Source organism: Brassica napus, chromosome C6 (assembly GCF_020379485.1).
Source record: "Brassica napus cultivar Da-Ae chromosome C6, Da-Ae, whole genome shotgun sequence".
In the NCBI taxonomy this organism is placed as follows: Eukaryota; Viridiplantae; Streptophyta; class Magnoliopsida; order Brassicales; family Brassicaceae; genus Brassica; species Brassica napus.
Genome location: NC_063449.1, coordinates 9,567,640 through 9,676,925, shown reverse-complemented (window position 1 = coordinate 9,676,925; position 109,286 = coordinate 9,567,640). Strand labels below are relative to the sequence as shown.

General features: G+C 33.9%; 9 protein-coding genes and 1 pseudogene across 9 annotated transcripts; 6 read left to right on the top strand and 4 right to left on the bottom strand.

The window, feature by feature from the left end:
- Positions 1–3,728: 3,728 nt before the first annotated feature.
- On the bottom strand, positions 3,729–5,526 carry LOC125588747 (annotated as a pseudogene).
- A 12,665-nt stretch (positions 5,527–18,191) lies between these two features.
- On the bottom strand, positions 18,192–21,486 carry LOC106406127 (nuclear/nucleolar GTPase 2). The gene is made up of 11 exons (XM_013846726.3): positions 21,183–21,486; positions 20,978–21,111; positions 20,762–20,891; positions 20,089–20,252; positions 19,900–20,001; positions 19,703–19,807; positions 19,479–19,607; positions 19,247–19,387; positions 18,950–19,050; positions 18,814–18,871; positions 18,192–18,733 (listed from the first exon to the last, which is right to left on the bottom strand). The coding sequence occupies exons 1-11, from the start codon at positions 21,415–21,417 to the stop codon at positions 18,296–18,298; spliced, it is 1,737 nt and encodes a 578-aa protein (XP_013702180.2). The 5' UTR covers positions 21,418–21,486; the 3' UTR covers positions 18,192–18,295.
- A 17,995-nt stretch (positions 21,487–39,481) lies between these two features.
- Positions 39,482–40,794, top strand: LOC106406880 (stem-specific protein TSJT1). The gene is made up of 3 exons (XM_013847622.3): positions 39,482–39,751; positions 40,050–40,414; positions 40,498–40,794. The coding sequence occupies exons 1-3, from the start codon at positions 39,546–39,548 to the stop codon at positions 40,686–40,688; spliced, it is 762 nt and encodes a 253-aa protein (XP_013703076.1). The 5' UTR covers positions 39,482–39,545; the 3' UTR covers positions 40,689–40,794.
- Positions 40,795–41,018: 224 nt separating this feature from the next.
- Positions 41,019–42,605, top strand: BNAC06G05980D. Its single transcript, XM_013843940.3, has 4 exons — positions 41,019–41,233; positions 41,320–41,381; positions 41,471–41,568; positions 41,700–42,605. The coding sequence occupies exons 1-4, from the start codon at positions 41,075–41,077 to the stop codon at positions 41,732–41,734; spliced, it is 354 nt and encodes a 117-aa protein (XP_013699394.1). The 5' UTR covers positions 41,019–41,074; the 3' UTR covers positions 41,735–42,605.
- A 2,808-nt stretch (positions 42,606–45,413) lies between these two features.
- On the bottom strand, positions 45,414–49,326 carry LOC106404343 (bifunctional dethiobiotin synthetase/7,8-diamino-pelargonic acid aminotransferase, mitochondrial-like). The gene is made up of 11 exons (XM_048760482.1): positions 48,444–49,326; positions 48,264–48,375; positions 47,480–48,189; positions 47,272–47,366; positions 46,972–47,084; positions 46,744–46,883; positions 46,476–46,652; positions 46,268–46,399; positions 46,054–46,188; positions 45,849–45,961; positions 45,414–45,751 (listed from the first exon to the last, which is right to left on the bottom strand). Exons 3-11 carry the CDS (start codon positions 47,657–47,659, stop codon positions 45,577–45,579), a joined length of 1,260 nt encoding a protein of 419 aa, XP_048616439.1. The 5' UTR covers positions 47,660–48,189; positions 48,264–48,375; positions 48,444–49,326; the 3' UTR covers positions 45,414–45,576.
- Position 49,327: 1 nt separating this feature from the next.
- On the top strand, positions 49,328–52,138 carry LOC106406280 (lanC-like protein GCR2). Its single transcript, XM_013846903.3, has 6 exons — positions 49,328–49,587; positions 49,739–49,917; positions 49,990–50,101; positions 50,732–50,848; positions 50,916–51,230; positions 51,709–52,138. Exons 1-6 carry the CDS (start codon positions 49,420–49,422, stop codon positions 52,045–52,047), a joined length of 1,230 nt encoding a protein of 409 aa, XP_013702357.1. The 5' UTR covers positions 49,328–49,419; the 3' UTR covers positions 52,048–52,138.
- Positions 52,065–53,436, bottom strand: BNAC06G05950D. The gene is made up of 3 exons (XM_013846904.3): positions 53,123–53,436; positions 52,527–52,732; positions 52,065–52,448 (listed from the first exon to the last, which is right to left on the bottom strand). The coding sequence occupies exons 1-3, from the start codon at positions 53,210–53,212 to the stop codon at positions 52,217–52,219; spliced, it is 528 nt and encodes a 175-aa protein (XP_013702358.1). The 5' UTR covers positions 53,213–53,436; the 3' UTR covers positions 52,065–52,216.
- Positions 53,437–62,633: 9,197 nt separating this feature from the next.
- On the top strand, positions 62,634–64,580 carry LOC106405094 (TIR-only protein). The gene is made up of 2 exons (XM_013845698.3): positions 62,634–64,117; positions 64,217–64,580. The coding sequence occupies exons 1-2, from the start codon at positions 63,603–63,605 to the stop codon at positions 64,299–64,301; spliced, it is 600 nt and encodes a 199-aa protein (XP_013701152.1). The 5' UTR covers positions 62,634–63,602; the 3' UTR covers positions 64,302–64,580.
- A 13,183-nt stretch (positions 64,581–77,763) lies between these two features.
- Positions 77,764–79,202, top strand: LOC106406812 (NAC domain-containing protein 19). The gene is made up of 3 exons (XM_013847549.3): positions 77,764–78,024; positions 78,110–78,378; positions 78,503–79,202. Exons 1-3 carry the CDS (start codon positions 77,844–77,846, stop codon positions 79,001–79,003), a joined length of 951 nt encoding a protein of 316 aa, XP_013703003.1. The 5' UTR covers positions 77,764–77,843; the 3' UTR covers positions 79,004–79,202.
- A 21,594-nt stretch (positions 79,203–100,796) lies between these two features.
- LOC106402345 (NAC domain-containing protein 18) lies at positions 100,797–102,335 on the top strand. The gene is made up of 4 exons (XM_048760480.1): positions 100,797–101,072; positions 101,167–101,468; positions 101,562–102,007; positions 102,152–102,335. Exons 1-4 carry the CDS (start codon positions 100,826–100,828, stop codon positions 102,270–102,272), a joined length of 1,116 nt encoding a protein of 371 aa, XP_048616437.1. The 5' UTR covers positions 100,797–100,825; the 3' UTR covers positions 102,273–102,335.
- Positions 102,336–109,286: the final 6,951 nt, after the last annotated feature.

The window sequence follows — 109,286 nt, the reverse complement described above, 5'->3', positions numbered from 1 at the left end:
CGTCGCCGGCGACGCGGGTGTTCGTCTTCTGACGAATCGTTGGCGAGGCCGACGTTGTTGACGGGAGTGCGCTCAGGGCTTGCTCTTTCCTCGCTCGGGGCCGTGTTCTTTTGAGACTTCTGTGCCTTCTTCTCCTTGCTCTTACTCCAACTTTTGGTATTTTTCGGTGTCGTAGGAGAGGTGGGCATTTGGATTGTCCCATTAGTGATCCCGTCGAAAAACTGCCCGATGAGGACCTTGCATTCCTTCGTATCATGGGAATCCCTTTTGTGGTAGAGGCACCATTTTTTTTGGTTCCTTGGAGTTTGAACTCGCTTGTTCGGATGAGGTTGACTGCTTCGGAGCGGAGTCTCAATCCCAGTGGTTCCAGCCTTTCTCTCGCGTGATGGCTGCTGATTTTGGAGATTCCTCATCACCGACCGAGCTAACGTAGCCTCGCTTCTGAGTGGTATTTCCACCGGAGGAGTGCTGGCGGGGCTCGGGGCGGGTGTCGTTTGTTCGGGAGGGTTGCTGTTTTGCTGCTGCTTCTTTTGCGAACTTTGCTCTGGTGTCTTCTTCCATGCAGATAAAGTTGTGCGAGCGAGCGATGGCGTCGGAGACAGATTTTGTCGGGTATCGGTAAAGATCCTGACGGAATGTGGAGTCGACGTGCAAGGTGTTCATCAAAGATTCGACGGCTATATGGTCGGGAATATCAATCTTCGAGACAGTAGCTTTGAATTTCTCCATGAAGTCGCGGAGACTTTGGTCGCTGGCGTGAGTGAGGTTCCACAAATCTGACACGGTCGCTTCCTGGTTGGTGAACATGATATAGTTCTTAAGGAAAGCCGTCGAGAGGTCGTGGAAACAGTCGACAGAGTTTTCTCTGAGGCTGGTGAACCAAGTAAGGGCCGGTCCTTCTAGGGTTTCGACGAAGAGTTGGCAAAAGCCGGCGTCTTTGTCTTTGTCGGTCAGGTTTGCGCGTCGCATCGCTATGTTGAAAGACGTGACGTGAGTAGAAGGGTCAGAGAGACCTTTGATGGTTGGAAGACGGAGTTTCTCCATCTTCTGGAGCCGCACGCCGGTAACCTTTTGCGTGAAGGGTGTACGAAGAGATTCCGCGAGTACATGCTCGATTTGGGGCGCGGACGTCGTCACCTGGTGGATCTTCGAATTAATGTCGAGGACCGACTGTTTCAACGCGGCTAGTTCGCTTGCGGTGTGCACGTTGATCTCGTTACCGGCGCTTTGGTTATCGTTATCCCGCGTAGGTGCTACGTCGGTGTTTCGTTCTGTGGCGAACAGGTGTCGACGATACTGCACCGTTGAAGCTTCGGGGTTTGCAGCGAGAGGAGCAAGGATCTTTGCTATCGCCGTGATTTGGTCAACTGCCGCCTTCTACGCCTCTTCTTGTAGGGCGAGGCGTGCCAGGATAGTTTCCATAGACGCAGGATGGGGAAGTGGAGTTACTGGTGTAGGCGTAGGTGTCACCTCAGGAGCCGGCGTCACCTCGAGAGTTTCGCGCTCCTCGCCTGACGAAGAACTGTCGTTGTTAACGACCATAGTTCTGACGTTACTTTGCTAGTTGCCCCACGGTGGGCGCCAACTGTTTAATCGGAAAACGGTAATAAAGAAGATATGGGTTTTAACAAAGACGTCTTATTTATGGTCGGAGAAAACCTTCAGTCGGTTACAAGAGAAATGAAGAGAATGCGACAGAAAGGAAGCCGGTGGCTCGATGAGCTACCGAAAAAGTACAACTAACGGCGAGATGAAGCAAATGTGAAAACCCTAATCTAGCCGCCAAGTGTTAGTCAGTCATTTCGGATCCTTCTCTCGTTGTCTCCCATTTCCCTTATATAGACGTCCTGATGCTTTGTCCTTGACCTAATTTACGCCATCTTGGTGGGCCTCCTCTGCTGGGCCGAGAAGCCCGTAGGCGTCCGAGCAGTCGCTGAGCCGAATATACTTTAGTCGATGACGTTCGACTAAAAGTACTCAAGAGTCAAGCCGAGAGACCTGACTCTTGAGCCGACCGATCGAGCCGTCGCTCTACCTAATCCGGGCTAGGCCTTTCTATTCCTCGGGCCTTGTGGGATGGTCAAATCCATCCTCTACAAGATACAAACATAATCTACGCAGCTTTAGAAAATGGTCCAAAAATGCATTGGATTTATTGTTCTCTTGCTATGTCTCACTTCGACCTTAGTACGCACCCTGATCCTTAAGGAACAACTCCCTATGATGAAGCTGCACCATGAGGGTATGCTGGAGTTAGAACCTGACCACAATGCCAAGCCTTATGTACATGAGCTAGACGACCTTGGACATGAAGTTATCCCCAAGATAGATCCAGTAGTGGTTAAGCTTGATAATGGTCAATATTTTGGAAGTGGTCCAGTTACAACAATCTTAGGCGGTGGTGATTATCCTGACGATCAGAAATCAAATAAAGGGACCGTGAACATGATGAGACAAGATGATGCATCTACCTTGCCATAAAAGCAAGCCTTTTAACTCTTATCACAAGCTGTAAACTTTGGTGTCATAATAAGACATCGATGTAATAAAACTCGTTTTATAAATGATAAAAACTCCTTGGCAAAAAAAATGATAAAAACTGGTTAAGCAATAAAAGTTGCGAGAAATGAATTAAAAAGAGAGTTTAATATTCATTACTGTCAAGAATTCATCTGTTTTCCTCTTAATTTTTTTTGACAAACACGTCCGCCGCAAGGCTTTTTTTGTTACAAAGAATTTTTTTTTGGCAACAGTAAATCAGAAAAGAAAACGACTTATAGCGATCTACATAACCGGATCAGAGTGAAAAATCAACATTAACCATTAGTTGATAGATTTCGGGCACTGCGTAGCAAGTTGTCTGCCTTTGCATTCTTTTGTAGACGTGGAACAACCTACTACAAAATACAAAGAAAAATGTAGACAACATAAAACACAAAAATACAATAGAAATGTAGACAGCTACGCAAAAACACTAAGTATAAGTACAAATAGAAAAATAGACAGCTACACAAAAAAAAACAAAATGCAAATAGAAATGTAGACAAAAAAAAAATAGAAATGTAGACAGAACATAAAAACACAAAGTACAAATAGACATGTAGACAGCTTAAGTGATTTGCATTGTTATGCACAGTTTTTCTTAGAGAATACAAAGAACTATGGGCCGAGAGAAGGATATTTTTCACTGTTAGAATCGAACAAGGACGTTATTTTCAAGAACCACCAAGACTTCAGAAAATTTTATGCATATGGGTGTCTTATACTGAGCCATTGAACCACCCCGGGAGATGAAATAATCCATGAGAGCATCGAATGTTCCTTGTTGCACCACTCTTATCTCTAAAGGCCCAATTGATCCAGATCTTCTCATACCTCTATAAAGAGCACCAAAAGATTCCTCTATCACGGAGCAACATTCCACCAATACTTTTACATTTTCATCAAGCTCAAGGACGTCGTTAATGTCTTTAGCTTTGAGTTCCAAGTAAAAAACATAATGACTAGGAAAAGTCGAGATATCAGCACTGCATGTGAAGTCCACCAGCATCGAATTCGAAGACTCTTTATAAGAACAAAGGTCGCATGAGTCAACGCCTTCATAATTTCCTCTTCAGTTGTGATCTCCACCTCAACGCTTATAACCATATTCTTTTTTTTTGTTGGTAAAATGTTAAATATTATTACCATATTTTTAATTTTGACAGAAGTTACAGAAATTCATGAGGTAATAGAAATGCAGAAATTTAAACTAAACAGAAGAACCAACCAACAAATAATAATCAACAGGAAAGAGGTAGAGACTGAGACTAAGCACAAGACAGCCCCGAAGTAATGACGGACCAGAGGAACAGGCGTGAACGGAGCTGGAACCGGTTGCCGCGTGCTACCGGAGAGAAATGCGACCCAAACCTTGAAACACACGGCTCCTACAGCTTATGAAATCCAATAAGCCACAACCTGCACAAAGAATCACAATCTCGAACCCGCCCGCTCACCCAGGAAGTATCGCCCCGGCAGCACGAGGAAGGTCCTAAACCGGCGATGCCGTCGTTCGGAAAGGATAATTGAAGATTTCTGCCTCCAACCAACCAACCTGGGACTCGAGAAGAGCCGCTAGACTGATTCGAGAACACAACCTCCGGAGAAACACCACCAAGCGAACAAGAAAGACGAAGACCCTAGAGAAGCGCATACGTCATCCACAATCTCGAGTGCTCTTGCCAAGAACAAACTACTGACGGGTTCAAAGGCTAAACCACCAACCAAGTCGATAGAAGCTCGACACAAGCTGCCACAGAAGGTCACCTAACTCGGTTGACAACTCCTTGCTTCCCGACTCGTGCCCACCACTTAGAACAAGCAGCAGGATCTCCGAAAGACAGAGCCTTCTTGGCCCACCACACCACCACACCACGAGAGAACCGAGACTAGACCTCCAAACCCAGAAGGCACAGACCTATAGAGCAGCCTCTAAGCCACACCACCACCACAGATCCGCGGATAAGAAGCCTCACCGGAGCTCCACTCGCCGTCACCCTTAAGCCAAACCCTAGATCCAGAAAAACTGAAGCCACCTCCAGAGATCGAAGCAAGCGAGAGAAAGAGTCGACGCTGACCCACAACGCTTCCCTCCCCACCGCTCCGGTACCGCTCAAATCACCGGAGAGAGCCACAACACGAACCAGAGAATCCGACCTACTCTACCGACAGACCCAATCCCCAATCCTCGCCATAGAACCAGATCTGGCTACACCTGAGCTAGAATCTCCATGAGAGATGAGGAAGCTTCAACGGCGCACCAGCCCAGGACCAATAGCAAGGCCGAGAGAGACAAGGGGAGAGAGCGGTGGAGCTGAGAACAAGAACAAAGGGAAAGGAGCCCTCCGACGCCGGAGAAGAGATCTGGTTTCAAAGATGGAGACTTTTGGTTTCATGAGAAGACGGAGAGATAGGAGAGAGACAGTTCTAAAAGTCTGAATACGTTTTCTTCATCCTTATAACCACTTTCTTTCTGCGCACGAATCAAAATTGAGGTGTGTTATTGTAAAATCCAGTCACCTGTAGAATATCTCCAATTAGATATCTGTTTAGACCAAAATAAGTAGTGACCACAGGTTCATAGTAGCACCCTAACTAGACGTTGACAAGATCAACAATGCTGGTCATATCTCATCCATGATCAACAGGTAGAAACTCGAAGTAGGAGATGTTGGACACAAAGGTGTAGGACACGTCTTGTGGTTTGCATAGAGGATCCACATTCATCCCAAATATACTTTCAGAAGACCCATATACTTTGGAAACTAGAGGAAGTTTGTCGGAGTAAAACTCCAGTATTGGAACATATTGAGCCATTTGTCCTGTAAGAATAGATTCAATATATTTGGCTGTAGGCCAAAGTCATGGGATTATACCCTCCCATGACCTCTGGCTGCATTCTTGTTCAACCAGATCCGCCAACTCGGGATTAGGTCCTCCTATAATCGTTGAAACTGATCTTCTGCAATCAAGATCGAATAACATTTGGTCGCATGTTGTATGAACATTCAAACAAACATGGCATATATTGTTAAACTGGTGTAAATAGATTATATTTGTGGGTTATTATTGTGTTTTAAAATTAAGTAATTGATTTGTGTTTTATGTATTAGAAATTTGATATGCTTATCTAATTACGTACATATTAGTCATCACTTCATTTTTTTATTTTCTAATCTTTAACCAAAACAATATAATATCATTGGCCTTCAAAGTGGAAGCACCGTAGCCAAATGGTTAAGGTTTAAAGGTTTCTAACCCCAGACTATGTAGTTTCTTGCAGATTACAGGAAATCCATGTTTCAAGTCCCGGTGAGAGCGATTTATTAATGCAGTCTACAGAAGAAAGGTTTACAAGGAATCTTCAACATGGTGCAAGTAAATCTGATCAGGAATAGATCTTCATAGGACGGCTCAGATGATGCAGTTAGACGTAGATCTTTATAAGGCAGATAATATTGTCGGTTGTCGAATCGTCTATGTAATATTTCTCATAAATGTAATGTCATAATAAATCAGCGTTATAAAAAAAATCATTGGCCTTCAAAACGCTTATAAAACGAGGGCTTTGTAACCAACAAGAGAAGTCAAACCAAGAGAGACAGAGACAGCACCTATTCGATGGGTCAAATTAGGGTTTTGTATCGTTTGGTAGTAACGATAATGTGCTTTGTGTGTTTAGGTTTTTGTGCTCAGAGTCCGATACCTTGATCAAAACTTATCTGTCATCCTCACTACTCTCTGAAGACTTGCTCAGTTCCACTAAGCTCCAAGGTATTAACCCTATGTCTCTGGATAAGACTGGGATTGATTGGTGATGGAGTTCAAACATAGGTGCAGACCAGAATGAAAGTTTTTGCTCTCGCTGCAAAATAGCGACCATAAGAGCTTTTCTCAAACTAGCAGCTTTTGAAAGTTGTAAAGTGTAGGAATGTAAATTATACAATAAAGCAAACTGAATAATTGTAAAGCATTTACATAAATAAAACCGATAACAAAAACTACCAATACAAGAATTTGGAAAGAAAAGACAGGTTGCAGAGGGGTGACACTCTTTTCTTAATTCTGTAAATGCCCTGTATTGTGACGGTTTGTGAACATTTTCGGTAAGTTTTCATGTTTGAATTTTCTTCATCTGGTAATCATTTCGTTGCTTAAAGCTCTTATTTTTTTTTTCATTTAGTAAACAAATTTGAGTGTGTTGAAGCTGATGGTAGTTTCAGGTTTTTTAAGATTTCATACAAGACTTCCAAGAAGACTGCATATAAAGTCTTCTGAAGTATTCTAGGAAGTCTTCAGAAGTCTTCCTGAGTTAAAAAGACTTCCTGGAATACTTCGGAAGACTTCTCATGTATGAAGTCTTCCTGGAAGACTTCCAAGAAGTCTTCAAAAACCTGAAACCTAAAAATGGAGGACTATTAAAGTTTATGATGTGTATATTATATTGTTTAGGTTGCAGCTTTCCGAGATGAGTGTCATTCTCACTGCTTAGACAAGCTATGCTCATAGCTAGCCCAAAGAGGTACAAATGGATGATGTCAAGTGGATTTCAAGCTTATCTATGTGGAGGAATGATCTATAATTCCATGTGTAATAGTTTTGTGTATAGTTTGTTTTTGTATTTGTATGGATACTCTTTTAGTTATGTATTCTTTTGTAAATTTAAAGAGATGTTAATGAAAAGAATTTGGTAAATATGTTCATGTCAACAATATTATCTTGCCAAAATTACTTGACATTATTGAAGTTATAGATACAAATTCAATAGTAAAACACAAAAATTTATTCAAATTTACTAAAAATAAAAGAAAAGAATTCTCAAGAAAACTTAGTCAAATTACAAAAGATCAAACATTATAGAAGTTCAAACATATAACACTTTCACTAGGATTCTTCCGGGAAGTCTTTGGGAGACTTGAGAATTTTCGAAAGATTTATTGGAAAACTTCTCGAAAGACTTCTAGGAAGACTTCTCAGAAGAGTTTTCATAAGACTTAAATTTTAAGCAGGAAATTTAAGCGGAAAATTAAAATTTAAGCGAAAAACTTAAATTTTAAGTGAAAATTGAAATTTTTCACCACAAGAAAACACAACTATAGCGACGAAATTAAACGAGGAAAAATAATCCTCATAAATTTACGTTGACTTTACGAGAATCTTACGAGAAAATTTAAAAGCAACGTTACATCTTCGTAAAATAACAAGAAAACGATTTCGTCGTAAAAATGACGTAACATAACGTTGTTTTTACGAGGAAAGATGATTTCCTCGTAAGTTCGACGTAAAAATAGCGACTACTTTACGAGGAAATATTTTACGTTTACTTAACAAGAAAATTGCGAGTCCATCAACTTTGTAGTTGTAACACGTTTTTTGTTTTGGCTACCTAACTAAAATTCGTCGTAAATTCGTAGTAAAATTTCAACATTCGGAAATTTCCTATAAATATAGACGTTTGAACATCACTTTAAACACACCAACAAGAAAAAAAAATAAAAAAGTGAAAGAAAAAAAAATGTCGGCCTCCGGGAATATTTTTGAGTTGCGGAGATGGATGTATATGCACAGAGATGCTAATGGGAGAGTGACGAAAGAATACCTCGAAGGGCTGGAGACATTTATGCATCAAGCAGATTCCACACCGCTCGCCCAAGAAAGCGGTAAGATGTTCTGTCCTTGTCAGAAATGCAACAATTCAAAATTGGCAAATCGTGAAAATGTTTGGAAGCATTTAATAAATAGAGGTTTCACGCCAAATTACTATATCTGGTTTCAACATGGAGAAGGTTATAATTATGAGAATGAAGCTAGTAGTAGTAATAGCAATTTTCAGGAAGAACCGGTTGATTATCATTTGCATAATGGACATAGCTACCATCAGGAGGAGCATATGGTAGATTATGATAGGGTTCATGATATGGTAGCTGATGCATTCGTAGCTCATGATGAAGATGAAGAACCTAACATAGATGCAAAAAAGCTTTATGAAATGTTAGATGCTTCGAATCAGCCAATTTACAGTGGTTGTAGAGAAGGTCTCTCTAAATTGTCGTTGGCTGCTAGAATGATGAATATTAAAACTAATCACAATCTACCTGAAAGTTGCATGAATGAATGGGCAGACTTGTTTAAAGAGTATTTGCCGGAAGACAATGTGTCTGCTAATTCTTATTATGAGATTCAGAAACTGGTTTATAGTCATGGGTTGCCTTCAGAGATGATAGACGTTTGCATCGACAATTGCATGATCTACTAGGGAGATGATGAGAAGTTAGAAGAATGTCAATTCTGCAAGAAGCCACGATTCAAGCCGCAAGGACGAGGACGTAATAGGGTACCGTACCAAAGGATGTGGTACCTACCAATTACAGATAGATTGAAAAGATTGTATCAATCTGAGCAGATAGCCGGAAGGATGAGATGGCATGCCGAGCATACTCAGACGGATGGTGAGATGACTCATCCATCAGATACAAGAGCCTGGAAACATTTTAACAAAGTACATCCAGAATTCGCTTGCAATAGCCGGAATGTGTATCTTGGATTATGCACAGACGGATTTAGTCCATTCGGAATGTCAGGGAGACAATATTCATTGTGGCCAGCCTTTCTTACGCCATACAACCTGCCACCGGAGATGTGCATGCAACGGGAGTTGCTATTCTTGACCATATTAATACCTGGTCTGAAGCATCCCAAAAGGTCTCTGGATGTTTTCCTACAACCACTGATAAAAGATTTGAAGTATTTGTGGTCAACAGGGGTGAGGACGTATGACTGCTCAACGAAGACTAAGTTTACTATGCGAGCGATGCTTTTGTGGACCATAAGTGACTTTTCTGCCTATGGGATGTTGTCTGGATGGATTACACATGGGAGATTAGCTTATCCATATTGTAATGGAACGACAGATGCGTTTCAACTGAAGAATAGTAGGAAGACAAGTTGGTTTGATTGTCACCGTCGATTTCTTCCCATTGGCCATCCGTACCGAAGAAACAAGAAACTGTTTATGCACAAAAGGGTTGTGAGAGACACTCCTCCTCCATATCTAACTGGAGAACAAATTGAAGTGCAAATCGACTACTACGGAGATAACGAAACAGTTTGTTGTGGTGGTAATTGGCATGTCTCCGGTAATATGCCTGATTTTTACGGTGTTCGGCACAACTGGCACAAGAAGAGTATATTTTGGGAGTTGCCATATTGGAAGGATCTTCTTCTGCGTCATAACCTCTATGTGATGCATATAGAGAAGAATTTCTTCGAGAACATCATGAATACAATATTGAATGTCCCAGGGAAGACAAAAGACAACATCAAATCGAGGGTGAACTTCTCGGATATTTGCTCAAGAAGTGAGTTACATATAAAAAGCAATGGATAAGTTCCCGTTCCGATATTCAGATTGTCTTCAGAAAAAAAGTCGGTGTTGTTCAACTGGGTGGCATCAGAAGTGAAGTTCCCCGATGGGTATGTTTCAAATCTCTCTAGATGTGTTGAAAATGGTCAAAAGCTCTTCGGGATGAAGAATCATGATTGTCATGTCTTTATGCAACGACTACTTCCCTTTGCATTTGCAGAGCTACTTCCAACAAACGTACATAAAGCACTTGCAGGTAGTATATTATAACGCATTAAATTTATATTTAATGGTTTTGTTTGCAATAATATATGACTACTAATGTGTTTAAATTTTTTTGGAATATACAAGGCATTGGAGGATTTATCAGGGATCTGAGCACACGCACTCTTAAAGAAGAAGTTGTGGAACAACTTCACGAGAACATCTCCATCTTATTGTGCAACTTGGAGAAGATATTTCCTCCGATATTTTTTGACGTCATGGAGCATCTAGCTGTCCACATCCCATATGAGGCATTGCTTCGTGGACCTGTACATTACGGATGGATGTATCAGTATGAGCGTGCCATGAAATATTTGAAGGGAAAAGCAAAAAACCTCGCAAAAGTTGAAGGTTCTATAATTGTAGGGAGTTTGACGGAAGACACTTCACATCGTACTACTTTGCGTCAAAAGTACGTACCCGGAAAAGAGCTCAACGAAGATATGATGATGGTGGTGTCGCGCCAACATATGCAGTTGCTGGTGTTCCAGACATCTTTAGCCAGATTGGGCGAATCGGTGGGAAATCGAAAGAGGTTTGGTGGTCGAGTAAAGAAGACGCTCATAGTGCACACACCTATATTCTACTCAATTGCGAGGATCCATTGATGAGTTATTTTGAAAGGTAACGTATTTTATGAAAACTTCTAAACACATATAAGTATAAGAAATATAATTTCCAAAGATTAATTAATATAAAATGTGATTTTACAGCCTATTTATTTCTCAAGTCGAAGAAACATTCCCAGGAATATCCACAAGTGACGTAGACAGAAGGAAAGATCAACACTTTATTAAATGGTTTAAGAATCAGGTATTAACTCAAACTCTTATCATCACCATTTGCAGGTTGATCGATCAAACTCTTTCATAGATGATCTGTATTTCAACGTTCTCTTTATTTTCGCAGGTTGATTATAACGACGATGCAGATTACTCTACGTGGTTTCACGAAGTCATTCAAGCTCCATTTGCAAAGGTCACCACATCACAGATGTATTTCACACGAGGCTATACTTTTCACACATATGAGTATGGTAGACAGCGGGCGACCAGTAACAATGGAAAATGTGTGAAAGGCGAGACATATTTCTACGGGAACTTGCAGGAGATTATTGAAGTGGAATTCCCAGGGTTATTGAAGCTGAAATGCGTCATCTTCAAATGTGAATGGTTCGACCCCGTCGTCAACAGAGGTGTTCGGTTTAACAAATTCGGTGTAGTTGATGTCAATGGTGGATGAAGGTACAACAAATTCTTTTTTTGGCATACATGATCTGTATGATTAATTTCTACGTTGTCTTTATTTTTGCAGGTACAACAAATTTGAGCCCTTCATCTTAGCTTCACAAGCATACCAAGTTAGCTTCCATCCATACCCTCGGATGAGAGAATCGGGAATAAATTGGTTAGCCATGATCAAAGTTACAACTAGTGGACGAATCATCAATGGAGAAGAACCACCATTGCAAGAAGAACAGATAAATGAAGTCGAAGAACCTGAACAACAAATTGATGATATCTTTCTCATTGATCCGCACAATCATGAGTACGAATATCTTACCGACGATGCCACGGAAGAAGCTGTTGAAGACGAGTTTAATGAAAATGATGATGTTTCTAGTGAAGACGAGAATGTCGATGTATCCGATTGATGTATTTGTTTTTAATATGATTGATTTTCAGACTTAATGCATGTTATTTGATGGATTTAATCATGAAAATCTATTTATATAATTTGATTTTGTGTAAGGTAATGGGGGGTTTGAATTAGAAAGAAGAGATTGAGATTATAAGTTAAGGAATTGTGCTTCTAGAATTTGGGATTTGGAATGGATTTGAGGTTAAAGGGAGGATGGAGTTGGGGCTTTGAATATATATGAAGTAGAAGATAAAGAAGATGGGGTTTGGGGTTTCGGATTTTAGGGATTTAAACATAATCCTCGTGATTTCCTCGTAAATTAACGAGGGACTTATGACGATTTTTAAAAATAAATAATGTGGGGCTCGTTAATTCCACGTAAGCCGTATTCAAAGTAAAAAAAATCGTAATAAGAAAACGCGGGCCTCGCTCATTCCTCGTAAATTTAAAATCGGGTCTCGCTAATTCTTCGTAAATGAACGACCAATTAGGGACTACCGTTGTAATATTTTAAAAAAAAGAGAGAAGAAAGATACTGGAATCACAGGTGGGAAGAAACAAATTCTAGCCTTGTCTCCGCCCACATGTGTTCCAGTATCTTTCTTCTCCTTCTTTTTTTCAAATCTTTCTAATTTGAGAAGCAAACTGGTGAGTAATTATCTCTGATTTGAGAAGCAAATTGGTGAGTTTATCTTTGATTTAAGAAGCAAACTGGTGAGTATTTATAGGAAATTTCGAAAGGTTTTACGACCAATTAGCTTTGTCTCATTCCTCGTAAATAAAAAAGCGGGTCTCGCTAATTCCTCATAAATGAACGAGGATGTTACGAGGAAACCAAATGCAGGTCTCGCTAATTCCTCGTAAAAAAACACGGGCCTCGCGAGTTCCTCGTAACTTTACGATGAATTTACGATGATTCCTAATTTCTATATATACACGCGAGCTTCTCACTTCCATTTCGTCTCAACTTCCTCTCTCTTTCGTAGCAATGGTACGCTCTCTCTATTTTCTCTCTAATTTAATTAGTTTAGGGTAGATTAGGTGGTTAGTCTAGGTTATTTAGATAGGTTTACGGCTTTTATGTTAGTTAGTGTTGATTAGGTGGTTAATTATAGAATTTGTTAATTACTGTTGATGTTAAATTTAAAATTAAATTTTTTCAGACGGTTCGAAAGAACAGACTTACTCCCCAATACAGAGAGATGTTCGGTGAGCCTGGTAGCCGTTTAGACCCGTCTTCTTCAGCTCCCGGTTCTTCGGGTCCGGAGACTGTCCCCGAGACACAGTCTTCTCAGAGAGTCTCTCGGTCCCCTCCTTCTGGTGCACCATCGGCTCCTCGATTCGTTGCACCACCGCCTCCTCATGATCATGTGCCTCCTCTGATGGCTCCTCCGATGCCGGTCGGGATTCATCCCGATTTGATGGTGCCGCCGAGTGCTCCTTACTCATAGTACACTGTCGAAGACCTTCTCGCTCAGCCAGGCAGAGAAGGCTTACCAGTCTTAGACCCCGACCGACCAGACGAAACTTTGTGGTACGTTACATTTTATTTTTAAATTCTTTTAAAATTATTTTATAACAATAATAAATAATTACTTAAAAAAAATTTTTTCAGGTTTGGGGTTTACGGATGTGTTGCTCGGAACGTAACCGAGACGATCAAAGGTTACTTCCCCAAGCCACAACCAGACTGGAGAAAGACGCCGATCCACGTCAGAAAGACGTGGTTCAAAATTTTCGTTGTAAGTTACTATTAATTAATTATATATACTTTAATTTTTTTTATGATTTAGAATTTTAAAATTTTTAAAACTAATTCTTAATTTATTTTTTTCGTGTTGCAGCAAAAATACCATTGGTCCATGGGGTCAATGAGAGGGTGAAGAAAGCGTTTAACGCGAAGGCGTAAAACGCTTGTTAGACACAGTCTCCAACTGGAAGGGTGGCAAACCCCCTGAGCTCACCACGGATGTGTGTAATGGCCTCATCCGTTATTGGCGGGATCCTAACGCCATTAGAGTCGCCGAATCTTGCTCCGCCTCCCGTCAGGCGGTAGATGAGCACGGCCACGAGCCGATGCTTCACTCTACGGGTCAAAAACCCCACGCTGGTGTCCTTCTGGAAATGGTAATTAAATATTTAATTTAATTAATTATATATATTCTAACTTTCTTAAATGTTTTTTAGGTCAAAGAGACGGGAGAACTCCCGTCTCTTTTGCAACTTTACAAGGTGACCCACAAGAACAAGGCGGGCCAATTTCTAGATGCTAGGTCCAAGAAGATCTTCAACGACTTGGTTGGTCACGTTGAAGACCGCCAGACCCAGCTGACCCAGCAGTCCACCGACGGATTACCCGTCACCTTATCCACACTTGAAGTGGATAAGATTTAGGAGGAGGTTTGAAATCCTTAATTTTTTATTATTCATTTAATTTAACTTTAACATTTTACTACAAATATTTATTTTTTTTGTTTTTGAGGTTGTCCCTAAGAAAAAAGGACGTACGTTAGGGATTGGTTCCGTCAACGATGTTCCGAGAGCGACATCGTCTTATGGTCAGAGACGGGAAGATGAAGTCACTCAGCTGCGTAACGAGTTGGACTCGACGCGAACTGCGTTCACAGCTCGTGTGGGTGGAGTCGAGGGCTTTTGGACGTTATAGTGGCCACAAATCCGGAATGGGAGTCCTTGTTGAGGAACATGCGACGACAAAATCCCATTCCAGGCGAGTCATCATCCAACACACATGCCGACGCGGATGTAGAGAGGAGGAGTGACGAATTCTACCGGACGATGAACGACCCTTAGTTTTATTTTTTTTTACTTTTCGTTGGTTGTATTTTATTCAAAACTTATTTATGTATAAAATATTTTCGTTTTTATTTTTATTTTTAAATTAGTTTTTTTATTTAAAAACAAATAACTTTTATTATATTTTTTAATTCTGGAAATATCAAAATTGAAGTAAATTTGTAACTAAATTACGACTACTTTACGTCGAAAAGTTACGAGGAAGTAACGAGCGAAATATTTACGTCAACACTACGAGGAAAGTGTAACGAGTATTTTACGTGGAAAGATTTACGTTGAATTTACGAGGAAAGGGTTGCGAGGTATTTACGAGGAAACGGTTGCGAGGTATTTACGAGGAAATGGTTCCGAGGTATTTACGAGGAAATGTAACGTACTCCTTACATGGAAAGTTTACGTGGTTTTTACGACGAATATTGTTCTTTGTTTTTACGACGAAATTTTTCCTCGCTAATTTACGACGAATTGGCGAGGAAATATAAGTTACGACGAACGAATAACGACGAAACGTGTTTCCTCGCTAATTCCTCGTAAAGCCTTTTTTACGAAGAAGTTACTACGAATTTGGCCGTCGTTAATATTGTGTTTTCTTGTAGTGCTTAATCTTATTAAAGTTAAAAAAAGAAAATCTTATGATTTAAGAAAACACATTAAACCACATGACTTGATATTATTGAATTTACTTAACACTTTTGAAAATATAAGTTTTACAAAAACTAACGTATAAGACTTCCCCAGAAGTCTTCTCACATTTGCTAGAAACATTAATAAACATCAATGTTGGTAACCTCATAATTATCACCAATTAAGTTATGAATTTCATTTAGGAGCCTTAATATTGACTAATATACATGAATTAACAAGAAAATATTGAAAAATCATTCTAACTTGGAGAAAATGAAAGTTTATTAAACATTTACCTAGAATACTTTCACAGAAGAGTCTTCGTGAAAAAGAGTTCTAAGAAATCTTCCATATAGATCATTTTTTGCAATTGCAAACTTACAAAGAAAGACTTCTAGAAAAATCTACTCTTCAGCAGATTTCTTAAGAAGTATTCCTTTGTAAATATTGACATTTTTGTATTTGAAAAATTCTCAAAAAAACATATTAGTTTTGCAATTGACCAAAGTTTTGTAGATATTTGACATTTTTTTAAAAGACTTCCCTAAAAGTCTTTCTGGAAGGCTTTCAAAGAAGTCTTTTTTTACACTCACATGAAGTCTTCTCACTGTCGTAAGAAATCTGCGTAAGTTACTTTTGCAATTGACCATATTTGATTTTTTTCAGAGAACACTTCCACTGACAGTGAACAGGCTTCATGTAGGAGTTGAGAAGATTTTCCGAAAAATATTCTATAAAAAGTTAAATTTCTAAAACAATTCTCTCAATTACAAAATTAACATGTTTATGTGAAAAGAGTTATATGGAAGTCTATTCGGGTTTTTTTGTTAACAAAGAAAAGACGAAAACTTCCAAAAAAAAAAATTCTCTACAAAATACAGGAAAATCAATTGCAAAACTATTTATGCATTAATCAGAAGTTTTCTTCGCCAATAAATTTTCAGGAGGAGTCTTCTCCGCCGATGATAATGATGATGATGTGATGCCTCTTGGCTTGTCTCGAGTCCGTTTCTTTACAGTTGCTTCTTATGTTTGAGTGTTGTTTTTCGGTGATTATTACTCTTATATAAAAGAGAAAATTGGAAAAATTGGAGACTTACAGCTGAATTTGTCCTTGTAAGACTTTATCTAGATTTTTTGTTCCATTAAAATTTTAAATAATGTTAATACAATTATACCATTAAATTTAATTTTAATTAAAAGATACAATCTCATTTTAATTTGTTTTCTTAATACAATTTTGTTAAATGAAAAAAAAGTAGAATAAAAAAAAGTAAATATATCGAGTAAACTTAAAAATTGGAGTTACCTTCTATCGTCAGTTAGGACATAAAATAAAATATGATTTCACTATTTAAAAGAAATTAAACATATAAATAGCCATACTAATGTTTCTAAAATAGTTTTCATATTTTTATATTTTTAAAATTTAATTTACTATTTTTTCATTACAGAAGGGTAAAACATGTCTAAAATGACAAAAAGATCAAAAATTATACCGGGACAAAAAAAATTCAAGCCCAGTTAGTTTAAACGCAGGCGTTGGTGCTGTTGCGCTCATGTGTTCGATCCACCGTGGGAAGGATACTTTACGCCATGGGTCTTTGTCCCCATGGTATCAGTGCATGCCGGGTCCCGGGCCTCGGAGATTATGGGTCTTGTCCGCGGAACCTCCAGACAATAAAAAAAAAAGACAAAAAAAAAATTCAAAGAGTCCATTTTTTTTTCCAATTCTCTATATATAAAATAAGTACATAGTTTTAGTGAGAAAATTAAAAAAATCATCATTTTCCATAGGCTTGGGCATAATATCCGTAATCCGAAATCCGAACCGAAAAACCCGATCCGTAAAAAATATCCGAATGGGTCTTGTAAGGTGATACAAAACATATCTGAACCCGAAGTGTTATTAACCGAACCCGAACGGGTAACCCGAGAAAACCGAAAAAAATGAAAAATCCGAAAAAATATCCGAAAAAACTGATCAGAATGTCCAAAATAATATACAATATAATTATATGAAACATGAATATATACTTCAAATATTCAATTTCTTATTTATTTTGATATGTTATCTAACAATAAGTATTTAAAATTTAAATAACTACCTTAAATACTTAATTATATATAAATAAATATATATTTCTTATGTTTTACTTTTAAATTTTAGATTTTATTTCGGGTATATCCGAACCGATCCGATATAACCCAAATCCGAATGATATATGATTACTTTATGGGTTCTATGATGTGATACAAAACCGATCCGAACCCGATGTGTTATATCTGAACCCGACCCGTACTTGCAAATTTACTAGAATAGGACCTAAGAGGTGTTATAAAAGAGAACCGAAATCCGAAAAACCCGATCCGAACGCCAACGGGTACCCGAACGCCCAGGCCTACTTTTCCATTTTCAAGATAATGTTGAAAAAATAAACAGTTTCTTGTCCTGTCTTGAAACGATTTCTTGGTCATGTTTATTACTACGTACGAAACAGAATCTTGAAAATGGTTTCTTAGCAAAGCATTATGCGTTCGTTTAAATTGAAACGGTGAACGTGTGATGCCATTAGAATCTTACAACGAAGCTAAGCCTAATGTACGTGAGCTAGAACCTGACTTTAAGGTAGTCAAGCCTATTCAGAACGAGAAAGATCATGTGATTCTTGCCCGAGTTAGACCTTCAACTGTTCAACATGAAGTGGCACAAGCCTAGGCTATGGTTTTGGCCGTGTTGCATGTTGTAATGTACTCAACTCCCTGGTGAAGGCAGTGGCAGTGGCTTTCCATGGTGATAGCCACACGGTTCAACTCCGTTGCCATAGACGCAGGTCTTTTTTTGATCAAAAAAAAAAAAAAAAAAGACGCAAGTCTTTTTAACTCGCATCGCGTTTATCTCAAAACTAAAAACTTCGGGGTCTTCATAAGACATAATCCTAAATAAATAAATATCGTTTTGTAATTGATAATATTCTTGTTTTGAGTTGGGACAAGGCTACAAATAACACCAAAAAAAAAAAAAAAAAAATTGACGTGTTGCATAAATTACTCAGCAGAATCTGACTCGTTCTCCTCTTCATTTTCTGACACAACATCCTCATCCGAATCATTCTCACTTCCCTCTCCATCTTCTGAGACCTCATCCTCATCCTCTTCTCCATCAGTCTCATTTTCCTCGTCTATATCAGTAGACTCCTTTGCTTTATCATCGTCCTTGAGGTCTTTCTCGTCATAGAAATCCCTTTGGACAGGAACATCCTTCTGTTGTTGGGAAGACATGATGCCAGCAATGGCTTTCAACGCAGCAGCTGCTTGATTGTTATCAGCAATGGCTTCCTGATCTATACCTGGCACTGTGACTTCTGCTTCTCCTTCCTCAGCCTTGTCCTCAGCCTTAGGAGGTGGGACAAAGAAAGGTATGCGACCTCTTTGCCAGTCATGGAGTATCATCTTTGCTCCTGTCATCAAATCAGGCTCTCCACCCTGAACAATGTTACCAAGTATACTGTTATTCTCTCTAACTTACAGAACATCATTCCCATTACAATTCTGGAAACACACACCTTTAATAGTTTACCAGATGCTTTGCATAGCTGAAGAAGAAAGTCATGATCATCCTCCCTGTATATAACCAAACCAGACTTTTATTACTTTCTCACCAAAAGTAGGCACAAAGAAGATGACAACATTTCTCCTAACCAGTCCTTGATTTTATAGGCTCTCTGCAAGTGCTCCTTCTTAACACGCCTGAGAACTTCCCCAATGTGCTCAGATGCATCCTCCAAGTTTGTAACTCTCACCTATATATCAAAAGGATTGAATCAGTAAGATAACGCATTACTTGCAGTGAACTGAACCAAAAAGCATGGAACCGAAAGTAGCAATCCATCATGGGTTTGCATAAGACAACTTTCATATGAGACATGAAACTAGACATTTTGATCAAAGGTTAGCCAAAATATGTTAATACACGACTAATAGTAAAAAGAAACATACCACTCCCTTGAGGACGATGTCTGTCTCAGAATCATGGCTCTGGTACACAACTCCAGGACAATCAATCAAGAAAATCCTCTTGGTAAGCGTGATGTATTGCCAAACCTTGGTCTCCCCTGGAATTGGAGCAACCTTGCAAACCTGAAGGAGAAAAAAAATGAAAATGTGAGAACAAATAAATTAGCAACTACGCAGATTCTTAATACAGGAAAGTAACAAAGAAATTTAATACATTTTTGGTACGCAGTGTGTTGATAACTGATGATTTCCCAACGTTTGGATACCCAACAAAACCTACAGACACGGCTTGCTTGTCACTCTTTAGACGAGCAAACTGCCTCAAAACTGAGAGAAGTGACCCCTGAAATAAACCATCAAAAGATATATCAAGAGAATAACTATGTTAAATCAATAGATCAGAGGCTATCAGAGGCATGTACAATCGATAAAATATACCTTTCCAAATGACTTGTTAACGCTTGCGTGGAATGCTAGAGTTGGATATTCCTTTGATAGTATCCTCAACCATCCTTTTGTAGCCCAAGCCGGTACAAGATCACACTTAAAAGCACAAACACAAAAAGACAGATACACAGTAACTAACATTTTCCAATAGGATTAGTCAACTAAAGTTAAAGATGAAAACAACCAACCTTGTTCAATAATAGAATCATATGTTTATGCTTGTGATGCTCCTTCAGGGTTTTCTCTAAGTGATGACACCTAGTACCTTGTGGATCCCTAGCATCTAAAACCTGTCAAACACAAAACAAAAAGGTAAGCCAAAAAAAAAGAAATTAAGATAATCCATTGATTAGCTCATTCCTTGAATCAAAACATACCTGGACAACTACATCAGAGGAGTCAATGACTTTGTAAAGCTCACCCCAAATACGCTTACTCTGTCCCTTCTCAAACATAGTATGCCTCACAAGGTCTCTAAACCCGTCTTCTTCCTCTCCTCCTTCACCAGACGGACCTGCCCCATTCAGCTCCTCAAACGCATCTTCAAAATTACACCCAAAAAAAAAAGGTTTCATTGAATACATCATTCGTTACAACAAACATACAAAAAAAAAATCAAAAGGTATGCAGCCAAGCATGAAACGTTTAAAGCTATCTCCAACACAGATTCATCACACATAAGAAACAAACATCCACATAGATATGAAACAGAGAATGATCTTATCAACAACTAATGAACAAGAACATTCAAAAGTCAGTCAAACTATGCATTAATCAACCTTTCAATCATGTACTCTCTCCCAGAAAGAAGAGTATTCAGGCATATTAAAAATATAATTAATGTTTATTTATTGTTTACTTTAGAATATATTTTCCAATAACTATCAACCAATAGTATTTAAACCAATTCAAATATTTTCAATTAATGTTTCTTAAAAGTACACAACTTAACAATATTAACTACTACAATTACTTTAAAATTCTAGAAAATCTATCATTTTGGAACAAACAAATTAATCTCGAAAATCTTCTAACGGAAATGAATTGTACCTTGAGACTCAGCTGCCTTCTTCACCAAAGCTTCATAATCAGAAGCTACAAGCTTTGGCCTCTTCCTAGTTGTCTTCTTCCCAAAAGTGTTTTGAAACGGCTCCATATCAAGCAAATGAACTCTCGTTTGCTTTACAGAAAAAAAAAACACAACACAGAATCAAAAAAATCGAAACTTGATGATCAAATTGCAATAAAGTTAAAACCTTTTTTTACCTTCTTGTTATCAGTCAAAAGAGACATAGGCAACTTCCTCTCCTTCAAAATAACATTATAGTTACTCGACATCTTCGTCTTCATCTCTTCCCTAAAGTACTCAAGCTCCTTCTGATTCACAACACGCGTGTTCCCTATACATTAAAACAAAGAGATAAGCTTTTATATTGATTCAGTTAACGAGTACGAAGCATTACGAGCTTACCGAACCATCTTCGGTCGGGTTGGATTCGCGTGTCGGGCAGTTCCTTGGACTGATACTCATTGCTGAGGATTTTACCGCCGGGGGTTCTCTTGGCCCTGGTTTTGTACATCTTGAGACGGCGAACTGTGGCGGAGGTACGCCCCTCCGTGGTTTTCTTCTTCCCATCGGCGCGGTTGGCGTCGAGGGAATGTTTTGGTTTGCCGGAGACGTTAGCTTTCCTCTCAGGCTTCCCCATCTCTGAAGATTTTTGTTTTGTCTAGTCTAGTCTACCCTTTGATGGTAGAAGAAGAAGAGGATAAGAGAGTGGCGCTAGGGTTTTGTTTTATCACTTGATATGGGCTTAGAACTCTCAGTGGACTTCGCTGTCTAGGCCCATATTAGAGAAAGCCCATCTATGCGACTCTACTCTCCACTACACTCACTACCTTCGCATCCATAATTGGTGTTTACTGTTTTTAATCTGATATGTACACTGTACGTTTGGTTGGAGATCTTTTTCGTTTGTTTGTCTAATAAAGAGGCTTAACTCTTTCTCCTCTATTCGTCTAGGGGTTCATTGATAGTGATGATTACAAGGTTAGATGAGCTTTTCAAGAACTAGCTAATCTGGAAACAACGCGGAAAACCTAACAAGTTGAATCTCTCCTTGTGAGGATTGTAGAGAACGGTAGTCGATACATGATGAGGAAATTAGATTCTGTCTAGCAAAACACGCCAAAGATACAGGTCGGGACGAAACTAAATAGAAAATAACTGAATTATGTAAGTTTGTGTGAGTCGGTTTGTAATCAAATCTTTATCCTCGTTTCGGTTAACGAAAATCATGAACGCTTACATACAACAAAAAGGAGATAGCTTTTTTAATCATCGTGTTAATATACAATATAGGGTAATTATTAAGTATCAGAGCAAATTAGGTTTTATACAATTAAACTTGATGACTTCCATACAGTATAGGGTAATTATTAAGTATCAGAACAAATTAGGTTTTATACAAGGGCAAATCTCCAAAATAACATCTTTCTAAGTTTAAATCACAAAAATAGCACTCAAAAACTAAAATGACCAAAATAGCATTTTATCTTTTGAAAATTTTAATTTTTTTATTTTTCAAAATTTGAAATCTTATCCCCAAAACCTCATTTCTCAACCCTAAACCCTAAACTCTAAACCCTAAACCCTAAACCCTAAACCCTAAACTCTAAACCCTAAACCCTAAACTCTAAACCCTAAACCCCACCCTTTAACTCTAAACCCTAAGTTTGTGACTTTTGATAAAACATTAAGTGCTATTTTTGTGACTTTTGAACTTGAATGCTAGTTTGGGAACAAAAACTTGATTTATTGCTATTTTTGTCTTCTTCTCTTTATACAATTAAACTAGATGATTTTTCGCAATATCACGGGATATAATCATTTAAATATTACTTGTGATAAGTAAATTTTGTATATATTTGAAATTTATAATAATTTTGATAAATTAAATTTGTCGATAAAATCGAAAAAATAACTTTTATATTTAAATAATGTAATAATAACATTAAATTCTATTACATTATGTTAATCATGTTAAGACATGCATCTCATGATTATGAAAAAGTAAAAAAAAATTAAAAAAAAAACTATCATATAATTGTACGTGTACTAAACAAAACTTTAAGGAGCAGAGCTCCGACTAAAAAGAGCAGAATCGTTTGCGTATGTTATAGAAAGAGAAAATAAAGAGAAGAAAAATATCTACCGTGAAGAGAGCCTATTAAATTAATCATAATCATGACCTATGTTTTTCTTCTTTATTTAAATTTAAAGTAGACTCCAAAATTATTTCATGAAAAATACATAAGTGATAGGGCTAGTTCTGTCATTTTGTTGACAATTAGGCTGGGCTTACTTCATAATTATTATAGTTTTCCATATCTGCAAATTTTACACTTATTGTATATTTATGGTGCAGATCGTTCTAAAAACAATTAAATATCATATATTACATTATAAGAAGTCATAATATACATACATATAAGGGGTTCTTTCAAAAATAACTCAAAATTTCAAGTCAAACACAAAAATAACTTATACTTTTTTTGAAACTTTGTTCTAATTATTCACGAAAATGTCATTACTTTTTTTCGAAAATAATGTTTTTACCTTATTATCCTCATCTTCACCAAATATTTACAACTTTGTCATTGACATCAATACCTCAACCACCATAAACTACCAAATTGAGAGTGTTAATGTCCTAAAGTTTCAATTTTTTCTCATCATTTCTCATTTCTTTTCCATACAAACCACATCTCTTACACTTTCTCTCAAAATTCATCAAAAAAATTGAAGATTTTGATTACAAATTATGTAAGGCTCATAAGCTCACGATTCTTGGTGATTAACGAGTAGGTAGCTGTTGTGGTGAAGTTCTGGGTGATTGGAGAAACCACACAAGTCATCTCACGAGTTCAAGGTATGAAATCGCGAACCATATTTTATTTTTCAGATCTGTTCGACGAAGAAGACTTCTTTAGAAGTCTTCTGGTCAATGCATAGGTTAGTTTTGCAATTGACCTTTTGTGTGTTTTTAATAGAAGACTTCCCTAGAAGTTTTCTAACTTTCCTTTGTAAACAAAAAATTTGGAAATTCTAAGAGAAAACTTCCTTAGAAGTCTTCTCGGATAAACATGTTAGTTTTAAATTTGACCGAAGTTCGTCAGAAATTTGACTTTTTGTAGAAGTTTTCCTGGAGAAAACTTCTACAAAAGTCTTCTGAAAGTCTTCCCTAAGTCTTCTCAATGCCGGAAGATGTCTGTGTGGGTTACTTTTGCAATTGAAAATAATAGTAAAACATTTAATATCAAAGAGAAGACTTCTAAAATAAGTAGAGAAGCTTCTACAGAAAACACTTCTGGACATTTCATCAACATCCATTGCTTCACTGCAATCACTCAGATGTAAGATAACCTTAAATAAGTAGATTGTTTCACAAGTTATCTAATAAGAAGACATTTAATAAAGAAGTCTTCTATAAGAAGACTTCCTTAGAAGTCTTCTATAAGAAGACTTCCTTAGAAGTCTTCTCGAGTTTAATTCCGGGTTTTGGTCAAACTTTTGCCCGCGAGAGAAGACTTCTAGAGAAGTCATTAGACGGAAGACTTCTAAAGAAGTCATTCGACGGAAGACTTCTAAAGAAGTCTTCTCTCGAAAAGTCAAATATAGTCAATTGCAAAAGTAATCCAGCAGACTTCTTGCAACATTGAGAAGACTTCCGGAAGACTTAGAGAAGACTTCATTTGAAGTATTCTCCAGGTAGACTTTCCTAGAAGTCTTCTACAAAAAGTCAAAATTATGACCAACTTCGGTCAATTTCAAATGTAACATGTTTATCCGATAGAAGTCTTCTCTGGGAATTTCGAAAAAAAATCAATTTCAAAAATAAGCCAATATTTACAAAGGAAGACTTCCGAAGATGTCTTCTGTAGAGTAGACTTCTTAAGAAGTCGTCCTTCGTAAATTTGCAATTGCAAAAATTACCTAAACAGAAGACTTATTTTGAAGTCTACAAAGGGTAGAATTTTTTTGAAGTCTACACAGGGTAGACTTCTTCTGAAGTCTTCCATGGATGACTTCAAAAGAAATCTTCTACAAAAAATATTTATTAAACTTCAAATTTATCCAAAATTAAAATGAATTTTTAATATTTTCTTGCTAATTCATGTTTATTAGTCAATATTGGGACTACTGAGTCGAATTCATAACTTAATTGGTGATAATTATGAAGTTACAAACATTGATGTTTAATAATGTTTTTAGCTAAACGGAGAAGTCTTTTGTAAGTCTTCCTCATAAGTGTTAACTTTCAAAAGTGTTAAGTAACTTCAAAAATATCAAGTCATGTTGTTTAATGCGTCTTTTTAGATAATAAGATATAATTTTTAACTTACATGAAATTTAAAAAATTCAACTTTCACTTAAAATTCAAGTTTGATCTTTTGTGAATGTGACTAAGTTTTTTTTGTGAAGTCTTCTCTCTTAGTTTTAGTAAATTTGACTAAGTTTTTGCATTGTTGTGTTTTGTTATGAGTGGATAGAATGATTAAAAATATTCTTTTGATTAACATTTCTTTAACTTTACAAAATAATTCACAACTAAATGGTGAACATACAAATCATAAAATGGACCATAAACAAAACTATTCCACGTGGAACTAGATATCATTCCTCAACATAGATAAGCTTGGTCTCCACTTGAAATCATTTTTTGTACCACTTTGGGCAGAAGACTTTGGAAGACTTCCCGAAGACTTCGTGGAGGTCTTCTAGCATAAAATACATGAGAAGACTTCTCAAGAAGTCTGCCAAGAGTCTTCCGAGAGTTTCTAAGAGTCTTCCAAGAGTCTTCTGAGAAATCTTCTAAAGTCTAACTCATATCTGAAAAATCTGCATATTCAAAAGCATTCAAATGGCTTCAAACAGAGAAATCTTAAAAAATAATTTTTTTTATACTTAAATAATAAATAAAACAATCAAATTAGGTTGAATCTATAATTTTTTAGAATCTAATATATAAAACACACAATACATATCCAAAATTTGTATAACTTTGAGCAGATAACTTTGGAAGACTTCCTGAAGACTTCGTGGGACATCTTCTAGCATAAAATGCATTAGAAAACTTCCCAAGAAGTTCCGAGAGTCTTCTAAGAGTCTTCTGAGAAGTCCTCCAAAGTATGATTTAGATATGAAAATTTTACATATTCAAAAGCATTCAAATAGCTTCAAAACAGAGAAAACTTCGAAAACATTTTCTTATGCTTAATAATAAACAAAAAACTGTCACATTAGGTTGAATTTATAACTTTTTAGAATCCAATATATAAAACACAAAAAAATACATATCCAAAATTTGTACCACTTTGGGCAGAAGACTTCCTGAAGACTTCGTGGGAAGTCTTCTATCATAAAATGCATTAGAAGACTTGTCTAGAAGTCTTCCAAGAGTATTCTGAGAAGTTTTTCAACTTCAGTCTCAGATCTGAAAAACCTACAAATTCAAAAAGATTCAAATGGCTTCAAAACAGATAAAAACTTCAAAAATATAATTTTAATGCTTAAATAATAAACAAAACAGTCACAATATGTTGAATCTATAGCTTTTTAGAATATAATATATAAAACACATAGTAATACATATCCAAAATTTATAGATCTACCTTTGAATGAGTGAAAGATGAGAACCATGTAATGAAAAACCTGCAGAAGGAAGATAAATTTGTGAGAAGCCATAAGAAAAAAATGAGAAATTGATTTAAATTTGGTGCTTTGATGTTCAAAGAGATTAGAAAGAGGTTGGAGAGTTTTAGAGTGAGAAACATTACATTTTTGTTGCAGTCATTTGAGAGGAATAAAGAGAATGTGTAAATTTTCTTTATATATGGAGACAAAAATTCCAATTAGGTTAAATATTTTTGATATAGAAGACTTCTTCTAAGAGAATACTTCTCAAGAAGTCTTCTAGATCCTACATTCACTCATCTATGTTAAAAGTAATTCAAATTTAGTAAAACTAAATTTCCATCGTTTTAAATGTTTATTAATACATGATTTCTATTTTTCTCTTTCAAAATATTTTTTTATTAAATTTATTAATTATTTTTAAGATCTAATACATGAGAAAACTTTCCCTAGAAGACTTCGGGAAGACTTCTGGAAGACTTTGGGAAGACTTCTGGAAGACTTCGATTTAGGCAGGAAACCTAAATTTTTCTAAATTTAGGCGGGACCCCTAATTTCTACTAAAATTTAGGTGAGATATGTCAGAAGACTTCTTGGAAAGTCTTATGTGAGTTTTCCAGACTGTATAATCAAATAACTAAGCAAAAAACACTTTCTTTAACTTTTAAGATATTTAGAAAGTATTTAAATCAAATAATTAGATAGTCAATAATCACGCATATCAAAAAATGTAAAAGGAAACTACAGAGAAACTTTGACGGCGATTTAGGGTTCCATGTTTTCTCGAAGATGGGATCCGGGTATTATCAAAGAAACAGTGAGTGGAGGGGATCTTTTTCAGATCAGGGGTCGTCTGTACAAGGGAAGACGGATCGGAGTAGGCAAACGATGTATGTTGATGGATCGTAGAGTGGTTAATTCGGAGAAGATAAGGAAAATTGGGAATCTCGGGGAACAAGATTTGATTTCAATCATCTTTAAGATGAAATCGAATATATCTGAAGGTAATATCTCTTCTTCGTTTGAAAGTATGTTCTTTGAAGGAAAGGAGATATGGGGAATGATATGGGGATTCGATATGACTGGTATACGGAAAGCGGAGATTTTCTGGCTTACAGAAATGCGATTTTTGATTTTGGGGATTATTGAGATCGTGTGTTTCGGGCTTCATTGGTGCTTTGTGATTGTGATTCAGAGATCAATTATGGATTTGGTATCATTATGGAATATTTGTCAAATTTTGGATTGACTAAATGGACTGGCTATAAAAGGATGATGGGGTTTTTTCTAGTTTGCATCGCTTGTTTTTGCTTTAAACTTCTACACGAGTTTGATCGCATTTACTATATCATGACACAGAGTCATTTGCTTAACAAGGGGGAGATGAAGAATGGTGACAACACTCGGAAAAGGTTGAAGATCACAGTGCCTCACTTTGACAACTCGGAGTTGATCAAAACCTTCTCCAAGACGTTGATTGGTCGGTGCATGAATCCACCGGCGCAGGACATGAAGGCGTTGATCACAAATCTGCCGAAAATCTGGGGCTTGGAGAACCGGGTTACTGGTACGGATCTAGGACTTGGAATGTTTCAATTCATTTTTGAAACGGAGGAGGAGATAGAGGGGGTCTTGAGGCTTCAACCGTATCACTTTGACTATTGGATGCTCGCATTGACTCGATGGCAATCAAAGAAATCTCCCCAATTCCCTTCGGAGATCACCTTTTGGGTTCGAGTGTTAGGTGTTCCCGCGGAGTTCAGGACGGCTCCTACTTATGAAAGCATTGGTGATGCTATTGGAAGGACGGTGCTGGTGGATGTGGAACAGGCGAGGGTTCAAGTGGTGGTGGACGCTTTCAAGGAACTATGTTTCGAAACCACTATTGATTTCAAGGGGGGAGAGTTCTACGCGGGGGAGGAAGCTTTAGTAGCTTTACGGTATGAAAAGCTTTTTGGTTATTGCGAAGTATGCTCCAGTCTTTGCCATAAGACTGAGATGTGCTCTTTGGATCCTAAGATCATTAAGGCGAGTCCGGAGAAGAACAGGGAGCTGAGAGATGCAAATGGGGGATGGCAAGAGATGGGCAAACATGATGAAAGAGCACGAAGTTACAAGGGTGTGGTGATCAATGGAAATAGCAATCAACCAAACAAGGAGAGAGATAGTCGGGCTTATTCTGGGAAGGGAAAGGGCAAAGTGGCTGAGGACTATAACTACAAATGGGTGAAGACAGCGGAGAGGGGTCACAAGAGAAACGCCTCCTACCAGGGGAATTCTCGTGGACACAGCTGTGGTGATGCAGGAGGTTCACAAAGAAGATCATTTAGAAGGGAAGACACAGCTGTTGTGCCACAGGAGGTGTGTCGTCAAGCTCTTCCAAGTCACGTGGAAGGGCAAACCGGGCAGGAGAAGGTACGGGAGGAGATACATGAAGAGACACGAGAGGAAGGGGAGTTCCAGGATGTGGAGGAGGTTGCCTTGGCTCCTGTTTCAAAGGAATTTCAGGAGGCACTTGCGGAGACTCAGGCGGCTGGTTCGGAGGTGATTTCTAATCAGGAAGATGAAGATGAGGGCTTACAAAGAATTCAAAGTCTTGTGGTAAGCGATAGAGCTTCTGAAAGAAAAGAGGAGGATGTGATGGATATGGATGAGATCCAAGCAGCATTGCTAGAACATGGTTTGGATGAACAGGCGATTGATGCTCTTCTGGCAGTCTCGGAGGAGGAGATAGCAGAAATGATGGCGGGTTATGAAGAGGAAGATCAACCCCATGAGGCAGGGGAACATGCCAATGGTATGGATGAGTTGAACACAGTCGTCATGGAGCAGACACAGAAGCAAGGGTCTCGTAAGAGATTGTTTAAACCACCAATCAATGTTGCAGGGAGTACAAAGCTGAGGAATGCAGCAGCGCTTGTCTCTCCCCGTAAACGTGTTGGAGCTAGGACGGGGACTCGTAAAGGGGATGCAAACAAGAATGGGGAGAGCAAGGTTTCTTCAAGCCTGAACTCTGGAAATTTGAAGATTTAATTTATGGATCAAGTCTTATTATTTTTTAGCAATTACGTTTGGGGGGTTTAATTTTCAAGGTTTTTTTAATATTGTTTGGGTGTTGGGAAAGATCTCTATGTAAGATCATGCATTGGAATAAAATTTGCTATTTGGATTATTGGTGTTGGATCTGTTTTGAGCAGATACATAAGATTTTGGTATCTGGATGGTTGGACTTTCTCCTACAGTCGTGGGTCCTTAGTTTGGCTTCGGTCTTGGGAATGTTCTTTACGGGACTGTCCGTGATATTTTGGTGGCTCGTTCACTATAGAACCAAGGGATGGGTTTTATGGTCTGCGGTTTTGTTTGGTTTCTGGAGATGTGAATCTTGGAGCATTATATGGATAAAGAGATTCTTATATTGCAGATTTCGAGTTAGGCACATCACGGTTAATACATGGATTGTTTGCTGGGTTTTTGTCGTTTTGATGTTCTCGTTTGGGGTGAATTGGGATCATGAGGATGGTGTCATCATACTTTATCAGAGTCGGTTCTCATTGGTTTGTGACTGGTATTGGTTTTACATTGAGTGTGACTTATCTTATGAGATGAAGATAATAGTTCTGATGATTATATGGTCATTAGTGCTTGGTTTATATACGTTGTTCTAACAGAAAGTGTTGCTAGTTGGATATCTCAGGATTTCCAAGAGAAGATTGGATATTAGAAAATTGTTATTGGCTAGTGACTACCCTTATCTTTCATTTTTGTACGGGTTATATAGGAGCTTTTATTGGAGTTTAAAAGGAAAATTATTAGGGGTTAAGGAGGGTATTGGAGAACTCAGGGTTTCATTACACCCACTTTCGCTAGCTTAAAAGAGTTTTTTAAATGAGAATATTAAGTTGGAATTGCCGAGGAGTAGGAAGTAAGTGGACGATAAGTTATTTAACGGAGATATGACATAAACACAAACCGGATTTTTTATTTTTATCGGAGACAAAGCAAGATTTTGGGTTTGTCCAGAAATTTCAAGGTCATTTCGGATTTGATAATTTGGTCACAGTGGATCCGGTTGGAAGAAGTGGTGGATTAGCGCTTTATTATAATAATGAGTATCAGGTTAACGTGTTATATTCAAGTAACCGAATGATAGATGTGGAAGCAGTGGCTCTTGGGAAAATGGTTTATATGACGTTTGTGTATGGAGAACCAGTGCAAGACTTGCGTGAACAAGTGTGGTAACGATTAACCAGATATGGAATTTCGCGTTCAGAACCTTGGTTTATTATTGGTTATTTAAATGAGATTACAAGAAATCATGAAAAGGAAGGGGGATGGTTACGGAGTGCGAGTTCATTTGTTCCTTTTAATAATATGATAAGGAATTGTGGTTTACTTGAGTTTCCGGCTAAAGGAAATAAGTTTTCATGGCAAGGAAGGAGGGGTAAGGGCAAAGGGGCAGTTATGGTTAGATGTCGTTTAGATCGGGCGTTAGCAAATGAAGAATGGCATACGCTTTTTCCCTGTTCTTATACAGAATATCTAGGGATGGTGGCATCGGATCATCGTCCTGTGGTGGCTTATCTAGAAGATAAAGTCCCCAAGAGGAAAGGCCAGTTTCGATTCGATAAAAGATGGGTTGGTAAGGAAGGTCTTATAGAATCAATCACACTGGGATGGTCTGATAATAATGGAGACACAAGATCGGGTATAGTGGAACAAATTAGTAACTGTCGCCGTGAGATAGCCAAATGGAGGAAAAATAATCCACCTTATGGGAAAGAAAAAATATCGGAATTACAGAAAGCGTTGGAAGAGGTACAAACAGATGATACTAGAACTCAAGAGGATATTATTGAGGTGTCCAGGAAGCTACAAGAGGCATATAAGGATGAGGAAGAGTATTGGCATCAAAAAAGTAGAAATATGTGGTATTCATCTGGAGATCTCAATACAAAATTCTATCACGCTTTAACTAAGCAACGAAGGGTCCGGAATAGGATATTTGGGTTACATGACGGGGAAGGAAATTGGGTTACAGAGGACATTGGAATAGAGAGAGTGGCGGTTGAATATTTTGAGGATTTATTTACTACTACCTCTCCATCGGAGTTTGATGCGTTTCTCTCGGAGGTAACACCGGGTATAACTCCACAGATGAATCAACGATTATTGAGGATAGCGACAGAGGAGGAAGTCAGAGAGGCTCTGTTTATGATGCATCCTGAGAAGGCACCAGGATCGGATGACATGACAGCTCTGTTTTTTCAACATTCATGGCATATTATTAAAGGGGATTTGGTGGAGATGGTGAATGATTTTTTGGTGTCTGGAGAAATGGATTCAAGGTTAAATATTACTAATATTTGCATGATTCCAAAGACGGAGAGACCTACAAGGATGACAGAGTTGCAACCTATCAGCTTATGTAATGTAGGGTATAAGATTATTTCGAAAGTTTTGTGTCAACGGCTGAAGGTATTGCTGCCTTCCCTAGTTTCAAAAACGCAATCGGCATTTGTAGCAGGGCGACTGATCTCTGATAATATCCTTATAGCACAGGAAATGTTTCATGGATTACGGACTAATGAGGCATGTAAAGGCAAGTATATGGCAGTCAAAACGGATATGAGTAAGGCTTATGATCGGGTTGAATAGGCGTTTATTAAGGCATTATTACAAAAGATGGGGTTTCATGAGCATTGGATTAAACTAATGGTGGAATGCATATCATCAGTTCAATATCGGGTTCTTTTGAGTGCCAACCAAAATGACTTATTATACCACAGAGGGGCTTACGACAAGAAGATCATTTATCTCCCTATTTATTCATTCTGTGTACTGAGGCTCTGATATCAAATATTAAGAAGGCGGAGAGGGAGAAACAATTAACAGGAATAAAGGTGGCCAGGGCATGCCCATCAATATCACATCTGCTTTTTGCGGATGATAGTCTCTTCTTCTGCAAAGCTCAAAAGGAGGAGTGTCATACTATTCTAAGGATATTAAAGGAATATGAGAAAGCTTCGGGTCAACTTATAAACTTTGATAAGTCTTCAATTCAATTTGGACACAAAATTGAAGAATCTGTCAGACATGAGCTAAGGGATGTTTTGGGCATTCAAAATTTGGGAGGAATGGGAACATACTTAGGATTACCGGAGAGTCTTGGAGGTTCTAAGATACAAGTTTTTGTCTTTGTTCAGGAACGGTTAAATAATAGGGTCAATGGTTGGACTTTTAAGTTCTTTACAAATGGAGGAAAGGAGGTGATCATCAAATCCGTGATTACGGCTTTGCCAAATCATGTAATGTCGTGCTATCGTTTACCCAAGGCTACTGTAAAAAAATTGACGAGTGCGGTAGCTCAGTTTTGGTGGAGCCCAAGCGGTAGCACAAGAGGAATGCATTGGAAATCATGGGACAAAGTATGTGTAAGTAAGGAAGATGGAGGTTTAGGGTTTAAAGATATCACTGACTTTAACACTGCAATGCTTGGCAAACAATTATGGCGGCTGATAGAAAAGCCAGATACTCTATTTTCTAGAGTTTTTAAAGGTCGGTATTACAGGAATGCTTCACCCCTGGAACCGATTCGTTCATACTCTCCGTCTTATGGTTGACGGAGTATTGTTTCTGCTAGATCTCTTGTAAGCAAATGACTAATCAAAAGGGTGGGAACATGATCCTCCATATCTGTATGGAATAATCTTTGGCTCCCAACCACTCGCCCGAGACCAGCAAATAAAAATCAACACAATTTTTACTCATACCTTACAGTGAATTCGCTTATTGATCCTCATTTGCGAAGATGGAATTTGCAGGCGATTCGGGCTTTGGTGGACCCACAGGATATGAAATTAATAGAGAGTATACCCTTGAGTAGGACCCGGATGGCAGACAAAGATGGATTGTATTTCACAAATAATGGAAAATACACGGTTAAATCTGGATATCAGGTAGAAAGGATATATCCAGATAGGGCAAAACCACCAGTAGTGTTTGGACCTACGGTGGATATTTTGAAGGCACATTGCTGGAAAATATGGTGTCCACCAAAGATTAAACATTTCTTATGGTAATTGGTGACATGGTGTATAGCAGTCAAGAAAAATTTGCATAAGCGAGGGATACCCGGAGACATTGTTTGTGCAAGATGTGGTGCGGAGGAGGAATCAATCAACCATGTGTTTTTTGAATGCCCTCCTGCACTTCAGACATGGGCTCTTTCAAAGATTCCAACAAATCCAAATATGTTTCCGACAAGTTCCCTCTTTGTGAACATGGATCATCTTTTTTGGAGAGTGCTTCCACAGATGGAGGATCATCAGTTTGCATGGATACTATGGTATATTTGGAAGGGAATAAATAATAAAGTCTTTAGTAATATGGATGTAGATCCGCTAGATACCCTTAAACTGGCTGACACGGAATCAAAGCTTTGGGCTGAGTCGCAAATTCTGACTGTTGAAAAGAGAGTTCAACAGGTTGGTGCAATGGTTCTTCCGTCAATCACAGGAAGATGGTGTTTTACTGATGGTTCCTGGAAAGACAATGATATTTTCTCAGGACAAGGATGGTATAGTACTCTAGAAGGATTTGCGGGTTTGATGGGCGCAAGGAATGTCCGGGCGTCCCTTTCTCCACTTCATGCAGAAATGGAAGCTTTGTTATGGGCAATGGAATGTATGAAAAACTTACGACAATTTCAGGTTACGTTTGCAACGGATTGTTCTCAATTGGTGAAGATGGTTTCAACACCAGAGGATTGGCCAGCATTTGCAAGTTATTTGGAGGATATAAACAACTTGAAGGAGAGTTTTTCATGTGCAGAGATTATCTATGTCCCAAGAACGCAGAACAAGCAGGCGGATAGCTTAGCTCGTAGCGCTAGGAAAGAAACGTCTTTTGTAGTTCACATGGATCAAGATCTCCCAGTTTGGTTCACAGAGTCTATATGAATCTGTAAAGTAGATGACAAAAAAAAAAAAAAAAAAAGATAGTCAATAATCACATATAGGTCAAATTTAAAAAAAAAATGAGATTTCAAAATCTAATCCTAAAAATACTAACAATACTACAACATATGTTACCGTACCCTAAACCAAAGACTATCATGATTCAATGTACATTCAGTCATTTATGTTAAAAATAATTCAATTTCAGTAAAACTAAATTTTCATCTTTTAGAAATGTTTATTAATAAATGATTTTGACTTTTTCCCTTTGAAAATATTTTTTATAAAATTTATTAATTATTGTTAAGATCTAATCCATGAGAAGACTTCCTTTGGAAGACTCTTGGATGACATATGGAAGATTTTTGATTTAGGCGAGAAATCTAAAATTTTCCAAAATTTAGGCGGAAACCCTAAATTCTAATAAAATTTAGGTGGGATGTGTCGGAAGACTTCTTTTTAAGTCTTATGTAAGTCTTTTAGACCCTAAAATCAATTAACTATGCAAAAAACATTTTCTTAAACTTTAAAGAAACTTAGAAAGTGTTTAAATCAAGTTATTGGATAGTTACTAAACATATATGAGTCAATTTGAGAAAAAAAAAATGAAGGTAAGATTTCATAATCTAAACATAAAGATACATACAATACTATAACATATGTTTCCAAACCCTAAACCAATGACTTATGAGCCAATATACATTCACTCATCTATGTTGAAAATAATTCAATTTCAGATGAACTAAATTTACATCATTGAGAAATGTTTATTATTACTTGATTTTAACTTTTTACCCATCAAAATATTTTTTATAAAATTATTTTTAAGATCTACTGAAGGAGAAGACTTCTTTGTAAGTCTTCTCTAACGAAAGGTTATAATGGTAACACTGAATACAAGTTTTTTGTTTGTTCATAAGGGGGCCGTTGTAATTTCACTAAGCTTTTGGGTTACTTTTGCATTTGATTGAATTTGAGGTACACTTTTATATTCAAAATCAAGTTTTGAGTCACTTTTGGCAAATCCCCCTACATATAAATACATATGATATGATAGAAATAATTATAAAAACGATTTTAAACATATTTTTATTAATAGTGGATACAATAAATCATAGATTACAGAAAACTAATTGTTGATAAAAAAAAGTTGATCAAAAAAACTAATTAACCTAAACCTAATAATATTTTTTATACTCACTATATATATATATATATATATATATATATATATATTCTAAAAATGTGTCCAATGAATGAAAAACAGTCAAATATACATTTCTAAAAACATTCAGTCATTTTTCAATGACAAGTGTTAATATTATAGTTGAGTTATTAATTTCAGAAATGATTAAAGTTTTTGTATATTTCAAAACAGAAAAATATATGGTAAGTCTTTTAAAATAATATTAATAAATGAAAGTATTTATAATATTATAAAACTGGAAAAATTGGAACAGTATATTAATATTAGACTAGAGTTAATATACTCTAGTAATATAATTCTTATAGCTTTGATCAAAATAAAATTATATAGTAAATCATTTAAAATAATATTAATCAATGAATAAAATTATTATAGTATAAATTGAAAAACGGAAACAATATATTAATATGAGACTTTAGTTAAGACTCTATTGATATAGTTTTGATTATAATAAAATTGACATGCTTATTTTTTTAATAGGAAAAAAGAAAGAATACATAAATAAAACATAAGTGAAGAAGAAAAAAACTTGTTTGTTATATTCTTGGTTATTTCATACTTTTATGTACTTAATTTTTTTTTTGTTTGTCGAAATACATGTGGTTTACGTATTACTATGACTGTTAAATTAATTAGGTTTATCGGTTTTTATAACATGAAGCCAATTGATAAGGTAAAGATGGAAAATATAAAGTAAAGTGAACTTTTAAAAAAAATATTAATAATGATATGCATTTTTGCGGTAAAACAAACTTCTATAATGTATCATAACAAATTTCTAAGAAATTTTATACAAATAGAATCATGGTATTTTGGGGTAGTAAAATTACTGAATCTCACATTAATATTAAGTATATATGTCTAAAATAATGACATCATGTTATTTAAATTTTAGATATTATTTTCTGATATAATTAGTTAATAATATTCGATTAAAGTAGGTATATATTAAAGTAACTTTTTATAAATGAAAATAATACTTTTAAAAAAAATATTTTTAAATGAATGAGTATTTGATAAAAGAGTGCGATGATTGGCGAGAATTTAATGATGCATTTGTTTGGTTAACCAGTTGTGAGTGTTATGTTAAACACTAAATAAAAAATGTATGAGAAAGTGTGATTTTGTGATTTGACAAAATTATGAAAATTGTGTAATTAATTTGCTTCTAAATAAAATAAAGGGGGAGTTACATGTTTACCACTTTTTATTTTTACCATCGATAAAGGGACATTTTCAAAAATACTTTATTCATTAATTGGCCAAAGACTCTTATGTCTTTGTTCTTTATATATATAATAAATAAAAATTTAAATAAATAAAAATTTTAAAAAAATAAAAAATAATTTTTAATTTTTTTTTCGAATTATACTATTTCGAAATTTAAACCCTAAACCCTAAAACTCAACTCTAAACCATCAATACTAAACCATTTTTTTAAAAAAAAAATACGAACCCTAAACCCTAAACCATCAATCCTAAACCCTAATTTTTTTTGACATACGAACCCTAAACCCTGAAACATCAACTCTAACCCCTAAACCCCGAAACATAAACTCTAAACCCTAAACCCTAAACATTCAACTCCAAACCCTAAAACATCGACTCTAAACCATAAACCCTAAACCATTAAAACTAAACCCTAAACTATCAACATTAAACTCTAAACCCTAAACCCTAAACCATAAAAAGTAAACTCTAAACCCTAAAACCTAAAAAATTAACCATAAACCCTAAAACATCAACTCTAAACCCTAAATCCTAAACCTTCAACTCTAAACCCTAAACTCTAAACCCTAAATCCTAAACCCTAAAACCCTAGAGTTGGTGTTTTAGGGTTTAGATTTGAAGGTTTAGGGTTTAGGGTTTACGTTTAGGGTTTAGAGTTGATGTTTTAGGGTTTAGATTTGAAGGTTTAGGGTTTTAGGGTTTAGGGTTCGAATTTCAGAAAAATATAGGGTTTACGTTTAGGGTTTAGAGTTGATGTTTTAGGGTTTAGATTTGAAGGTTTAGAGTTAGGGTTTAGAGTTGGTGTTTCGGGGTTTAGGGTTTAGAGTTGATGTTTCATGGTTTAGGGTTTAGAGTTGATGATTTAGGGTTTAAAGTTGATGTTTTAAGTTTAGATTTAGGGTTTAGGGTTTATGTTTAGGGTTTAGAGTTGATGTTTTAGGGTTTAGATTTGAAGATTTACGGTTTAGGGTTTAGGGTTTAGAGTTGATGTTTCGGGGTTTAGAGTTTAGAGTTGATGTTTCATGGTTTAAAGTTTAGAGTTGATGATTTAGGGTTTAGAGTTAATGTTTTAATTTTAGATTAGTTAAGCTTATGTTTTTTTTTGTCAAAGTTAATCAAAAAGTTATAAATGTCTTTTACCCTTCATTAAAGATGGTGGTATTAGTGTTTAGTGTACACATGAAAAGTGGTACTTTGAAAATGATATTTTTGGCAATTTCCCTAAAATAAAACGGTAGACAAAACAATGTGAAAATAGAAAGTGTTATAAAATAAACTTTAATTAATCTTTAGTTTTTTATTAATCACAAATTATGTCATAAAAAGACATTTGGAAATTTATATTAAATTTTATAGAATTAGCACTATATCCGAATAATTTTTAAAGATTATACAATACCAAGACTTTTAATTTTCAAACTATTTAAATTGAAAAGGTTATTTCTAATAATTATTAGTATTATTCAAAATAATAAAATTGTAAACATATTATATAACTTTTCATTAAAGATGTCAAAATAGGTAAACCAATTCAAACCAAACCATATTCAAATGGTTTTAAGCTTATATGGGTTATGGTTTTAACCAATCCATTTGACAAATGGGTTGGGTCAATCCATAACTCATTTAAGTTAATGAGTTAACGGTTTTAATGGTTAACCCATAAACAATAATTTTATAGCTTACATGGTTATTAGGTAAAAATATTATTTTGGGGCTGAAAACAAAAAGAATACTTAGACTTTCGATAAATACAATTATACGGTTTTGGTGTTAGAAACAATTTTATTATTTTAGCAGGAAAGATAATTTTGTGATTTTAGTGAAAAAGCTATATTTATCATTTTGGTGGAAAAACAAGATTTTCTGTTTTAAAGGAAATACAATTTTACGGTTTAGGCGAGAAAACACAGTAGTACGGTTTTGGCTGAAAATACAATATTGCATTTTTGGCGGGAAACCCCGATTTTGTGGTTTTGGCGGGAAAACAAGTTTTTGCGGTTGTGACGGAAAACACAATTTTTACCGAAAAACACGATTGTACGGTTTTGGCACGAAAACTCAATTTTGCGGTTTTGAGGGGAAACTCGATTTTGCAGTTTTGGTGGAAAAACTCAATTTTACGTTTTTTATGGGAAAATTCAATTTTGTCGTTTTGCCGGGATAAAAATATGTAACGGAAAATGTATAAAGGAATGAACTGATTAGAGGTTTTCAAATAGATAACGTTGCAACGAAAGTTTTTTTGGTCAATTTTTTCAATCAATAAAAGAAAGTTTAATCCATAGTATATATTATTGATGTGGGTTTGCAGTGAACATAAAAGCTTTTCATTTAAATATTGATTTATATACTATTTTATTTATTTGATAAAAAATGTTGAATCATGTTGAATTCGATAACCTACAAAAGCTGAGAAGATTATTCTTGATGTGGGTACCATTGGATTCGTGTTGGTCATTAACAAAAACTCGAGTGGCAAGAAACAAGAAAAGGGAATAATTAGTAAGCAGTAAAAAGATAAAGAAATGGATAAGAAGACATTGTTTGACCAAAAAAAAATGGATAAGAAGACATCAAGATCTATAAGACAAGTCTTATCTAAACAAATCATGAGTCATCTCCACGTCAACTTTCTTAATTTTCGTGAAAAGTCAAAATTTTACAAACCAAACCAACCTATATAAGTCCATTTCAATCACAATTATCTCATATACTAAAAAAACAGAAGATTCAAGACGACAAAAAATGTTGGCTATTTTTCAAAAGACGTTTGCTCATCCACCGGAAGAGCTAAACAGCCCGGCTTCAAACCTTTCCGGCAAAACCCCAAAACTTCCAGGAGAAACTCTCTCTGACTTCCTTTCAAACCATCCAGACTCTGCTTTCTCCATGAGCTTCGGCGACTCCGCTGTCCTCGCTTTCGCCCGCCCAGAAAACTCTCACCGTCCAAGGTATAATAATAAACACATTCCTCTAAGTATAAACTGTGTTTCTTGCCCTCCAAGGTATATTAATAGCACACGTTACTCTAGAACCGGTTCTAGCTAAGACAAGAGAAACATTAGTTACGATCCCCAAATTTTTAGAGATAATTTACATAAATTTAAGTTTTCAAAAAAAATTAAATATTTTTAAATAATCAATAATAAATTGTCTATAATCTTCAAAATCTCAAGACCCGTCATGCCAGTTTCCCTAAACTGTTTCTTGTCGGAAAATCATTTTCTAAACATGTCTGGTCTCTTTCAGGATGTTTAGTGGCATCGATGGAATCTACTGTGTGTTTCTTGGAGCATTGAACAACCTATGCGACTTGAACAAACAGTACGGTTTATCTGGAAAATCCTCAAACGAAGCCATGTTTGTGATCGAAGCTTACCGAACACTACGTGACCGTGGTCCTTACCCAGCTGACCAAGTTCTCAGAGGTCTCGACGGAAGTTTCGCTTTTGTTGTCTATGATGCTCAGACCTCCTCTGTTTTCGCAGCTCTAGGATCTGATGGAGCTGAGAGTTTGTATTGGGGAATAGCTGCAGACGGATCTGTTGTTATGTCTGATGATCTCAAGGTTATTAAGCAAGGTTGTGCTAAGTCATTCGCTCCTTTTCCGACAGGTAAGCAAACAGAACTTATGAGATAGGAAGTTATGTAATGATCTGAAGATGGAAGTGTAATGATTTTTTTTTTGTGTGTGTAGGTTGTATGTTTCATAGTGAGAGTGGTTTGATGAGTTATGAGCATCCGAAGAATAAGATGAAGGCGATGCAGAGGATTGATAGTGAAGGAGTTATATGTGGAGCTAACTTTAAAGTCGATGCTTGCTCCAAGATCAATAGCATTCCGAGGAGAGGAAGTGAAGCTAATTGGTCTTTGGCATCCTCTAGTTAATGAAAGGACGAAGAAGAAGAGTTGCTTTTGTTCTTGCATGTGATTTCTGTTTTCTGTATAATAACAAACATTACTAAGAAAATGGCTTTTCTTTTTACTGATTCAATCTGGTGGACTCTGATCATTGCCATAACTTTTAATTAAAAACCTATTGATTATAAATGAATTGATCAATCTTCACTATATATTATTTAATATTTTTATCAATTTGATACAATCATATATAATATGAGGCATTTTTGCCTCTCCTAAAGCTGTCAACGTGTGCATTTCATAAAAACTGTGGGCCCATTTAATTTCCGGTTAAGTTTCGTCAAGTATGTTTGTATTTTGGTATGGTTTAGTTTGTCCGAATCTGATTGTAGTTCTCATAAAACCCAGTCACGATGGTGCCTCCTCCGTTTCCTTCACTTGAAATCTATATATATCAGCTGGTTGAAAGCATGATTGATCCTCAGAAGTCAGTTTATCATTTTATAAAGCGTAGAAAGATTCCCGAAGATGGCTTCCTCCGATGCTGTTGTCGCGCAATCGCTCTCGACTTGGTAGATCTGCTCAGTTCTTTGATTTTGTAAAAAGCCAATGATCTAAATCTCTGATTTTTTTCCGTTTTTCATTTTCGATTCTTAAGGCTTCTGTAATGGCCAGCGACCGGAAAACGGAGAAAGATGTTTCTGCCGATTCTCTTTCTTGGTTGGTTAAAGATAATAGAGTATTGCTAAATCTCTTTTTTTCCTTTTTCTTGGTTGGTTAAAGAACGTGACTTTTCTTAATTGAGTTAGTGTGCTTTGCTCGAATGGGATAGAAGGGGAAAATCAAAAAGCCGAGCCCGAGAATAAAGGAAGTCGGGACGCAATAGAAATTAAGTCTGCTACTCAGTGTCAGTTCAATAAATAAACTTCATCTACTCTCATGATTGATTTATTTTGTGGTTCAACTTGCTTGGATGTTGGATGCTTTATTCTTCATTCAGATGAAGGCTAAGAAAGCTGTTATTGCTATGATTTCCAGATCTAAAGGTCATGAATCTGCCAACTCATATCTGACAGAGGAAGAAAGAGTCATGAAAGAGCAGAGTGAATTCATGGGAATCTACTCCTCCACGATTTGAGATCATCATCGAGATATGCGTTTGCACATTGAGGAAATGTCTTACTGGTGAGCCATTCATTACTCTTTACCATGTTGTTATCATAGTTATGTATTTAGCACCTGCAAGTTGTCTGTCTTCAGAATTAGTTTGTGAATCTCGCAATGTAGTTTTCTGTGATCACGTTTATGTTTTTTTGTTGAAACTGATTTGATAACACATTGGTCTGAACATGAGCTTCTTGCGTTGAGTGAGCGGATTGGAACTGTAAACACTGGTTTGACAGAGGAAGATGTCAAGAGCCATCTTAAAAGAAGAACATGTTCTGTAATCAACTTTGCAGAAGAATCACCCTCGTCTCCGCAAACTAAAGATAAAACTGAACCTTGCACCATATGTCAGGAAACAAAATATAGCCAAAGATGAAGCTTTTAAAGGCTGCACATGCTTGGGTTTTAAGAGATGTCTTAACTTTTTTTTTTTTTTGCAGGAAAACTTCAAGAATGAAAAAAAGATTGCTACTTTGGATTGTGGGCATGAGTATCATGCTGAATGCTTGGAGAAATGGCTGATTGTGAAAAACCTTTGCCCTATCTGTAAATCAGAAGCATTGGCCATGGAGAAGAGAAACGTAGAATAGGAAGAAGAATGACTTCTTTTAATCTAATGGGTTTATTTATATATATTTATTTAAAAAAAAGGAAACTTACATGAATAGAAGAAAACTGAGTTTTATTTTCAGCTCCAAAAGGATTCTGTAAATTTGTACATTTTTTGTTTGTTTGTGAACATAACAATGTGTGAATGGTCAAAGACTCTCTTGCACTCGCTGTAGAAAAAAACTAGACAGATATCCCGCATCTCTCCGCTACAACAATGTGTCAATCACAATGTACCATTGTTGTATAGTATGAATTTTTTACTTTTATTTTTTTTTATGAAACTTTGATGTGAATGGTGTAAAACATACGCCAGGTAAGAAGAGAATGAAAGCAAATGTAGGGATGATGTACCTCAAGAAGCTGTCATGGCCGTCCTCAAACTCGAGAAGGAGGTTTTATAACACTTTTAACTCGAAAAGGAGGTTTTATAACACTTTTAAATCGCTATATAAAAATATTTATTGCATTATATTTCATGTGATCCCTTTGTAGTATACTATTTTCATACCTAATACAATCTTGCTTGCTTTCAACTAACCATGTTTTCTGTATATATTCCTGAAAATGATCCTATATAAGTGGGCAATGGCTTGACAAGAACATTTCTTCAAATGTATTAATATTTTATTTTAATCATTATTAACAGAAACCATCGATTTATTTTTGCGGGAAAACAACGACTCAATAGCAACCATGTCCTCTATTTCAAAACAACCAACTTTATAACTTTTGAGATAAAACATACTATTAACTATTAAGAAGAGATCACACATCAAAAAAAAAGAAATAAAGTTTCGAAAAAGAATATACTATTAAGAAAAAATCAATATCTAGACCGATAATTTTTTTTTTTTTTTAATTTGTTCTTGTCAAAACTAGCAGCGATTATAAATTTCGAGACCCATCTTGTCAAGAACTTTTACGGGATAGCTGGAGGATGCGGACTCCCATACTGCGACTAAACTCATTGGCAATTCCACCAGTAAACATGCAGTATTGAAATATACGTCCCCTTATTCACTATATTCATTTGCAGTTCCAGTTAAACAGAATATCAAACATTATACAAATACATCAATATGAATTTAGACATCTATTCTCTTCTTCTTATACATCTGATAATTACGACTATACTAAGCAAAACACTTGACTTCATCTCCTAAAAACTACAACAACACATATATCTTAACATCCCCGCGCTTGCGCGGGGCTCTGCTTCTAGTGTCTTTAATGGGTTTCTTCCATATGATTGTTTTTTTTGAATATCGAACACCCAACTTTGAATTAAATTGATAATAGTTTGGGTTGGATTAATTATGTGGATCATCCTCTAATACCAAATTAGGTTAGATAGACTTTTAACATTAAAACTAATTAGAGATAAATTGATTCATTTTTTTATATATTATTTAATATTCTTTTTAATGTGCAAGTTGTCCATAATACTTTCCACAGTCAACAAACTCATCTGGTTTATTCCGGTTAAAATTCATATAAATTTGATAAAATTCGTTTATTTTGTTGGTTTGAATTAAAATTGTAAATATAATTGTTTAGTTTGGTATAAATCGATGTATGACTTAGTTTAAGAATTTTTGATGAAAAATTAAACTAACCAAATATGGAATGGAACAAAAATGAACTGAATTGATTATCATATATTTTTATACTTACTAGATCGTTTTTTTTTTCATATTTTTTTCACATGTAAATTATCATCTTAATTTTAGATTAATTGTGTTTATTTAATCAATTGCAACTTACTATTTTTACTTTCATTGTAAATATTTTGTATAAATGGGAAAATTTAGTTTTAAAATTTTATTTATCGTTTTAAAATTTTATTTATATTAATCTCAAATAAGTTTCTATTACATAAAATGAAAAAGAGTAACCTGACTATCACAGTAAAATTAGGAAGATAGTTTGAATTACTTTTCTTTTATTATGTTTGACAAACTTTACTTTTGTATAAGATTTGAAACATTTTAGGGATTAAAATTTCATATAAGTAAACACATCAGAACAAACAAATTTGTTCAATAATGCACCTGCATTTATTATTATTGTTTTACGTAAATTTTATAAAATTGATGATTGATAATTGTTTTAAAACTGAAACCGTTTAAAATTTGTCTATGCATTATTAAATAGTAAAAATATTAAATTATAAAATAATATTAATATTGATTGGAAGTGACGTAATAATACTATTATTAGTGACCAATAATTTAAATCTAGAAAAATTATTGATCCGTACTTTGATATTTCTTAGAAAAATTATTTATTCACCGACCAATAAAAATCCGCGAGCTCATATTCAGTAGTTGAGAAAAAAGAAACAAAATAATAAAAAATTGTCAAATTATATTATGTTAAAAAAAATAAAAATAGTGCAAATTTTTTATAACATAAAACAATAAATCCTAAATCCTAAACATTAAACTCTAAAAACAAAACTTTAAATTTTTGGGTAAATCCTAAACCCTTGGGTAAACCCTAAATCATTGGGTAAACCCTAAGCCATTGGGTAAACTCTAAACTCTTTGGTAAACCCTAAACTATAGGGTAAATCCTAAACCCTAGGGTTTAGGGCTAAGATTTAGAGTTTTGCTCACGGCGTTTATGATTTAGTATTTAGGATTTATTGTTTAGTTTTTACGATTTAGAGTTTAGGATTTACCCAAAGATTTAGGGTTTAATGGTTAGACTTTAGGACTTAGTGTAATTTTACTAACATCGTTAATAATGTTTTTAAAAAACTCATTTTTTGCAGCTAGTACTATTTTTTTAATTTATTTTTACTTTTCTTTTAGTTTTAAAAACAGAATAAACTTAGCAAATTTTTGTTATTTTGCTTTTTCTAAAATATATATATATATATATATATATATATATATATATATATATATGATATGACAGATAATTAGCTGGTGAACCCACGTCCTCTAGGGTAAACAAAAAAAAAAACTCTTCTTAGAATGTATATATGTTGTTTTTGTAAATTTGTTCTAATATAATTTTGATAACATTATAGTAAATAAGTCTTATATGGCTTTGGACTTCTGTATATTGGAACACAATTATGGATAAACTGTTTTCTAATTAAATACAATATTAAAAACAATGTGGAGTACTATACCCTATTAAATTCTCCAAACCTTATGTAGAGCTTAGACAGCAATTCCCGGCAAATTTCAGGAGACGTGCAAGGGCCACACATGAGGTACACGACGTTTCCTAGAGGCCGCATGAAGATTCCATCTTCCCTGAGCAACTGTAAAAGAGACTTTACGTACAACGAAGCATACCTAAAACACATGCAGAGCAAAACACAAACCATATGAGATACCAAAAGTCTGGTTCTTCAAGACAATGCTTTTTAAAAGAGATTCAGTAGATCTTTACGTGGAGTTGGAAGCATCTACTTTAAGTTCTAGAGCGAAAAGGGTTCCTATTACAACCACCCTTTGAACCGCACTGTGACATGAAATTTGCTGCACCAGTTCTTCATCCCACAGCTGCACAAAAACATGTGTACGGTTGAAACCCATTTAGAGATGTTTGATTACTGATCATCTAACACAAAGATGTTTATATTTTGTCTTAGTACCTCTCTTAAGATTCCTCCTTGTGGGATGATGTTATGGTTAGTCTCTGGATCTTTGAACCATTCGATGGCTTTGGCGGCTGTTGCGCATCCCATAGCATGAGCTGAGTATGAGTGACCATGAAGCAGTGCTTGAAGCTACAACCAATAAAGAGGATTAGATATCTTCAAACGGAAGAAAAGAAAAGCATGAAGATGGTTCTTCTACTTTTCTTACCTTTGGATCTCCAGAAAATGAATCAAACAAAGCATCTGTAGCAAGAGTTACAGCCAAAGGAATCATTCCACCAGTCATCAGTTTGGCGTAGCAAGCTATGTCCGGTTTGCAACCGAGAAGTTCGGCAGGAGTCTTTGGTAATATCATTGTAACTTTATTAGCAGAATGAAAATATATAACACAAGATGACATAAAATATATATACTACCTCTACTCCAAGACGCCAGAAACCTGTGAACACTTCATCGAAAATTACTGGAATTTTTCTGTTCCTGCACTCGTTGACCAGAACTCGTTGGAAGAGAGGATCAACCATGTGCATTCCCCCAGCACCATGGATCACTGCAGATACAATCAGCCACCTTAATAAAATAGTAGTTTGAATCTAGCAATTTAGATAGCACGATGCTAAGCCTTACTGAATATCTGAAGTCATACTTATGGATATACTATCATAGTCATACTTATGGATATACTATTATCAGTGCTCCAACATGGGCGGATTGTGTATTTCCAGAATACTCTTGTAGCTGTTTTGATACATAGGCCAAATAGGTTGTTGCAAGAGTTGATGTGTCTCTACTCTTGTCAAAAATCTCATCACGAGTGCTGAAGGCTGTAAGAGTTTGGGAGTACTAAATCACACAGCTAAAATATATGTAAAGGAGGATAACAGAGAGAGGAGAGGAAATTATGATATTTACTTCCATATTCTTCTGGGACTATTTCAGCAAAAAATTCAAGGAGAGAGAGATTCCAAGCTCCATTGAAGAGGATATCAGTAGGAGGATCCAGAAACAGACCTTTTCCAGTATACCTACAAATACAAAGATAGATGCAAACCTAATCAAAGAGAAGCAAGACAATGAGAATATTCACAGGTGATGTAATCATGATATCGTTCATCCTTAAGGAATGATATTTCTATCTAAGCAATAAAATTCAATAGAGAATTTTCAAGTCGGAATCATGAAAAGCGATAAAGAAAAAAACTCCGTCCATACCAGGGCTGCTGGAGGAAGCCTGTGTAAGGTAATGGTGCTTGTGCTTCCATTGCTCCTAAAGTATCCCCATGGTAAGACCCCCTAAGAGCTAGGACCTAAAAATACAACGCACATCTCAGTAAGTACACACTGTTTAAGTCTAACGTACGCTAACAGATACAATATTAAAGCGTCTAAGTATCATTGAGCACTAGCAAAATGGTTGTACCTTAACCACAATATGTTTTTTCTCATCTCTACCCTCAGAAAATTCCAATAGGGTCTCATGATCAACACAAAACTTACGAAACGCCATCTTCAGGGCAATTTCGATAGCTGTGGATCCATTATCTGAGAAGTACACTAGAGAAGCCCAGCCTGCATGTATAAAACTAATTAGCCCTCCCATCAATGCTTGAAAAAAATAATAGAAACAATGTGAGAGAAGAAACCTTTTCCCACTCCATCTATCAAGAGCTCAGCACATTTCAAGGCAGGTTCATATACATTCTCAGGGAACATAACATGCCCGAACCTAGCAGCAGTGTAAGCCATTTCTCTAGCTAGCTCAGCCTGCAACCTCCTAAAGAAAATTTCAAAATAAACTTCAGAAGATTCACCACAAGAAAAGATAAGCATTAAGATACAAAACAATAGGCACAGATGACCTGGAAAGCAGGATCTGGCCCCTGTGTCCACCAGCTAGCACAAGCATCAAACTGCTGGGTAATAGAATCGTTACCAGAACCCTGAAAATGACGAAAGTGGCAAAGTTCTAGATGAGCTAAAAAAATGTGGGACATGTTAAAAATTGATCTTTGCATACAAACCTTGTAAACTGAAAATTTTTCACCACAGCGGGAGTAAATAACCGTCACAGTTTCTTCAGGCACAAGTTTATGCTGAGTAATTCCCACATTCAATCTGGTCTGGACCAATCTGATAAAAAATATTACACATCAAAACTGAGTTCCTCGATACTAAACACAAACGAAACAACACAAAATCACAACCTGGTAACGTTCTTTCAGCATCTGGAGATTGTATTGCTTATCACCTCTTAGCTCCTGGACAACATTAGGGTTCAAAAGGAACGTCACGAGCGGTGCAGCCCTTCCTCCATATCTATCACCAGAAACATTCATCATCAACCAACCAACCAACAAAGACGAAAGAGGCAAACTTTCACAGACATTATTATATCTTGGGGAGCGTCTTCTGTGTGGTGGAGACTTTTGTTGGTCTTGTTCAGAAGCTCGATCTTGAACTTGAGGATCTGCTCATCAGGGTAAAGCTGATGCTTTTGAAGGAACTCGAGTATATGAAAGACCAGGTGTCTGTACCTGGCCATTTTGGCTTGATTGACCATCTTTCTTTGAATTTGCATCCCCACCTTTTGCTGATCCCTTTGTGTCACCCTATTGATAATTAAAAAGAAGATGAGCGACAATTCAATAAAAGTTGATACTTCTCTGAAAACTATCAAAGATCTGCATCACCCAAAACATTTTCTCAGTAAAGAACCTTAACTACAGATAATTAGAACACGAAACAGGATCAAAAGACCTTAACTTTTCAATCAACCCACCAAACTGCAAAGGAGACTCGTCGAGGGAAAAACACATTTAGTTTCTTCACCATTCCTCATCTCAACACCCACCGACTCGAAGGTATCGTCGGAGGAGGTTCGGAATCAGGCTCGGGATGGCCTTGTTGATTCATCATCGAGAGAGAGAGACATGGAGGAAGAGATAGAGACGGAAAGATGTTTGAGCAAAAAAAAAGAGATGAAGAGAAGAGACGGCTCTTTTCGATGTGAAGTTTAATTTGGGCCAAGGGATGAGCCGAAACATAGCAGACGTGGCAGAAAAAATGATTGTTATTGGATGATTTAATTAGATGACGTGGATAGCTTTAAAGGGGAGTATATTCTCCTTTTAGTATAGTTTAGATTTAGATATAATTAAACCAATTTACGAACCTGAACCGAAATCAAAAATTGCTTCGGTTAATCTTCGCAGGCCTAGCTAAACCTATCGGACAACAAATATAGGCAAGACCTTTCTGGGCCAAATATAAGGCTCACTAACTATGGTTTTATCTGCTTTTTGAAATTATAATTCTTCGAGATTGACAGCAACCACTTTAGACAAAGAGAGAGAGAGAGATATGGGAGAAAGATTCTTCCCAAATGAGATACCTGAGTTTCTACCGGAAGACGCCGGCGAAGAGGAAACCGTCTCCACTCATAAAGATTCGCTGACGAAACTGCTCTCACTCCCGTACAGATCATTCTCCAAGAAGCTCCAGAGATATGCTTTAAGCCTCAAAGATACAGTAAACTATATCTTACAGCGTTTTTAGGTTTTATGGGAGCTGATTAGTATACCTATAAACTGAGTAATTTAGGACAGCAAGATTTGAGTTTATCTGGTTTGATCATGTCCGAATCTAGAATGTGAAGTTTGCTTTTGTTTGGCCTTTTCAGATAGTATTTGAGACATGGGAACGATCTGGAAAACGTGTTCGAGACTTTAACCTCTACACTGGTGTCCTCGGGACAGCTTATCTCTTGTTCAAATCCTGTCAGGTCACAAGAAATAAAAACGATCTTAAGCTATGCTTAGAGATTGTTGAGGCGTGTTACACAGCTTCAAAAGATTCCGAGTAAAGACCTTTTCTATTTAATTGCCCATTTCATGTAGTTAAAATACATGATGAGTGTGGTTTTTTTATCAGCCGTGTGACTTTCATATGTGGCCGTGCGGGTGTATGTGCTCTTGGTGCCGTTGCTGCAAAGCTTACTGGTGATAGCCAGTTACAGGATCGTTACTTAGCCCGTTTCCATGAGGTAAATTTTCCACTTTATGTTGTGCTATGTGCAAATAGGCTTTATCCATATTCTAATCGGAACAACCTGAAATAACCGAAATTTTCATTTGAATTTGGAAAACCCGAGAACTAAACCCCACCTTTTTGGTATTAGCCGGTTCTCAATATTTTTACTAGAACCAAATAGAAACCAAAAATAGCCGAACCAAAACTGAATCGAATTTTATTGTCATAACAGATTAGGCTTCTAAAGCAACAACAGGCTTATGCGACTAACACCAAAAAATTGATCCTATATTTTAATCCGAACAATCTGAATTAACCGATATTTTATCTGAAAATCTGAATTACCTGATCCAAAATTCGGAAACCCGAACCAGACTGGAATCAAATTGAACCTGAATTAAACCCAAAGTTTTAGTATCGGTTGGTTCTAAATATTTTTACCAGAACCAAATAGAAACTGGAAATAACCGACTAAACTGAATCGAATTTTATTTATTCATAAATACATGAACGGTTCCTATGTCTATATACCCAAAAAGACGTATACCCGGAAAAAACGAAAACCAAAAATTGAACTGAAAATCGAATGTTCTGCATACTTGATACATTGACTCTAGCCATGCAACTTGAATCTTCATAACAGATTAGGCTTCCCAGTGATTTGCCATACGAGCTGTTGTATGGTAGAGCAGGATACTTGTGGGCATGCTTGTTCTTGAATAAGCATATCGAGAAAGACAGTGTATCATCTGCAAGAATGGTAACAAAGCTTAAAACTTTCTTTTTGTTCTAAGTTAGTGGATGAAGCATCTCATTGTTTCTTTTAGAGATCTGTGGTTGAGGAGATCTTCAGGGCAGGAAGGCAACTGGGTGGAAGAGTAAAGTGTCCATTGATGTTCGAGTGGCATGGGAAGAAGTATTGGGGAACTGCTCACGGTTTAGCTGGGATCATGCATGTCCTCATGCATGTAGAACTTGAACCAGATGAAATGGAAGATGTTAAAGGTACACTAAGTTACATGATTCAACACCGTTTCCCAAGTGGAAACTACTTATCTAGCGAAGGAAGTGAATCAGATCGTCTAGTTCACTGGTGTCATGGTGCTCCTGGTGTTGCTCTCACACTTGTAAAGGCAGCTCAGGTAGATAAACTTATCGATATACAGTAGAAATTACAAATAACAAATTTCTTCGTACATTTTGAGAAAATAATAAGATAATAATATTTAAAAAACTCTTAAACAAACATATGGCTCGTTAAAATTATAACTTAATAATTACTATACATGGATTTTATATAAATATACACAAAGCATTTTGTTTTTTTTTCAAAATGAATTTCATCTCTTATTTTATTTTCATTTTGTCAAACTACATATAAGAGTTATTTTTTTATTTTATGATACATATTCAACATTTGTAAAATAATCTAATAATTAAAATCTATAAAGTTTAACTAATATATAATATCGTGATTCGTGAATCAAATATTTTTTTTTTTTCTAAATAAAAAGTATTTTAAAAATAAAACCTAAAACGGATTTTTTTCTAGAAATTAATAAATTATCATAGTTTAATGTACCCTCTACCTACATTGCAAAACTCTGGATGTTTTATCAGGTTTTTAGGAAAGATGAGTTTGTAGAGGCGGCAATGGAAGCAGGAGAAGTGGTGTGGAACCGTGGATTGCTTAAAAGAGTAGGAATCTGTCACGGCATCAGTGGAAACACCTATGTATTTCTTTCTCTGTACCGGTTAACAGGAAAGCCAGAGTACTTGTACAGAGCTAAGGCTTTCGCATCTTTCCTACTAGATAAGTCAGAGAAGCTTATCTCAGAAGGTAAAATGCAAGGTGGAGATAGACGGTTCTCTCTCTTTGAAGGTATAGGAGGAATGGCCTACATGTTTTTAGACATGAATGAGCCAACTCAAGCTCTGTTTCCAGGTTATGAGCTCTAAAAATAAAGTTCACTCTGTAACAACAAACTTAGATACTTAATGTAGAATAGATGTCTAATGTTATATAAGTATTTATACATCAAACACAAAACCAAAAGCTTAATAAAGGAAAACACCATCAAATCTTGAAAATCCTATTGAATCAGTGAATGGGGTGTGAAAATCTCGTTTAGTAAGGAGGGTTCTTGTAATCATCACGAGCACGAGAGTAGCAGACGTAGTAGAACTGAGAGACGATGGCAGTGAAGAGCGCGAACGAAGCACCAGCTGCAAACACTCCTTTACGGATCACTTCACAGCTGGGAGGGTTGTCGATGTTCCACATCTTCCTGTACTTGGTGTGGTACGCGTTTCTGATGGATGCAGCCAGCAAACATATCTCAGCAATCAAGAAGAACACCCTGACAAAGATAGAAATGATGTCAGATTCATGAAACCTATGATGTAAACAATGTAATGATTGAGATAGGTAACAGTACCAGCAGATAAGGAAGAGCATGATGGCACAAGCTCTTGAACCACCAGGGTTAAGAGCCTTCCCGCAGCAGAAGCATCTGCTAGCCACCATGATAATGACTTGGCTAGTCAAGAGAAGCACAAAAGCGCCAGCTCCATAGCTTGTAGCTATGTCTGAGCCATACTCACAGTATTCATACACCTTCTCCTTGTCTGGTACAACTTTACCCTGCAAACCAAATACAATAACCCAATAAAGACTAAATCTTGAGCCATTTCTCTACATCAAACCGTTAAAACAAGAAACATTACAGTGAGATCTAGCGCTAGACAGAACAATGCAGTAAAGTACATATACCCACAAAAGATCTTAACTTTCAATAACCCATGAGAGACCGTTATGAATCAAACACATAAACTAGATTTTTTGAACCAGATCTGAAAAAGAGTTCACTACACAAGGGATCTCACCGACAGAGATTTTTCAGACAAAACTACTAATTAAAGTCTCAGACACTGTTCCGATAAATTAATTAAAATAAATAATTCCAACAATTTCATAACCAAGATTTGACTACAGGAGAAGAAAGTTTTTAAGAGAGAGTTTAATGATGCTTACGACGCTTCTTCTCTGCTCGGCGGCAATTGCTAATCCGACAGCGATGAGATCTAGAATGAACACAATGATTATCACGAGCTTTGAAGCCATGGCAGCAGATTGTCTTGTGATTTTCTCTTTCTCTCGAAGCTTTTTCGTTCTCTTATATAAAGTAAAATATATTAGACGAAAATGTTGTGACCGTATAAAGAAAATGAAATGACTGTTATCTCACCAAATTATTATTTTTTACTTATTTATAGAATGAATAACTCTAAAATAAGACAATGCTGATTCGTTTTTTTATGACACGAGAAAATTATTAGATATACTATCACATAAGAAAAATAGTATAGTTGTCAAAAAAAAAAATTAAAAAGAAAAATAAGTTGTACATTATTTTAGAAAAACTTTCTAGTGCTCTTCTACGGTGACTAGTGTTAATAAAAATAATAATTAGGACCACTGCACGTGGTGCAGGCGGGGTTTCTTTTGCTTAATCTACGGGTTAATTAAAGGGATCATGCCTTGTTTAATACTACCTCCATTCCCGAAATTAAGATGTTTTAGGTTTTTTTCTAGTTCCACAAAAATAGATATTCTATATTGTTAAGATACTTTTTTATACTTTTGAGGAACATTAATTGAGAATATTTGAATTGATTAAATTTCATTGGTGGAAACTTATTAGAAAGTTTATAATAAAATAAAAAATAAATTAAATTATAAACATTTATTAAATTTTTAATAAGCGTGCATACTGAAGAAAATCTTTTAGTAAGAGAGGGAAATAGTTAAAGCTGTTATATTTATTACCTGTTGGAATGACTGTGGGAAAATCAACGTAAATAAAGAAGTTAGTGAAAGATTAAAGGATTAAAGGTTAGAAGAATTGAATGCGTTCGATAACAGTCACGGTCTTAATGAAATTGAATGCTTTAGGTCTAACGGTTGATCTCGTGGTCTGGTCATGTACATAAATATGGATGGTTTAAATTGGAATCCGGTTAGGCTGCGGTTTATTTATAACCTATCACGCCGGACTGTACTGGCCAGTGGCTAAAGTCAAAGTTGTATCAGTGTATCGCTAGATATCACATGGTCGGAGCTAATAAAAAGTACTCGATTTTTCGCCCGCACATCCGCGTGGATAGATTTTCATTTTATAAATATATAAAAAATACCATCGCAAAACTTTAAAAGATATGATTTACATTTTAGTGTTATATATTGTATAAATCTATAATGTTATTGGTTATGTTTCTTATTTGATATTATTAATGTACAATGATTTGTTTTATGCATTTTATTTTATTACTAATTGTTATTATATATTAATATATTTTCGAATTTGGTAAAATAAATTCATAGTATGAAATAAAAAAATTGATAGTCTCCTTCATTTTTTCTAATTTTGACAGACTGAATACAATACATTTTAAAATTTTATTTAGTTATACTAAAGAGCTGATATTTTCTTAGCATAATTTATATTTCTATGTTATTTATTTTAGTATATTGTGGAATTTTATAAGCAAATACATTATAATAATACTATATTATTAATTATGAAATCAATCGCTGCATTAATTTAAAAATATTTTAAAATTTTATTAAGATTTTGTTAGGTTTTTTCCAACAAATTTTGTTAAAAGTAAAAATAAAATTTAAATTTACAGTTAAAATTTATTTATTAATATCTTTATAATTTATAAGATTTTTTAGAAATGTCATATATTAAATAGATTAACTTTAATAATCAAATAGATGTATTGATGAAATATACCTATTATGAATTTTTATGGTATTTCTTTTAATAAAGAAGATATAGAATATAATTATAAAATTTGAAAAATAGCATACACTTTTATTTTATTTTGTTTTATAATAAAATTTTATTTAAATTAATGTATAATAGTATATATTATTAATTATGAAATTAATCAACGGTATTAATTTAAATAAAATATTTTAAATTTTTAGAAAGAGTTTGTTAGATTTTTTCTCAACAGTTTGTTATAATTAAAAATAAAATTTAAATTTACAGTTAAAATTGATTTATTATTAATATCTTTATATATTGAATAGATTAATATAAATAATAAATAAATATAATTAATTAAATGGACCTAATAAGGTTAGTATGACTTTTTTATGGTAGATAAAAATGGTATTTCTATTTTAACATAAAAGATAAGCGATTTAATTAGTGGATGCTAATAATATTAAACTATAGAGTAAACGCAATGGTTGGTTAACATTGGGGCTGTGGTCGGCCCATACTAAAGTTAGTTACATATCCGAACAATATTCAGTATACGACATGGGTTTAATGAGTTGGCCCAAAACTTTCTTGTATTCATTTGTTTTGCCGCCAGTTTTCTGTTTTCAGTTCAAAGGACAAGTCTTGATCCATTCTATGACCGTCTTGTAGATAAGAAATTCTGTGAAAGTTGCACATTTTTGTTTTTATTAAACCATTGCACCTATTCAACTGACCATGCGTTTGGTGATTAGAAAAAATACAATCAAAATAAGAAAATGTTTTCTTGTCTCCATCGTGACTTGATTCTCTGCGTATTTGTGGAAAATATGTAACCTTTGTCGCTAAATTATTTTAACTAAAATAACGGAAATGAAAAATATATATCAAAATAAATAAATTAATGAAATTCTATTTTAATTTATTATCTTTTAGTTTTTTTTCAAAAGAAATAAATAATAATTTCACTAATAAAATATAACCCCTAGTGTCATGTAACTATAAATTTTCGAGCTAAAACCATTCAATCTGTAGGTGAAGAAATACATATAAGAAATGACATTAAAGGTTTTACAATGTTGTAAGACTGCTGTTAATGAATATATGCACTAAAGGGATCAATCATTTTTTCTTTTAATTCGGCTACCAATCTTTATTTCTATGATGAATTATGAGAAGAAATAGAAAAAAATACCTGATTTATAAGCAGAACCATTAAAAACTTAAGTCTGGTACATTTTTGGCTATTGAAATATATTACTGGTACTAATAACATCATTTATTAATTAATATTTTTTATGTAATTTATATAGTTTATTTTGTTTTGAATATATTATTTGTGTGTAAATATAAATGTTCCAAAAATTTATAGATGGTGGTTAGGCGAATTTAAAAAAAATATTGTTTAAGAGTGTGTTTACTGGTAATGATTTTTTTTTGAACATCTAGACGAGTTAAAAAAATTTATTTAAAAAGTCTTTTCGTTTAGATCGGATTTACCGTCTATGTGAACGCCTATGCATACATAAACTATTTTTTAGAACACTCACAAACATAGATATGATCTAAGGGCGACTCATTCTTATTCATTCTTTTATTTAGTGATATAGTTCTTTTAAAAAAAATGCTATTGGATGCGTTTACATCAATACGTAGCAGACGAAAAAAAATTATGTCAATGATTGGTTGGATTGTAATTGCAAAAATTTAGCTGTAAAATTTGTGTTATAAGTGAATTAACTGTAGTTGTAAATTAATTTACGGAGATTTTTATTGTAGTTATTTCAGTTCTATTTGTATGCTATTGACGGTAGATATTTTAAAATAAAACAGGATTAATTCAACTATAAGATATTTTAAAATAATACTTTATATTATAAATAAAACATTTAGGTTATTTAAAAAGTAATAATTTATAAAAATTTTCAATTTTTTGAAAGGGCTTAAAAAATTTCAAAAGTTAAATATAATAATATATAAAGTTTAAATTATAGTGAAATTACTAGCTAAAAATAATAAATTTACCTAAAATTTTTAGTTTATTTAGTACTATAGATCATTTTTATTTTACAGTTTTTACAACCTAGGAAATAGAGATATAAGAGTTTTGCCTAATACAAATAAAAAAGGTTGTAAGATTATTTTTTTTGCTTTATCTTTAAAAAAGCTATAAAATAGAAACTTTTTGATGTATGATTTAACTTTTAAAAGTAAACATACATCAAATGGTTAAGTTTGATGATTTAAAAATTAACAAAGCTAAAGGTTCAAGTTAAAATCCAACCAATCATTCACTATGTCTCTCTAAGCTAGGTTGCCATTTTTTTTTTAACAATGTTTATTTAGATGTTTACATTTTTAACTATTTAATATATTTATTTTTAACTAATTTATACATGTATTTTTAAGTACATGGTTGAATTAATAAATAATGTTAATATACACTACTTAAGGAAGCACAACAAAAATAATTTTAGTATTTGATGTGATGAATAGTACATTACCAACTTTAGTGTAATATTATTCATAAAACATCAAATTAGTGAAATCGTATTATTTTTGAAGTTTTTATTTGAAAATTAGATTACACCAGATTTTGTGTTTTGAAAGCTAATTGGAGCTGACCTAAGTATTCCATGACCTAATTTACTCTCCGGGAGGATTTATCTAATCTATTAAAACTGAAGTACAAGTTAAAATTAACCCTAACTTCTTCTTAATATTTACCAAATTATGCCACTCAACTTAACTATAAAAATTCTCTGCGAAGCCTTCATTTATTAATGGATCTCCTAAGCCTATTAACAATATAACGATAAAAATTGTTATGGGGCATATGATTATTGAACGTGATTGTAAAATCAATCCTTATTAAATTTCTTTATATTTTGATGTAGGAAACACGATCTCTTTGACCATATGCACATACTGTTATATTCTTTTAGTATATTACATCATTTATATTTTAATATTGTATATTTCAATAATACACGATCTCTTAGTCCATATGCACATATTTATATATTTAGGAATTTGGTTGTAAGTACCTTAGTGCATATAGACAACCGGTTCTGTTTTCGTGTTTATATATTTGATTCATACGTTTTTTTCTGGTTTAAGTAATCCAGTGATTTTGTATTTGGTATCAGTATCACCTTTTCTTATCTACACGAAAATTTAGAAATATAAAAAATATCAATTTTATTAAAAATGAAATATGAAATAGAACTAACTTTCTTTTGAACAATTTTATTACACATTTTTCTTTATTTTTCCATTCTTCATAATTTCATCATTAATTACTTACAATAATAATATATCCACAGCTTTTTATTCTTTTTTTACCCATCATAACAATTATTAGTTTTATGACAAGTAAAACAAATAATTAGTTTATTTTTAGCCATACCCATAATAACCATGTGAAAGTAAACAAAAAAAAATTGATCAACCCGGTTTTTTTCTTTTACGTAATTAAATCTGATTGCAATGGACTATTTCACTTTAATAATATACCAAAAACTCTAAATTATACTAAATCTAAATTGTACACATGATGAAATTTACTAACTATTTCTTACGGATTATGTTATCCCACAAATTTGGTGTAATTATCTACGTACATTTAGAATATTTATAAAATATATGTTCAACTATAACACTAACCATGAATGTGAAGATCAATTTGGTGTAAATATCTACGTACATTTGTATATTTATGCAGAACAGTAAACCCTACTTCCAATTTATATATTTAAACTAAAATATATATATATATATATATATCATTATGCTTTAATAATCAAACTTCAAAAACATATTAAAATCATATTAGATGTTTTTGTTTTGAATGTATAGTCTATTTTATCATACACATAAAAAATATTTAAATATTTTTACATTAATATTTTTAAAATTTTAAAATCAAGTTAATATATTAATAATTATTTAATTCAAATGTGAATATTTAATTTTTAATAAAATTTAATATTAATATGTGTTGTTTCACATATATATTCATTATCTAATAATCAAAAAAAAATTAATAAGATAAATATATAATAAAACTATGGTTTATAACAATAAATTGAAAAACAAGAATTTAATTATTCATTTTTTAGTTTAAAAGTCATATAAACCTTTTAATATATGGTAAATATTACAAATATTAATCACTAAACACTTAAATTAAATCAACACCCGCACGAGAGTGCGGGTCAAGTTCTAATATAACATTTAATAGGAACATTATCATTAACTTTAAATTATTTAAGCTAGTTTATAAAAATCAAAATCTTATGATAATTATTTTTACAAATTACTATATTTTTGTTGATAATATATATTCTACTAATAAAGAATCCTATTTTATCTATTCATAGAAAGTTGTCATTTAAGTTGTACGTACATGGTCAAGCAAAAAAGAGTGTTTGGAACATTATATATTTGTAACATAATTTTTATGACACTTTCAAACGATATAATTTCAATATTTCTAAACACTAAAATTAGAATGATATTATCAAAAAAAATTAAATTAAACCTATAGTATATTTCCACCAATGTACTTTTATTAAAGATACTCCATTTTATTACTACTGCATGATAACTTGACCTAAGTAATACACTATAAATATGACTTTCTATAATATTATTATTTTTTATCATCAATATACAAACTCAATTGAAACTCCCTAAATCATCATGGTAATTTTGCATTCATGTGAATGACGAAAGACAATTGTTCGCGAACACTATATGACAAACTGTCTGTCTTTGAATTCTCCGCTCAAGGACATGTATGATCAGTAAGAAAAACTGTCATTCAGCTTCTAGATATCTTTCAAATAAATTGAAAAATATATAATACTAAATATTAACTAACATAGATAATTAACCAAACATCAGCTTAGTTAATAGATCAATGAACCACAATGATTTTACTTTAATTAATTTTCAAAAAAAAGAAGAAAGAAGCATAATCCACATCGTACCCTAGTGACCCATTACGATTGATGTACCCGGCTCTAGTCTTACATGATATTTTGATTGCACCTCAATATATGATCGTTTTAACTATACTAGGATAAGACCCGCGCCTTGCGCGGAATTAAGTTATTATTTTTATTATATTTTGGAGAATAAAACAATAGTTTGGCTTTATTTGGATTAGAGGTGTTCAATCCAGATATCGGGTTGGTTTCGATTCGGTTCGGTTTTTTTCGGTATTTTGGTTAGTAAAATATAACTACTATTCTAAATCCATATTTACTTTGACTTTAGTCTTTCACATACTTTTGAAATATTTCAACTGGACAACTAAATTGATCAGCCAATTTTGTTGCTTTAAATCATTAGTATATATATATATATATATATATTATTTAGTTTGAATATTTATTAAATAAAAATTTATATGCGTTATATTTTATGATCATTTGTAACTTATTATAACAAAAAAAATAATCTATTGATCACAAAATTTCACAGTGAGAATCTTCAAATTTCTAATAATATATAGACGTTTTGAAAAATTCAAAATATAACATATAAGAAAAAATATAAATGTTTTTATTATATATTTAATGTGATTTTTAATATCTTTTAATAATATAAAATTAAAAAAAGAACTAAGATACCAAAATTGTTATCAAATATTTATTATTCATAATAATTAATTTTCATATATACGTTAATCATATTAGGTAATTTCGTAGCTTCTAATTAAGGAAAGTGCAAAAACAATATTTGGTAGATTATTTATCAATTCGAATATTCGATAGTTAGTTTAATAAAAAATATAATGTAAGTTAAGATGGACCAACCTATTTTTTTTAAGAATAGTATATTTTATATAGTCATTTATTAAATGAGAATTTATAATCATACACTTCTATGATCATTCATATCGTTTTATAACTGAATATTTAAATCATCGATAACAAAATTTTCAATGTGAAATCTTTAATAAGTTTATAATTTATAAATGTTTTTGAAAATTCATTGAAAGTTTTAATATTAAAATATTTATGTAATCTTATGGTATATAGTTTAATCTATATATATGTATATATATATATGTTTTATTATTAAATGATATTTTTTACTCATATAGCTTTAAAATCATGTGTATCTTCTTATAATATTAAATAAAAGTTCATATTAATACAATTTTATGATCATTTGTAACTTATTATGACAAAAAAAATAATCTATTGATCACAAAATTTTAAGAGTGGTGATCTTCAAATTTCTAATAATTTATAGACGTTTTGAAAAATTCAAAATATAACATATAAAAAAATATAAATGTTTTTTATTATATATTTAATGTGATATTTAATATCTTTTAATAATATAAAATTTTTAAAAAGAACTAAGATACAAAAATTGTTATCAAATATTTATTATTCATAATAATTAATTTTCACATATATATTAATCATATTAGGTAATTTCGTAGCTTTTATTTAAGGAAAGTGCAAAACATTTTTTGGTACGTTATTTATCAATTCGATAGTTAGTTTAATAAAAAGTGTAATATAAGTTAAGATGGACCAACCTATTTTTCTAAAAAATAGTATATTTTATATAGTTATTTATTAAATAAGAATTTATAATCATACGGTCCTATGATCATTCATATCATTTTATAACAAAATATTTAAATCATCGATAACAAAATTTTCAATCTGAAATCTTTAATAAGTTTATAATTTATAAATGTTCTTGAAAATTCATTGAAACTTTTAATATTAAAATATTTATGTAATCCTATGGTATATAGAGTTTAATCTATATATATATATATATATATTTATTTTATTATTAAATGATATTTTTTACTCATATGGTTTTAAAATCATGTGTATCTTCTTATAATAAAAATGTTAAACCATTGATCATTAATTTTTAACATAATAATTTTAATAGTTTTAGTCATTTATTGTCGTTTTTAAAAATTCAAAATATAACATATACGAAAAAATCTAAATTTTACTTTTATAGCTAATTTGATTGTTTAATTTATTTTAATAATATAAAATTAAACAAAAAATGATGGAGGAGATATAAATTGTTATCAAATCTTTATTATTAAAATCATTAATTGTCATATATATATTAGTCATTTATGGTAATTCCGTAGGTTTGATTTAAGGAAAGAAAATAACATATCATATCATTATATCATATAGTTTGACCAACTTATGTATCTAACAACATATAAAAATCGAATGTGGACCTACTTATTTTTTAATTGAATGTAATTGACTACCTAATTGAGTGCCACCTATGCATTAGGGTCTATTTTAATTAATACAAAATTGAGGTTACATCTTTTCAAATGTTCTTCGATTAATATATAGGGGATTAATTATCGTAGTAACTGCAACAACTAATTTTCATAAGTGAGTTTAAGATCATAGGCTATTATTCTTTTTAAACTACCAATATCTTATTTTTGAAAAGACTTATTGGCTCTTTTCTCAACTGTTTGCGTGAAATTCAAGTCGAATTCTCGTACTCAAATGAATATCTTGAAGTGGTAATTAAGCTCCACTTGCCCTAAAAGATCCAAACTCAATTTCACGCTCTCTAAACGTAGCCATATGTGTGATACTTTTGATATATAGAGACAACAAAAACAGGAGAAATAAAGTATGTCTTTTACTCTTTTAACTCATAGAAGAGGAGAAGAAATGTCAAGCACATCGTTAGCTTGTTTGACGGGAAAGGGTCAAACTCGATTCAACGACTACAATAGTCTCACATTCTATTTCTTGTTCTTCATTCTTCTTATAACTTACATTCAAACAAGTCCAATATTTTACTTATAATTTGTATATTGAATTATTAGTTATCAAGTTAGTATACACAAATTAAAACATTAAACTGTTGAACCCAAGTTACTACCATTGTCCATTGATGTAGACTTTAGATTGTCCAGTACTCTATAAAATATAAAACATATACATGACGCTTAATATTTTGAAATAAATACTCTTTCGTCATTGTTTTTTTTAATCTAGCTAATAGGCCTTCTCTATTAAAAATTGAATGTCTCGATACAATGGACACATGAGACAATGGTCACACACAAAAATATGATTGTGTCTTACATTTTTTTGACTGTACCAATTTTATAATTGTCAAACAATCTAAGTAATATATACATAATCTAATAATTTAAATGATTAACTGAAAGTTAATTTTTACAGAAGCTTTTTGTCAAAAACGAAGAAGTTTTTTTTTTACAAAAAAGAACGAAGCTAGAAGTTTATCGACCCTCTCTAACTATTTCAAATTTATATGGAAAAATCTTAATGATAGTATTGCCTATTATAAAATAATTTACGCTTTATGATGATGATATATTCGCTAGTGGTGATTATATATTTAATGATATATTTCCTGTCAAAAATAATATGTAGTAGCTAGAAAGAAACTATATGCCATGCTATAATACATTATATAAATAATAAAATGGGTTAGTCAGAAGAACTATTTATCTTGACGCGGACAACGTCTAGTAAACATTCCTCTTATGCTGTTCAAAATCCACCACTTCTCTTCTTGCCTTCTTCTCCGATTCAAGCCCATTATATCACGACAATTATACTTCAAACACTATATATACACGAATACACATACATACATACATAGTAACACATACAAACACAAGCCTCTATTCATCATCCATCAATCCTATCTAATCTCATCACCAAAAACAAAAAAATCATGATCTCTAGGGTTTTTGACTTCGTGAAGCAATCCAAATCCATTCAACTGAACAACAAACTATTCCTCGATCTTCTTTCTTCTTCATCATCAACAAAACCCAAAGCTTTGCATGATGTGTTCATCAACCACAGAGGAACCGACACAAAGAGAAACATCGCGACTTTGCTTTACGACAATCTCAATGCCCGTAACATACGTCCATTCTTGGATAGCAAGAACATGAAACCTGGCGACAAGCTTTTTGATCATATCAACCGGGCGATTCTCACTTCTAAAGTCGCCGTTACCGTTTTCTCTCCCAACTATTGCGATTCTTATTTCTGTTTGCACGAGCTTGCTCTTATTATGGAGTCCAAGAAAAGGGTGATACCGATATTTTTCGACATCAAACCTTCACAACTCGATGTTATGATCGAAAGGGTGACATGTTCTGATGATGAAATCCAACGGTTTAGATGGGCTCTTCAAGAAGCTAAAGATATCGTCGGGCTTACGTTCGATTCCTGTAAAGGGTAAGTTTGAGTTTCCATTATATATAAAAACAAATGTTTTACATAAAATTTCTGATCTAACTTAAAATTTCTTCTTGTTTCTTTTTTTGCTCATTTTAGGAATTTATCAGAGGTTGTTACAGTTGCGTCGGATGTTATCGTTGAGAGGTTGGTGGAGTTAGATTCTGAAGATGAAGATGTTTAGGCGTTGGAAGAACTTTAATTAACTCCAAATCAGAAGCTTCTCTCACATATATATTTTATATGATTAATTAATTAATTTAATTCATTTCATTCATGCATATATATAGTTAACAGAAGAGATAGTTGACAAAAAAAAAAGTTAACAGAAGAGATAACAACTTTTTGTAATGAGGATTTCTAATCTGCATTATTCTTTGTATTATTTTTGTGTGTGTGGCAAGTTATTTCTTTGTAAGCTCAAGAAATAAATAAATAACATTCTCTCTTTCTAATACCGAAACTCTTTGTTTGTTTTCAACATCATTATACTTTTTTAAAATATTACAGAAACCCCTTTTTAATCCAGTGGTTTGAGAAAGATTCATTAAAGCTAGTACAGCAGGAAGGAAGTCTAGGTTTCTCTTCCAAGAAAAGACAAATTATGCAAATTATCCATAGTAGGTCGACTAGAATCATGTTCTTGGTTCACCCATACAGTCTCGGTCGAAGTTCGTACCCTCTCCCTCTCTATGTGGAGGAGAAAACTCAGTGATGAGAGTCATGAGACTGTAAAAGAAGCTTGTTGCTGTGGAGGTTAGCAAACCTAGTTTTGCGTCGATGTTAGTTAATTGGAATATTTTTAGTGGGCCGAAGATGGTTTTGGGCTGAATCAAATTCCCACTGTTTTTAATCTTATAAACCGGATCAACCCTTTCTGTGTCTAAAGGACTCAAGAAAGTTGAAACAAAGCGGATCAGCCCTTTCTGCGTCTAATAAAGTAGACTCGAATCTTATCGATCCAAATCAAACTGAATAGTTCCAAAATAGATATTTTATTAAGTGCATACCTTTAAATATAGCTAAATTAAAGAAGCTGATAAAAATTAGCCTAAGAAAGTGATTGCTAATTTTATTAAATTAACTCACCTTTTTCTTTATTTTAGCTTCCAGGAATTTCTTCAATTATTATATGAAGTAATAATCTCTAACTTTGTTTGTTTAGTAAAAATAATATGATAGCCAACCAATATTTTCTCTCTCCAAACGCTCTGTCTTCCCTCTAATTTTCCGACGAGAATAGTGTCTCCGGCCGACGGTATAGGCTTCCACGGCCTCCGTCGGTCCGGCATTTGGTGTATTTCCTCTCCTTTTCTCTGTGTATTTTATCGTTTACTTTTTGACTCTGGGATAAAGAGAATCTTAAAGCTCTGTCGTCGTCAGCTTATGTCTTTGGGGGGTGGAGGTATCCGATGCTCTGCGTTGTCGGCTTCGCCAAAAGTTCTACCGTCTTTCTCCTTTAAAAACAAAAGTAGGTGGTTTTGTGGATCTCGGTTTTATTACCGATTAGTGGTTTGTTCTGAGTTTCTGTGGAATTAGTGGGGTAAAGACTCTTCTAGCTGTGTTTGTTTTCCTAGGGCTTCGGGTGAGATCTCGACTGTCGATTGATGCTCTCCGAGGTTTGAAACACAGGCGATGAAGGTGTATGTCTTGAAGATGGTGGGTTCGTTTGATCATGTTTCCGGCAGGTTTCCGGTGGGTGTTGTTTAGTTCCGATGAAGAATTAATCGGTGAAGATGGTGGAAGTCTCGGCGTAAGCTCTGGCGGTGGAGGCATGGTGGAGGAGTTATGCGTTCGACAGGTCACTACAAGAAAACACACAGAATTCCGACGGAGGTTCCGACGGACACCAAGGTCGTCGGAAATTTGTGACGGAATACTGACAAATATCCGACCAAATCCAAAAAAATTAAGTCGTCGGAATTCCGTCGGCCATTTCCGACGGAATTCCGACGAAACATGGGTCATCGGAATTTTCCGACGACTTTTCGACGACATTCCGATAAAAAATGTAACCGTTGTAGTCGTCGGAAGTTCGTCGGTACATTCCGACGAATTTCCGACGACATTCCGATTAACAGCAAAGTCGTCGGAATTCCGTCGGTATTTTCCGACGGAATTCCGACGAACCATGTGACCGTTGCCGACAAATATATATGACCGTTGTATAGCCGTTTGAGATTGGAAAATTCCGACGGAATACCGACGGACTGCTTTACATCCGTCGGAATTTCGTCGGAAAGTCGTCGGAGGTCCGTAAGCAATTTCCTATAAATACAACCCCTCCTCATTCAACTCATTCACACTTCATTCTCTCTTCATTCTCTTTAGTCATAACAATTCCGTGAAAATCATGTCTTCAGAAGTTTATTATCGTTCGTGGATGGATAAACCTCATTTGGATCCGAACACCAATTTGCTTACGGAAGAATACGTTCAAGGGATTGGAGAATTCATGAGGCTTGTTCAACAGCAACCGGATGCAAAAAGTGGTATGTTAAGATGTCCCTGCTCTTCTTGCAATAATAATAAGGTTATAAAAGAATTTGATGTTTGGACTCATTTGTATATGAAAGGATTTTCACGTAATTATAAAGTTTGGTACCTTCATGGGGAAACTGGTTATGAATATGGTAGTACTAGCGAACCTCAGCCTGTTAGTGAACCTCAGCCTGGTATTAGGTTAGAAGAATCTAGAACGGATATAGATTATGGTGTAGGTACTGAGCAGATGGTACATGATCATTATAGAGGGGAAGAACCAAACCCCGAGTCTAGGAGATTTTTTGACATGTTGGATGCAGGAAAACAACCTTTGTATCAAAATTGTAGAGATGGTCATTCAGTCTTATCATCTGCAACTAGATTAATGGGTATTAAGACAGACTATAATTTGGCTGAAGAATGTATAGATGCGATTACTGATTTTGTCAAAAGTATTCTACCTGAGGATAACCTTGCACCGGGTTCATACTACGAGGTTCAGAAACTTGTTGCAGGTCTTCAACTACCGTATGAAGTGATAGATGTATGTATTGACAACTGCATGATCTACTGGAGAGCGGATGAGACACGGAATGTATGCAAATTTTGTGGGAAACCTCGTTATCAGGAGACGAGGGGAAGAGTTCCGATCCCATTCAAAAGAATGTGGTATTTGCCTTTGACGGAAAGATTGAAGAGGTTGTATCAGTGTGAGCGCACAGCAAAAGCAATGAGATGGCATGCAGAGCATTCCACAAATGGTGAGATTAGACATCCTTCAGATGCAAAGGCTTGGAAACATTTCCAGTCAACATATCCAGAATTTGCGGAAGAGAGAAGAAATGTTTATCTTGGATTATCTACTGATGGTTTCAGCCCATTTGGAAAGCATGGAAGACAGTATTCTCTATGGCCAGTTATTGTGACACCGTACAACTTACGGCCGAGCTTGTGCATGCGACGAGAGTTTTTGTTTCTCTCAATTCTCGTCCCCGGGCCAGATCATCCTAAAAGATCACTAGATGTGTTTCTTCAACCACTAATATATGAGTTGCAACAACTATGGGCGCATGGTTTTGAGACATACGATGTTTCGCGCAAAGAAAACTTTCAGATGCGGGCAGTACTTATGTGGACAATAAGTGACTTTCCAGCATATGGTATGTTATCTGGATGGACAACACATGGGAAGCTATCATGTCCATATTGTCAAGATGACACAGATGCTTTCCAACTAAAGAACGGAAGGAAAACGTGTTGGTTTGACTGTCACAGACGATTTTTACCACCTGATCATCCATACCGCAGGAGTAAGACTTCGTTTACGAAGAACAAGCAGGTGTTTGATGGTCCACCTGAGGAAGTTAGTGGGAAAGATTTGTTGAAGCAGTTTAGGTATTTTGATGCAGAAAGGACGCCAGATGTAGGTGGACATGAAAACATTCGAGTCAATGCGGTTGGAGAGCTACATAACTGGCACAAAAAGAGTATTTTCTGGGATCTGCCATATTGGGAGAGTCATCTATTGCGGCATAATTTAGATGTCATGCATATTGAGAAGAACTTCTTCGATAATCTGATGAACACAGTCCTTAACATCCAAGGTAAAACGAAGGATAATTTGAAGTCAAGATTGGATTTAGTCGATATTTGTGATCGTTCTGAACTTCACGTTGATGAGAACGGTACGGCCCCTTTTCCCATTTATCGGCTAGATGGTGCTAGAAAAGAAGAGTTCTTTGATTGGATTACAGATAAAGTGAAATTTCCTGACGGATATGCATCAAATTTGGGAAACTGCGTTGATAGAAGCGAAGGAAAGTTTACTGGCTTGAAGAGTCATGATTGTCATGTAATTATGCAGCGCCTCCTTCCGTTTGCTTTTTCAGCATTATTGCCACGTAATGTTCATGAAGCAATTGCAGGTATATTATATTTTTACAATTTAATTTATTTTTATATTTAACAATTATGCTTATAAAAACTTAATACTTACGAAAATTATGTCTTTTATCTATGTAGGGATTAGTGTTTTCTTCCGCGACTTATGCAGCAGAGTAGTGACTGAAGAGGGTATTAATAATTTGAAGACAAACGCACCAGTCAGCATGTGCAACCTTGAGAAGATATTTCCTCCATCATTCTTTGATGTAATGGAACATCTTGCTATTCATCTCGCAAGAGAATTGGAACTTGGTGGTCCTGTGCAGTACAGATGGATGTATATTTTTGAGCGTTATATGCATCATCTGAAGAAGATGGTCAAAAATCAAAGCAGGGTGGAAGGATCTATAGTGGCACAGGTGATCAATGAAGAAACTGCAATCTTTGCTGAAAATTATTTTCCACCAGAAGTGCATACAAAACACCGAAGACCTGCTCGGCATGATGATAGAGGGGAGAGAGCAACATATCATGTTACTGTCCCAAGCATGTTCAAGGAAATAGGACGACTTAGTGGAAAATTCACGAAGCGGAGACTTACGGACACTGAGCACGCTCATTTGCAAACATATTTGCTCACCAACTGTGAAGATGTTCTACAATATGAGAGGTAAAAATATTTATTCATTTATTGTTAGATTAATATTCAATAATTTTATTTCATATTGATAATATTTTTGTATATAGTGTATATATGGCGGAGTTGCGTATGACTCACAGGCATGCAACAGAAGATGAGCTTCGACAACTTAGAGATAAAGGATTTGCTGCGTGGCTTCGTAGTTATGTGAGTCATATATCATATTACCCTATGCAAATGATTAGTTTAAATTTAATATATATAAACTAATTAATTTTGCAATCATATATGTTTTTAATTTATAGGTGAATGATGGTTTGGCCAGAGGTCTTGTGTTCGATGATTGGATACGCGAATTTGTGCAGGGACCAAACTATGTGGTCAAATCATATCCTAAATTTTGTACGCGAGGATATGCATTCACAAGGAAAGGTCATTCTAAGACAACATATGATGCTGGTGTTTCATCTTCTTCTGGTGACGATGTCTACTACGGCAACATAAAAGAAATATTGGAAATCCAATTTCCTGGAATGGTTGGATTGCGTTGTGTAGTATTCTATTGTGATTGGTATGACACCACCCCAGATAGAGGAGTGAAGATTGATGCGTTTGGTGTTACATCAGTTCATTCGCGGCGGAAACTTCAATATTATGATCCCTTCATTCTTGGTTCGCAAGCTGATCAGGTATGTCAATCTATTCATAATTTTTTACCAATATAATTAATTAATGTTATATATTTTACTAATACTTGTATAATTGATATGTATAGGTGTGCTACATCAGTTACCCTCGGGTGACGTACAGAGACGATCCATGGGTTACTGTAACGCAAATCAACCCAAGAGGACGAGTGGATGGAACTTCTGATGATGATGAACCATTGCAACCAGAGTCTACCAGCAACGCCCAGGCAGTTGAAGATTTGGAAAATGTTCAACTCGTTGAGAATTTGACTGTGTTTGGACATGATGTTGTCGTACATTCAGAGCCGGAAGCCGAGGTTGGGGAGTTTGATGAAGATTCAGAAGAATCTGATTAGTTTTTTTTTTTTTTTTTTTTTTAATGGTCCGTCGGAAATCCCTCGCAATATACCGACGACATAGCGACGACAACGGGTTTCATTGAAAATTGGAAAGTTCGTCGGTATTTCGTCGGAAAATACCGACGACATGTTTTTCTATTAAGTTTCAATCATAAAAATCTATAAATTTAGATGCCAAAACTACGAAAATAACACATAATAAGTGTTTAGTATAGTATTAGATCGCAACCGTTCAAATATAACAACTCATTAAAATATTTATGTATGCATATCATTGTTTTCATAACATCTCATCTTAACATTATATACTTATACAATCATATTTATATAAGCTTACACTACAAAAAATGTTGTTGTGTAAAATCGTGTTATAAAACATTTTTATTGTTAAATCTTTATGCAAATACTATATATATTATCAAAGATTTGGATTTTGCATTTAGAAACTTGAAATCAACACCCTAAACACTAAGTCGTCGGAATTCCGTCGGAATATTCCGACGGAATGTGTCTGTCGGGAAATACTGACGGACACATTCCGTCGGAATTTCAATTAGCCCGGGAGAACCAAACCGCTTGAAAATTTTCGCGAATCGGCATTTGGTATATTTTAATTATACCGACAGAATACCGACGAACCCGTGTCCGTCGGAATCCTCGGATATAAAAAAAACCCTTCTTCTTCCTTCTTCCTCCTCTCCGCGGCCTCTCTCTCACAACCCGGCGATTTCTCCCCCTCTCCGGCGATTCCGGCCTTTCTCCACCTCTCTTCACCGGCGAATCCTCTCCTCACCCTCATACCTCTTCCCTAAACCCCAAATCATGTAAGAATCATCCCAAACCTTCTTTTTTATCAATTGTTTAGGGTTTTGGAAGTTGATCTCGGATTTTAGGTTGTTTGATTGAAAATTTTAGGATTGAATGGATAGTTTAGGATATATAAGTTAGGATTGTTGTTTGGATTGTTGTTTTAGTTTTTTTTGGAACATTTTTTTATTTTTAAAAACGTTTTTTGATTTTTAAAAACGTTTTGTGATTTTTTAAAACGTTTTGTGATTTTTAAAAACGTTTTTTAATTTTTAAAAACGTTTTGTGATTTTTTAAAACGTTTTTTTTTATTTTTAAAAACGTTTTTCAAGTTTCCAGTAATGAAATATATATAATAAAACGTTTTTAAAATTTTTTTTAAAATATTTAACAACATTTTTCTATATTCATAAATTTTTTATAATTTTGTATACATATATATATATATATATATATATATATATATATATGTAAATCATGTATAATAAAAATTTTAAAATTTTTTATAATTTTTTATAAGTTTCCACTAATAAACTATGTATAATAAAACATTTTTTAAAAAAAAATATAAATATTTAACAACATTTTTCTTCATTTATAAATTTTTAACAACATTTTTCTATATTTATAAAATTTTTATAATTTTGTATAATATATATATATATATAAAAGGTTTAATAGTTTTTTTTAAAACGTTTATAAAACCTTTTGTAAATATATTAATGAAAACATTAAAAATAGAAATCATTTGAAAATATGTTTGATGGGTTAATTTTTTTTTTTTAGGGCCGAGGATGAAGCCCGCACCGCAGCCCGTCTTCGACGTAGTTCGGTGAGCAGTTCCCGTGCATCGGGATCGTCTCATGGCTAGGTTCCCGCATATATTCCCGCTCCAGCTCCCTCAGCCCCTCACGCTGCCCCTCACGCTGCTGCTCAACAGGATCCGGGGGTCATGCCGGTTCATCTATTGGTTCAACAACCAGGTCGAGAGCATCTCCCGTTTCTCCAAACCAACCCATGACGAGGCTATAGCACTTGGTTAGTATTTTTTTTATTTGTACCGTTATATTTTTTCCTTTAATTAACTTGCTAACTTGTATTTTTTTTAAAGGTTCACCAAGTCGAAAAATGGCATTAGCCGGAGCATCAACCAGATGATGTACTCCATGCTCCGTTTTGGATATCCAAAGTGGAGTGTGATCCCTTCCGACGAACGAGAGTTGTGGTTTTGTCAGTTCGCGGTATAGTAACTCTTCATTTTTTTAAAGTTTGAACATTTTTTTAAATATATTTACTTATTAAATTGTGTTTGTTTTGTAGCAAGAGTTCAACTGGCACTCCGATCTTACGGAAACAGTCCGTAAGAAATTCAACGAAAAGGCCATGGACTCTTACACAAAGCAGATAAACTCGTGGAAGACAGTTTGGCAGAAGAACAAGAAGCCACGGTTCATCAACGGGTCGGTGTGGGAGCAGTTGATAGCTCATTGGGAGAAGGAAGAAACTGCAGAGACGTCTTCTAGGAACTCCAGGAACCGGAAGAGCGATCGTGGCGGGAAAGGTATGTATGTGCACAACCTCGGCGCTTGCTCTATGTCTACTAAGGAGGATGAACTTGTAAGTTTTTTATTATTATTTATCTTTATATTTTTTAAATAAATATTTTATATATTTCTTGGCTAATAATGGCGGTTTTTTTAGATCGAAGCAAATGACGGTAATCCCATTGATCGTCTACAACTCATTAAGGTGGCTCACACTAACAAGACGACGGGTCAAATTCAGGACCCCATGATCAAAGGTGTAGTTGATTTGGTGGAAGCTGAAATAGTTTCCCAATCTCAGCCTCTCTCTGATGACGGCGACTCCACGGGAGCTTCAACCAACCTGTCTCTATTGCAAATAAATGAGATGGTTGAAAAGGTAATTTTTTTTATTATTATATTTTTTTAATAATGTCGATTACTTACTTGTCCCTATTTACTTACTTCAAATATTTTTGTAGGTGGTTCCTAAAAGGAAAGGAGGCCGTTTAGTTGGGTTGGCCCGTCGTGCTTCTTCGTATCCGGCATCTTCTTCACAAGCTCCGTATGCCGATCTCATGATTCTCGAGTAGCTACATGACAAAGATGAACGGATTGGGGCATTGGAGGAGCAGAACACCACTATCCTTTCCGAGAATGCCACTATCCGTTCGGAGAATGCCACTATTCTTGCTGAGTTGGCATCCCAGAAGAAGTTCAACACCGAGATTATGCAGAAGCTAGATCGTTTGATGTCTTCGAGTTCATCTTAGTTTATTTCGGCTTTTTAAAACTTTCGGAATGTTTTTTTTATTTCGGTTTGTATGAATTTTAAACTTTATGAATGTTTTTTTCCTATTTCGGTTTTTATGAATTTAAATTTTATAATATTATTAGTTTTAAATTTCTGATTTTTTAAATTTATTAATATCAAAAAATATATAAAAATGCAAAATTAATTTGAAAAAAAAATGGGTATATACCGACGGACAGTGGTCGTCGGAATATACCGACGGACATATATCCGTCGGAATTTACCGACGACCGAGGTTCGTCGGAATGCACCGAGGAACACTCTACGTCGGAAGTGTCCGAGGAACGTTCTCCGTCGGTACGTAGTTTTTCCGATGAACTCTGGTCTCGTGTATCCGCATCGTAATATCGTCGGAAGTTCGTCAGAATGACGTTTCTCGGTATTCGTCAGAAAGTCGTCGGAAGTTCTGACGAAATTCCGACGAATTTTTTTTTTCCGACGAAACGATACCGACGGACGGGTTCGTCAGAAATTCGTCGGAATCGGTCTATTCCGACGAATTTCCGACGATTTCGGCCATCAGAATCCCGTTGTTTTCTTGTAGTGCGTGTCCCTTCATTCTCTCCTTAGTGCACCTGGTGTTTATGTGTCCATGGGTGGTGGTTTATGTTTTTTTGGACCTTTTGTTTAGGCCACGTCTGTGTTAGTTTATTTATCTTTCTTAGTTGTTCGGACCTGTTCTTGCCTTTGTAACTCTTCTTTGTTTAATATTAATACTATCAGATGAAAAAAAAAAATCTCTAACTTGGTTTATTTTTTTAAAAAAAACTAAAAATCTTTAGCATATGAATATATGATGTGTTACCTGTGTATGATAAACTCATAAAAGTCGTCATCGAATCAAGTGGGCCCTTTATATTATATCATAACCTAAGATCACAAGTTCGCAGTCCGATGCAACGAGTTTTTTTTTGTCAATGTACAATGATTTTTCTAAACCGAGTCTTTTCGAATAAAACAAAATTTATGATTAGGAAAATTATATATCGACTCTTATAAAAATAAAAAATTAAGATTACATACATATTCATTTCAAATATACTTTATAAAGTAAGTATATTTAACAACTTTTATATATTATTCTAATTTTCATGTTATTTTATGTATTATCTGCAAACTCAAAATCATAACTGAGATATTGTTCCATTACTCAAACATTTCCATTATTCAATCATGGTTTGAAAAATGAAATCGAAATATAATAATCAACAAAATAAATTTATCTATTGAAATATCTAACAATTTTAACTAAAAATCAACAATTTCATTTTGGCAATACAAAATTTTGAAAGACTAAAATCTTTTTTTGAAGTTTTACCATTTTCTTCAACTATTTTGAGAATTTTGGCAAACTTGTCGATCCTTAATCATGCGATCAAATCTTCTTAAATGAAAGTGTTAAAAATATTAAATTCTTGTGATGAATTAGAAGCTTTGGGTGGACATTGCCGGATACACTGTTAAGTTTTGATAGTGAATTCGAATGATGCTTAGAAAATTAAGAAAAATAAATTTTTTTGGTCTAGGATTTTTCTGGTTAAGAATGACATTTTAACGAGTCGAATAAGGGCCATGCTGCATCAAATTTGAACAATTTTGTTAATTCCACACTTTGATACTGTATAATAACACATGCATCTGTTGTACAATCTTGAATAGAGTTTGGGCTCCAAGCCTCCAACGCATCATCAACGGTGTTGACTGTTGCTGTGGTCGGCAATAAATCTCTCGTGATGATGGTGATAACTTCTTATGAACAAAGAAGTCAATTCTCATGAAGATTATATTATGAAAATTATGTAACACCTTTAGTCTTTTAAAAAAAAAACTTAATACAGCTAAATTTTCTGTAACACAAAAGAAAAAGATTCTAAAGTCAATGAAAATTTGAATAAGAAGATCGATGACTTAAATTTTGAGATTGAACAAATTTAAATTTGGAAGCATTTTGGTTTAGATTCAAAAGCATATAGACTTAGCTTAAAAGAAATAAAACCGATTCTTAAAATATTATACCTATCATGTCATATCATTTAAAGATTAATATTAATTTGAAATTGCATAATTGTATACTAACTCTCAAAAAAATATTATTACGATTACATATGTTTTATATTAAGTATATTTCCTAAACTAGATATATAAAAAATACTAAAAGATATTATAATTTTCTATATCATTTTATGTAAGGACATATCGAACATGAATCCATTGAAATGAATACTTTCTGGAATTTTTCTTCTCCTTCCCAAAATTTAATATATTTTCCACAATTTTTTGATAAACCCTATCGAATGATCCGGTCGGTCCCGGGAACAACACACTTAGTGTTACATAGTGGACTAGTCCAAAAGCGTACCACATTGTCTGAACCGAGTTTAGAATACTTTCTGACTAATGCAAAATGGTTGACCGATCAGCTGTTACGGCCTACTTTGTAAACCAATTGGACTTAAGCCTCAGTGATCCACGTTAAAAAAACAATAAAAAACAAGAGCGATTAATAAAATCATAATTATTCTTTGAGTAGTTCGTTATCATTTGATAAATGATGAATGATAAATCACTAATCGAAAATGAGAGATATAGATGATAAAACAAAATAAATAAAAGTACGTATAAAGCATCAAATGGTTGTTAGCACGAAATGTATTTGAGTGGAATAAATTATTTAAGTTCCACTAGAGGGGTTCCATAACGACAGTCTTCATTTATAATTTTAACCTGGTTTATGTATGCTTAAATTTTGCTCGCAGATTTGTGATCTCCAGGATGTATATATAGGTTCAGATTATAATTTTAGAAAATAAACTAGCGATGCATATATATTTATGAATAATAATTTACTTAAATCAAAATGACGATCGAAAACAATAAATAGATAGAAATATATTATGGAAAACTACACAGTTGACCCGTACGAAACATAGCTCCTAATTATAGTTTCCTCAACTATTTTGGATAAACATCGACACTACAAATCTACAAAAGGAGATGTTAGATTATATTGACAAAAAGGGTTATGCTTATATGGTTCGGTTCTTGAATTTTTTTTGGATCCAACATAAGTTTTAAAACTGATTTTAACCAAATGCGGAATTGTGTTGCTATATAGAAAAACGCTTAGTCAGTTATATACTGCTTGTTTCAAAACAGCATATTCTGAGAATACTAGAGATTTATATACCATGCGCTATCCAATTCAAAAGAATACATTAAGAACAATAAATTAAACTGCGACTATTATAGTTCCTATCTGAATATACGGATAACCTGTGAAACTAAGTTAAATAATTAAAGTCCAAAACAAAAAGTTAAGTAACTACAGTAAATAAATTGTACTGTAGTGTTAGTGAAACAAAACAGTCAATAATAATAATAAATAGACGAAAAAAAAACAGTCATAACTTTTTTTTTTACAATTAACAAAAAATCTTTAGTCAACATCAAACTCGTGTTTTGTTTATCGTCAATCGTTATAACGTCTTTTTGACAAATGACAAATATGGCGCCTAACTTATACCATAGACACGTGGCCACGTGTCGTCACGTTGTAGCTTTGTCTGTATGGAAAATGCTTTCCATGTTGATGATACCTAAGATACATTGAACAGTTTCATTGTCCTCTCAACTTCGCTTTTTTAAAAACAAAAATTAAGTTCTCTTATCCACCCATTCAGTTACATGTGTCCTACCTTTATTCTGAACACTACAACATTTGGCATATATACATTTCAATAGAACGCGTCAACAAAAAAAACGTGTAATGAAAACTATCTTTTACCAGTTCGCAGATTTCATGGTTTATGTTCAATATACTCGCTAAATATATAGTTTTGTGTTCTAAAACTTGGTCGTTTATGTAGACAGTTTAATTCTGGTCAAATCAATGAAAAAAACCAACAGCTTTGATGACCTAAACGTCCACTTACTCGGTCAAAACAGTAGATTAATATATTACAACTATATACTCTATTTAAAAAAATGGAAAATTATACTAAAACTATACACTTTACACCATATTTTAAAATAACATTAAATAAATATGTAAAGTAGTAATACAAAAGAAACCTCAATTAAACATTAGATTCTAAATCATTTCTCATAATATATTAGTTTTTGAACTAAAAACTAGCATCGTTTTAATTATTACTTTTTCATAGTAAAATACTTCTCAAACTAGTGAACACTAATAAATAAATAATATTACTGACAAAAGAACCTAACATACAAATAGTACGAGGAAGAGCCAAATATGCTCTCATGTAGGTTCAATGAACCAAAGGGATTTGCGTAAATTACGACGATATAACTGACACACGTGTCAGGATTCAAAAGTGTTTAGAGATAAGCACAAAAGTGGGTCCCCAGTTTCAGTACACACGTTAATTCGCAGCGGTGGATTCCATATATATAAATAAGTAGCTTATGACCCAAACCTTATCGTTCATATTTGAATAATAATACTATTAAAACACATACTTTGCTGCAATAGTTTCCTCGTAGAGAAGTTGAGGAAGAAAAAGATGGGTATCCAAGAAACCGACCCGTTAGCCCAATTGAGTTTACCACCGGGTTTCCGGTTTTACCCGACCGACGAAGAGCTTATGGTTCAATATCTCTGCAGAAAAGCAGCCGGTTATGATTTTTCTCTCCAGCTTATTGCTGAAATCGATCTTTACAAGTTCGATCCTTGGGTCTTACCAAGTAAGTAAACCAAACCGGTACAATTTTAAAGTTCTTGAAAAAAACAACATATTCATAATTTTTCTTGGTTTGGTTGTGATTTTAGATAAGGCCCTATTCGGAGAAAAAGAGTGGTATTTTTTTAGTCCGAGAGATAGAAAGTACCCAAACGGGTCAAGACCGAACCGGGTAGCCGGGTCAGGTTATTGGAAAGCTACGGGTACGGATAAAATCATCTCGACGGAAGGAAAGAGAGTTGGTATTAAGAAGGCTTTGGTGTTTTACATCGGTAAAGCACCTAAAGGCACTAAAACCAATTGGATCATGCATGAGTATCGTCTCCTTGAACCCTCTCGTGCAAACGGAAGCTCTAAGGTAACAAAACAACATGTGAATTATCAATTTTCATGTTGTGACAAATCACAATTTATAATTAAATTGTATTTTATAAATAATCTTTATGATTTATCCCTAATTAATATTTTTTTTTCTTTTGCAGTTAGATGATTGGGTTCTATGTAGAATATACAAGAAGCAATCAAGCGCACAAAAACAAGCCTACGAACATGTAGTTACGAGTACTAGAGAACTTAGCAACAATGGTACTTCATCAACGACGTCATCTTCTTCTCACTTTGAAGACGTTCTTGATTCACTACATCATGAGACCGACAACAGAAATTTCCAGTATGCTAATTCGTCAAACCGGTTCTCCTCGCTTAGACCGGACCTTACCGTAGGAGAGAAAACCGGGTTCAACGGTTTAGCGGACACAAATAGCTTCGATTGGGGTAGTTTTGTTGGCAATGTTGAGCATAACTCAGGTCCAGAACTCGGACTGAGTCATGTTGTTCCTAGTCTTGAGTTTAATTCTGGCTACCTGAAGATGGAGGAAGAGTTTAACAACCCGGACGACTTTGGTTTTGCTCAAAATAGTTATGGTATCGACTCGGTCGGGTTTGGGTATTCAGGGCAAGTTGGTGGGTTTGGTTATATATGATGGAATGCTGACGCAATAAAAATAGGACATTTGAGTTTTTATTATTGTTGTAATGAGGCAAATGTTATGTATTTGGATTCCAATTCTTTTGGGTTTAGAGGCAAGCTCATAGATCTCTAGCTAGATGTACATTTGTTTTCTATAACCTTTATATTTGTAGATCTTTTGTATTCGTATATATATTTAGTGAATTTTCATATTGTTCGGTGCTACTTAGAATGGTTGTTTGACGTTTTAAACGCGATATTCCGAGGATTTCATTTTCCGTCGGAATGTCCGTCAGAATACCGCTGTTTTCTTATAGTGTTGATCTTAGGCATTCTTAGACTAAATAAGATCTTTGTGATTATCCTAGTTTTTTGGATATTCTAAGAATCAACGGATCTCTAGTCCTATCCCTAGAAGCTTCCGCTACATCAGGTGGTATCAGAGCTGGTGTTTTGGTTTCTTAATCAAAACTCGATTCTGGAATCATGGAGAATTTGTTCGTAGAAAGTGAACAAATTGTTTACATTGAGATTATTGGTGATCCAGTTTATGATATCTACAACGAAGATAACGTAAGCTTCATCAACAATCAATTATCGAGAGATGCGTTCGTGGATCAAAGTCAAATCATGATGGTGATAGAAGACGTCCACGAGGTCAGCCACTTCAATCTTATTAAAGAAGAGATGTCCGTGAGAAGCATGGAGATAGTGGAGGTTTTGTCTCCTTATCATAAAGAACACATGAAGAAAAAAATTCAGTTCTTTGTGATGTGTTTTGTTCCGATAGATTTGAAGATTAAATTGATGGTGCAAAAGAATTATATTATTTTGTTTGATGGTTATTATCGATGGAAGGCCAAGGAAAAAGATAAACATGTGTGTTATGGACAGCGTTTTGGGTTTGAAGACCACGGTTAAGATTCGAGGACGAATCTTTTCAACCCGGAGAAAATGATGCAGAGAAGATATTTAGAATAAATATCTTATTTATTTAGTGTTTTATTTAGAGTTTATTTATTATTAAGATAATTATCTCTAAAGTTTTAGGGTTCTTATGTTTTCTTATATATAGTATTTGCGGCTATGGTTTTACGTAGTTTATGAGTTGGTTGATTTTTAATAAAAGTTGAGAGTTTTCTCTATTGTTCCTTGTTTTCGGTAGATCATATGTGATCTCAACGAATTTAAGAATACATTGATCTTAGGCATTCTTATACTAAATAAGATCCTTTTGATTATCCTACTTTTCCGGGTATTCTAAGAATCAATGGATCTCTAGTCCTATCCCTAGAAGCTTCCGCTACATCAGCCGGTGACTTCAGAACAGCTAAACAATAAACCAAGAGCTGAGAACACACATGAAAGTAAGAAGACTATATCTCACTGATGAACCTGAAGCCTGAAGATGTGAAAAGAGGTTTAAAAATGCCTCTCCATCCGACACCGGATTACCACTACACTCCATGCGCCACTACCACTAATACCAACAAATGCCACCGTCAGCAACTGAGAACGGCCCCAAGCGAGCCCCATGAGCTTCCAAGGCATAGACCGAGAACCCAGAAACACCGTCGCTCGAGCTACAAACCGGAAATAAGCAGACACATGACTGCATACAAGATTTGGAGCCCAAAACGTCCAATCGACTCCGCGCGCCACCGACCCTCCTAATGGCTAAAGGGGCCAAAAGAAAAACCCTAAAAACGATTTTGCCACTGGAACCCACACTTCTCACCGCCTCCGGACTCCATGACCGAGAAGAACAACGCCGGAACAAAAATTTCTGCGCACATGAAAGAGATAGACGAAACCGCCAACACACAACCGTAAGAAAACAGAGAGGGAGACGAGACTGCGACAAATCAAAGAGCGAATGAAGAATGAAGGAGAAGAGAGGCGCCTCTGGTGCCAGCATGTGCCGTGACGTGCGGCCGAACGCCGGAGCTGCAATTAAATCTGGCCGGACGCGAGAGACGCAGGGGAGAGAAAGATACGAATCGTTCGACTAGCGAAAATATAGGTTGCTTCAAGCTGTTACAACTTACTACTATTTTAGATTCCATCATAGTTTGCAATGTGGGATTTGTAACATACTTTGAGATAAAACTCTTCTAGCCCATGAACTGGAAGCGTATTTAAGATCGGAAAGTCCATACCAACAACGCCATCATCCCAACAAATTTGGTTCTGATATTATGTTAACTTTGAACACAAAACCTAAATAACAAATAAACTGATTACCAGAATGAGTCACCTCTGGTGGTAAAGAGGTTGCGGCGGTAACTTCCGCCACCTGGGTTCGATATGTGCTGGGAGAGACTATTTACATTGCTTGGGTTCCCGGCAAAGAGGTGAAACCACCTTCTTTTTTACCAAAAAAAAACAACAAATAAACTGATTCACATTTAACAAAAATAAAATAAAAATAAATTGATGCATGTTTTTGTTTATTTACTCAATCTCAGCACATTATCCTATGTGGGAATCCGAATAAAATGTTTCATGAATACTGAAGGATATGCATAGCCAAATTCTAACAAATTTATATATACAAACAATAGATAACAAAATCATAGATATGCATGGGTTATTTATTGCGTATAATGTCATACATATTTTCTTTATAAATAGAAAACTAGATTTTGATCCGCGATTAGAAAGCGCCACTACAAGAAAACATAATCTTAACGAGGGTGATTTTCCTCGTGAGTTCGTCGTAAAAGAGGCTTTACGACGAATTAGCGAGGAACCACGTTTGCTCATTACTCATATGTCGTAACACATATTTCCTCGCTAATTCGTCGTAACGTAGCGAGGAATATATTTCATCGTAAAGACGAAGTAGATCATTTCGTCGTAAAGACCACGTCAATATTTCACGTAAGGAGGTCGCTATATTTCCTCGTAAATACCTCGAAACAAGTTCCTCGTAAACTACACGTAAATACCTTAAAAGTGTTTCCTCGTAAAATACTCGTTTATCTTTCCTCGTTATTTCCTCGTAAATGTTTTCTCGTAAAATACTCGTTTATTATTTCTCGTCATTTCCTCGTAAGGTTTCTACGTAAATAGGTCGTACATTAGCTACGAATTTACTTCGTTTTTATTATTTTACAAAATTTAAAAATATAATTAAAAAATAATTAAAATTATTTAATTTATTAATAAAATTAAAAATTAAAATAAAAATAAATCAATATGAAAATATTTTATATATAAATAAGTTTTGAATTTATAATACAACAACCGGAAAAAAAAAACTAAGGGTCGTTCATCGCCTGGTAGAATTCATCACTCCTCCTCGTAACATCCGCCTCGTTATGTGCGTCGGATGACTCGCCTTGAATGGGATGTTGTTGTCTAGGGCTGGGTTGCGGGTCAAACCCGCCCCGCTGACCCGCCAACCCGCGGGTTACAAAGTTTTTTTTTGTCAAAAAATCCGACCTGCACAACCCGCGAACAAATAAATTTGTACCCGCACCCGCCCCGCTTAATTTTTCGGATAACCCGCGGGACTCGCGGGTTATATTTTTATTTTAAAAAATATTTATTTAATTTAATTTTTTGTAAAATATAATATAAATAATATATTTATAATTAAAATTTTATATATTTATAATTAAAATTTTAAATATTTTAAAATATTTTGATTATTATTTTTGAAAATTACCATATTTTCTTTACAAATATACATTTTTACAAAAAAAAAAAAATTTAAAAAAAAAATGTAAAAAAAAAAAATTTGCGGGTTGGCGGGTACCCGCGCTTCAAAATCCAACTACCCGCACCCGCCCCGCATAAAATGCTTATAACCCGCACCCGCACCCGCGAATCAATTTTTCTAAATTGTTCGACCCGCACCCGCCCCGCGGCGGGTCAAACGGGCCGGGCCCCGCGGGTAAAAACTCATATTCCCAGGCCTATTGTTGTCGCATGTTCCTCAACATGGACTCCCTTTCCGGATTTGTGGCCGCTACCATCTGAATATGCTCGGCATGCCATCTCATCTTTCCAGCAGTCTGCTCTGATTGATACAATCTTTTCAATCTGTCTGTAATTGGTAGGTACCACATCCTTTGGTAGGTACCACATCCTTTGGTACGGTACCCTATTACGTCCCCGTCCTTGCGGCTTGAATCGTGGCTTCTTGCAGAATCGACATTCTTCTAGCTTCTCATCATCTCCGCAATAGATCATGCAGTTGTCGATGCAAACATCTATCATCTCCGAAGGCAACCCAAGACTATAAACCAGTTTCTGAATCTCATAATAAGAATCAGCAGACACATTGTCTTCCGGCAAATACTCTTTAAACAAGTCCGTCCATTCGTTCATGCAACTTTCAGGTAGATTGTGATCAGTTTTAATATTCATCATTCTAGCAGCTAACGACAATTTAGAGACACCTTCTCTACAACCACTGTAAAGTGGTTGATTCGCCGCGTTTAACATTTCGTAAAACTTTTTTGCATCTATATTAGGTTCTTCATCTTCATCATGAGCTACGAATGCATCAGCTACCATATCATGAACTCTATCATAATCTACCATCTCCTCCTGATGGTAACTATGCTCATTATGCAAATGATGATCAACCGGTTCTTTTTCCTGAAAATTGCTATTACTACTACTAGCTTCATTCTGATCATAATTAAAACCTTCTCCATGTTGAAACTAGATATAGTAATTTGGCGTGAAACCTCTATTTATTAAATGCTTCCAAACATTTTCACGGTTTGCCAGTTCCGAATTGTTGCATTTCCGACAAGGACAGAACATCTTACCACTTTCTTGGGCGAGCGGTGTTGAATCTGCTTGATGCATAAATGTCTCCAGACCCGCAAGGTATTCTTTCGTCACTCTCCCGTTAGCATCTCTATGCATATACATCCACTTCCGCAACTCGTAAATAGTCCCGGATTGTTGTTGGTGTGTTTAAAATGATGTTCAAACATCCATATTTATAGGAAATTTCGAATCTGGTAGTTGTAATTTTCCTATGAATTTACGACGAAAATTAATTAGGTGGCAAAAAAAAAACGTGTAACACCTACAAAGTTGTGGATTCAAAATTTTCCCGCTAAATATACGTAAACTATTTCCTCGTAAATAACACGCAAAGTTTACGTCGTATTTACGAGGAAATAGTTTTTCCTCGTAAAATACTCGTTAAATTACATCCACTTTACGACGAAACATTTTTGTCGTTACGTTACGAGGAAACAACGATGACTTTAGTTTTCCACGTAAGTTCCTCGTAAAATCGACGTAAATTTAAGAGGATTATTTTTCCTCGTTAAATTTCCTCGCTAAGCATGTATTTTCTTGTAGTGCGCGGGTTTTACTAGTTATATATGAAGTTAGATATGGGATGGTAGTTTGAGTATATTGTGTATTATTATGTTATAAAGTCGTATTATATCGAATACATAAATTTGTTTAAAATTATATAACTTATGAATAAGTTTATTCGAGATTTTTTATATACACTCTTATGCAACTCTTTTTTAAGGATGAAATTTTTTCCCAAATTTGATAAACGAACCAAACCAATACGAAATATAGGTTGAGGTTCGGGATTGGGAAAAAGTACCCATTAGATTTTTTTGGACCTACGGGTCTCTGTTAGACTCTGGGTACCCAAAGTACCCAGAATTGTTTGTTCATATTATGTATATTTGAGTAATTCATATATGTTCTCAGTATAAAAATATTATTGTAAATTTTGGATTCGCGTTTTCTGTTATATTTTCAAGTTTTTGGTAAAATTTCAAATTTTAAAAAATATATTTTAAATATTGGATATTTTTGGTTCTCGGGTAAGATTTTGGTCTTTTAGATATTTAGTTAATTCTGGTATTTGTTTGATTTTGGGTATTTCTATGTTTTGATTTTTTGGCTTTTCGGATTCTTTAGATCTTTTTGTCTTAAATACTCGAACCGAGCTAGATACTTGAATTATTGACTCAAACTAACTTGGAACTAAAAGGAACCGATGTGAACAACAACAAAAAAATTCAAATACCCAGTTGGATATAAATGACCAAAACCCAAAGAACTTGGACCTGAAAGAAACCGATTTATACTTTATCCGAATACCCGAATGCCCAAATCTAACTTTTCATTATATTTTTGTGCATTTTATAAAAGTTACATTTGTTCATTTGGTGAAACTTAAGATTTATTTGAGAGGTTTTTGGCTAATTTAATAGTATAGATTTGTAGGCGTTTTGTTGAAGATTAAAAAAAAGATTTGTTGGGTTTTTGATAATTTTAAACTTATCTTAAATACTAAATTGTTATTTATCAATAAAATAAAATTAACATAATATATAATTTTTAAACTTATCTTAATTATGAAGTTAATGAGACATATTTAGAGAAGAGTATAATAAAGTGTACGTTATATTATATTTTTGTGAACCAAATGTATGTGGTCGTATATATATGGTATAATCTTTTCGTTTACAAAAAGATACGTGTCCAATAATTAAAAGCTTTGACTAAATAATTGTTAGAGAAATTTAAGGTAGCGTATTGTTTGTCCAAATCAAAGTAATACCAAAATATTATTAGTTAATGAAAGTGTCCAAACAACCTTTTTACGTATATTTATTAAAATTTCTTCCCTTTTAATAGTATTGATTATGTTATGCGATTTTTTTTTTGTTAAAGGGTTAAATCATGTTACTTGATAAAAGCTATTTCACATGATATGTTTAGATCATACGAGGTATATAAGATTTATTTAAAATTTTATCACCGTATTTTATTTTAGTTTTTGCCAAGTTTTTTTTCTTTTTAAAATTTAGTTACTTAGAAATTAAACCTAACTAACATTTGTACATTGTATTCTTTACATATTAATCAAGAGTTCTTATTAATCAATTGGTGGGTAAGCTTCAAAATATACGCAATGTCCTAAAATTATAACAATGACATTTGTGGTTGGTTATATACACGAAAAATACATGTAACCAAGACAATGTTTTAAATTTATTTGTTTGGTTTGTGGTATTTGCACATGTGTGATATATTACCCGGTGGTTGAAGAAACTCACTAATTATATCGGATAAAGCAGAAGACTAAGGAACGGTCCTTAATCACTTTCCTAAACCAGCTAAAGTAAGAGATGATTTAGCAAAAGCAAAATTCCCACCGACTAGAAGAAACCATTTGATTCTTTAGTACGGAATTTATTAAAATGATTTAATTAACTCTGGCCATATATACCCTGTACCTAGCTGTATTGAAAACATACGCGTGACGCATGCTGAGCGTGTTAATTTTACGGTCTGAATTTTGGTCCTCTATAGTCGTAGGAACATACAACAGTGCTGTTCGTTTGGCAGCGCAACTTCCTGCAGCTGCGGCTATTTTTTCTAAATTATGTTCGTTTGTTTAAACTATATTTTATTTATTATCAATTAAATATAACAGTTTTATGGATATAAATATATTTAAACTACATTTTATTTCTTTAAAATATAATTTTACAAATTTATAAAATTAAAATATAAACAAAATGAAAATAACCGCAACGTCTATCAACGAACAATATTAAATCTATTTTCTGTGTCAACGTCAACGTCCAACGTCTTTGAAACGAATAACAAGTTACAGCTGCGTATGCGGCTGCGGCAGCATCTGCAAAACGAACAACAACCAAACGAATTAGGACCAATTAATTTTAGATATTTATAGTTAACAAAATGATATCATATAATGTTCAGCTTTTATGTCCAAGATGACTACGGTCACATTATGGATCACAGCTTTAAAATATTATCTTCGAATATATTAGTTGATCTAAACACAATTGATTAAGATATTATATGGATAAAAAAGCTTTGCTAGGGTTTACTGAATTTTTTTTTGCTAGGGTTTACTGAAATATTGAGCAAAACGAAACGAGTTATTAAGTTTCGGTCTTTTCAACGAGTATAATTTGTTTGGATAAATACGAATTCGTGTGGTGGAATGTGTCATGTGTGTGATTCTTAGGTCAGATTCGTGGACAAACAACTTCATAGCCAATTTCTAGCCATCCGAGCCTTTGGTGACACTTAATGCGACGATAGCTTCATGGTTTGGTTTGCAACAAGAAGCTAATTAATATGATTATGTACATATATTTATTCTTGAGTAACTTTATTCTTTAATTCCTTTCATCTCGTGAAAGTTTCAAACAAAGGATGCGCACTTTAAAAAGCAGTTTTTTTTTAACGCTGAGTAACACATTACATCATCATATAATATCTAACTCTATTACATTTGATGATCTACTACCTGCAACATATGCGATATTGGTGAACAACTTCACGATAAGGATTCGATGACGAAGCTCTCTCCGAAACACTTGGATCGACGGACGGTTCACATGCTCTCTCCCGCAGCAGACGACCACAACAAATAGATCTGTCTATAGTACTCTAGAACCTTCACTAGGTGTATAGTCTGGAAGAAATTGTATAGTCTGGAAATTGAATCCTAGATCTGGGTGTAAAAACTTTTTAACATTAACCATTAAACTACGATGCTTTCACATTAATTCAAAACAATATTAGACAAAGTTTTGTTGTGCAAAAATATATTCTTAGACTAATTATAGATACTTTTTTGAGGGGTATGTAGTGTCGAACAATATTGAAATAATTTATATTCTCATCTAATACATCCCCCATACACTACAAGAAAACAGCGGTATTCTGACGGACATTCCGACGGAAAATGAAATCCTCGGAATTTCTCGAGGAATTTTCGAGGAAATTCCGAGGAAACCCAAAATTTGGGTTTCCTCGGAATTTCCTCGGAATATACCGACGGAATTCCGAGGAAACATAAATCCGTCGGAATATTCCGAGGAAATTCCGACGAACTAGTGATCGATCGATGCGTTTTTGGACATATACCCATCGATCGGTCACATTGTTACGCTTTGGTCCATCTTAGTGATCGATAGATGCGTTTTTGGACATAAATCCATCGATCAATCCGTTTATAAAAAAACATTTGAGATTTTGAAACCCCAAACACTAGTTCCTCGGAATTTCCTCGGAATATTCCGAGGAAATTCCGAGGAACAGTTGATATCCTCGATCGATCGATAGGATAATCTCATCGATCGATCACATTGTTACGCTTTGGTCCATCTTAGTGATCGATCGATGTGTTTGTGGACATATATCCATCCATCGATCCGTTTATAAAAAACATTCGAGATTTTGAAACCCCAAACACTAGTTCCTCGGAATTTCCTCGGAATATTCCGAGGAAATTCCGAGGAACACTTGATATCCTCGATCGATCGATGGGATAATCTCATCGATCGATCACATTGTTACGCTTTGGTCCCTCTTAGTGATCGATCGATGCGTTTTTGGACATATATCCATCGATCGATCCGTTTAAAAAAAAAATTAACGTTTTGAAACCCCAAACACTAGTTCCTCGGAATTTCCTCGGAATATTTCGACGGAATTCCGAGGAAGAAAAGGGTTTCCTCGGAATTCCCTCGGAATATTCCGAGGAAATTCCGAGGAAATAGGGTTTTTAAACCGAAAACAACGTTTTTGCGGTTTGAATAACACCTATATAACCCTTATTAAGTGTCTTCCGTTCATTATGAAGTCAAAAATTTGTTCCTTACCCTATAATAAACACTTTTCCGATTGTATGAACGAAATCCCCACAACATAAGAGAAACACTTATACACTTTAATGAACGGTAAAGGGAATACTTACAATTCGTTTTGAAATTTGTTATTTCATGGTTTATGCTCATCTATACAAAAAATCCTCAATGGTATGCATTACAATTGTATAAGAAATGAAATACGGCAAAAAAAATTGATGTTTTGAAACCCCAAACACTAGTTCCTCGGTATTTCCTCGGAATATTCCGAGGAAATTCCGAGGAACAATATAAATTAATAGAAATACATGCACAGGATATTCTTTTTCCTCGAATTAATGAAAATATTCCGAGGAAATTTCGACGGATATTTAAGTGGCCGTCGGAATTTCCTCGGAATATTTTCATTTAACCGGGCAAACAAGCCGCCAAATATTTCGGGAAAATTGAAATTGAAAATACTGAGGGAATTCCGACGGAAAATATCCGTCGGACCCAAGGTTTTATAAACTCGACCGCATCTTCTTCCCCATTTCTCTCTTCTTCCTCTCCGGCGATCTCTCTCTCCTTCCGGCGTTCTCCACCTTTTCTCGCGACGATCTCCCCGGCGAATCCTTTCCATCCCCTTACAAATCATGTAAGGACCCTATCCCACTCTCTTAGGTCCTATTTGTTAGGTTTTTAAGTAGATTTGATGATTTTAGAAGGTTTTTGATAGATTTTTGTTAGGGTGATTGGGTGGGATTGTGATTTGTTGTGTAATAGGTTTAGAATTGTGATTTGGTTGTGTTGAATTGATTTAGAACTTTTTTTATAAATTGTTCATTATTTTTGTATTTACAAAACGTTTTTTCTATATAAATTCGATTTTACAAAACGTTTTTTGTATATAAATTCGATTTTTGGATTTATGAAAGATGATTTCATATTTATAAAAATATTTATATTTATTAAAACTAATTTTGTATTTATAAAACATTTTTTTGATTTATAAACACTATTTTTTTATTTTTTTATTTATAAAAACTATTTTTAAATATACAAACCGTTCTTTGTATATAAATTCTATTTTTGGATTTATAAAAGATGATTTCATATTTTAAAATTAATTTTGTATTTATAAAATATTTTTTTTATTTATAAACACTATTTTATTATTTTTTGTATTTATAAAAACTATTTTGTATTTATAAAAAGATGATTTCATATCTATTAAAATATTTATATTTATAAAACTAATTTTGTATTTATAAAACATTTTTTGATTTATAAACACTATTTTATTATTTTTTGTATTTATAAAAACTATTTTATATTTATAAAAAGATGATTTCATATTTATTAAAACTAATTTTGTATTTATAAAACATTTTTTTTATTTATAAAAACTATTTTATTATTTTTTGTATTTTAAATATGTTTTCTATTTCAATTTTAATTTTATATTTTCGAATTTCAATTTAAAAAAATAAATTTATAATTTTTTTTTTTAATTTTGGAAATATTCCGAGGAAGTTTATCCCTCAGAATATTCCGACGACATCTTCCTCGGAATATTCCGAGGAATTTACGACGAACTTGTGGTCCTCGAAAATTCCGAGGAAATAGGGTTTCCTCGGAATTCCGTCGGAAATTTCCGAGGAATTTCCGAGGAAAGATGAATTTCCGAGGAGTTATTTCCGAGGAATTTTTTCGTCGGTATGTCGTCGGAATAGCGTTATTCCGACGACATACCGACAATTTTTTCCCTCAGTATGCCGTTGTTTTCTTGTAGTGATAGTCATACCAGGACTAAGAGCATGATTATCGGTGGTGGGAGGAGGGTTCTTACGCGTAGGTCCCACCACTTTTTTGTAAAAACTGTGCTTCAATGTCGCCAAATAAAAAACGTTTTACAGGGGTTTGTTGTACTGTTTTCGGATCCCACAGACACGTAACGGCCCGCGATTGGTTCATTTTTAATTTTTTTTTTAATCAGCAAAACAAAAAAAAAAATTTAAGAACCCCAAAAACGTTTTTACCGATAATCATGCTTTAAGAGTGTAACTATAAGATAATTTATGTGATATATAGCTAGTGACTTTCTAATTATAGAATAAAGGAAAATCATCACATGTCCCAAGCAACAAAGATACAAAAAGTTAAAATTGACCACAATTTCCGATTAGAGCACTGATCATTTGGTTTCTTTGTATTGGTATTAAGGGGAAACTGACCAGGATGACCACGTTCATATTATAAAGTTTGAAGTTTTTTTTTTGGATAAGTAATAAAATTTGAAGTTAGGTTACCATAATACCATTATATATGACGGGGTGAAACTAAGGTGTTATATGTATAGGTAACTATGTTGAGAAAAAAAAATTGAAGTACAGGAGAAACACTTTTATGAATAATATATATCTTTAGTTTAACTGAAAAAGACAACCACCTATTTGGACAGACATATCAATCAAACCCACATATTTGTATTATTAATTCAATGAAGTAGTTAAACAGCACCGAATCCTACTGTCGGGTATATATATCCATCTGATTAAAACAATTTGCTAGGACCATATTAATTACGACTCTAATTAACAGAAAGACCACCGGACATATGGTATACTATTGACTAGGATAAGATCCGCGCCTTGCGCGGGATTAAGTTATTATTTTTATTATATTTTGGAGAATGAAACAATAGTTTGGCTTCATTTGGATTACGGGTGTTCAACCCGGATATCGGGTTAGTTTCGGTTCGGTTCGGTTTTTTCGGTATTTGGTTAGTAAAATATAACTACTATTCTAAATCAATATTTACTTTGACTTTAGTCTTTCACATACTTTTGAAAGATTTCAACTGGACGACTAAATTGATCAGCCAATCTTGTTGCTTTAAATCATTAGTGTTTATATATATATATTATTTAGTTTGAATATTTATTAAATAAAAATTCATATGCGTTATATTTTATGATCATTTGTAACTTATTATAACAAAAAAATAATCTATTGATCACAAAATTTTCAGAGTGGGAATATTCAAATTTCTAATAATATATAGACATTTTGAAAAATTCAAATATAACATATAAGAAAAAATATAAATGTTTTTATTATATATTTAATGTGATTTTTTAATATCTTTCAATAATATAAAATTAAAAAAAAGAACTAAGACACAAAAATTGTTATCAAATATTTATTATTCATAATAATTAATTTTCATATATACGTTAATCATATTAGGTAATTTCGTAGCTTCTAATTAAGGAAAGTGCAAAAAAAATTTTGGTAGATTATTTATCAATTAGATAGTTAGTTTAATAAAAAATATAATGTAAGTCAAGATGGACCAACCTATTTTTCTAAGAATAGTATATTTTATATAGTCATTTATTAAATGAGAATTTATAATCATACAGTTCTATGATCATTCATATCATTTTATAACTGAATATTTAAATAATCGATAACAAAAATTTCAATGTGAAATCTTTAATAAGTTTATAATTTATAAATGTTTTTGAAAATTCATTGAAAGTTTTAATATTAAAATATTTATGTAATCTTATGGTATATAGTATAATCTATATATATATATATAATATATATGTTTTATTATTAAATGATATTTTTTACTCATATGGTTTTAAAATAATGTGTATCTTCTTATAATATTAAATAAAAGTTCATATTAATACAATTTTATGATCATTTGTAACTTATTATGACAAAAAAAATAATCTATTGATCACAAAATTTTCAGAGTGGGGATATTCAAATTTCTAATAATTTATAGACGTTTTGAAAAATTCATAATATAACATATAAGAAAAATTATAAATGTTTTTATTATATATTTAATGTGATTTTTAAATATATTTTAATAATATAAAATTAAAAAAAGAACTAAGATACAAAAATTGTTATCAAATATTTATTATTCATTATAATTAATTTTCACATATACGTTAATCATATTAGGTAATTTCGTAGCTTTTATTTAAGGAAAGTGCAAAATATTTTTTGGTACGTTATTTATCAATTCGATAGTTAGTTTAATAAAAAGTGTAATATAAGTTAAGATGAACCAACCTATTTTTCTAGGAATAGTATATTTTGTATAGTTATTTATTAAATAAGAATTTATAATCATACAGTTCTATGATCGTTCATATCGTTTTATAACAAAATATTTAAATCATCGATAACAAAATTTTCAATCTAAAATCTTTAATAAATTTATAATTTATAAATGTTCTTGAAAATTCATTGAAAGTTTTAATATTAAAATATTTATGTAATCTTATGGTATATAGTGTTTAATATATATATATATATATATTTATTTATTTTATTATTAAATGATATTTTTTACTCATATGGTTTTAAAATCATGTGCATCTTCTTATAATAAAAATTTTAAACCAATTGATCATTAATTTTTAACATAATAATTTTAATAGTTTTAGTCATTTATTGTCGTTTTTAAAAATTCAAAATATAACATATACGAAAAAATCTAAATTTTATTTTTATAGCTAATTTGATTGTTTAATTTATTTTAATAATATAAAATTAAACAAAAAATGATGGAGGAGATATACATTGTTATCAAATCTTTATTATTAAACTCATTAATTGTCATATATATATTAGTCATTTATGGTAATTCCGTAGGTTTTATTTAAGGAAAGAAAATATCATATCATATCATTATATCATATAGTTTGACCAACTTATGTATCTAACAACATATAAAAATCGAATGTGGACCTACTTATTTTTCAATTGAATGTAATTGACTACCTAATTGAGTGCCACCTATGCATTGGGGCCTCTTTTAATTAATACAAAATTGAGGTTACATCTTTTCAAATGTTCCTCAATTAATATATAAGGGATTAAAAGAGTAAATGTTGGTGTTGTTGTGTGCATAATCCGAAATTGCAAAAGTGTTTTACATTGTATATATCATTCATATCATGAAAACCTAGTTCCGGACCAGAGAAAATATTCATTGATATTATAAAAACCTAGCTCTGGACCAGAGAAAATATTATGATCTAAGAACACTTCCGATTAGAAGTTTTCAAAAGGGAATTCTCACAATTACACAAATAAAAAAGTTAAGAAAGAGAAAGAAATAGAGGCTTCAAAGAAGAAATTAGATTTTTTAAAACCCCGTCTAACATTTGTTAATACTCAATTGATTCAATTTGTATTTCTTAATTAAACTTTAACTTCTTTATTTACACATGTATATTAGAATATTATACTTTTTTGTTTAATAACCCCAATAAATCTCATGGATAATGCTAGTGATGGGAATATGAGTCACTACCCGCGAATCCCGTCCCGTTTGATCCGTCAAATGGCGGGAAAAGGTCGACCGATTAAAAAATTCAACATACGAGTGCGGATTGAGTCAATTTTAAGCAGGATAGATGCGGATCGACCAAATTTGATTCGCGGTACATGCCAACCCGCTTTTTAAAAAAGAAACAAAAAAGTTTGTAAAACAAAAAATAAAAATTTGTTAAAATATAGAATTTTTTTAAAAAATGATATAATTTAAATATAAATATATTTTTATATGATTTTTTTTAAAAAATAATTAACATATAATAAAAATAATTATTTTATTAAATTTAATATTATCGGCGGATCATGCGGGTTACCCGTAAATCTTAGCGGGGCAGGTGCAGATATATCATTTTTTCTCAGCGGGTCATATGGGTCGGAATTTTGAATAAAAAAAGGAGTCGATCTGCGGTTTGGCAAATCAGGTGGGGCGGGTTGGTCCGCGAACCGATCTCTAGATAATGCTGCTCTATAAGGTTCAAACTCCTCATAATAATAATAAAATAATGAGTTTTAGGATAATAAGTCCAGTCTTCAGACATTATTTTCTTCTAAAATATGGTAATGAAATAATTTTATTAGAGAACTGTAAAATAAGAACTTAGACTGGACTTAGGTTTCAAATAAGAACTTAGATTTTTTTTCAAAACCCATCTAACATTTGTCAATTCTCAATTGATTCAATTTTTATTTCTTAATTAAACTTTAACTTCTTTATTTACACTATATATATTAGAATATTATACTTTTTTGTTTAATAACCCCAATAAATATCTCATGGATAATGCTGCTCTAAAGTTCAAACTCCTCGTAATAATAATTAAATAAGGAGTTTTAGGATAATAAGTCCAGTCTTTAAACAATATTTTCTTCTAAAATATGGTAATGAAATCATTTTATTAGAGAACTGTAAAAATGTTTTAAAGAGCATCTTTTAATTTGGCGATGTTATTATCGATAACTTATAATTATAATAAAAAGGAAGGGCAAGAAAATGAGTGGATTTCCTCACACATACCGGTGAGATTCCTTTTTATACATATTCTTAAATCTAAGATTCAAAATAGCGAACCACAATTTTTCTTGTTGCTAAAAATTAAAGGACTCCACGTTTTGCAATAAACCATTACTTCATCTCTTGTTAATTTTCTAACAATCTCACATTTGAAAGCTGGCATGCTGACGGTGGAAAACTTGACTATACTCGTGGCATATACTATACAGATATCTTTCTATGGTTTTAGAAACAAAACGTGTTGTTTTTCTTCGTCTGTTTTATCTTTTTGATTTATTTACCTTTTAGTTTGTGTTACGTCAAATCAAAATGATGAATGGTAAACAAAATTAGTTTGAATGCAAAAGGATAACTCTTTAGCAAAGGATAATACTCTCGCTATCTTTCAATGGTAAACAAAACCAGTGTATTGCCACCACTCAATACGATATACTATTGACTGTGTTTGCAAGGAAATTTGCTAGTTTAAAACACCCTTCAGGTCTAAAATATGTAAGCTTTTGACAATATAATATAGAATAACAATAATTTTTTTGTTCAACGAATAACAATAATATCTAAACAGACGTTGGTTCTTGTTTATATTGGTAGATCAAATAACAAAAGCACTTTAACTTATTAATGCAAGTGTTTTTTTTAAAGTCTGCATATAGATATTTTGGAGGTTTCTTTTTTTTTTTTTATCACAGAAACTGCTGGAAAAATTAAAACAAAAAATAAAAGAAAACAAAAAAAATAATACGCCTAAAAACGGGTTATTACAAAATCGAAGATCCAAAAAACCTTGATCAAAACAGAATAGAAAGAAAGAAATGGTGACAGCTGCCACCGAATAAGATTCGCCATAACTTTACGGATTCCTCCGTAAAGGTGACATGTCGACCGATGGACATCGCCTAAGCCGGAGCATCTGAAGAAAACTTGAGTCTAAGAAGTGAGACAACTTTTACCGAACAAGGAACCCTAGAAACTGAGACGTCGTGAGACACCTAAAACACAACGACGGAGGATTTTCCTGTAGAATAATCTTCCTCTACGTCAAGCCTTCGCTCCAAAGAACCCCGAATCACCACGCAGCTTAGACGGAAACAACTTCTCCACCGAAGTAAAAAAAAAGAAGAGAATATAAAGGGTTTGAGGTACACGTTCTAGTCTCGACTCGATCATATCTGAATCGTGAAACCAAATTCACACCCTAACTTTTCAAGTATCGCATAACCCACCACCGACTTAGATCGACGAATTTCAAGATCCACTGCCGACGAAATTAAACGTACATGAAAAATAAGGTGAACATAAAATAAAAAACGAAAAGAACCATTTCACAGCAGCAGAAGAACTAACTACCAAAGAAATGAAGCACAACTCGTTGAAAATTGCCTACAAGTAAGAAATATAGTTTTGTATATTTAATTTTATCGTTATGAATTATGAATAACAAAATGTAAAATGACAATTAAACAATATATGAATATCTCAGATCTGAAGACTGATTTTAATAGTTTCTCATCAGTATTCTATTTAATAGTTTATCTAATAATTAAGAAACTATACAAATGGATTCTTATTATCTAAAATATCTGCATATTAATTTTTATTTTCACATATTATCTATTATTATTTTCTATTTTATTATTTTGATAACTTTATAGATATTTGAGTTGAAAATCACCCGAGTTTAAAAATTCAATAAGGCAAAACTAACAAAAAAATTGGTGACTAGGGGTATAGCCTCCGCCCAAGCGCGGAGCCGGATAAGTTATTGATCGTTGTGTAGTTTTTTTTACTGGATTTTGTCGTTTATTTTTTTCCACTTTTGTTTTTCCGTGTTGTTTATAATGGTGATGAACATAGTATTTGGAAGTCACACAGTTTGATTAAATTGATATAAGAATGACCGGCGAATTCATATGCATTATTTTCGTAATGATTTGATCGACCATTAGCGTTATTAGCGCTTTCATGTTCAAAAGATAAAGTTTATGAAGTTGTTTAGTTTTACTTAGGTGGTTGTTAGTATATAAAACACATAGTGTAAGGAACAAAATATAAAATTTGAATTCAAAAAATTAAACAATTTATCGAACAATAAATTAAATTATTTTCTTATTTTACCTAAATTAATTTCAAAATATAGAATTGTAATAAACTATTTTTAAAAAAATTAATAACTCTAGAAAAATTTATAAAATTATACGGTTGCAAAATTATTTATTTTTAGAGTTTTACTCGACTTTGTTAAAAATAGTTTATGGTGGACAAAAAAAATGTCAGAAATAGGTAAACTAAAAAAATACACCACTAACAAATCTTGTCTGAGTTAGAACCCGTCGACGTTTCATTAATAATCCAAAATAGAAATAAAATCTCCGAACAGAGAAAACATGCAAGGGAAAAAATATTCAAAGTTTATGATGGAAAACAAAGATAATAACAGTTTTTAAAAATGCATAGAAAAGACGTTGATGGGCTGATAGGAATATAATAAATATTTCCAATCACTCACGGCAGCGCTTGCGGTTGTTCTGAGCATCTGAAATCTCTAGAGGATCTGCTGCAGCACATTCCTCATCGACCTTGTCTCCCAAAACAGACGGGCCCAATGATGTTGCCAATCTTACGTCACCTTCACTGCTTGGAAGAATGTTCTCACTGTGCTCCTGAAATACATGAACGTTATGACAACTAAATTAGACAACCTTGCCATGGTTCTCTATGATGGTATCTTCAGTGATGGTGGAGATAGTGAAGGTACGGTGATTGCTATTAATGGCTTCCATCAATTTGAGAGCTCTCCATGTTTTGGTCTGGATCTTGGCAAGTAGCTATGAATACATCAAACACTATGTTGCTGGCATGAGATTTGAATAGACCTAGAGAGCCTGCAACAACATAGACGGTGAGGTTCTTGAGTATATTGAGCTCCACCAAGCCAGACACACTCGTTTTCAACACCTTGTTCCCTATCTCTCTTATAATTACTGCCATGTCCCTCGATGCAGTTCACCGCAGCAGGTTTATTAATGTCGGAGAAAAAGTTACCTGACCAATAAATTTCAAGTTTTTAAGTCTCAAGATGACACTAAGCTAAAAGACATTGTTTTAAAATCAAACCAATAACACACAAAAGGAACTCACCAGAGATTCCGATCACATCCATGTCAGGGGAATCATCGCTGAGGAACTCAATAACATTATGCACACCTTTGGTTACCATGTCCATCCCCATTGCACCACACAGGTGTTACAACTGAACCATACATAGCCATTTTTTCTCTGCCAATGTACAGTGAACAGTTTGTAGCCTCGTAAATCTAATTGACATGCATCCACAAAATCATTATTTCATCAGCAAAAGTTTCAATCTTGAGTCGAACCACACCACAAACATAAATTTTTTTACATCTTTGTGGTACCTGTTGAAAATGACAGCCGACGTTTCGAAGTGATCTGGATTCTCCTAGGAAGGCTTAAGTTCCATAGCACGTTGGCACGACAAAAGCCGGACAATAGGCGCTCTAGTTGTACCGTCCTTCAGCTCCCCCTGAGACGTACCCAGCCTTGCAGCCTCTGTTAGTCCTAGCAACCAAATAACTTTCCGTTATAGCCCATCAGAACAGAGTTTACATCATATTAGTTAATCGGACAACTTCAAAGCGATCAATCAAATTTCACGATCGACCCCCTATCGTAGCGATGGATGGTAGTGATTCACACGAACTGGGATAGAACCGTGGATCTCGGAATTCTGCCCAAAGAAACATACACTTAAAGTATTAAAACTGATAGCTTGAATATTGATTAAACAAATATGGTATATAGTATTCCATAGAAAGTCAAATTGTCAATACCTTTTCCTGGGTACTATGTTCTAGGCCGAGAAAGGTAGCGGGGACAACGACCGATTAAGCAACAACAACACTGGAGGCTGACATTTTCGAAGGTTGGCTAAAAGCTGCGACAATTCAATTTAGGAGTAATTTAATAAGAGATATGAGTCTCAAGGTTTGTTTGAGGAATTATATATACTGAGACGGATCGTTTCAGAGGTGAAACGGTACAATAACTGATCGTTGGAGATATATAGAGGTGAAGATGAAAAGTTTCAGAATTTTTTTTGATAAGCTAAAAGGGTAACGCTTCGGTTTATCGGTGGAGACAGAGTACTATAAAAATCCTAGGTACATACAAAAGAGATTTAGCCCGCTTATAAGTTTTATTGGACCAGAATGCGAATTTTACTAAATAAGTCTCGATGATCAAAGTTACACGTGAGTATTAAAACATTACAGTTATGTGTGGGATCCACTATAAGAAATCATTCATAAATATGTATTAGTTTCGGTAATTAATGTACAAAGTGTCTTTTAGTTCAGTGGTATAAATGTTGGTGTTTATATCACAGTAATCCGGATTCGAACCACAGATTTTATATTTTTTCACAAAGTGGAGTCTACTTACCTGCTGATGTGTCGCATCAAGAGTGATGAAACTGACACATTATAATGTAGATTATATATGTATATATAATGATAATAAAATAATATTCCAAGTGGTCACGATGAAATACTAATAACAAAAGCGTGAGATGACATCTGAAACGTAAAAAATGTTTTATTGAAATTTCCCACACCGAACCCGCCATCCATTTCCACATCATCCGTTTGTTACATTTGTGTGGCAATGTCATTATTGTTTTACAGCTTGCCACTTGTCGACTGGACTCATACTCAGATGAACACGGTACTATTGGCAGGCATGCGTTTTGGTAATGTCCATACATAAAATATAGTGATTTTGCTATTTTTTGTAGCATTATCAAGATTTGTCAAATTTTAAATTTTAACAATTTCTGGAAACGATGTTCCTTGTATATGATATTGGCCTAAAAATATGGTTTAGATAAAGAAAATATTATTAATTTACAGAAAATTAACTTATAGGGTTAAAATTTTTTTTGACACGTACTGTTTTATATTTATCTTACAAGTTTAAGTGTTTCCAATTTCAATACTGTCAGTATATATTATCTGATAGACTACTCATCATCAACTTTCTTTTTCAGTTTCTCCGACGGTTAATTTCATGATAAATTTGTATTTGTGGTTGATAATTTTCTTACTAATATTTTCAGTGGCGTTTTCATCTAAAATTAACGAGTAGCTGTATAATGTAAGTAGGTACATCAATAGAGGAAAACAACAGGCGAAATCAATAGTGAACTTTCTAAAATGACTTTTGTGTTATTTTAATTTAGTAAAAGGACAAACACATTTATGTATTTTATGTAATGAAATGTATCGCTATCGTTGTTGATCGCAAATTCCACGTCATGGCCGCTCGTGTCGAGCCGCACTTCGAGCTTATATGAACATTGAACACATATTATAATGCATGGTTAAGAAAGTCATTATCTAATTCAAGATATCTGATTTACCCTTATGCAGTACTTTAGTATGGTAATTAAACAGATTCGCCATGATTAGTCAGACTTTGTATATGTGTCGAAATGTCGTCATTCTTTATCTGCTTTTAAGTGCCAACCAAACCACGCTTAAACCGGCTGAATTATGGGGAATATGAATTATTATAAATTGGAAACATAGACTAAAATTTATATTTTAACAAAAGAATAATAAATAAAAATTAAAAACAATTATTATTTATCATGAATAAAAATATATTATTTTATCAATAATTTTATAAATTAATAAAATATCATAACTATAATATATGTAATTATTAAAAAAACTATTGTATAAATACATGTGGATGCAATGGTGTACGTACAAAAGATTCCAGTGGATAAAAACCATTCATACTTGGCTTTTTTATGCATCCATTTAAAATACAAGAGAGCTTAACGCTGACTCCCTCAAGAAAGTGTCAAGCTATGGAGAGCACCGATTCTTCCGGTGGTCCGCCGCCGCAGCCAAACCTTCCTCCCGGATTCCGATTCCACCCAACCGACGAAGAACTCGTGATCCACTACCTCAAACGCAAAGCAGACTCTTCTCCTTTACCAGTCGCCATCATAGCCGACGTCGATCTCTACAAACACGATCCATGGGAACTTCCCGGTAAACTAAACCAAAACCAAACCGGTCAGATCCGTATTGTTTTCTTTTGTTTTTTTCTGACCATTTTTCTTGATTCTTGTCTAAATTCTTACAGAGAAGGCTTTGTTCGGAGAACAAGAGTGGTACTTCTTCAGTCCACGTGATCGGAAATATCCAAACGGAGCTAGACCGAACCGAGCTGCTACTTCTGGTTATTGGAAAGCGACCGGTACAGATAAACCGGTGATTTCAACCGGAGATGGTAACAAAAAAGTCGGAGTCAAGAAAGCTCTCGTGTTCTACACTGGGAAGCCACCGAAAGGAATTAAATCAGATTGGATCATGCATGAATATCGCTTAGCCGATAATAAACCTAGTCTCAGATGTGACTTTGGTCACAAGAAAAACTCTCTCCGGGTAAATAATATTATTATTATAGTATTGTTATGAATTTTTAATTATTATTTTCTAGGGATTGATGTTGTTTTTGATTGGTTTAAAACTATGTAGCTTGATGATTGGGTGTTGTGTCGGATCTACAAGAAAAACAACAGTACATCATCCCGACATCATCATCATCATCATCTGGATAACGATAAGGATGATGATCTTTACCGTCTTCCTATGTCGGTTCCCGGTCAAAATGTTTCAAGAACGAATCTTTTTTCGGCGGTTTTCTCCGATAACAACAACCCGGCGGCTATATACGACGGAGGTGGCGGCGGAACCGGTTACTCGATGAATCACGATTTTGCATCGTCGTCTGGATTGAATCAGAAACCGAATATTCCGATGCCGTTTTGGGATCAAGATCCGGCTAAGAGGTTTAACGGCGGCGTTGGAGACGGTTCTGACATGGTCTCTTCAGTGGCGGCGCCGTCATTAATGCAGCAGCAAGGTGGGGTTTTGGGGGATGGTTTAGACAGGACCTCGTACCAGTTAACCGGTTTGAATTGGTAATTATTTCCGGTCGATTCGCTGTGAAAATTAGAAATCGAATTTAGAATGAGTTCGATCGGTTTAATTACATATTTTGAAGATTTGTGTATACGGTTTGAGTAATCTGGGGAATTGGTTATGGTTGATTGGTTATTGTATAGGGTTAGAACGAAGGAGATTAAAGAGATTAGAGAAGTGAGGAATGAGGCAACATATAGAAGATACAAATTAATTTTATTTTCTTCGTATGATGGTTATTATTATTCACTAAACGTATATTAGATGTTTCATGTTTGTATACTGTATAAATTGATGCATGTAAATATAAATTAACAGTTGTAGATATTAGTGTGGTTTTATTCAGATATTTATGCAATCGTACACTACAAGAAAACAGCGGCATACTGAGGGAAAAAATCGTCGGTATGTCGTCGGAATAACGCTATTCCGACGACATACCGACGAAAAAAGTCCTCGGAAATAACTCCTCGGAAATTCATCTTTTCTCGGAAATTCCTCGAAAATTTCCGACGGAATTCCGAGGAAATGAATTTCCTCGGAATATTCCGAGGACTTTTTTCGTCGGAAATTCCTCGGAATATTCCGAGGAATATGTCGTCGGAATATTCCGAGGGATACACTTCCTCGGAATATTTCCAAAATTCAAAAAAAAAATTATAAATTTATTTTTTTAAATTGAAATTCAAAAATATAAAATTAAAATTGAAATAGAAAATATATTTAAAATACAAAAATAATAAAAAAGTTTTTATAAATAAAAAAATGTTTTATAAATACAAAATTAGTTTTAATAAATATAAATATTTTTATAAATATGAAATCATCTTTTTATAAATACAAAATAGTTTTTATAAATACAAAAAATAATAAAATAGTGTTTATAAATAAAAAAAATGTTTTATAAATACAAAATTAGTTTTAATAAATATAAATATTTTTATAGATATGAAATCATCTTTTTATAAATACAAAATAGTATTTATAAATACAAAAAATAATAAAATAGTGTTTATAAATCAAAAAATGTTTTATAAATACAAAATTAATTTTAAAATATGAAATCATCTTTTATAAATCCAAAAACGAATTTATATACAAAGAACGTTTTGTATATTTAAAAATAGTTTTTATAAATACAAAAATAAAAAATAGTGTTTATAAATCAAAAAAATGTTTTATAAATACAAAATTAGTTTTAATAAATATAAATATTTTTATAAATATGAAATCATCTTTTATAAATCCAAAAATCGAATTTATATACAAAAACGTTTTGTAAAATCGAATTTATATAAACGTTTTGTAAATACAAAAATAATAAACAATTTATAAAAAAAATTCTAAATCAATTCAACACAACCAAATCACAATTCTAAACCTGTTACACAACAAATCACAATCCTACCCAATCACCCTAACAAAAATCTATCAAAAAACTTCTAAAATCATCTAATCTACTTAAAAACCTAACAAATAGGACCTAAGAGAATGGGATAAGGTCCTTACATGATTTGTAAAGGAATGGAAAGGATTCGCCGGAGAGATCGTCGCGAGAGAAGGTGGAGAACGCCGGAAGGAGAGAGAGATTGCCGGAGAGGAAGAAGAGAGAAATGGGGAAGAAGAGAGAAATGGGGAAGAAGATGCGGTTCGAGTTTATAAAACCTTGGGTCTGACGGATATTTTCCGTCGGAATTCCCTCAGTATTTTCAATTTCAATTTTCGCGAAATATTTGGCGGCTTGTTTGCCCGGTTAAATGAAAATATACCGAGGAAATTCCGACGGCCACTGAAATATCCGTCGGAATTTCCTCGGAATATTTTCATTAATTTGAGGAAAAAGAATATCATGTGCATGTATTTCTATGAATTTATATTGTTCCTCGGAATTTCCTCGGAATATTCCGAGGAAATACCGAGGAACTAGTGTTTGGGGTTTCAAAACATCAATTTTTTTTGCCATATTTCATTTCTTATACAATTGTAATGCATACCATTGAAGATTCTTTGTATAGATGAGCATAAACCATGAAATAACAAATTTCAAAACGAATTGTAAGTATTCCCTTTACCGTTCATTAAAGTGTATAAGTGTTTCTCTTATGTTGTGGGAATTTCGTTCATACAATCGGAAAAGTGTTTATTATAGGGTAATGAACAAATTTTTGACTTCATAATGAACGTAAGACACTTAATAAGGGTTATATAGGTGTTATTCAAACCGCAAAACGTTGTTTTCGGTTTAAAAACCCTATTTCCTCGGAATTTCCTCGGAATATTCCGAGGGAATTATGAGGAAACCCTTTTCTTCCTCAGAATTTCCTCGGAATATTCCGAGGAAATTCTGAGGAACTAGTGTTTGGGGTTTCAAAATCTCGAATGTTTTTTTATAAACGGATCGATCGATGTATTTATGTCCAAAAACGCATCGATCGATCACTAAGATGGACCAAAGCGTAACAATGTGATCGATCGATGAGATTATCCCATCGATCGATCAAGGATATCAAGTGTTCCTCGGAAATTCTGAGGAACTAGTGTTTGGGGTTTCAAAATCTCGAATGTTTTTTTATAAACGGATCGATCGATGTATTTATGTCCAAAAACGCATCGATCGATCACTATGATGGACCAAAGCGTAACAATGTGATCGATCGATGAGATTATCCCATCGATCGATCAAGGATATCAAGTGTTCCTCGGAATTTCCTCGGAATATTCCGAGGAAATTCTGAGGAACTAGTGTTTGGGGTTTCAAAATCTCGAATGTTTTTTTATAAACGGGTCGATCGATGTATTTATGTCCAAAAACGCATCGATCGATCACTATGATGGACCAAAGCGTAACAATGTGATCGATCGATGGGTATATGTCCAAAAACGCATTGATCGATCACTAGTTCGTCGGAATTTCCTCGGAATATTCCGACGGATTGATGTTTCCTCGGAATCCCGTCGGTATATTCCGAGGAAATTCCGAGGATTTCATTTTCCGTCGGAATGTCCGTCAGAATACCGATGTTTTCTTGTAGTGGTATGTCTTAAATGGTGGGAGTAATTTATTTGCTAAGACTAAGAGCATTATTTAATACTTTAATAGATGGTAAAATGACAATGAAAAAACTTTTAAGATGAGAATTGAGGAGGGTGTATTGAATCTGACATTTGAAGTAATTTGATTTTTAATTAGTTTGTAGATGATTGGAGGATAATTAGAGAATTTAGTGTGATTTTTGTTAAAACACTCTAGAATCTCATCTAAAACAGTGAGATTTGGATTTTTATTTTTATAACTAAGAAACTCTCCTCAAACACTCTAGAATCAATTAAAGTACTCTAAAATCTTCAACTTAAATTTTGTTCAATAACAGTGGATTTCAGAGTGTTTTATGAAATGACAAGTTCAATAACACTGGATTTTAAAGTGTTTTTTAAAATCCATGTTTGAATAACAGTGGATTTGTTATTTTAATATAAATCACTTGAAACTCTCAGTTGAATACACCCCCTAAGAATTTTTTTCATTTCAAGTTGAAGGAGTTTCCATGACCTAAACCAATAAGACATCATTTTGAACATTTTATAAGGCAAATCTTTATAGGATGCAACTACGCTGATCTTTTACGGAGAAATTACATGTTTACCACTTTCATGTTACTACTTTTCATTTTTACCACCAATAAAGGGGTATTTTCAAAAATATTTTTATTTATTTAATGACAAAAGACTCTTATGCTCATGTTATTTATATATATAATAAATAAATATTTAAATAAATAAAAAAATAAAATAATAAAAATTAATTTTTTTTCTGAATTACACTATTTCGAAATTCAAACCCTAAACCATAAAACTCAACTCTAAACCCTAAACTATCAATCTTAAACCCTATTTTTTTTTGAAATACGAACCCTAAACCCTAAACCACCAATCCTAAACCCTATTTTTTTGAAATAAACCCTAAACCCTAAACCCTGAAACATCAACTCTAAACCCTGAAACATCAACTCTAAACCCTAAACCCCGGAACATCAACTCTAAAGCCTAAACCTTCAACTCTAAACCCTAAACATCAACTCTAAACCCTAAACCCTAAACTTCAACTCTAAACCCTAAACCATCAACACTAAAACCTAAACTGTCAACACTAAACCCTAAAAAGTAAACTCTAAATCCTAAACCCTAAAAAATTAACCCTAAACCCTAAAACATCAACTATAAACCCTAAACCTTCAACTCTAAACCCTAAACCCTAAATTCTAAACCCTAAACCCTAAAACCCCATAGTTGATGTTTTAGGGTTTAGATTTGAAGATTTAGGGTTTAGGGTTTATGTTTAGGGTTTAGAGTTGATGTTTTAGGGTTTAGATTTGAAGATTTAGGGTTTAAGGTTTATGTTTAGGGTTTAGAGTTGATGTTTTAGGGTTTAGATTTGAAGGTTTAGGGTTTAGAGTTCGAATTTCAGAAAAATATAAGGTTTAGGGTTTAGGGTTTACATTTAGGGTTTAAAGTTAATGTTTTAGGGTTTTGATTTGAAGGTTTAGGGTTTAGGGTTTAGAGTTGATGTTTCATGATTTAGGGTTTAGAGTTGATGATTTAGGGTTTAAAGTTGATGTTTTAAGTTTAGATTTAGGGTTTAGGGTTTACGTTTAGGGTTTAGAGTTGATGTTTTAGGGTTTAGATTTGAAGTTTTAGGGTTTAGGGTTTAGAGTTGATGTTTCGGGGTTTAGGGTTTAGAGTTGATGTTTCATGGTTTAGGGTTTAGAGTTGATAATTTAGGGTTTAGAGTTGATGTTTTGTGTTTAGATTAGTTAACCTTATGTTTTTTTTTTGTCAAAGGTAATCAAAAGGTTATAAATGTCTTTTACCCTTACCCTTCATTAAAGATGAAGGTAAAATTTTTTAGTGTAAACATGAAAAGTGGTACTTTGAAAATAGTATTTTTGACAATTTCCCATCTATTTCCACTTGATTATTAATCGTATGTTAAGACATGAATGTAGAGTAAGTACTTCAAATACAATACCTTGCCGCCATGCAAATCCATCTCGTTTTGGTTAAAAGATTATGTATAGATAGAATAAGTATATATATATAACCAATATTTCAGCAACGAGCAATTTCTTATTCGTCCAGATATTTATCTGCTGCAGGCACGATGACTCTTCTCCAATCAGTTCTTTCGGGAATACCAACCTTCTCTATGTCCTGTTTCCAACTACCGGTTAGTTTATGCAAGAAGATACAATCTGTGCTAACACGGTTTTGGTGGGATGCAAATGATGGAACAAAGAAAATGTGTTGGGTCTCTTGGGAGAAGCTCACCATGCCAAAAAGTATGGGAGGTTTAGGGTTTAAGGACATTCAACGTTTCAACACAGCTCTCCTAGCCAAAATACTCTAGAGGATGCTAACCAATCCTAACTACTTACTAGCAAGAGTGCTAATGGGCAAATATTGCCAAAACGACAACCTTCTAAAAGTGAAACCAGAGAAATCAGCCTCTCATGGATGGAGAGGAGTACTAACAGGGAGAGACTTACTGATTGAACAGCTGGGGAAAGTAGTCGGAGATGGATCGACCACAAAGGTCTGGAAAGACCCGTGGATCTCAACTTCCTCTGCGCTAATGCCTTTTGGACCTGTAAGAGAAGAGGAAATTGATTTATATGTGTATGATCTGCTCTTGCGAGATAAAGAGAATTGGAACATTGCAAGAATGGAAGAGCTACTACCTACGCTTAAGAATGAGATCATGGCAATTCGACCAAGCGTAACGGGTCAATAAGATTCCTACATCTGGTACCCTGTAGCCTCAGGAGCATACACAGCAAAATCAGGATATGCAACAGCTTCTGAGGAAAAATTACAGGAGATAACCCAACCTGCGTCATCAACAACCTTCAATTGGCACAAGGCAGTGTGGAAAGTGGCTTGTTCTCCGAAGATTAAACTCCTTATCTGGAAAACAATCCATGAAGCGCTACCTACTGGTCACAACCTGTAAAGACGTGGAGTAATTAACAATATCTCATGTATCCATTTTGGGGAATCTGAATCTGTGAACCATCTTTTCCTACACTGTACCTTTGCTTCGGCTGTGTGGAACCTCGTTCCTCTCCAATCACCGTTTTGCTCAGCTATGTGCCCATCAATAGTCATCGCACTTGAAGCTTCGAGCAAGTGGATTTGCCTTCCACCGACGGGAATGTCAATAAACATACTCTTTTGGATTATGTGGGCGTTGTGGAACACACAAAACCAACTCTTATTTGAGTCGCGTCACCAATCACCCTCAGAAGTGGTCTCAAAGGCTTCGGCAGCAGCTCGGGAATGGCAGATTGCTCAGACCCCAATCGACACCTCGCGTAATATGCAAAAGGAGGCGCCTATCACTCTGACGCCGACGATCCCCCCAGGGACAACCCTATGCAATAGCGACGCAGCGTGGGATAAGAACTCAGAATCGACGGGACTTGGATGGATCTTTACATCTCCAGGAACCCCAACTCTTCAAGGCTCCCAATTTCAGACTCATGTGCAATCGGTCCTCCTGGCTGAAGCCCTAGCGGTACGATCTGCACTCCAACACGCCATTCGTCTTGGCTACACACAAATCTGGCTTAGATCAGACTCTCTTGTGCTCATCAGGGCCATCACTTCGATCAACAAACCGAAGATCATCCATGGAGTTCTCTCGGATATCGGAGCTTTATCACTTTCTTTTGCTTTCTGTTTCTTCTCTTTTATTCATAGGGAGCTTAATGGATCTGCGGATCATTTAGCAAAAATTTCGCTTTGTAATCGGACCTCCGTTTGGGCCTAGACTTCTGCTTGTTTTATTTGAATGAAAGATGGTTGATCAAAAAAAAAATATAACCAATATTTAGATGATCATGTACTTATGTATTGATTGCGATAGTTTCACAGAACCACTGATTTTGGGATATTGCACGGTGAAGTTTGTTCTTTTAGGTAACATGCATATAATATATCTAATCTATTAATTTATGATCCTATTTTTTATCTACCATACAAAAGTCTATGTTAGACCATTTATTAGAAACTTAACTAAACATCCTAAATTTACTGATATTTTCCTAAAAATTTACTCATGTATGATATTTTCTTAACAAAAACAATATACATCTAAACAATAACATTTCTAAGACAAACCAATCAATTAGACAATTATCGTTTGATTGTTTATCATGTTTAATCTAGACCATATTTTATATATATTTCAGTAATTAATTTTGAAATTAAATTGTATAGCCC

Coding starts and splice junctions, on each gene's coding strand:
- LOC106402345 (XM_048760480.1), top strand. CDS start 100,826: ATGCATCCATTTAAAATACAAGAGAGCTTAACGCTGACTCCCTCAAGA. Junction 101,073..101,166: donor CGATCCATGGGAACTTCCCG/GTAAACTAAACC, acceptor AAATTCTTACAG/AGAAGGCTTTGTTCGGAGAA. Junction 101,469..101,561: donor ACAAGAAAAACTCTCTCCGG/GTAAATAATATT, acceptor AAAACTATGTAG/CTTGATGATTGGGTGTTGTG.
- LOC106406812 (XM_013847549.3), top strand. CDS start 77,844: ATGGGTATCCAAGAAACCGACCCGTTAGCCCAATTGAGTTTACCACCG. Junction 78,025..78,109: donor CGATCCTTGGGTCTTACCAA/GTAAGTAAACCA, acceptor TTGTGATTTTAG/ATAAGGCCCTATTCGGAGAA. Junction 78,379..78,502: donor GTGCAAACGGAAGCTCTAAG/GTAACAAAACAA, acceptor TTTCTTTTGCAG/TTAGATGATTGGGTTCTATG.
- LOC106406880 (XM_013847622.3), top strand. CDS start 39,546: ATGTTGGCTATTTTTCAAAAGACGTTTGCTCATCCACCGGAAGAGCTA. Junction 39,752..40,049: donor GAAAACTCTCACCGTCCAAG/GTATAATAATAA, acceptor GGTCTCTTTCAG/GATGTTTAGTGGCATCGATG. Junction 40,415..40,497: donor ATTCGCTCCTTTTCCGACAG/GTAAGCAAACAG, acceptor TTGTGTGTGTAG/GTTGTATGTTTCATAGTGAG.
- LOC106405094 (XM_013845698.3), top strand. CDS start 63,603: ATGATCTCTAGGGTTTTTGACTTCGTGAAGCAATCCAAATCCATTCAA. Junction 64,118..64,216: donor ACGTTCGATTCCTGTAAAGG/GTAAGTTTGAGT, acceptor TGCTCATTTTAG/GAATTTATCAGAGGTTGTTA.
- LOC106404343 (XM_048760482.1), bottom strand. CDS start 47,659: ATGGGAGGGCTAATTAGTTTTATACATGCAGGCTGGGCTTCTCTAGTG. Junction 46,653..46,743: donor ATGTTGGAGCACTGATAATA/GTATATCCATAA, acceptor CTAAATTGCTAG/ATTCAAACTACTATTTTATT. Junction 45,962..46,053: donor AAGGAGGAATCTTAAGAGAG/GTACTAAGACAA, acceptor GTTTTTGTGCAG/CTGTGGGATGAAGAACTGGT.
- LOC106406127 (XM_013846726.3), bottom strand. CDS start 21,417: ATGGGGAAGCCTGAGAGGAAAGCTAACGTCTCCGGCAAACCAAAACAT. Junction 20,892..20,977: donor TTTTGACTGATAACAAGAAG/GTAAAAAAAGGT, acceptor TTTTCTGTAAAG/CAAACGAGAGTTCATTTGCT. Junction 20,002..20,088: donor CCTCTGATGTAGTTGTCCAG/GTATGTTTTGAT, acceptor TGTGTTTGACAG/GTTTTAGATGCTAGGGATCC.
- BNAC06G05950D (XM_013846904.3), bottom strand. CDS start 53,212: ATGGCTTCAAAGCTCGTGATAATCATTGTGTTCATTCTAGATCTCATC. Junction 52,733..53,122: donor CCGAGCAGAGAAGAAGCGTC/GTAAGCATCATT, acceptor TTTGGTTTGCAG/GGTAAAGTTGTACCAGACAA. Junction 52,449..52,526: donor ATGCTCTTCCTTATCTGCTG/GTACTGTTACCT, acceptor TATCTTTGTCAG/GGTGTTCTTCTTGATTGCTG.
- BNAC06G05980D (XM_013843940.3), top strand. CDS start 41,075: ATGGTGCCTCCTCCGTTTCCTTCACTTGAAATCTATATATATCAGCTG. Junction 41,234..41,319: donor GCGCAATCGCTCTCGACTTG/GTAGATCTGCTC, acceptor TCGATTCTTAAG/GCTTCTGTAATGGCCAGCGA. Junction 41,569..41,699: donor AATTAAGTCTGCTACTCAGT/GTCAGTTCAATA, acceptor TATGATTTCCAG/ATCTAAAGGTCATGAATCTG.
- LOC106406280 (XM_013846903.3), top strand. CDS start 49,420: ATGGGAGAAAGATTCTTCCCAAATGAGATACCTGAGTTTCTACCGGAA. Junction 49,918..49,989: donor ACAGCTTCAAAAGATTCCGA/GTAAAGACCTTT, acceptor TTTTTTTATCAG/CCGTGTGACTTTCATATGTG. Junction 50,102..50,731: donor ACTTAGCCCGTTTCCATGAG/GTAAATTTTCCA, acceptor TCTTCATAACAG/ATTAGGCTTCCCAGTGATTT.